At 38.1% G+C, this 144,179-nt stretch overlaps 4 protein-coding genes across 8 annotated transcripts in view; 2 read left to right on the top strand and 2 right to left on the bottom strand.

Annotated features, from left to right (window-relative positions):
- COL28A1 (collagen type XXVIII alpha 1 chain) overlaps positions 1 to 12,303 on the bottom strand; it is a 68,555-nt gene extending 56,252 nt beyond the window's left edge. The window contains exons 1-10 of the mRNA XM_072854229.1: positions 12,183 to 12,303; positions 11,060 to 11,619; positions 10,355 to 10,375; positions 9,666 to 9,722; positions 8,463 to 8,516; positions 7,895 to 7,936; positions 7,164 to 7,190; positions 5,995 to 6,039; positions 3,298 to 3,342; positions 1 to 18 (exon numbers count right to left, since the gene is read on the bottom strand). The exon at positions 1 to 18 is cut by the window's left edge and continues 36 nt beyond it. Coding sequence (XP_072710330.1) covers positions 1 to 18; positions 3,298 to 3,342; positions 5,995 to 6,039; positions 7,164 to 7,190; positions 7,895 to 7,936; positions 8,463 to 8,516; positions 9,666 to 9,722; positions 10,355 to 10,375; positions 11,060 to 11,619; positions 12,183 to 12,303 — 990 coding nt within the window. The remainder of the gene's footprint in view (positions 19 to 3,297; positions 3,343 to 5,994; positions 6,040 to 7,163; positions 7,191 to 7,894; positions 7,937 to 8,462; positions 8,517 to 9,665; positions 9,723 to 10,354; positions 10,376 to 11,059; positions 11,620 to 12,182) is intronic.
- Positions 12,304 to 28,566: 16,263 nt separating this feature from the next.
- Positions 28,567 to 43,280, top strand: MIOS (meiosis regulator for oocyte development). Of its 2 annotated transcripts, none has more exons than XM_072854226.1 (11): positions 28,567 to 28,721; positions 29,721 to 31,087; positions 31,295 to 31,393; positions 32,914 to 33,171; positions 34,404 to 34,573; positions 36,184 to 36,249; positions 36,898 to 37,056; positions 37,817 to 37,969; positions 39,310 to 39,514; positions 40,608 to 40,737; positions 40,990 to 43,280. In XM_072854226.1, exons 2-11 carry the CDS (start codon positions 29,791 to 29,793, stop codon positions 41,084 to 41,086), a joined length of 2,634 nt encoding a protein of 877 aa, XP_072710327.1. In that variant the 5' UTR covers positions 28,567 to 28,721; positions 29,721 to 29,790; the 3' UTR covers positions 41,087 to 43,280. The 2 variants fall into 2 exon arrangements, with proteins under 2 accessions (XP_072710327.1, XP_072710329.1); XM_072854228.1 differs by having other exon boundaries at positions 28,581 to 28,725.
- A 2,155-nt stretch (positions 43,281 to 45,435) lies between these two features.
- Positions 45,436 to 50,219, bottom strand: RPA3 (replication protein A3). The gene is made up of 4 exons (XM_072854225.1): positions 50,070 to 50,219; positions 49,641 to 49,715; positions 47,470 to 47,578; positions 45,436 to 46,976 (listed from the first exon to the last, which is right to left on the bottom strand). Exons 1-4 carry the CDS (start codon positions 50,166 to 50,168, stop codon positions 46,894 to 46,896), a joined length of 366 nt encoding a protein of 121 aa, XP_072710326.1. The 5' UTR covers positions 50,169 to 50,219; the 3' UTR covers positions 45,436 to 46,893.
- Positions 50,220 to 50,263: 44 nt separating this feature from the next.
- Positions 50,264 to 129,243, top strand: UMAD1 (UBAP1-MVB12-associated (UMA) domain containing 1). Of its 4 annotated transcripts, none has more exons than XM_072854221.1 (4): positions 50,264 to 50,334; positions 58,036 to 58,148; positions 110,460 to 110,545; positions 127,364 to 129,200. In XM_072854221.1, the coding sequence occupies exons 2-4, from the start codon at positions 58,067 to 58,069 to the stop codon at positions 127,619 to 127,621; spliced, it is 426 nt and encodes a 141-aa protein (XP_072710322.1). In that variant the 5' UTR covers positions 50,264 to 50,334; positions 58,036 to 58,066; the 3' UTR covers positions 127,622 to 129,200. The 4 variants fall into 4 exon arrangements, with proteins under 4 accessions (XP_072710322.1, XP_072710323.1, XP_072710324.1 ...); XM_072854222.1 differs by lacking the exon at positions 50,264 to 50,334 and adding an exon at positions 50,379 to 50,398 and having other exon boundaries at positions 127,364 to 129,209; XM_072854223.1 differs by lacking the exon at positions 50,264 to 50,334 and adding an exon at positions 55,574 to 55,712 and having other exon boundaries at positions 127,364 to 129,209.
- Positions 129,244 to 144,179: the final 14,936 nt, after the last annotated feature.

The raw sequence follows: 144,179 nt of genomic DNA, 5'->3' as shown, positions 1-144,179 counted from the left end.
TGGAGGTCCACTGATACCCTACACAAAAGTCAAAGTACAGAATGAGTTGCCTTTGAAGATGCATGTAAAGTTTCTTTTGAATTTGGCCTGAACAGGGTACAGTAAAACATAGCACAATGCTAAGCTCTAAAGGACAAGAGTTTTCTGCATCATATCCTGTGATATGCCCAACACATTGAATATTGTTAATATTCAATAACCAGTGCTGGCAGAAAGGATATCTTACTACTCCATGTGAATTGCATCTGTTTTATCTGAAGCTTTCCATTCCTTTCTCATCCGGCTCCTGACTTTGCCATATTTTCATATTCTCTCTTCTGCCCAAGCAAATAAACTAAGCTGTCATGTCCTATTTAGCTCTGTTTGTAAGAAGTCACTTCCTCTACATCTCTCTCTGATGATGAACTGAGATTAATTTTAATTCCCTGACATTACTACAACAATTGTGCCCCCTCACACAAGGCAATACTTAATGGCTCTTTGGAAGAGAGGTAGGTAAGGTACTCTGTCTGGAGTGATGACATTTGAGGAGGTCCCTTCATCAATACAGTGGCTGGTACAATAGCTAGAAAAAAGTAGGGCTGATAATTATGAAGAGCAATAAGATCACAGGATTAATAGATTACATCCAAGTCCAATGTTAAAGCTTTAACTCTTACTGGAACCCTCCAGTTCACTGACTTGAGTTAGTGAACATCCCACTGGCATCTGCTGGGCTGCCCAGTTGGGTCAGATTGGTCAACGTTGTTGCAACTACCACTAACAGAGCTGATAATCAAAATGAAGTGGAAGCCTCATGAGGTTTTTTAAGTGACTGGAGAAAAAAAAGTCATGAGCTATCAAAAAGAATAATACCACAAAATTACAGTTTATTGTAGTAAAAATGCTGGGTCAAATATGCATAATTTTATGCTTATGAAAAGACACAAACTGGCCTAAACCTCAATGTATTGGTTTCATTGCTGACACAAAAATGTCCTCAGAGTGTGTTCATTCCCTTTTTAAAATATGATAAACTACAGGAAACATATATCCAAAAAGAAACAAAAATACTCCCTTTCAGCTACCATCATTAATAGCTATAGTAAATCCTCCAAAATATTGCATTTTGGCTCACAAACAGATACGAAAATTTTGGAATATCTGTGATTTTGTACATCCCATGGATTTGCAGTCAGAAAAAAAATATTTATTATTCTCTCCTTTTCTTTTGCAGCTTTTGCACGAAGCATGTAAAAATGCAGTCACACACCTAAGTAACAGTTATACAGTTAGTATACTTTTACTGTTACTAAGTAACTGTAACTAAGTAACAGTTAGTAACAGTTATTGAGTATATAATATTGTACTAAATTAGTACTATTGAGTATATAATATACTATTGAGTATATATAATATTAGTACTATTTAGTACTATTATTATTTAGAGTGCTATTTTGAGTACTATTTACTAAAAGGAATCTTGCAGTTTTGTTTCAAAAGAAGCAAACTCTACTTTATTCTCTTAGTATCTCTGTGTCATATAAAGAAACAAAATATTTCTTTATAATCTCTTAGTACTTGAAAAGCATTTCCAAAAGAGACTTTGAAAAGTCACATTTTTATAAGCTATTCTTCCCGAGGAAAAAATTATGATCATGATGTGAGATGGACAAACGTCCCAGCAATAAAATGGCAATGTGCTTGAGGCAGAGTGTGCTAATAGAAATACAAAATATAATGTTAATATAAATACATAAGTTAAGACAAATCATTTTCAAGCTCACTGCATGCTATCTTCCTTTTAGTCATTAAGCGGGTTGTAGTTCCATTGGTAATTCTTAGTTCTCATAGCTCAGAATTACAATAAATCCTTATAACCATTGATTAGTCCTCTTGTATAGCAATACATTCATCTGTTTCTGTTCTCCAGCAGTTAGGATTTTTTTTTTTAATGAGCCTTTCAAACCTAAACTGAATGTAGACCATTGTACTGTACGATGATATGTAACAGTAAGCTCAAAACTGGGATAATGTAGGAGTAATTGCAGTTATGCTGTATATGAAAAGAAAAATAAAAGATTTAGCCTTAAAATAATCAGGTTATGTCACTGTACAAGAATTTAGAGATGGCTTGACTTGCAACAGCAGCTGCTATTTTACAGAGTGTGCAAAACTGAACATATACTGCATGGTGAGTTGAATTTATGTAGGGAAATAATGGTGATCTGATTTGTCTCACTAATTCCTGTCAAAATTGGCCAAAAATCTCTTAGAATCCATGTGTTTCAATTTTTTAATAAACAAGAACAAAAAAGTGTCATCTTTTGGGGCACAGATCACATCTTTACTAGTTGCTTACCAGACAGAATTACTGGAGCATAAAATAATAAATTAATAAATTTGTAGCATTATTGCACATCCATTGGCAAGCAAAAGGAAAGCAGAAAAATGTAATTTAAAAACATTGAAAATGGCATTTAGGAATAAATGTTCCCATCTTAATACCATGTAATAAATTTCTGTTACCCTGTTATGCCCCCATTATGTTTTCTTTCATATAACCCAGAAACAGGCTCAGCGGAGAAGTGAGTGGGCAAGTGCTGGCCACATCATTCCACATCACCTATGGATCTACTAGGAGACTGGCATAATTTCTTGAGATCTCTACTCCATACAGCAGCTCTTCTTATATGTCTAGTACCAATTTTTTAATGGAAATTACACAGGTTGTAAGAAACACAAAAACAGCAATAACCCTCTTCAGCAACTGCAAAGGAGAAGAGGATGATCTGGACTTCTGCACAGATAACAAATAACTGATCACTGATCTGACAGTGGTAACAATCTCTGCTCCTAATAACACTGAGACTTTCTCTGACTCATTTCTCAGGTTTTTAAATAATTACTGCAGATTTTAGTCTCTCCAACAAATTTCAGTCTCTCTGGCTGCCTTATATTTCAGGAGGACTGTGTACAGCTTTCCAAGTTACAGGTGGATGCTGCCATGTAATCTAAGAGGAATTTAGCAAGTAGGGGTATGACAGGGCATGATTATACTCTAAGGGTAAGAGGAGAGCTCTGCAGTTGGAGAGCCCAGGTGGGCCACACACCTCTGAGTAGCTTTAAGCAGCAGCAGCAGCCAAGATTTTTTCTTTGAAAATTACTTCCAAAAGACAAAGATTTGCCAGACTCTGCTGTCTTGGTGCCTCATGCACCAAATGTGCTGCTCTCCACAGAGTTGACAGGTTGTATGTAGAAGAACCTTACAGAATATAATGCGTTTTCTTTTTATTTGGTAGCTTTTAGTTCCCTTACCTGAGGTCCCCGAGGTCCCCTAGGGCCAAAAGGACCTTCCAAACCCTGAGGAAAAATAAGATTCAATTATCAGATTAATAGGAAGTTGCAATTATCTGCTTTAAAGTATTGAAAACCACAGCGTACATGTAACGGCTCATATCTCTGTTCAAGCATTTTCTAGGAAGTTTCTTCTCTCTCCAGAGTACTGCTGTTCTCATTCTGTATGCAGTAATTGCCTGTTACATTCCATCCTCAATATTTAGTTAAAATACTTTTCATATACAATAAACACTGTGGGCGGCTACTTAACATCTGAGCTATTTGATTAACTAGTTGTTATTTGCCACAGGTCTTTAAATTCAATTTCTAGAAGTATATTAGATGCAGAATTCTTAAAAAAATGCTTCAGTAGTTGTACCAGAATAACTTCAGGTAACTTTGTCTCACTAACTCGAACTACTGATCAGTAGCATGGCAGAATCACACTAATAGTTTGCAAAAACCATTAAAAAATGCATCCCAAAAAAGTAAAACGCCATATTTTTTTATTCCATTAGCTGTCAGCTATCATTTCTCCATTTAATGAGTTCTTACCAGTTACCACCACTGTAGATTCACAAATCTTTCTGCTGCACTGTTTATTCTTCAGTCACCAGAATGTATATTCTACGGCATTTCACTTCCAGTTGACTCAATACTCAGTTGTAATTTATTTCTAAAGCAAAAATAGCTTTCACCAAATAGTTTACTGGTATTTTCTTTCTCTTTCTTCTAATTAGCAACATCTCCACACACAGAGGCACCAGGAGACTGCTGCATTTTTCCAGGCATGTGTCACATTTTGAACTTCTAATAGCCTTGACGAATTTAGCAGTGATACCTACACAGCCACACCCCATCGACTGTCTTCCCCTGCAGATTCAGATTCAGAATTTTCTAACAATTCTCTACTCCCTAGCATTTGCTCCCATGCCAAACATCAGCCACCAGAGAGAGCAGATAACCCCACTCAGTTCTAGCCTATTTACGAAACTACACAAGCAACAGATGGCACAAACAATATGCTGATGCGATTATAGCTGCTTTTGGTAGAATACACACATATGACTGGAGTCAGTTTTGATTTCAAAGCCAAACACAAACTGTCTGAATTTCACGCCTGAACAGCTTTTGAAGAAACTCACATTCACAGCATCAAAACCTCTGCTGGACTCAGTCTGATTAGTGAGATTGGAAAGCAGCGGGGGAAAAATGCAACATTTTCAAATCAGACAACACTACTGCCAATTATGCTTCAATAGCCATCACTGCAGTTAAAGATCCACCTTGGAATAAGAAATTTATTTCTCATACATTTGGCTACGTATGTTCTGTTTCTGATGATTTTGTCCAGCACAGACTAATTTCGTTTAAAAAAAAATAAATCACTTTGTTCTATCTTCTGCATTTGTAAATGTGAAGCTGGGAATTCTGGAAGTGACTGTAATTTTCACTTGTCCAATAAGTTCTTGAAGTCCATAATGCATTATAATCTCTGATCCTCTGCAGATATCAAACTTTTTTTTTTCATCACTGTCCTCAACAGAAATGAAACCAGCAAATTTCCGGCAGTCCTGGCATATGTTTGCTACATCCAGATTTCTTGGCTGCTTTGATTATGTTCTTTGCCAGCTTCTGAACAGCTTCCTTTTATCTTAGTAGACATTTCACATAACCTCGTGCTATTTCTCACATATTGCCTGGATAAAGAAGTTATGATCTTTCTTTATTCCCCTGAGACATGCCACTCTTTCTCCTTTTTCATTTATATTTCAGCCTTTTCTGACTCACTTGCTGCCATTTTGAACACCAGCATCTCACAAGACATTCTCAGCCTTTAGGTTTTTATTATAGTATAATGCCCTTTTTCCTTTGCAACAAATACCACTGCTTTGAATATTTCCTAATTCCTACCTGAAATTCATCATCAAGTAACAGGTTCCAGGAACCACAAACTTTTCAAGCTGGTCTTTGATAAAGGTAAGCATAATATGGATGTTAAAACTGAAGAAATGTGCTTTAATAAAATGATCAGCTGCAATCTAGTTCATAGTACTTAACAACTCTAACTATAAGTCAGTGGTTTGTAGTATTCATACAAACCTGCTTACATGAACTCAAGATACATAATTATCTCACTCAGGAGTACATTATCCTTCCATCTTCCAGACTGTAAAAACCAGGAAAAATTTATATTTACTTGTATCACTTCTGCACTTCAGCTTAAAAGAAGAGGAGGACTAGATAGAAGTGTGAATGCATATCGGCACAGGTGGGCTGGTAGACCTGAAAGTTGTTCAGGTTGTGTAAGAATCTGCTTCTATTGTAATATAATTTTATACACTTGAATTAAAATTAACATTTTAAGGAAAAAAATCTGGTGAACTCTGTAACACGCTCACAGTCCTTTGTAAGCAGAGCTTGGCATTGGTCAGGACAGCTTTTTTTTTAGGTAAGTGACTACATTTCTTCTGCAAAATGGAAAAAAAGAATATGGTGAACTGTGGGTTCAGTTTCTACGAATCTTATTTCTACTATGAATGCATCTCTACTAGCAGGGAATTATAAGATGTTCCAAATTTACAATAATCTTTACAAGCTATGTTTATGAATATGTTACATGATTTTCTAGTATCTTAATCAACATGAAACAGTTCAAATAAAAATTATACTTACTCTTTCCCCTTTTATTCCTGGGGATCCACATTCTCCTCTTTCACCCTTTATAAAAAATCAAAAGGTTAATAGCTGAACAAGATGTTTTGATTACACCACGTGCCTTAAAGACTGTGCAAGCAGTTCAGTAGTACAAGAGGTTTAGTAGATTCTGAGGACCTGAGAGTGGCATCATTAGATATGGTCTGTAGAAGGTATGGTCTGCTCTACTCAAGATAGATACTTTTTCTCTCTGAGAATGCCTACAAAATTTCCATCCTACATGGAGGATAATACCCTTAAAGTCTAATAAGTTTTGCTGTATTTTTCCACCTCACTGTGCTGCCTCCAGAGATCCCCTCTATATTCTGATTTCACTACTGTGGTGTCTGAGATTTTCCTGAATAACAGTTGTGAGATTGTACAAATGGAATTAAGAAAGAGAATTACTAATGTGTTCCACTGATGATTTAACAAATCAATAGACACATGAAAAGTAGACATATGAGTCTACTTTTCCCATTTCCATGAAATGTTTCCATAAAATTGACTGAAGCATTTTTCTAATAGATTCAAAGATTCAGAGAGGCACTGCTTTTATTAACAATGTAGAGAGATAAGTGTCCAAACCAAGCAAAGTCAAAATGGGATTATCTCTGTTTCTGTTCTGGCTATGATGGTCCAGTTTGCAACGTAAATTTTGGCTCTAGAATCTTGCAAGTCATTGAAGTGTATACTTTTTTTAGCTTCTTGGAGAGCCTATCTTGACATTTTTTTTGATCAAGCATTAGCCCTTGCAAGTTATAATTAGCTTAAAAGTAAACTTCCTTGTGGTAAGTTTTTTGAAAGCTAATGATTGCCACATCTATTTGTGTTTGGAGTAAACAATTTCACATTTTTTCTACTTAACCTCTTATTCAACCCTCAACTTTCTTTTTCCTTCCAGAAGCTTTATTTCTGGTCTTTCACATTTTTATTTTTGTATTTAGATTACATTTTCTGATTTTTTTTTTTCATTCCAACAAGCCAGTCTGCAAACATTTACATAAATGATGAATTTACTTCTAGGGATTGCATTAGGAGCTCTCATGACAAAAAGACAAGACAGGCTCTTCCTTCCATTCCTTCACATACACTGTCAGCAAGTGACTATCTATTTTCAGACTACATCTATTCTATAAAAATCTTACCTTGTCTCCCTTGTAGCCAGGAGCTCCCTATTCAAAAATTAAAAAAAAAAAAAAAGGAAAAAAATCATAAAAGAGAAAGCAAAGGCGTAACATACTGCTAATTTAAGTAGGAAAAAAACCCAGTAAAGAATTATGTTTCAGAAGTTTAACTATTCACAATGATAAAATATCTACCTGGAATCATTTAATATATAATTCTCTGCAAATTTAGATGTGTATTTCTTCCTCATAACATTAGCTGTAAATATGCCACTCAGTTTGCCAGCCTCTTAGCAGATATACACTACCATTTAAATGGGACTTTTAAACTTAATTATCTTATGCATGGAGTAGCGTTAACCTTTCTACTGTGAATCAACAAGAATTCAAGCTGAGAAATATCAGATGTCAGAAGCCATTGGAGAACTATCTAGACGTTTTTAGTGATGACATTTTCAATTCTACCTTTGTGATAAGTCTAATGCAAGTCAATACAAAAGCACATAGCTTCAAAAGTTCCTTTTGCCAGTAGCATCCCATCTCCGTACTTAAGCACATGATTAGACTGTTTCTTTCAGTGTAGATGCTTCTCTAAACCAGAACTTAGTTTAGGTGCTCTTAATAATTGAATAAAGTAGATGTGTAAAAAATGGAAAACACATTTTCAGTTCAGTGGAACTAAACTGTGAATCAGGATCTGGAAAATAATCTGAAAAGACCAAATATGAGTTAGCACTGTAGTAGTCTCATACCTCTTCACCTTTTTCTCCATGATCTCCTTTTTGAGCATCTCCCTATTGGAAGCAAAGGAATACAACTGAAATATGTATTGCTCTTTTATTTATCACTATTACACTAAAACCAAGAACACTGTTTAAGGAGCAGAAGTTGCTTTTCCTGTTTACGAACATCCATGCCTTTTCCTCCCACAATCAAGGACACGCAACTCCTTTCTATGTTAATCATAGAAAACTCAACTACTGCTATTAGATGACTGAAATCTTAAGTCATCAGAGCAAGTTGCTCTGCTCAAGAGATTTGTGTACTGTTAGAAAGCTCTGTGGAGCTCAGAGAGCCTTCAGCTAGATTCAGAGACCTCTGCTGTCAGAGAAAAACTGGAATGATAGGCAGTGTTAACTTGGTAGCAGTTTAGTTTCAAATTTTTCTCTCTCACTTCTAAAGCAGCTAACTATAAACCTCTCATAGCAAAACTCAATCTTTTAAATAATATTTTAACATACTTTTCCTCTGCTATATTCACTTCTATGGTTTGAATAAAACTAGATAGAAAGTTGCTTTATTTTTTTAAATTCACTTTACCTTGTTTCCTTTTGGTCCTGGCTCACCTTTTTCCCCTCTGCTACCAGCACTGCCCTAAAATAAAGCAGGAAAATGTTATTACCATTGTGAGGATAAAATTCTCCAGTTACTCTAAGACTGTATCTTGGGGGCAGGCCAAAATCATTCTGGAATAAGCTTAGGTAGAAACCCACACTACACGTGTGACACTACTTTCACTTAGCTAAAAAAAATCTGGTATTATAAGGTATCTGTGATTTTTTTTAATCAAGATTCAACGATAAATACATTTTCTACAGAGCATTTGAAAATCAAACCAGGAAGGTGTCACAGAAAACATACACAGTTCCTCCTCCCCATTTTTCAGAGTTACCCACCACTGTCTAATCTTCTGTGCTTAAAAAACCCCATGCACAGAACAACTTAGTGTCAATATTCATCAGCCCCAAAATAAAAAATTACTACACCATTATTCCTGTTCAGAGGATCATGAAGGTGGGCACTAGAAAGCTTGGTGTATATGTGTATATATATTAAAAATACATATATAATAGGTTACATCTAATAATTTTGGATAGAATAACTTAAAATTCTCGGATCTTAAATTTTAAATTGGAAGCAGGGGTTTTAGGTCCAGATGCACATTATCCAGAGCCAAGGGACTGGATGATAGGCCCTGCTGTCATAACCTGCTACACATAGAGTTGACCAGTTGCTTAGTGTCTAGAGAGAAAGGCAAAAAACTCTGTATGTACCTTGGTTGTCTCTGGGGGAGCTATTAAATGTACAAAAGGGATCAGAGATGTCACACACTGTCTGAACTCCCACTTCTCTCTTCTTTACCAGAGCCAAGAAACAGTTATGTGTTGAAGTGTCACAACAGAAATGAGAGTGTTGGAGGCAGAGTTTTAGACCTTTCTTCGTATATGCCATCACCCTCAATCTTTTGAACTTTCATCCCTTACACAAATAGAAGCTGCTGGTGGAAGTAAACCTGTGTCTAATGGACCTTTCAATCCTCGTTGCAAGATTCAAGAATAACTTTTTGATTTGAGCTTCAAATTCATGTCCCTATTCATCCACAGTATTTTATTAGGCAATAATATAAATATATTTCCAAGATAGTATGTGATTATGGATAGATTTTTTTCAGATAATGTGCAACATTGATCTCAATGACTGAAATGCAAATTCTGGAGGCTTTTCAAATGAATGCATACTTACAGAATCACCTTTGTCTCCTTTTACTCCCTTTTCACACCCACAGTTCTTCCACATACACTACAAGATTAATAGAAACATTAAGAAGAACATTTTTCAGATGTATTATTTCAAATTTTTAAAGCAAAAACTCTGGTTTTGCCTAGCCACAGACTAGAGAATATGAAAGTGGAATAACAGGAAATAAATGATCTTCTAATATATATATCTCTTAAACAATCAACATTACACTTCTGTATAGCCCAATCAAAATCAGTTGCTGGATTTATTTATAACAAAAACAAATAAATGTGTTACTACTAACTACAAACGATTAAGGTAGCATATACATAGCATATAGTACCGTGAAAGCTTACATAATTTTTGGACCATTTTGACATTGCTATTGTTTTCTAATGAGACCACTAATGAACTTGCATGTATTGTACTAGTCCTTTTCCACTCTGGTAGGAAGAGTTCTTTATGCCTTACTGTTGATACTACTCACTAATGAACAGAAGTTGTAGATGTCTCAGGAGAAGGGATGGAAGAAATGGATGAAAGTTAAAATAAAAGCAACCATGGTCGGAAACTTTACTCAGGGAAGGAAGGTTGATTAATCCTGGAGTATTGTTGCATTATAGAAGAAGCGGACACCAGGAGATCTAGTATGAACAAGAGTAATCAAAACACACAAAACTCAAAAAACCTACCTGCTTCTGGAGCAAGGCTTCCTGAAAAGAAAAGAAAAATATTACTTTCATATAGATTTAATTTAACAGAGTACTAATTTAACCATTTTTCCTCTCTAGTTTACAGAATTCCCAAGGTGAATGGTAAAGAATGTGAATACCTTCATCCTTCATCTCTTCCTCACAGTGGTAAGAACCAGTCTGTGGAACTACTCGTATGAAAAAGGGTTCTTGGTAGGAATAGGGGGTTACTTCATGTGACCCATAATGATCAGAAAACGAATGAAATGTAATGGGACAGCTAAGTAGCCTATACTAAGGAACAGTGCTAACAAGGGGAGTATGAAAAGACTTCCTAATTAAAGGCCTTACTATGGAAGGCCCTACTGCCATAATATACAGGGGAAGGACTCAGTGATTTTATCAGCTTTATGCATGAGAACAAGTTACCTTCTAAAGAATTATCATATGCTCAGAGACACACTCTGTGTGCTGGGAAATACCCTGTCCCTCCATCAGTGATCAGTGCAGTTGAGCTATTATTGTCCAAGCACGCAACTCCTTGGAGAGCGGCTGGGAGGAGGAAGCTCCCTCTGTCCTGACTCCTGATGTAGCAGAGACATGCATCACAAAACCCTCTGCACTGCCTTCAGGACTTGCCCATCAAAATTAAATGAAATTTGCCATGGACAGATGCATGACAAGATTAACATCAGCATTACTTACCAGTTCCAACGCTACATCAACTATCAGATTCTGATCATCCAGGCATAAGACATGTTTAGAGGATGAATCACCAGATATCACACGCAATTTTTCTTCTTGGACTTTTTTCTTAGAAAGGCCAATGGTAAAAAAACGTATTCCAAGACTTCTAGCTGCTGTGGCTATGCCCTGGACATTAGGGCTGTTTGGATGATCCACACCATCAGTCATCAAAAAAGCCACTTTCACACTTCTCTTACGACCTTCAGTTTTAAACAGCTGAGTGGCATTGGAAATTGCATAATAGGAGTAGGTGCCGTGGCCAATAAAGCCCAGAGACTTGATTTTCTCTTTAAAATTCTGCACATTTTTCCAGGCTGTAAAGGGATGATCAATGCTGACTGTGCTGCTGAACTGCATACTTGCTAGTTTGACATTATACTTCTGAGACTTAACCGGCTTCATCTGGAAAATGCTGTCAGTTAAGTTTTGAATAAAATTCTTCTGTAAATCAAAAAACTTATTTTTGGCACTTTCTGAACTGTCCAAGATAAAGACTATATCAACGAGACACATATCACCTGTAATGGAACAAGAAAGTTAAATTGATGAATGACGGGCACACCTGCACAACAGATTTCAGATAATTCTCTGCAACAATCCCAATCCTCAAATCATTTCCCCACAAATTCCTCTGTCTTTCCAGTAAAAATTCTAAGGATAAATGTCACTGTAAATGCCAAAAAATTCTACTGAAGTCAAGTAACTAAATTTAAGTTACTTTAATTCATACCAGTATTATTAAATACAGTCTACAGACAACAACTTTCAAATTAGGGTCTTGATGGGATTGTTTTAGCATTTTAATTAATCTTGTATACAAAATTTTCCACATTTAATTTCAAACTAAAAATTAGGCTCCTTATCATTTATCTTAAAAGAGATATGCATGTCAATGAAAATCATAGATCAAACTAGAGTCCATGACCAAGTAAATTTCATCACAGTATTTTTCAGGCCTGATAATCAAAATAAATCACATTTTATAAATGCATATATAAGTTGTCAATTACTAGCTAATTATCCTGAAATATGTGGAGACATACAACATTGTCAATCAGAAATTTTAAGAAAATGGGTTTACCTTCATCTTTTTGCCTGAGAGAATAAGAATTCTTTCCTTTCTTTCTGTTTTGCCCATATACTATCTGGTTTGTTGTCACAGCCAGAAGTAAAAAGCAAAAGAAAAAATGTTTTTTCCACATAGTGACTTTGATCCCAAATTAGACAATGTTTCCTTCCTGTTAAAAGTAATAAACCACCCGTGAATACTTCATTAATAGATGCAAATAAATAAACACAGATACTTTACATACAGAATACACATTTGTGGGAAGCACAATTCTAGAGAGAACATATAAAAAACAATTCTAAAAAGTCACTGGGTAGGCGATTTAAGCATAGCAGCCGGTACAATCCCAACTGTAGCTCACATCTATATTAGAACCTGGTTGATTAGAGAAGAAATATGGGTAGAACAAACACCTTTTCTTTCTTAAAAAAAGCTAGTGCTATCTTTAGCTTTCATTTGAACATCTAACAAAGAAGGGTAAAAGAAACTGTTACTAATGCATATTGCTATTAACATACTTTGCTATTAAACTATATTAAATTAGCAGAAATATTATAGAAAACAGAGAATGTAGTTTGTTTCTAGAAATCCCTAATTGTTAGGAATAAACAAAGATCTGGGTGTTTTGGGATGCAGATATAGTACCTAGGTCTGGAGCATCAGTAGGAACAACTTATTCTTCTAAGAAACAATGCCTTAATAATGAGATTCAATACATGAATGTATTATTAATGTTACATGGCTGTAACAGAATGTGTGCAATATTTTCCATAAAGACAATATTCTATTATAATCACAATATACACTAATAAAATGAACATTACAACATTTAAGTCAGTGATTCAACATATTTCTACAGAAAACTGAACTCCATTAAAACTGACTCACAAAAAATGCCTGTAATTTACAATAATTCATTTGAAATACCATTAATAACAAAGACAATATATTAAATTTAAATATCCTTCCTAAATCCTCTTTTCAAGTCCATCAAGCAGTACACATACAGAAACCATAAGTGCAGTCCTCTAAAAACAGAAAGGAAATAACTAAGTCTCTTACCTTCAAAGGCATTCAAAAAGCAAATTGTGGATTGAATAAGCTGTCAGTGTAGAAAGTATGTCCAGCAGGTCATACTGGAAAATATGGTTTGCTTACAAAAATAAAGCAATCTGTAAATAAATAGCCTATCCACTTGTAAATGACTCTACCTTGCATCTAGATCCTTTATGGTCCATTATTGCTGTTTATTGGCCAAAATTTAAATGAAGATAGTCAGGCACTTAGCCAGGGCTGAGTGGAAGACCAAGCTGTTTTATTAAAGGGACAGTGTCACTCTGCAAGCATGAGTGTTTTCCCATTTTAAATAACTGAACTTTTACATTTAAAAACTCACTTCTAGACAATCTGCATCTTTACCCATCACTTTGCCAGCCACGCCTCTTCAGCTTGTCCACGTTAATGTTGCAGCACTGCCTAGATCAGAGATGTGAGATTACTACATTATCATTTGTAGGCTAGAACTGAATTCTGACCCAGTGGTTTGTGAGTCTGCCAGGACCATGAGCATGTCTCAAAGGTGGTAATTGCATTAGCAATTACAGTAATAAAAGACAACTTAAAAAAAAAAAAAGTCTTCCTGAGCTGTTTTCCTCAGAAATTCTTTCTGCTCTTTAAATCCTCTGAGGGGTCAGGCACAGACAGGATATCTAAAAGGGGGCTGTCATTTAGGTAGCTCTCAGCATGCTGCATGCAAATTATATTTGCTTTATCTAATGGCAGGCTTCAGAGTAGAATTGCATTGTCACAGTGTTAAGTAAAAAATCGGGGTGAGAGAAAGTATGCCAATGATAAGTCTCAAGGAATCATGACATGCCTTGAGGGAGTTTTGTGCAGATGCCCAGCAGAAGGTCAGTGCCGAGCCTCTGGAGAGGCATTGCCCACCAGGCAAGACATCCCTCGGCGCCTTGGTGGCAGGACAGAATGGAGACCTCCTTTGCATGGTGATGCAGAAGGGAGGACCTGGGCTTCATCGCTGGGATGAATCGTGTCTCTGGACTGCTGTGTGATTAAGCATTGAAATGTTTCAGTTATAGATCAAAAAAATTATGAATAATTTGGGCATTTCAAAAACATGTCATAAAAATATGGTTTTGACTGAAGCAGATTTTTTGGTAGAGGTCCAATCTCTCATCAAAAACAAAGGACTGAAAATGTATAAACAGTTGTTTATTAACAATCCAACTGTACTGAATAGCTTTAAAAAAAATCTGGCTAAATGCCATGTAAGTTGCACCCTTTAACTTTGCTCAAGACAGATTTTCTAGACTTGAGATCACCTTGGCAGCTTATGTCTGGGACGCTACTTTTAAACATATGCACCAAAACCAGACTCAGTATCTAATTCTATAGGACAGTAATGTTGTCTATTCATTGCTTTTTTGTGTTTCTAAACCCAAAGACTGTGTGTGCTTTTTTTGCTCCAGCACCTGATGGAAGTTTCATGGTGAAATGAATACCTCTCATTACCCAGAAGACACTTTCAGCATGGCAAGTAGTGGGCAAAGCTTGGGAATTGTTGTCTTACCAAAAAAATATGAAAGTTGAGGCTTTGCACTCTCTGTAAGTAATTTCTGCTTTTTTAGCTTTGTAGGAAGAGTGCATCTTAAAGATGAAAGGGAAAAGGCACAGAATACAGAATTTCTCAACTTTGATTTTGATATTGCAGATTTAATCAGGTTATTTAATAGAAATACAGTGAATACCATGCTTATCAATTGCCATTGATATATCTTTCTTGAAGGCATTCAACTTTCAAAAAAATGCTAAAGCACATCTGTTCATTCTGTGTCAAGCATAGATCTTTCACAGCATGCCCTTTAGAAAGCTGTTAGAGCACAACATGGTAGAGTCCAAATACTTGCTCTCAGAGAATTCCCGGTCTCCTGATCAAGAAATTTCATTAACAAGGCTGATTATTTGCTATGATCCAGATTTTATTATGGGGAAAATAGAGAAACAGAAAGAAAACAAATAACTATAAATCAAAAGATTAACATTAATGTTGTTTCATATGTTAAGTTAAAAATGCAAAATGGAAAATTAAAGCCATTTAGTGATTCCCTAAGCCTAAGGCAACAAGAAGGGCTTCTGTAAGTACACAAGTAGCAAACACTGGCCTTCTGTCATTATAAATCCACTGAACTACGCCTGCAGCAGTCTATCTACTACACCCATATAAAACCAAATCTGTTAAAATTAATGGGGGATATTTTCCCTGCGGCAGACTAAACAAGGTGGGGAAAACTTATTTTCCCTCCTGCAGAATCCTGAGAGCCTCTTTTCTAACCTAAGTGAATTTCATGCAGTCAGCCTTTGAGTTCTTTGACTACTTTCTACTGGATTTAAAACAGAGACACTAAGTTTGTACACCTTTATTAAGAAACAGGAGCCATCTAGCGAATGCAGCACTTGGTGGCATCTACCACCACCACCCCGACACAAGCAGATGGCAAAGAGAGGTCAGCCCTTACTTGAGTTTCCTCCATCAGCTGCTCAGTCCAGATTAACTCATGAAGTTGGCAATCAGAGCACAAGGCTGCAAACCAGACACATCATTTGCTAACTCTTACCAGAACAGAGGGAAAAGACGAGGGTGGCTGGTAGGGGTGGTAGGAGCAGTGAGGACAGGGAAGGGGAATGAAGACAAGAAACTTAAGCAGTGTGGGAAGGGAGCAGAAGTACTGCAAAAGAGGACTCCAAGCACTGGAGGAGTACCTGGGTGCATTGCAATAAATAGAAATACTAAGAAATCCGAAGTTACCGTTGTATGGCTGGGAGTGTAGGGGATGTAGGACCCAAAGAAAACCAGTGTTAGTTTCATTCTTTATCAAACAACTTGCTGTACTGGAAGGCACGTTTCATAAACCTGGATACAAATGTTATATTCTTCTTGAAGGAAGTTAAAACAGTTATGAGCAGGGAGGCAAAGAAGCAATCCACTGAGAGTACATTCTAAAATTCAGATTACCTTCAAATTCTGCAGTATGAAAAACTACAAGGAAAAAGAATGAATTACTTAAAATTCTCTAATCAAATCCTCATTTTTTATTTTTGGTACAGTTATAGACCCTAATAGCAATGTAGTTGAATGTCTTATAGGATACAGTTTCTCCTAAATTGAACAGTTATCGCAATGTTTGATCTCCCTGGCCACAGACACTGAAGCAAGTGGTATTTCACAAACCATTGCCATTATAAAATGGTGTAGATAATCACACTTTCCTGTCTCTTTTCAGTTCCCTTGTACAAAACTGTACAGAAACCATGCCTGCTTTGCTTTTCATTTGGTGTTTAAATAACAGCAATGAAATATGCTAACTAGGAGCTTTTAAGTAAGCAGAGTACGTTGAGCTTTTAAGCAAGGAGAGTACATTTCCTGATTTCATTAGAATTTTGGTGAAGGGGAAAGAATGGGGGGAAAAAGAATAGGGCATGACTGACCAGTGAGCATAAAAAAGTCTCTGCCTTCATTCAGGTTAGTAGAAGCACCCTTCATCTAGCCTGGGAGCAAGGTCTCCTCTATTGCTAGACCAAACACTTAACCTTAAGTACCCACTTTCTGCTTCTCCAAGGGTAGATCCCTTTTTAATACATTCAGCTAGAAATCACACCTTTGCAAACACCCTTAATCTATTCATGTGTGCTGTGAGCCACGAGTATGACAGCATGTAACTTTAACTTACTTAAAGGGTGAGACAACACATGCTAAGTACTTGGTGAGGTCTTCACTCTTAGCAAAGATGGAGATAATGCTAATCTGGTTGCATGGGAGAGCTGTACATCTGCCAAATGATTGTACATAGTACCATTCCTACACAGAAGTGTCAATCTGTGTATGCTCTGTTAACATGAAATGTACTAGAGGAATATGCTGCTACCAGAAAAAAATCATACATGCCACCACCACTCACACGCTTTTCCCAGTGCAACCAGGCAAGGATTAGCTGTCCCAGCAGCTGCAGCCTGCTCCTGATAGGCCTCCTTCCGAGAAATCTCTACATCATCTCATGTCAGATGACGGATGAGCATGTGTCACCTCCATTGAGGTTAATTGTTTTCATTAAATAAATCTTGCCTTCGTTACACAAACTGAGACTGAAGTTTCAATGGAATACAATCTTTTACACTAAATATCTGTTAGTGCTATATATAAGTAATTACTGGCAACATCCAGCATCTGTTTGATCAGACACAATGGTGATGATTAAGCATTTCATTAGTAAGACATTAGTCACATGGATCACTCATGCTGTTTACATACTTATTCTTACCCTTATGCATGCTTAGATCAAGACTTCTAAACAGCCTATCCATCCAGAAACAGACAATCAGCTATGGAAGAATGTTTTTTCCAGTAGTCATGAAGGTTTATCTGCACTATGTGCCAAAACAGAATTGAGTGAACAGAATACTGAACATCCACCATTCAGATAGCAATGGAGTCAAGTTTGGTTGTCTGGCTAGAAAATCTGTAGATCTGTCACATGTTGTGTGCAATTGGTCTCTGGAAACAGCCTAAGCTCTTCTTCACTAGTTACTGTGCTTTGGAAGTACAATAAGGATCTTGACAGTTCTGTTACAGGATTGTAGATTTACAATTCAGAGCTTTATTTTTTCACTAGTCTTGCCAGTATATAGTTTTGTAGCTTTATATTCACTTAGAAATCAAATCTGATGGAAGTAATGCCTCCAGATTTACAGCATTGTTTTTAACACTGCTCCTGCTTCTTGCTAAGCTGTTTAGTACAGCAATGTTTCAATGGCTGCTCTGAACCAGATGCTCAGTGCATCTAGCTCCCAGGACTATTGAATCTGTCTAAATGCACTCATTACATGACCATGCTAAAGCTCTGGTCTGCAATACAAAGTTTTATCTGTAAAACTCATCTTATGTTGCTATTGAGTTTCGAGTTAAAAAGCCTTTAGTTCCTGCATTCATGCTAAGCCACCTCTTCTGTTGGAAAAAATCTCGCATCAGCTTTCTTTCCCGGTACAATACCTACCCTCCTTGAAATAATTCCTGCTGTTCTTGTTACTGCAACTCAAAAATGGTAAAGAAGACATAAAAAGAAACAGAGAGAACTGAAAAAGATAACGGAGAGCTTCTGTATGAAGACAGACAAATTAAATTATGATTCTGTAGCCTGGAAAGCCACAACAGAATGCGAATATGATAGAGATCTAGAGATAAAACTAAGAAAGAAGGTGGCTATTCTATTGTACATGAATGTAGGATGTCAAAGGGCTCACACTGTGGATCAGTTTGGTTGATGATATTAACCAAAACTGACTGCCCTAAATTTATCTTTTTTTTTTTCCCAGTATGCTCTTCACTCAATAAGAATGACAATAGTTACTATAAACAATGGTAGATTTTTTTCTGGCTAGGAGACATAGCTAATGGATGCAATTTTAAGTAAATATTTTAAACAGCTTTTAAAAAACCACTGTTGCTAATACTAGATAGATCTTAATTCGGTACCATTGTTATTCATACACTATGTAAGTAAAGCCATGATTATATATGCCTTTTAAAAATCAGACTGCAACAAATGTATCAAAAGGATCATTTAGTTGCTGAATTCAATTTATGTAAGCTATAAAGACATTTATGCTACCTAAATCCTGCCCTCTGGTGTATCTACATGATAATGCATAATGATAGTATTTCATACTGGGTGACTCATTCAGCATTTAATCAGGACACAGCTAGTAAATGAGGCTACTTTCTGGGCAAAACATTTGTCCTCTTGTAATAGAAGGTGGAAGCTAAAGACTAAGATATTAAAAGACTAAGATACAATACTTCAAGGAGGGAGGATATCTCCTGGAAGAACTGGGTTTAATCCTTAGTTCCTCTCTGATCCTGAGAAACTAAAATACTCATTTCACAAATTCCTCTCTTTTAGACCCCCAGACTGGGAGCGCCAGTACCTGACACATGGATCTTCTGAGCACTACAGTCAATGAAAGCTGAAAGTAACCAGTGAATGTATCAGCAAGGTAGTACGATCTCCTGAAGTATGTACAGTTTCGGGTTGTCAGAGAATTCAAATGACAGTCTTCCTGTGTCACGGAGGAACACATGTAATACTGGCCTTAGAAGTGTTCCGCGTTAGTCTTAAGGTAAATTATTACTTACAATTGTAAGGAAACAGAGCAAGGATTAAAACAGTAACTGTTCCAAAACAGACTAACTTTGCTTCCTGGCAGTCTGGTTCCTGAAATTCCACAATCCCCTTTTGGACTGGGCTCAACTTGTTGTCCCTAAAAAAAAAACAACCAACCCCAAAAAACCAAACAACCAAAAATTTGAATTTAGAATCATTTTTGTAAAATGTTTGACTTCACTGACAGCTTAAAGCAAAGATGCTCAAAGTTTTTATGTGCGGCAATCACATCATCTATTGTGTAGCTACTTTGTGGCTACAAAAAATTATGAGTTTGAAAAAGTGCTTTGTTCAGGCTCAGCAATAAGGAACCTGGTTAGAATACAGCATATTTCATCTTCAAATCCTTTAAATAACCCTTGGTAAAGCCTCTAAACTTCAATTTATTTTTGTAAGCACCTAGTGACCAAGGTTGCTTATCATAATGTATGATATAGTTCAAGAGGAGTTCTCTCTGTAACAGTCAGCTACTGATAGTGATCCAAACTGAAGAGTTACCTTTTCTTTCATGAGCTTCTCTAGAAGAACAGGAGCTCTAAATGTATAAAAAGGCTTGTCCTCAGTCACATATTTCCCTTGCTCTATCCTTTTAAAATCATGGTTTTTGTTCACAGGTTACCTTTGGACCTTGAACACCCAAACCTTGGAATCCCTTTGGTCCAGGTATTCCTTTCAAGACCCTGGATACCCTAAAAATATAAGGTAGGAGATTAATTTCAAAACTTGCATAGATTAGTTTTTCAATTAATAAAATGAAGTCATTACCTTCAAAAGGAAATAAATGTGCCTGTGAAAGTCTTGCTGTCTTTATTTCAATTCCCCTTGCTCACATTTCTATGTATCTCAGTGAATAACAAGGACAGCAACAACAACTGATACTAATGGAACAAGTGAAGTTGAGAGGTTCTTTCATTCTTATGCAACCCTATGCAGTGGCATAGGATGCTCTGCCATCTAAAAACAGTCACCTTCCTTGCTCAAAAGGCTTATTATTTTGAAGGCCTCAGTTAATGAATGCCCAAGGTGAAAGACCTAGCGGGCTAACTGGACCTACTGGACCCTCAGAACTTTCTTCACCCTGAAAATATATGAAATTTAAATACAGTAACTTGCATTAGGATTTTTTTATGAAATTGTACAAAATTAAGTGATAATCACAACATATATAAAGAATGAAAGTATGATCTGTACAAACGAAAGAATTTTCAGTAGAAATACTAAAACCTAGGGGAAATAGTCTTGCAATCTGTACCTACAACTTTTGCAATCATACTGCTGAATCCGTATAATTTGGCATATTTTTAAAAGGACATACATTCTACATAGACTGAGAGAAGTTTGAACCCCAGCTTCAAGCTCCAAATGTAATTAATACTTTCCTTCACTTAAAATCAGATAAACCAGTACTATTGGGTATGCATCATGGCATGGAGGACTACAACAGCACATCTGAAACAGTCTGCTAGGCTCCATCAAACAACAGCTTTTGCAAATTTAAGTAATCATAATCCAAAACAGAAGTAATGTGAATGACAGCAATGTCAGACTACTTTTTTTTTTTTTTTCTGTAAAGGGAAGGACAGCAGTAGACTTACATAACTTAATTAGAAATTGCCACGTCTTTAAAAGTCAGTGTTTACATTGCGTTGCAACATGCAAAATTCCAGCAGTATTTAGGTGTTCTGTTTGCATATTCCTTAAAGGATTTGGCTAATTTGGCTAGTCCCCCTTGGCCAGACATGACACAAATACAACAAATCTCAGAGATAGACATAAACTAAAAGAAAAGCCAGTCTTCCAGGAATCAAATATGGAAAAGCATAACAAAGTCATAGGGAAAAAAACTACTTCCAATGAATATATCAAACCCCATTAACTAACCTTGGTATACCTTGATCTCTTATCAATCTTAAGAGATCTTTACAGAAGAAAAGAAACTCAAAATGGAGCTTCCACTGCACAAAGTCCCTACATGATTAAAAATTCTTAAAAGAACTCATAGGCTTGTACATAGAGCAAACTTGGAATATTCTGCAGTCAGAGTTACAAAAAATGTAAATTTAGACCTCATCCATGAGGAGAAATTGCTGAAAATAGTTTGAGACACAACTGCATGAAAGCAATTCTCACATATGGTATTAGAATTAAGCAGATCTTACAAGGAATATAAAAGGCATTGATCAGAAGTGTAAGCAATGTCTGAGAGGCCAGAGAACGTATGATTAAAATGATTCAGCTTGTATGTAAATGTATGATTCAGCTTGCCAAAAGTCAAGCTGAATTAGACCCTTAATGATTTTTTTTTTTTTTTATGTGTAAGTTTATTTAGCCATATCAATTACAAGGAACAAGGAAATATAAAAAGCAGCTATTATACAATGGTGATTAAGAGATTAATAACCATCTAGGTAGAACCTCAAAACTAAACAAATATTCTGCATTATTTATAAATAAAGATGCTGCTATTGGACAAAGGTGCAAATGTAGAGATAGCTACAGGAAAACTAAAAGTGGAAAATCACAGTGTGGAAAACAGAAGCAAAGATCCAAGAGTTTAAAAGGCTCAGAAGCTTTTGAGAAATATGCAGCGTCACTAACCAAATACTGTTCCAGCATTTATTTTGAGGTCAACATAGGAAATATAATTTCTGAGTATGGTAGAACGATCAGTTATAAAACATGTATGTCCCAACAGTTCATGTGATCTAGTAACTGTGACACAGTGGACTCCGAGAAGGTGAAGTTCTTTTGCATTCTTAAACACCAAATAGCTCTTGTGTTTCCATTAAACTTGCTTGGTACCTGTCATTAGAGTAACAGCATTTACTGGTTCAAAATACAATTTTTCATTTTTAAATTTCTCTCAATCTCTCTTGTGCCAGAGACACAGGAAACACCTCTTCTGTAGTTTGTGTATATGTTAGTAGTGTATTTGGACTATCATTGGGACTCAAGAAATGAGTAAGATGTCAGATATTTAAGCTGCTGATTCACTAGTACCTAAAGAACTTCCTATTAAAATCAAAGTTAGGTTATGTGATTATTGCAAGTATTCACTAAACTCATGTCCCATACTTTCCTATGGAAAAATGTCAGGAACACACAAACTGAAGTTCATCTTTGTTATAAAAAGAACCAGCAGGTGATTATTGGAAACAGATGTGAAAAAGTCACTATGTCCCACTTGAACAGTAGCAGAGGAAGTGGAATGATGAAAAATTAAACAGATAAGCATGAAAATACAGACTGCCAATTTTGCCTTTGATATATGATAGACTACTTTATTTGAATTACTCTTAATTTTTCCACACATTTTGGCCTACTTTATTTATCAAAACAATTGTTGAGTTCCTAAAGATTACTATTCTTAAAGAAAAAAATGCTGGTTTTATGCAGAAAAATGCTTTTAAAATGGAAGGAATATTAGAATGAAATCTAAGCCAACTAATTGTTGTACCACTAGACCACATTTGTGGCTTAAATTAATAAACCTTGTGAATATATAACACATGAAATGTAGTTTCTTGGATAATACAAATGGAAAAAGCCAGTCCATCCACATGTTTTTAAACTAAAGGCACTGAATACAGGGAGATTATTGGAAGGATAGAAGAACAATGGTTTATCATATGTTTTCTTTTAAAAGTTTTGCAAAGCTATAAAAACATTGGAAAGACCATCAAAAATTATTTACTGTAATTCAAAAGAGAAAGTAGGAAAATATTTAATAAGGAAGCCAAAGACTATGCGTTCCCTTTGTTTTCTGAGAAAAGAAAGAAATATGAGGCAGCTAAAATAAGGAACTAAGATCCTGACTCTAACAGTGCCAAAGAAACCATTAAAAATCTGAAGAAGGAATTTATTCAGAGAGAACCTGAAATTGTCCAATTGGTACTTCAGCTTATAATTTCTATTTCAGACAATTTTAAAGAGAGTTAATAACAAATAAAAGGTAAAAGTAAAGGTAATAACAAATAAAAGGAGAAAAGGTAAAAGCACACATCTCCATAGCTTGCAGAAAAGCAGGTTCTGAAATCCTAATCACATAGGACCAAGGAAGTATCTTTTTTCAGGTAATTTATAACATAAGAAGAGAACTTTATTACTGTGAGTGTGATCAAATACTGGAACAGGTTGCCTAGAGAGGATGTGGAGCCTCCTTTCTTGGAGATACTCAAAAGCCCACTGGGCAAGACCCTGAGCAACCTGCTCTAGCTGACCCTGCCTTGTGCAGAAGAGTTGAACTAGATAATCTCCAGAGGTGCCTTCCAACCTCAGACATTCTGTGATTCTGTGATACCAGGCCATATTTCACTGAGAAACTAACCTGTATTTCAGAAATTTCACCCAAGTACAAAAACGTTCTCCTAAGTGTACCTTACTCCCATTGCAAGTCCTCCGCAACTGTGTGGGCCGGGTCCCAAAGTTATTAATGTGTACCTATGTCACCTGACTTTTCAAACATGACGTTAAAAAACTAATTTCTGATCTTCAGTGAATTACATGAAAATGCTTATCATCCCTTCCTCTGTTAAACAAACAACAAGTCTGTCAACGGGACAAACCATACGAAAGTACATCACTACACAGAAGCATTAGAAGTCACAAATCCAATAATGAAAAAGATAAGCAAAGCAAATTTTTGCTTTGTCAAAGCAAAATTGATGACCTAACCATACAGGTTTGGCCAGAATTGACCAAGAACCCAGACACGCCAGAAACAGCATGCTCCAATTCAGATGTCTCCCTGTTTTAAAGGTGTGAGATCAGCTAATTTGCGTAAGAGGAAAGACAAACAAATGTACATGGGTTAGGGTAGGCATGCTTACCTGTTTAATACCTGGTTTTCCTGCATTATAGTTCTGAGCTGACCACTAATTGAAAATATGAGCAGCTATTTTAACAGCTTTTCTCCTTCATTTAAATAATAAATTCTACCCTATGAAGTTAATAACTAAGGGACATGTAAAAATCACCAACATCTTATATAAAAGTCTCTTACAACTCAAAAACTGAAAAAGTATTCCAAATCATCGCTCTTTTATGGGGCATTTATTTTTCTTTATGAAATAATGGAATTTACTAATATCTAATTGTCTATAAATACATTAATATAAATTGTTATCTTATTTATTGCATGGCATATTCATTTACTCATTTATATATATTCATTGAGGGTTGGACTAGATGACCTTTAAAGATCCCTTCCAACCCAAACTTTTCTATGATTCTATGATTTATATATGCCCATTAGTAATTCATTCCCACTATTTGCTATTACAGGAAATTATTGGATCAATCCTCTGTTTTAGTAGAATATTCATCTGCTTTTACTTTTCAGTAGTTGTTTTGTTTGGTATGAGAAGTCTGTCAAACATAAACAGAATGTAGGCTGTGACATTATGCAGCATTAATGCAAGGCTTGAAATAAAGAGATTATAGAAGTAATAATCAAAATAACTGGTACATACTTAAAAGAAAAAGGTAATTCAACCTGGCCTGCTTCCACCTTAAAAAATCAGTTTAATAGAAGTTAGTTGTGACTTCAACTGGAAGACTAGCTAACATTTTAAAGTATACAGATTGAACATTGCAGTAACAGCTTCATTTCTGCAAGGAAATGCTGACTCCTTTGTCTCTCTTGTTAATCCCTTTCATGGCAGATCTTAAATCTCCCAAATCCTTAATGTTCTTCTTTCATAATTAGCAAGAATAACAAACGTTTTTTCTTAGACAGCAAAAATTTGGTTTTGCTAAAAATACTAATTTTGCATAGTATCGTAGAAATGACACTGTCCACTATAGGGAAAACTGAGTAATGTTGCTTTAAACTATGCAGAATGGAATTTAGGACTAAAGGTTCATGTTCTGACCCGAGTAAATTCTCCTTAACTCCCCACTCTCTTTCCCAACCTCAACCATTCTGTGAATCTGTGATACTCTGTATTTGCTGTACTGTTTCGTCTGCTCCAGAGATGCTCATGTCCAGGCAGTCGCACTGAAGTGGAGCAGGAAAATTCTGTCCTCTCTTTGTCGGCATACAGAGCTAGCAACATACGACAATGTTTATGAGATCCCTGTCACAGTAAACAACTCTCTACAGATTCCTGTCTCCCCTCCAAAAAGACTGTAGAAGTTAAAATACCCAACAGCTGCTATAACCCCTTCCAGCAACTGCCAAGACAGAAAGCATCAGGGACCTGCCAGTGACAACAATGCTAATGAACAACAAGCTAATGAAAAAAAAAAGTGTGTTGGGCAATTGCTACCAAGCGGACTCTTTGTTTTGATTTTTCTCTGATTCAGCACAGAGTTATTTAACAATCACAGCATTTCTGAGACTGCTTGATCGATTTCAGTCTCTTTGGCTGTTGGAGGAGTCACTTTGCTAGTCATTCTGGGACACTGTGGAACCTGCCACTTTGGCTACTTGAGTAGCTTGCCAGAAATTCCAGCAGCAGGGAAAATGAACTGGCAGGTCTTCAGTGAAAGGAAAGAGATATCACAGCACATACGGAGGGCCCAGCTGAACAGCTGACTGCACCAACACAGCTCTGTGCCTCGTGCCAGATGTGCTGCAAATTCTTGGCATTACCAGAATGTACTATTTTTTGCCCCCAAATGCGTACCATTTAGCAACAAAATTAAGACTGTGTATGAAATACACAATGAACTCTCAGGAAACTATGTAAGAGTATTTCTATACCTTCTGTTTCACTTACCTGAGGTCCCCAAGGTCCTTTAGGGCCATATGGACCTTCCAGTCCCTATGTATAAAAAAAGGAAAGACAAAAATAGAGTATTTTTATTTATTAACATTTCTTAATAATGACTAATAATTCTGTTGATTAAAAATTTAAAAATACATTTAAAATAAACATATTCAGTATTAATTCTTAAACTTTAACTTAATAAAAAATTTCCTTTTAAACAATATGCCATTTCTGCATTGAAATACTCTGAACCATCCTCCTTCATAACAAACCAAGCCTTTTGTTGCCCTTTACAGGCCTTCTTAGTTCATTATAGTTTCTGATACTTTATAGATAACAAATGCTTGTTTCATCATTATCTTTTACAAGTTACCTAAAAAAGTTTTATAAACCGCCCCAAGAGATTCTATGTACAGTTTTCTTGGCTGCTTTTTTTATGTTCAAGTGGCCTTCAAAACATGCCCGAATGATTTCCTGTTATCTGATAAAACAGTTTCCTTGGCCTCCTAACAGCCTCTTAAAAGGTTCTTAAAGGTTCTAAAGATTCTTAAAAGGTTGCTTAAGACATTTTTTGCCTTTCTATATGAGATATTAAATACTTCCGCTCTAGATTGATGTTTAAACTTTTTTTTTCTATATTTACCTTATTCCTGAAGAGATGCTACAAACCCCAGTGGAGACACAAAATTTCTTGTGCCTTCAGAATGTTACCATGTCGCAGACTACTTTTTCTTTCTTTTGACAAAACTTCTTGCTTGCCTTTGAGCTCTTTACTGAAATACTTTGCTTAATGACTGCTCTCTAGGAATTTACAAACATTTCCATTTTGTCTTTGATATAATATATAGGATGTAAAGAAAAATACTCAGAATTACCATTGACAGGATTTAGTTATGATCCACATGATAAATGTGAGCAATGGCAATAATACCTATTTTTCAGTGCTCTTTACTTACACAAGTGAGATAATTTTGAGTTTTTCCTACATGTCTAGGTAATACGGCTTCAATTGTTCTTCCCCTCGGCATGTTTCTGACTCTACAAAGCCAAAGGAAGACTCCTGTTTGGCACCTGTAGGGCTTGGATTAGACTCCATGTCCACTTGTAATTCCCATCACAGAGTACATTCAAAGACAGAGATGAAACAGGGGACACATCTAGAGAGCGTGTATAGAACACATCTGTGTAATTACTGACAGGCTGGGTACCACGCCCTTTTATTAAGGTTACCCAATATTTCCTATTTAAGACTCTGTTTTTTGTTGTTTATAGCATTATATAACTTTAAAGACATAAACTGAAACTATTCGTGCCAGATGTCTTCCCGTCTACATTTTAGCCAAAGCAATCCAGACGTTTCCAAGAATGACACTAACGAAAACCAGGTGTTTTTCTTTGGTTAAATAAAATCTGCATCCTTAATGTTTTAAAGCAGTAAGGTATACTTTGGAAAGTACAGAGCTTAGGGGAGGAGAAAGAAGGTGAAAGAGGGATGTACTTGCTGGAGTTCTTACAAAAATCTACTGAATTTTGGTCAAACTGTAAGCCTTTGAAAAAGGTAATCTGCGCCTAGTCATGAAACACTTGGATTGGAACAGGGAAGAGAACTTGGAAGGAGAGAAGCTGGAGGGACTCAATGCAAAAAGGGCTGAACGTGAAGCTAAGAGAGCTACTGGTACCAGGAAGCTTGTGTGTCACGCCCCACTTCTGCGTGGGAAGGACTCCGGAAAGCCACTCGGAAGGCAAACGGGCCACAGCAGCCTCCAAATGGAATGAGATTTTCTGAGGTTTTCACAGTTCACACCTGTTGTGTTTTTCAGTGTAAATAATACGGTCCAGTTGTTCCTGCTTCCTATTTACTTCCACTGATGTGTAAAAATCGGTATCGTTGCCACTGTTAGCCCTCTTTCCACCTGTCATTGCCATGCTTATCAACACTAACCCTCCGATGACGAGACATTGAACAATGTTACGTCAAGCAGCAAGAGTATTTCAACAAATAAGAACAGAGCGGGTGTCCAGCCATCCTTCCCCGGCTCTGTCGCCGGTTCACGGTGTGACCCGTGCTCATTCAGCCCCACGAATTCCCGCATCTTCGATTACAACCCCAGATTTTCAACTTTAATCGAGCCACCCCAACCCACCCCGGGGTTACGCGGGCCAACCGCGGTGTACTGCGCAGCCGCACAGCTCCGCCCGCCGCCACCGGCGGCGCCCCAGGTCGAGGCGCCCGGCTGAGCGATGCCGCCGGACCCCACCGCGCAGGCGCCAGGCGTGACGTTAAGGGTTCCCGCGGACCAATGAAAGAAGGGCGGCCTGCAACCGGAAGTGAGATCACGGCTGCGTCGGGCAGAAGGCGCTCCGTGCGGGCTGGTGCTTACCTTCTCTGCCGCCCCGCGCGCCGGAAGTGCAGCAGCTTTTCTTTCCCCGAGCGCCGGAAGTGCCGCAGTTTTTCCTTCCCCTCTGCCCCCGCAACCGGAAACCCTCGTGCGCCTCCCGTTCTTCCTCCTCGGACGGCGTGGGCCGGCTGGTGGCGGGTCGCCGCCCGCCGCCCCCTCCCCCCGCCCCCCTCCCCCGGCGGCGGCGGTGTCGGAGGGCCTCGCGGGGTGGGTGAGCAGCTGCCGCGCCTGGGAAGGGTGGGAGGGTAGCGGTCGTCCGCGCTCCTATCTGTTCCCGCCGCCGCGGGGTCCCGGCGGGCCTCGGCGGCCTCCCCGTTCCGCGGCTACCACGTCGCGCTGCCCCCGGGCGGGGAGCGGCGAGACGGGCCGAGCTGCGGCCAGGGGGCCCTGCGCCCCCCCCGTCCCGGAGCGCGTAGGAGCCGGGCTGGGGGTAACCAGCAGACACACAAAGGAGGCCCGGGAGAAGTAAATCGCGCTCCCTTTTCATGCTTCCCAGTCTCGTATGTCCCTTTCTCCATTACAAAAGAGGTTTATAGGATCGGTGAGGTCTTTTTGTATATAGGCACGTGTAATGATTCTGGGCTTGCGGATACTGAAAGTGTAAACGCAGTTTCACAGTAACGTACATTTATGAATGCGACTAGGCCAAATACGAACAAAGACACGGTAATGTTGGGGCAGAAGGTGGGATTAGGAGCTGTAGAATAAGGTGAGGAGTGGAAAGTTGTATTTATGTAGAAATCTTCAAAGAGGGCAAGCCTTTCTAGGCTATGGAGCAGGCTTCAGACAAAACAGACAGACTCTAATTTTTGTCAATTAGTGCACTTCAATTAGGCAGGGAAATTTTCTTCTACGTGTTTTAGGGAGTGGCTCTTTACCAGCGGCACACCCACATATCATGCCACATCACATCTCAGTTAATCCCTTCTCCCTTAATACTGTTGTGGAGTTTGTAAACACAGGAAATCCTGTTGTCAGTTTGTAGATGGCTATGTTGGTTCTATCTCAGTAGGTATATACCAGCAAAAACAAAGTGTGCTGTGGGGAAAGTGATGTAATGCAGAGAATGCTTAAGGTTTGGCCTGAAATGTTAAACGCTTGGGCTAAAAGTCATTCAGAACCATATTTTTGTTTGTTTAAAGATGATCTCAGATTACAAAGGAATTTGGGTTTTGATAACATTCCTAAAAATTATTTTCTCAACAGTTTCCATATGCATGGATATCACCTGAATCTTCTTACAAGAGCTTAAATTGTGTGTAAACTTATCCTAAACATGAGTGGCTCCAAACCTGATATTCTGTGGGCCCCGCACCACGTTGACAGATTTGTTGTATGCGATTCGGAATTGAGCCTTTATCACATTGACTCTGCTGTAAGTTCAGAACTCAAGGCAGGGTCCTTGCGGTTATCGGAAGAAACTACAGCTACGCTATTGTCAATAAATTCAGATACACCGTATATGAAATGTGTGGCTTGGTATCCAAAGTACGATCCGGAATGTCTCCTTGCTGTTGGTCAGGCCAATGGTCGAGTGGTACTTACTAGCCTCGGTCAAGATCACAACTCAAAATCTAAAGATTTGATAGGCAAAGAGTTTGTTCCCAAACACGCACGGCAATGCAATACCCTTGCGTGGAACCCACTAGATAGTAATTGGCTTGCTGCCGGGTTAGATAAACATCGAGCTGACTTTTCAGTATTGATTTGGGATATCAGTAGCAAATATGCCCCAGAGACTGCAGTTGCTACAGAGAAAGTAAGACTTTCGGCAGGAGATCCGGAAGCAGGACTGGTAGTAACAAAGCCACTGTATGAATTAGGACAGAACGATGCTTGTCTCTCTCTCTGTTGGCTTCCACGGGATCAGAAGCTGCTTTTAGCTGGAATGCATCGAAATCTGGCTATCTTTGATCTGAGGAACACAAGCCAAAAAATATTTGTAAACACCAAGGCTGTCCAAGGAGTGACTGTTGATCCCTATTTCCACGATCGTGTAGCTTCCTTCTATGAAGGTCAGGTTGCCATATGGGATTTAAGAAAGTTTGAAAAGCCTGTTTTGACTTTGACAGAGCAACCTAAACCCTTAACAAAAGTTGCGTGGTGTCCAACAAGAACTGGACTGTTAGCTACTTTAACAAGGGATAGTAATATCATTAGACTGTATGACATGCAGCATACTCCCACCCCTATTGGAGATGAAACTGAGCCAACAATAATTGAAAGAAGTGTACAACCATGTGAAAACTACATTGCTTCATTTGCCTGGCATCCCACAAGTCAAAATCGAATGGTGGTAGTGACTCCCAACAGGACTATGTCTGACTTCACAGTTTTTGAAAGAATTTCTCTTGCATGGAGTCCAGTGACATCCTTAATGTGGGCTTGTGGACGACATTTATACGAGTGTACAGAAGAAGGAAAGGCTAGTTCCTTGGAAAAAGACATAGCAACCAAAATGCGGCTCAGAGCTCTGTCAAGGTATGGTCTTGATACTGAACAAGTCTGGAGAAATCACCTCCTAGCTGGAAATGAAGATCCTCAGCTGAAGTCGCTTTGGTACACTCTGCATTATATCCTTTATTTTACTGTAGTTTATATCCTAAAGAAGTAATATACCCTTATATGTAAACCAGGTATATGAAATGCATGAAAATCTTTAAATGTAATGCAGCATCCTGTAAATACTTTGCATGTGTTAATAGGATGTGACTTTAAATTAAAAAAAAAAAGTTTTTCAAACACTTGGGAAAAATTAAGCTTCCTATACATGAAAATACTTATGAAGCAGTATACTGAAGATATGGATCAAAAACTTACAGGAAACAAAGGTCCCTTAGTTTATGCTGGCATTAAATCAATTGTGAAGTCATCTTTGGGTAAGAATGTTCCAACTTTGATAAGTTCTATTGTAGTATGTTTACAGAATGATGCACTCATGAGTTTGTCTTTAAAAATTGTTGGAAGAGGCTGTTTAAAAATATGGAAACAAAGTATTTCTGTTTGTGTTTTAATATATGTAAGTTAACAGTTTATATTACAGTAATTTCCAGAATTTTCAGTGTTCTTGGAAAGTCAGTAATCACAAAACCAAAGTATCTTCACAGGTAAATCTTCAGCTGACCTATTTCAAACATTTGGGTTTTGACTATGGCGCTGAAAATTCTTGCTCCCCCCATAACTATGATATTTTTCCAAGTTCCACATAGGGGTGTAGTTCTAGGAAGCTGACTTTACTGTAGTCACTACTAATGTATTAAGTACATTTGTATAACTATGTTTAAATAAGCTGTCTTGTTCTGATGTGGTAAGCACCCCTGGTGCATCACATTATGTATCATATGCTCAGTGAAGTTTTTATTAGTATAATCTCTTATTTGAATCTTTCCTTCTCTATTCATTATGTGTCATTAATATTTATGCTCCTTGGAGCAAAAAATAACTCTTCAGTGGTGGGAAAGCTTCTAGCATGTTGATGCCTGCTAAGAAGAAGAGAACTGGTAGAGCAGGTGCTTGACTGTGGATTATGTATTTTCAGATTGAACATACTGATAATTCCTGTCAACTGTAACAAGAACCTCCAAATTCTTAGGAGGTAGAGGAAAGAAAAAAGACTTGGTGGGGAATATGTGTCAAGTTTAGATATATGATTTTTAGCAGATCAAAATAATTTTGTTGATGCTGCTCCTTACCGTGGAGTTTTTAGTGATGTTATTTTAAAATACTTGTTGTGGTTTAACCCAGCAGGCAGCTAAACACCGCACAGCTGTTCGCTCACTCCCTCCGCCAGTGGGATGGGGGAGAGAATCGGGGGGGCGGGGGAGGGAAGTAAAATTTGTGGGTTGAGATAAAGATAGGTTAATAGGACAGAAAAGGAAGGGAAAACAATAATAATAATAAATAATGATAAAAGAATATACAAAACAAGTGATACACAATGCAATTGCTCACTACCCACTGACCCATGCCCAGCCAGTCCCAGAACAGTGATCGCCGCCCCCCAGCCAGCTCCCCCAGTTTATATACTGAGCCTGACGCCATATGGTATGGAGTAGCCCTTTGGCCAGTTGGGGTCAGCTGTCCTGGCTGTGCCCCCTCCCAGCTTCTCGTGCCCCTGGCAGGGCACGAGAAGCTGAGAAGTCCTTGATTAGTGTAAGCACTACTTAACAACAACTGAAACATCAGTGTGTTATCAACATTATTCTCATCCTAAATCCAAAACACAGCACTATGCTAGCTACTAGGAAGAAAATTAACTCTATCCCAGCTGAAACCAGGACATACTAAAATATGTTATTCAGCTTTTGTACTCTGCTTTATGTTTTAAATCAAAGCGTTGCGTTGCAATTGCAATTTAAATTGTGATTTAAGCATAATTTAACTTATTTCCCATTTCTAGGAACAACAGAAAACCTCAGGCACAGCAGGAGTGGATCTGATAGACAGGCAGATATTATTCAGTATCTGAGTGAGGAGAGATCCTTGGCTTTGCAGCTCTGTGGATGGATAAAGAAGGGAACAGACTTAGATGTGGAACCTTTTTTAAATTCGTTGGAACAGGAAGGAGACTGGGAGCGAGCTGCTGCTGTGGCACTTTTCAACTTGGACATACGGCGAGCAATACAAATTCTAAATAAAGGGGCTTCCTCGGGAAAAGGTGCGTATTGTGTTTAGTATCTTTTATTTTGGCATTATATCACCTTAGTAGTTTTTTTTCTGTAAGCAGAATTAGGGAAGGTAGTATGGAAAAGATGCCTGTTGTCTTATAAAATAGTTACTTGAAGTGGTTGTATTGGAGCCTGAGAATCTGACAAATCCTGATCATTCACTCCTCAGACTGTCGTATGCCTTAACGTCTAGTTAAAATAGATTGTATGTTTCAGAATTTCCTATTTATACATACCTCAGAAAGTGTTACACTCAGAACTAGTGGGATTCTTTTATTTTAATGGAATTGCATCTTGGCTAGATATCATGTATATCTGCTCCCATTGGGCTGTATCCAGCTTTCCGCCAGTGCAATGGCTGTGGAATAACTGAAATGTAATATTCAGGGTCTGCAGAAAACATTTGTTTTGGGGTAACATTTGGTAAGAGTTGCAATGTTTGAGGGAAAACTTAAGATACTGGAGCCTGGAGATTGAGGTATTTTTGTTCTGTTTTCTTGCCAGTATTCCTCCTACAACTCTGATTTGCATTTGTGTTCTCTTATTAAATTTAAAAGACTATCTTCCCCCTGAAGTGGGTAGGTAAGACACGGAGGGAGCTGTTAAGGTTCTTTAATATTGCCCCTTTTTGGTGGGGGGAAGTGTGTGTGCTTTCTATAGGGAAGGTTCAGAGCGGAGACATGATATCTTCAAATTCAAAAATAAAATTTAACTTTCTGACAGAATGAATATTTAGATGAAATAGATTTAATATTTTTAGGAAAGTTGTTAACCTGAAGCTGCTATATGCAATTGTCATCCTCCAGCTAGGTCTGTTAAGTGATGGCTATATATACAATCCTATCTTTTTGCTTCTTGTGGATATAAATTATGGTAATGACAATCTTTTATGATAGCGATAGAAACACATTTAGCAGTTCAAAGCTATTTCAAAATACCAGAACCAGTGTGATGTTGCTTAAAGTATAACTCAGGCTGTCATGCATGTGGGCTTGTGACTTTTAGAGCTGTTAACTTACCTGAACAGAGGCCTTTAAAGCAGAAACTAATGAATGCTAGTGTATGCATATTTATTTTAGCTAGTGTTAATTCTACTACATTTTGTCTTGCATCCTGACAAAACATTCTGTTTCAAACTGATGCTTTCAATTACAGTTTTAATTGGATTTTTTTCAAGTCCTTAACTTGAATATTGTTTCACTGATTGTTTTTAATAAATCAGGTGATCTGAACCTTAATGTAGTAGCAATGGCTCTATCAGGCTACACAGATGAGAAGAACTCACTTTGGAGAGAAATGTGCAGTACTCTAAGACTGCAATTGAACAATCCCTACTTATGTGCTATGTTTGCTTTCCTGACAAGTGAGTCTGGTTCATATGATGGTGTTTTGGTGAGTAAATTTCTGTTATGTTAAAATGCCTTTAAGTAATAGGTGCATATATATATATACACACACGTATGTAGGGGAAGTGCTATATACTTCATGAATTAATCAGATTAGAATGTATTATTTTCTCCTGATGCTGGCAGATAACATTTTTTTCTGCTAAACAGACATCTCATATTAGCGAATGTTGTGTTAGTGAACAAAGCACGCATAAGCAGCCAAAATTTTCCATATAGTTCACACATTTTTTAGGGGAAATTTTTTTTAGCATGGAGTTATTAAACCACTAGATATACATTATCAAAATAATTTAAGCAGGAGGAAAAAAGGGGAGAGAGGTTAATAATGGAAATGCACAAAACAGAGTAAGTGCAGGGGAGTTTGCAGAACTTTCATCAAGCTATATTTGAATTGTATTTTACTTTTCCTTGTTTACTTGTTAAAATAATTTCACTGTGTTGAAACAGTAAACAGAATAGTTTCACATTTTCTGAAATTGGTGTAAAATTGCCATGTGTTAATTATGAGATACTTCAAGCCTTTGGAGTAGTAGCATACTTGATCCTTGGTTAGAGAACAACAGAAATACTTGATTCAGTAGGAATTATTTAGCCCAAGGAAGGACTCCTGTAATGCAACAGGGTAATTGGCCTAAATCTGTTGAAAACAAAGTTGTCATAATATGATGCTTTTAGGGTATTAAAAAAAAAATAAGGTAATAATCCCAGAGAAGAGAAACCTGAGTCTTTTTTTCTCTCTTCAAGAGAGAATGTTCTTGTTCTCTGGATGTTAGGTAATAATTTTACAGTTGTTTTTTATTGATGAATTGGAAACTGACAGATCATAAGGTGTTCTTTTTTAGTTTTAATTTTTACTTCAGTGAGACCTGTTGAAGTTTGCATGAAGAAGATTTTGCCAAGCACATCTCCTTGTTCTAGCAGTGCCAATCACAATTTCTATTCTGAGAATATCAGGAGGGAGAAATATGGGCACAGCTAAGTACCAGAATTAATCTAGTCAAGGATTTTTTTGGTCTCATCTAGTAGAAGGATTAAAAAGCAGAAAGTAAATATTATTGCATTGCTGCACCTTGAGTGCCAATATACTTGTGAGAAATCCATGTTCTGGGTGTTTGGAGTTAGTTTTTGGTTGGGGGGGGTGTTTGTTTTGTTTATTAACTTTTAGTTGTGATTTTAGGAATAAATTGAGCGGTTAGGCTAGTTATTTTGTAAATGTGGTAAATGAAGGTTTGTTTGTTTTTCTTCCCCCTTGACTTGGTGACTTGGTGAGACTCTTGGCTATATGTGCTAGAGGCATTAAGCCCAGCTCTACATGACTTGCAAAGTTTCTTTTTCTAGAGTTTCATAAACCATGTAGGATGTGTTGTACCAGCCATTCCTGCCATTTGAGTAGATTGTTTCAGTAGCCGCAGTCTTGCTGTGATACCTGTATCTGAGTATAAACGATTGATCTGATGTGATGGTTTCTTTGTACGTAATCAATTTCATAGTATTAGTTATACAATAGTGCAAATGTTCTGACTTTTACAAACAATGTATTGAAAAAGTGGAAACTTGCATGTGATGGTAGTATTCCCATTTTTCTCTCCAAAGTATGAAAATAATGTAGCTGTACGAGACAGAGTGGCATTTGCTTGCAAGTTCCTCAATGATGCTCAGGTAAGTTTGTGGTTGCACATTTAAGCAAACTGTTAAGCTGGGCTTTATGTAGAAGCGGAAGAAACTCTGGGGTGGAGGGGTGAGCAGTGGAAGCAACGAGTCATGAGTGATTTGTTTTTTCTCATCACAGTAGGATATAAGGTATGGTCTAACCTGGTCTTCATTTTGTACCTCCAGCTTGATTTTTGGGGTTTTTATTTGTTTGGTTGGTTTTTTTATTAGTATTCATGACATGCTAGTTTGTTAAATGCTATTGCATTACCTGTATGTCTGTTTTACTGGAGACTATTTGTACTTATTCAGTATTTATTTCCAGATATCTACATTATTTCAAATTAAGGCTTGGTTTTACAGCAGGAATGTTTTCTTTTAAATTGACTGAAGTATTTAAAGAATATGTAACCTCCCTCTTTGCACTTCCTATCAGGAGGCTTAAAGTTTGTTGATAAATACTTGAATTCTTGCAATATAGTGGATATAACCATATAACTTTTTCTGCGTAACATCCAGCAAGCAGCATATTCTGTTAGCAGCAGCCACTCTTAAAGAAAGTTATTCAAATCATGAAAAGTTTTGTCATATGCCAACATAAATGAGTTAGGAAGGGATGAACAGATGGCAAAAGTTAAGTAAATTTTTTTTTTATAGCTGAACAGGTTTATTGAAAAGCTGACGAATGAAATGAAAGATGCTGGGAATTTGGAGGGAATACTGTTAACAGGGCTGACAAAAGATGGAGTTGACTTGATGGAAAGTTATGTTGACAGAACTGGAGATGTCCAGACAGCAAGCTATTGCATGCTACAGGTTAGTGTTTCACTCGAAAATAAATCTTTATAGAGGAGAACTAAACATAGTTTCTTTAGCAGTATAGTACTGAATCTTGTGACCTAAAAAGTATTTTCTATAATAAATTGGGACGATACATATCAAGCCTGTTTTGTGGAATCAGCTGAAACACTCAATGTTAACTATAAACATGTATCTTCACTCCCTCTGGCTGAGATAGCTTGAGGAGATAGTAGGGGAAAAAGGCAAAAAGAAAACATAGTCCTTTTCACTAGCTGAACTGGGAATACCCATTCCCTGGCTTATTGCTGGTGTTTTCCTCACAGGTTCATTATTTTTTTTGCTTCCGGGATTTTGGTAGAGAACTGAGGTGAGGTTTTTTGTTTGTCTGTAGGCATTGGGTTTGGTTTTTTTATGATGGACTTGTCTTGGCCCTTACACAGTTGCAGCTATTGCCAGAACTGTGTTTAACTGCATATGTAATCATAACAATGATATAGACTGTGATATATGACCGAATTTCATAATCCTTCATCTGACAGACACGAGTTTTTAGGAGGACGTGGCAGCACAAGTATTTTCAACCAGAGAGACAGACTGAAGAAAATTTTTAGCAAACTCGCATTACAGTTTAACAGAAAATTAATTTTTTCTAGACAAATTACACTGTATTATTTCTCATATCTTGTAGTATGCTTTGTAAAGCCTTTTGAAAAAGTGCATAATTTATATTGTGTATCTTCAGTGTGTGTCTGACATTTTTTCCTGCCTGCTTTAGGGTTCTCCATCGGATGTACTTAAGGATGAGAGGGTTCAGTACTGGATCGAGAACTACAGGAATCTTTTAGATGCTTGGAGATTTTGGCATAAACGTGCAGAATTTGATATCCATAGGAGTAAGCTAGATCCCAGTTCAAAACCTTTAGCCCAGGTAAATGTAATTCTTGCATGAAGTATGACTAGTCCAGAAAGGAAGGTGGCATGGTACTTCTGTAGAAAAAAGTTGCTGGATGCACCTTGGCTTTCATGAGAATTCATGTGCAAAAGAAAGATTTCAACTAAAGCTGCCCTAAAAATGTAGCTGTGTTGTTTTAAAAATATTTTTTCAGAAAGGACTTGATAACTGTTTTGATAGAGAGTGCAGAAATATGGTAAACAAATCCACATTTCTTCATATCTAATCTAGGAAATCAGTTCCCTACCATTTTATTTGTGTTCTTTTTTTTTAAATTTTCTTAAACCTTTTTCTTTTGAATAACAGGTTGTCTTTCAGAAACTATACTTTTCCAACAGTTTTTCTGGGGAAACTGGTTTTTCTTCCTCCCATGTTGAAAAACAAGATCAGAGACATATCATCCAGCTGAACTCAGCATCAGGGTGAGGATGATGCTGAAACCAGGGAATTGAACCAAGAACCAGTTCAAATCGGCTCTGTTTTAATTGAAGCGAACCTCAAAGTTATTTTGAAGTCCTTGAACCTTAAACTAAAAGTGAACAGCAGCAACTTTCATTATCAGTTCTGAACATAAGTTAAACCAAAAACTAACGCCCTGTCCAAATGCCATCTACTTAACATCTGGTGGCATTTTTAGCCAACATGGTCTTACCACAGCACGTTCCACTCCCTCATGTCTGCTAAGTGTGTGCATTACAAGCCTTAGGGCCCAAGGGTTTCTAAGGAACGCTATTTTTGAATTGATGTATCCGTCAGAGCTGTTTAAGGACACCTGTATCTGTACTGCTCCAAGTGGGAGGGAGTTGAGTTTACTGCTCCTTCCTTATGTGATCAACATAAATAGCCCCTAAGGAGTTTAAAGTATGTGCTCCTTGGTATCAAGTCACAACTTGTGGCATAAGGTATGCAGATAATTAGGAAAATCCTCATGTTGGGGACTCTGGAGTGGGTCACCTGACTATAAGGACGGAGAGACCAGATTTAATTATACAGTTAGTAGAGTAAACTTAATTTCTTTCATTACTGCAAATGCACCTTTTTATGATCTTAAATAATACCTTTCCAAGTTTTAGCAATTGTGCATGTTTTTATGTGCTTTCGAGGTAAGGGAGCATCATTAAGGCCTATTTCTCAGGACTGTGTGCCACATCTATAAGCCAAGATGTTAGAAACTCCTTCACAAGTAGCCTTGGCTTTCCAGGGCACTCTGTAGAATATCTGGTAAATAAGAGTTTGCTAGCTTGAACGAATTCGCTCATAGGTGTAGCAAAAGTGGAACCAAACAAAAAAAATTAATGGGCTTTTGTTCTCTTTAGGTGTTTGTGAGTTGCAATTTCTGTGGAAAATCAATCTCTTACAGCTGTTCAGCTATTCCTCATCAGGGGCGAGGTTTTAGCCAATACGGAGTTAGCGGTTCACCAACTAAGTCAAAAGTTACAAGCTGTCCTGGTTGCCGTAAACCCCTTCCTCGCTGTGCACTTTGCTTGATAAATATGGGAACACCAGTTTCCAGCTGTCCAGGTATGACACAGTGGGTTTTAGTTATTCAGCTAGAGTACTGGCTAGAGGCCTAATTAGCAGTTCCTCTTGGAAGATCTTCTGTTGCACCTTTTTCTTGCTATTTGTACTCATACTGTAAATATTCATACTCATCATTTTGAGGGAGGAAGACCATAATTGAAAACTTGTTTACATCCCGTCTGATTTTATGATTAAACCTATGTCTCAGTTCTTTGGTGTCAGACAGTATGCACAGTTACTTGGTTCTGACAGTTCTCCCAGTGAGACTGTCAGTGAGATTCCATGGTTAGACAGATGAAAAAATTCAAGTATTGTGGTGGTCACTATTATGAGCTTTAAAACTGTAAAATGGGAAGTGTGTTTTCTTGCGATTAATTGTAGGGATGCTACAGAAATCTTGGAATGTAAATTAATTTATTTTTAGCTAGAAGAGGAGGAGAGAATAGATTTAATGTGGTATAATTTCTGTCACTAAGTATGAAAGAATGTGTGGGTCATGCTGTCACAGCTAAGAAGTATTATGTCTAGAATCTTTTGGTTCTAAATGTCTTGGGCTTAGCATTATACAAGGTCTAAACGAAACTGATTTTGTACATATTTTTAGGTCAGTCTTGTTATAGAGCCATGAGCAGCTGTGCAGTTGTCATCTATTTATATATCTCTTCTCACTCTTTCACTGATCTGTGTTATGACTTCTATATTGTAATTGTTCCAATTCATAACTTAGATTTTGTTGATTTTGCTAAAGCAGAACATTTCATGTGCAGTAAAACAGGCCCATAATTCACTGGAACATAAATCAATCACTGAAACATAAATCATTGTTGAAAAGAGATTCTGTCTGTAAAATTTGTCTAATAGGCAAGTTTAGCATGCCCATAAGATGTGAAACAACAGCTCAGCAATATAAGTCTTGTTTTGGCATTCCACCAGTTCTTAATAATTTTACTGACTTGTCTTTTAAAATCAGGCCACTCCTTCACATAATGTTCCTAATTTCAAATTTATTCTAGTAGTGTTACTGGGACTGAAATATAAATGAGGCATAATGATTTACAAGCATATTTCTGGGGGTGGGTTTGCCTCTGCACAGGAGGATCCAAGTCAGATGAAAAAGTGGATCTTAGCAAAGACAAGAAATTAGCCCAGTTCAACAACTGGTTTACTTGGTGTCACAACTGTAGGCATGGTGGACATGCTGGGCATATGCTTAGCTGGTTCAGGTAAGCAGATGTTAAAATCTTTCTTATTTCACGTGTGTATGCTGCACTGAGTAGGACATGCCCCCTTTGCTGTGTCTATCATTATAATGTTTTTTGGTTTAGAACATATGCAAAACTTACCTATGATGCTGAGCTTTTCTGAGATAGTATCTCAGAATAGTATGTGCCTGCAGATACTTAAATGTATAGATTACAAAATTCTTGTTAGTTTTATTTTACCTGTTTTTTCTTTTTTCTGTTGTTGCTCTCTAGGGACCATACTGAGTGCCCAGTTTCTGCCTGCTCTTGTAAGTGTATGCAGCTGGATACAACAGGGAATCTCATTCCAGCAGAGACTGTCCAGGCATAAATATTGTTTGAAAATGTGGGGCTCTCTAATGGTTGTCCATCATAGTCCAAGCATATATTTTAGACAAAAGTCATTTGTGACTTACTGACTGTGAAAAAATAAATTGCTATCAGATTAGTAAAATGATGTGTGTATGACTGTGCTTGGTAGAAACAGGTATTCCTGAAAGGAGCCTCTGGGTATAGTATGTGGTCCTTGCTCAGAGGATTGAAGCAGGTCAGTTCAAAAGCACTCCTGGAATTGTGGATTCTTTGGATTTGCTAAAATCCAAACAACTTTTAATAAAGTTTTCAGGGTAATGCTGATCGGCCCTTTTATTTGTTTTCCAAACAAAGAAGTGTTTATATGTTGTGAAAGTGGGCCTTCAAAATAAACACCTGAAAAATGTTCTTCAGAAGATCGCAAAGTGATGCTGTGGATTCCTCTGTTCATTGTTTGATCACACTTTCTTGTATGCAAACAATCGTTTCCTTGCAAGTTCATTCAAAGTGCCACTGTTAATTGTATCCTAAAGAGTTTTATTTTAAAGAAAAATCCATTTCTCTGTGTTCCCAAGTTTTGTTAATAGTAAGGCAATATATTTGCAATTCGAGGTTTTATTCAATTTACCTACATATGTAGCTGATGTGAATTTTAATGCTAAAGAATTTGGGGGTTTTGTCTCCTAGCCATGTCTATATCCTAGAGAAGAGTTCCCTGAAAAGTCACGTGTCTGTTTCAGTGCAGAGTGCAGGTAAACTGTAGGAGGTTTCACTTGATTGATTAATTTTTAATGTAGTACTGTGAAGATCTGAAATCTCAAGGACTGGAGACTTGTAAATATTTAAGTTTTAAACTACACGCTGAGTTTTGACTACAAAAATATTTGAAGACTTTTGGATAATCAGCATTTCCCTGTGTCTCTGAAATGTGCTGGGAAGTGTGAAATCAACCTATATAAATCCTGCTTCTGGTCATTAGCAGACACCAGTCTGCTCCCAAAAGGCTGCACAATTTTAGGTCATTGACCAGAAGTAGTTCTAGATATGTTACCAGCTGGAATTAAGATTATTTATTAACATGAGAGACAGTCAATGATATTTTGTTAATACTGTGCTAGGAGCTAATTGGTATTGTTGTCCTTGATTTTGTAGGCAACAAAATTCACACAAATTAGGGAAAAAAACCCAACCTGTTTTAAGGTATGTGATAATAACATCAGTTTACTTGGTGTGTGTTTATTTACTAGTAGAAACAGTATATAAGTTACTTAACACTTGCGTGCTATGAAATACTAAATGGAATGGAAGCAATAAACTGGTACCGTATTGCCAGGACTGTGAAAATTGGGAGTTTTAAAAGAGAATATATTGTAATATACCACTAGTTCTAAGTGCTCTAGTGTAGTTGCAACAAGATAGAATGTGGAAGCGTTTTCTGTAGATGTACATGATTACATTCAGGACTTTGGGTTATATTTTCTGATTTAGCATTAATGTTGTAATACATCTGCTACATTTACTCTGATCTCAAATTCTTGCCTAATTGACAAAGATCTTTTTTAACTTAAAAATCTAAGAGGTACTTGATATTTGTAGGCATGGGAGAGCAGTTACTTTTTTTTCTTGTTAGAATATTTATTTCTCTTTCCAGTATTTTTGCACACTTCATGTTGCTGTTGAAGAGCTCTTCAAAATGTTCTCCATTTATAAATGTAAACTGGGGTTTAATGTATGATACCCTATTTATATAAATACAGGCAATAAAACTTCTGCTTTATGGAAATGAGGATTTGTAAGTGTCAAGGATATGTTTTTATTCCTCTGTAGTAACAACATTTAGTAAATTTTCCTGATAAATTCCACGTCCAGGTGAGTGCAACTACTAACTTAAAATGTCTCATTTTCTTATGTAAAGAAATCTCATTTATAATGTTTTTGACTTGACTATACCTGTTTGTGTCAAATTCTATCATTTCATTAAATTAGGTGCTTACTTTGATACTCAGCATGTCTTTGAAATGTTTTGGATTATGAATGTGTGCATATTCTGGCACAGTATAACCATCCGTTTTGGCTGTTTTAATTGGTAATCAGGCTTTCAGGCCAGTAATTACACTATTTGCAAAATTTACGAAGTAAGAGGTGTATGTTTTTTAATGATCAGATTTTTTCCTTGTTTTGCTTTTAAAATAAAGCTGTGATTTTGGGGGTGATTTATTGTCTTCTAACAAAAGGTATAGCTACAGACATCTTATTAGCTGCAGTTACTTTTACATTTACTGTTTTCTGATATCTGCTCAACTCACTCTGATAGAGTTAACTAGATGAAGGTGGCCTTGCATGCGAAAATGTTTTGACCCCATGGTTCATGCTGATTATGTTTCATTATTTTCATTTCATTATATGCTCCAGCCTTGCCTCCCTTCCCTGATTAAGCACAAGCGCTTTCTCATTGTACGCACAGGCTGCTTGCACATGAGCACAACGTGAGTTGTGCACGTGTCCATGCCTGAGCAAGGACAGCAGAGCAGGTCTGGTGATGGTGACCAGGGTCAGCTGTGAGTCCAGCAATTGCCGGACAAGTTTGCAGTGACACCCCTGACAAGGCTTCTCCCCGCCTCCAGTGTGCAGCCCTAGGTTCCTGCACGGTACTTCACTGCACAGCTGTGTTCTGGTGGCCTCCCTCGGGATCCCCACTTGAACTGAATTTCCCCAAGAGAATTTGCCAAATGTTGGTCTGTTCCTCCATTTCAGACTCTCAGACTGCTTTCTGTACCTTAACCAACTGGGACATAAAACCATTCCCCTTCTGGGCTGTCAGAGCAGAGAGGAAAGTCACAGTAGCTTGCTGGCCCACAAGGAGGGCTGCTCCCAGCTTCCTTACCTGGGAGTCCTTCTGCCTCACTGCTATGGGGCTTTGAGCAGGAGTGACTCTTAACCACCAAGTGATGATTTCCATGTCCACCAGACACGCCAAGGAGAGGTTTGGCTGGGGAAAGTGGGGGCACCTGGATTGCAGCATGGCCCTTGTTACAGCGGCAATCTTGTGATTGCCCTCCCAAAGTGCAGAGAATCTTTCATCTCGTGTGTAGGTTCCCTAAATAAGACTCTCCATCATGTCTGTTTCATAATTTTTATTTGCAGTTTAGCCTGCTGGACAGCTAAAACAGACTGAAGGTTTAAAAATTGTTTCTTGAAATGTAGCTCTCCAACTTCAAAACAGTATTTCATGAAGACTGGACCACGTAGCAGCCCCTGCAGGCAGCCTTTAGCTGCCTCTCGTTTTTGAAGTGCTTAGTAACCAGCTTCTGCTAAAGCCTAACCTCCACTGCAGCCAAGGAAGCCCACTTTGGGACCTGCTCTATCCCCTCTCTGCCTTTCCAACAGCTACCTTGCCCAGTCTGTGCTTCCCTCTGCCTCTGGCAGACATCCCTTCTATACTAGATTTGTTTTTTCCAGTTATGTTTACTGAGATCAGGATCCTGCCAACTATGCCAGACATTACAGGACGAAGTGGCAACGTGACAGTATCCCCCATGCCAATGTTAGGAAGGCTGCTCCAAGCATTCCCTTAGCAAGGGCAGGGAAAAAGGTGCCAGGTCCCAGAAGTCAGTCCCAAGTGTGGTGGGAACAGAAGGCTCACTGTCCTGCTCCAAATGACAGGGACCTCTCCCTGTCAGCCCCAATTACGCCACTCACTTCATGCCCCTCTTTCCTCTCCCAGGTTCCCACCCTTTACCACCCTCATATCCTCCCAAAGAAGGCACCAGCTCCTGTTCACACCTTCCATTACTGGCCCTGGTTTTGGTGACATCCCTCTTTGGTGTTTATGATACAGCTGCCCTGGTGACTCCCCTTCGGTTAGTGATACACAAAGCCAGTATTTCCCATTTTGTTATCTACAAGGTCTGGCAGTTTCTCACACCTTCATCTTGTTGGTGCAGTCCTAACTGATGGTTAGCAGGCCCCATAGTTGTTCATTTCCCTTGGGTATCTGGAATGGCTGGCTGTTTCCCACATTGCTATCTGGGTAAATGCATATATGACCCGAGCATTACTTTAATATCAAGAATATTTTACAGTTCCTTGCATTTCTAGGAATATGTTGTTAGTAGAGCCATGTAGCCAGGGTAGGCCATGTATTCACAAACCTTGGTGGTCTATAGAGAAACAGATGAATGAAAAGAACGTAGTGGAAACTTTCAGTTGTATACTGCCTGCCTAGCCAGGTATCATCACTGCAGGACTGGATGAACAAGAAGAGTCGTGACTGACAAAGGGAAACTGTAGCATTTACCACTCAGATGCGTTCAAACGTCTACACGCAAGACCATGTATCGAAGGATGGTCTCTGTATGGGGTAAAGTGCTATAGCCATCTAGTGGTAGACTATTTTATTAGGCCTGGAAAGTCTTGGTAACTAACTGTGCAAAACATTTTACAGAATATATGTACATGCACAAAATACCAATTTTCTAGAGTAGTACAAAAGACTTTTAAATGCTAGGAAAAAATGCATGCAGTTATTAAGAATGACATTTTAGTCTACTGAGCTAAATCTGACCAAAATATAGTGGTGATAGCACTACAGGACAGAGCATGGTATCATGCCCCATGGACCTCATGTTCTTGTTTGCTGTATGATACTGACTCCTGCTTCAGAAGTCCTCCTTCCCAGTGACAGTAACTTTGTCATTGTCTGTCTTCTAAGTAGAGAGGGGAAAAAAATAGATCACCTGTTAACTTGATCATCCGCCCAGTTTGTAGTTACTTTGATAAATAAGAAGTCTTTAAAACATAAATTCCTTGACTGAAAATGGAGATGTCTATAAGTAAGCACAAAGCTAGCAATCTTAATAAGGCACTAAATCTAGCTATTAAACCTGAAACCTCTTTGTATGAAAGGTTAATGAACATGGCTAAGGTTTATTTAAAATACTTCAAAATATTTTATTTATTAATTCACAGAGAATATTTCCAAAGTTAGATTTTACTTTGATTGTGTTACTTTAAGAGATGTAAGAATTGTGCTACGTGCTGTAAGTAGCCTGGATAGTAACAAAATTGGGAACTGTGTGGAAGTTTATATGGTTAAAGTCATCATGACAAGCTGGCTGAATCCGGTACTTCTGCTTAGACTCACACCAAGAATGAAGGTTGTGATGGGAAGTCAACTGCACTTGAAGTCCCCAAGCCTAGCTAGACATCTTCCAAGTGTTTAACATCAGTGCAAAATGCAAGTACCTTGTACTCCACTTTGTTAAAATGACCTGTGTCAGGTGAAATAGAACGGGAGTCACCATATATCACTGAAAACAGCACTCTAACATGTAATACTGACACGAATAGTTACATGTAGTCAGATCTTTTTTATTGGAGAAGAGACCGTTTTCAAGATGCAAAATGCCTCCCCATGTTCAATAAATTTGTATCAAAGCAAATGAAATAAAAAAATCTTTACATTAAAACCCCACCAAATGTCTTCAATCTGAGTTTCCTGTAAAGTATCCTAGAACCTCTACCACCACCAACAAAAAGATGCCTACAAAACTTCAGTTTCTAGCAAGTCCAATCCTGCAAGAGAACACTCCTGGATGCAAAAGGGTTAAGTATATACAGACAGTGAGATATCCACAGAAGTGTTCTCTTTCTTGCTGAATAAATACACTTTCAAAGAAAACGTTCTTCACTGGCAATACATGGCACATGTAACAGCATCTTTTCAGTATATTTGTCAGAAATAAATGCAACTGTTATCATGCTGTCAGGCAAGAAAGCTACGGTACTGTTGTCCCCGCTGAAGCTCTGAATATATGCTAAGAAAAATCAATTGTTCCTCCCAGTACCGAATGGGAAGTATTCAGGGAATTCATGAATAATTTTTAGTGCTTCATTGTACAGTTGCAGATCTGAAAGAGGGCAAAGAAAATGGTTATGATGCATAAGCTAAATTCCCCATAAGCAAATGACAGCATTAAAAGCACTGCTTATTTTAAAGCAGTATAGCTGAGCATTCCCAGTCTCCCCCATTCTCCCCAGTTTTCCCAAGGCTCTCATTGCTTGCTTTCTGGAGGGTTATTTTTAGGCCTGCTAGCTGCACAGTCACGTGAGGTCCAGTGCAAGGCAAGAACCACGCAGTCAGGAGTGGGAGAATGATCAGACCATGGCAATGATCTAGACTGGCTCCAGCTTCCAATCAGTCCCTACAGTTTGACAGTACAACAGTATATTTTGTACAGAGTTTTTCCCATGCCACTCTCCTTTTATACATTCTACTCCATATCTGGCAGCTTGAAGAAAGACCTTGTCCATAAGAAAAGATCATCAGGCTCTCCTTTCTTACTTATTGAAGAAGACTTCAGAACCCAAAATGAATTTGTCATAATGTATATTCTTACTTACCAAATGGACTTTTATCTTCTCTGAACTGGACATATGATGTGCACATGATGGTTGCCTGGTTTGTTACTCTCCCCACTACTTCAAGAACTCCTGAGATCTCTTCACCTAGCTAGAAAACATACCAAATATGAAATTAGTATCACTAAATTAGCTGCTATCTCTACTGCACAGCACTTAAGCTAGGAACTCCCCACAGCTGACAGTTTGCTGATGACAGATTCTGTTCCATGTCAAACAATACAGTACTACTGAACAGCCCCGTCCCCCTCCCAAAAAAACCCACAAAAGCCTTGAACCACTTACAGATTTACAGTTTTTGTAACAGCCAGTTCGGTACCGACACAAAAAAATACGAAGCAGCATCAGAGGGAAGATACCAGTTTATAAGTATACAAAACTGTGTCGTTTAATCACTGAACAGAGACTAAGCTAGGACACAGAGAGCAGAAGAATCCAGATTTTAATGCACTGCATTCAAACCTGAGTAAATTATAGAACTCTGTAAGAGCTAAGGAGGTATCACACATGCCAGAGAGCAGTTCCAGTATTCCAGATTCAGGAGGTATAACTGGAAATTATTTCTTAAGTAATCTGTCAGTAACTGTTCAGAATACAAAGACATTGACAATAACAAGCCTTTGGTTGAACAAGGGAAAAAAAAAAGGCTAAAAATTTTTTGTTACTCCAAAATCATATAGCTTGAACATGTTTTCTTTCTTTTTTAAGGTACTAATTTTAAGACTGTGGTACTATTTCAGTAATGTTCTTCCAATATCTAACTCTTGCTTTTAATTTTCTAGTAAGTCTCCTGGAACACAGCAATAGATTCCCTCCGCTCCCCATAATCTTGGGTTTCTCTGTTGAAAGGAGGAACTACACACGCACACAAACAAAAGAATCTATTAAAGGGGAAAAAAGTTACAAAGCATTTTGATTGGCAAATCTAGAAGTTCCTCCATTGACATTAGGCAAACCAGAGAGATGAACCTGGGATGTTTTTTCTGCACACACCAGCTTCTCCTACAGCAGTGGAACACAGACTGTGAAGTGCCCAACATTGCAGCTATGCATTTATAAAATTCGACCATTTACTCTGTTATGGAAAGTTGAGGAATTGTTGGTCAGTTTCTGACATCTGAAGTTTTACAGCCCAAGGCAGGAAATCTTTTAATGAACTCAAAAGAGTTAAGAGACAGGCAGAACTTGTAGAAAAGACATTTTCTTGCAGTTTGAAGATGAAGTCAGCAAGCTTCACATTTACAAGACAAAACTCTTTGCCAGATCAAACTGCTTTTCATCAACAAGGAGAGACTCCTGTCTTGAAAGTCAAAGAGTACCATGTGCAATTATTTCACATGGAAATGGCAAGATTTCTCAGTGTTTTACATCTTTTTCTCTGACTGAGTTGTTAAGACTACACACGTGCTCAGTTAAGCTAGAGCATTTGCCATCACAACACAAAGAATCCTTTAATTACAACATTTGCTAGAGAAAAAAAAATACTTAAAGGCAGAAGAGAATGCCAGGGTGTTATTCCTTTAGTGGTATGTGATAACAAAGGAAGCTATATTTTTGTGCAGTAGTTATAAGCGTATCTTATACCCATTGCATTAATTGCTTGATTTTTAATTTTTTTAAGAAAGAGTGCTTCAAGCTAAATATGAAGTTTACTGGAATGCTTTGACAAGTGTTCTAAGACAATATAGAAATGTCAACTCAAAAAACTCTTGAGAATACCATATTCTCAGATTTTTTGGATTACCTTCACAAAATATTCTGTTTGGCATATAAAGGCAATAAGAAAAAGGGAAGAAAAAGTGAAATTAAAATAAAGCTAATACATGTAGTGGAATATATTACACTGTAAACGAATAAATAAGGCAAAGCAGCCAGACAGGGATGCGCCTGACAAGGAAGGAGTTCTCTCTTAACACCAGCTGAAAACTGATGAAGACCAAGGCAGTTCATGAACATGAAGACTGCAAGTTAGCCGGAAGATGTAAGGAGCAGAGGCAATAAAACGTAGGTGGAAAATGGAGAAACCGAGGATTATTTTTTTTCCTGACTAAAAACTCAATACATGCAAGGCAGGCACAGGTTTGAGAAGGGACAAAACCTCCGGTATCCACAAGAGGCAACATCAAGTATTTCCAAAGTATTCCTTAACTTACAGGTTCGCTCAGCTCCACAGTCGTGTGTTTTCCTTCTCCATCTGAAAGCACGAAAAGCTTCCCAGTAGGATGAATCTACAAAAGACATTAGGCCTGTGCGCTCAAAAGGCAGCTGTAAGCGTTACAGGTTTAGCCGCCTCATCCAGAACTGCGCAGCAGGCCTTTCTCCGCGGGATCCGACCGTTACGGCCGCCTCCCGCCCGGCTCCCGGGCTGACTGGAACCGCCGGCCTCCCTCAGGCCTAGCCGCGACAAGCTGCACCAGGCAAGGCGACAGCCTCCCCACACAGGGTCCCCCCCCCCGACAGGGCCGGCGCCCGGAGCGCACCCCGGGGCAAGGCCCTACCCAGGGCGACAGGGCAGCTACCGACCCCGAGGCCCCGCGGCGCGGCCCAAAGGGTAATAGCCGACCACCGAGCAGATCACGGACCTTCTCGACGCGGCCCACGAAGCAGACGGGCTGCCCGATGTACTGCGCCAGGTGGCCGGTAGCGATGCGCCGCCGCGGCACCTCATGAATGTCCCCCATTTCGGCGGGATTTCCCGCCCTTTGCGGAGGGGAGGGGCGCCGTTACCCCTGGCAACGGGGGGCGGGGGGAGCGTCGGGGCGGGACTTCCCCTTCGCCTGACGCGATCCGGAAGCGGAGGTGGCGGTTGGTGAGCGGCGGTGGCGGCGGCATCGGGCGGCCCGGCCGGTGGGTGACAGTGGGGCGGGTGTCGCCGCGGCGGGGAGGCCGGCCCCTTCCAGTGCTATCCGATGTATATTTTGTCATTTAATCCTTTTCTCTTAAATTACCCGTATTTTCCCTCCCCTAATTGCCGTCTTCCCTTTAGATACTGGCTCCCCTCAGGTCACGCCTGCCCAAGCCTAGCACTCCCATCACCGGTCTGTTAACCCTTGCTTGTTTTACAGGCCGTAGTTGATATTTAAAACGTTGCAGCTGCGATACCCACGCATTTCCATAGGCAGAAGTATAAACTGGGAGAGGAGTAGCTGGAGAGCAGCCTTGCAGAAAAGGATCTGGGGGTGCTGGTTGACAGCAGGCTCAATATGAGTCAGCAGCGTGCCCTGGCAGCCAAGAGGGCAAACCGCATCCTGGGGTGCATCAAACACAGTACAACCAGCCGGTCAAAAGAGGTGATTATCCCGCTGTATTCAGCGTTGGTGCAGCCTCACCTTGGGTATTGTATGCAGTTCTGTACACTGCGATTACATCCAGAGGATAGCATCAAAGCTGGTGAAAGGACTGGAAGGAATGTCTTGTGAGGAGCCACTAAGGACTTTGGGCTTGTCTAGTTTGGAGAGAAGGAGGCTGAGGGGTGACTTCATTGCTCTCCACAGCTTCCCGAGGAGGGGAAGTGGAGAGGGAGGTGCTGATCTCTTCTCCCTGGTATCCAGTGACAGGACCCGTGGGAATGGTTCAAAGCTGCACCAGGGGAGGTTCAGACTTGACATTAGGAAGCATTTCTTTACTGAGAGGGTGGTCAAACACTGGAACAGGCTTCCTAGAGAGGTGGTTGATGCCCCAAGCCTGTCAGTGTTTAAGAGGCATTTGGACAATGCCCTTAATAACATGCTTTAACTTTTGGTCAGCCCTGAAGTGGTCAGGCAGTTGGACGTAAGACAGAGCTAGAATCTGGATTTGGCACTCTCACCAAGTGTCTTACCTTTTTCTGTGTGTTTTCCCCAACTGTCCCTCGTGTGGAGAGGTTCCTCCCAATTGCCCTTGTGGCAAAGGCAGCTAATGGTATCCTGGGCTGCATTAGACATAGCGTTGCGAGCAGGTGGAGGGAGGTGATCCTTCCTCTCTACTCAGCACAGGTGAGGCCATAACTGGAGCGCTGTGTCCAAGTTATGGGTACAAGAGAGACATGGACATACTGGAGAGTCCAGCAAAGGGCCACAATGATGATTAAGGGACTGGAGCATCTTACATATGAGGAAAGACTGAGAGAGCTGGGACTGTTTAGCCTGGAGAAGAGAAGGCTCAGGGGAATCTTATTAATGCATATAAATACCTGAAAGGAAGGTGCAAAGAGGACGGAGCCAGGCTCTTTTCAGTGGTGCCTAGTGACAGGACCAGAGACAAGGGGCACAAATTGAAACATAGGATGTTCCCCCTGAACATCAGGGAACACTTTTTTTTTGCTGTGAGAGTGACTGAGCACTGGCACAGGTTGCCCAGGGAGGTTGTAGAGTCTCCATCCTTGAAGATACTCAAAAGCTGTCTGGAGATGGTCCTGGGCAACCAGCTCTGGGGGGCCCTGCTTAAGCATGGGGTTGGAAAAGGTGACCTCTGGAGGTCCCTTCCAACCTCAGCCATTCTGTGGTTCTGTGATTTCCTTTCCGTTTCCAGGACCGGTGTTTCAGGAAATACTTGAGAAAATCTAACTCTGCTCCAGCTTAAAAGGGCAATCCTAACACCACCTATGTGCCGGCTGTCTCTTCTAACCAGCCGTGGGTTAGTTCAGCTTGCTAACCAGCACAAAGTGGTTTTTGTTAGTTGGCTGGGTTAGTGTGATGGCTCGGCAAGCTGAATGAGCTTGCCAGGGAAGCAAGCTACTGCCAGAAGCTGTGCAGAACCAGCATGTGGCTGGGAAGGGGAGTACTGTGGGGTTATATCTTTGATGGGGTGTAGCTGGTTGTCATCTCCTCAGTGTCACTATGCCATTCACCTTTTCAGTAGTTTATTTGCAAGAGAATATCCTCATCTCCTTAGCATATCTTCAGAGATTTTAAAGGAGAGATCTCATAAATGTAGCAGTTGGAGCAAGATGCAGCAGGCTGCTGCAAAGTGGCTCATCCAGGTCTATTTGTCTGCCATGTTTGAAGAGTCAGCTGTTAGAAAACCACGTTGTAGAAGTTCTTACAAATATATGTCTGTATCATGCTTAGCAGATGTTGAGTTTTGCAGTCAAAAGAGAACCTTTTGCAGGGAAAGAAGTAGGTTTCAACCTATTGAGTATCGTATCTAATAAACACCTAGCTTTCTATTTTAGCATTTTCTGTCTTCTTCAGGGTTTTGAATGTTGACATCGGTTTGAGTATTTTTACTTTACTCCTGGCTTTGCCTTTTGTCACCTATGCTTTTATTGTCTGACTTGATTGTGGTTGATTTTTTATGATTCAGCATCTTCGAGTGTTTTTATACTACAGTAATTTGGGTTGCATAGTTCTTGGTATTTCTGCTTCCCTTAAATTTTATGAAAACTTTAAAAATAAATATTCACATTTTATGTAAGTAAAAAAGTCTTTGTTAGTGTTTTGTTATGTGTATATCCTTTTTTGTATTTGTTTCTCTTGACACTTACTTTCCTTTTTTCTGTTTCAAGAAGCACAAACTAAAAGAATATGACTAATGTTAATGCCAGATAAATGAAATGATATGTCGTATTTTTTTTTCTTCTTCACATAGTAACTTACACTAGGTCAAAAGCTTTTAAACTGTTCTTTGGTGTCACAGAGAAATCTTTTCAACATGCATGTTCTTGACTCTTAAACTGCTTGTTTTCATGTCAAAAGCAGGGCTGTACAGGGCTGTAAACATCTTGCTCTTTTTCTGATTGCTACTTTATTGGTGAATCACAGCAGATGCTAATATGGAAGAGAGAATTGCTCTGATGCTCTCTGTTTTCTCCTTCCATAGATTATATAGCTTAAACTGCTAGATGTGAAATTATTCTGGTTCTTTCTTTAAGGTCAGTTTTGTATCTTGCTCTGACCTCATTTCATCATTTATGTAATTACTGGCAGTGCCACTGCAGTTCTGCTTTGCTGTATTCTTGGGGATCCTCCCTTTATCTTAGTCGTCATCTTTGGTGTTTTTAATATTAAATGACCTTTCTCCTCCTGTCACTTGTGAGCATGCAGGAAAAAGCTGAAAAGTAATGCTAAATATGCTAGGATCTTCATTGTATAGAAAAATTTTATTGGACTTGGCTCAAAGGTCACCCATACTTCTTGTCAAAGGAGACTGACAAAATGCAGGAGGAATAAATTAACCCCTTTGTGCAGCTCTGTAACTCATCTTTGTCCAATCTCATGTATGTTCTCAGAGCCTCACAGAAAGACAAAATATTTTTTGCAGCCTCACAGAATTGTTGTAGTTCACAGTTTATTACTTGCTAATGGCTGAAGCGGTGCCAAAAGCATTATTCTTAACTATCAGTGATTGAGATTGGAGAAAGAAAAAATTGTGTTCACTTTTTGGTGAGGGGGAAACATGAGGAGAAGGGAATTGCATATTCCTACCAAGGGAGATTTTTATCTTTAGGCAGTGAATTCAATTTCAGGTCTCCTATAGAAATAAAATTAATCCCATCTGGAAGGGAAAAGTGCTATGCTATATAGGAGAAATTACTGCAGGAATGTGGTACTATCTCTGAATGGCGGGTGTATTTTCTGTGATTTTGTGCTGACAGCTTTAAAAAAAAACAAAACAGAGTGCTTTTTTCTCTAGTCTGTGTGACCATGCATCCAGGTCCACAAACTTCAAATTCAGTTTTTACTCTGAAATGAAACTTGTGCGGAAACTGGTTGTTCTCAGCTTTCTTAACTGAAACCTCATCTTATCTACAAGTAGTAAAACTCCAGCCTGATTCTGCAAGTGCTTAAACTGTGTTCTTATCTTCAAGAGCATGAGTGTTTCCATTCAACTTTGTGTTTCTTTGTTGGGCAGGGGCTTTGTTCTGTTTTTAACATGTAATTCAAGAAATTTAGTGGTTGCATTTCCCGTTGCTGGAGAGAATTGTGTTTACTTTTGAAGTACCACAGTTGATAAAATTCTTCAGAGAGCAAATATCACAAATGTCCCAGCATTGCCTGCCTACAGCTTTTCCTTTACCTATGCCATACCGTATACAGTTCTACTTTTTGTTTTTGTGCCCCCCTTCTGTTTCGTTAGTCATTCTTTGTTATTTAGTTTAAACTTAATATTGTGTTCAGCAAAGGTACTGAAATACTGCAAGTAGTAGTTGGCGAGCTCCTTCCTCTACATCAATTACGCAGACGTGAGATCTACAAGCACAAGTGTTGTTTCTAAGTGGTGAACATCCAGAGAAGGAAACAGCCTCACTAAGCACATTAGTCTTTTTAATATGTGGATTCCTTACCACCTCCCCAACATTCACAATCACAAAATACAACATATGCTATTTTCTTACTGCTGGACCAGTGGTTTTAATAGTGTAAGAACTTGAGGCCTGAGCTTAGGGAGTACTTTTGTTAGCTTTTTTGTTTTTCTGCTTCAAGCAAAAGGATGTGTGGGGTTTTTTTGTTTTGCTTTCTGTTTGAGAAATACTGCTGGCAGTGGAATTAAGTGAAAGCTACTTCAGAAACTAAGAACTACAAAGTAACGATCAATCCTCATGTATGTAGATAAGATTAATTTTGTGGGTTTTAGAAAAAATTGGGATACTCAGGCTGCCTTCTGTCAACGAAAGGAAAAAATCTAGTATGTGAAAGTGCTTGTAACATTAATTTGGCTAGATCAAATTGTATGGATTGTTAATTTACTCTGAATTGAAATGTCTGTTGTCCTTTAAGCAGTGAAGTTTAGGTATGTTAAATAGGCAGGATTTAAAAGACAACAAATGCATGGTTTCCTATACAACTCTTTTGTGCCACGCATATACTGATTAAGATGCTTTTCTTTGTGCAAGAACGAAGGGAAGGGAAAAACTGTGATAGAGCTGAAAACTGTACAATAATGCAGATCTCAAAGAGAAAAAAATGTGATTGGAGCAACGACAGCTCTGGCACCTGAAGTGGCTGACTGGAATCTGAGCCTTTACCAAAGCTATCTGTAAGATTTTACACATCAAGTTGATTTTGCTTCTTGTTGTTGCACACTTAGGATGAAGGTAAAATTGCATTTTAAACTGTTCCACAACTGCCTCTCCTTCATACATCATCGGAGCAGAAACCTGACTCTTGAGCATTACAGCACAGGTTTTTACCACTTGAGCTATGGGACTGACAACTCTAATTGGTAGCAGGAGAAGACTTATTCCCTGAGGGCTGAAAAAGGAATATGCTGCTGGCGCCATGTGTTGAGCCTGGGTGTGGGGGAAGGTAAGGAATAAATGAGATAATTAGGAGTTTCTACTGTGCTACTGTGTAATCTCCACAGAACTGGAAATATCAGTATTTCACGTGGTACAGTAGGAAAACAAGCAAACCCGAATAAAGTGCAGATAAGTAATTTTTTTTTAATTACTGCGCACCTGGGATTGGATGGTTTGTTCTGTTCTTGTGTACATCAGTGTAGTTTATTTGGTTGCTAGAAATTGCACTGCATCAGCATGAGCAAGCAGTAGCTGGCCAGCCTGAGGGGTATTCAGTCTTTAAGTCTCAGGTATCAGGCCACAGTTCGAATCCTTGCTGCTTTTGCCATGTTCTATTTATATACTGTTCCTGAAAGCCAGTGCTTACACTTCACATAGGACTTTCTGTGATCTGGAGTATGGAAGTGTCTGCTATTGCTTGTAACAGCAGAGTGTGAGGCAGTTTATATCTGGTGAATAGTCAGTGCTGATTGTGCAGTTAATTGCTACAGGTCACTGGCTAGGGCAAAAAAAGTCTTGCTTGTGGTACCATGAATATTTGGGTGGGAAGTAAGGAATTCCGGCAAATACTTAAGCCAGGCTTTTTATTTTTCTTTCCTTTTTTTTTTTTAAATCCAAACACTACATGGTAGCACTCTTTTCTGTTTCCCACCTTCTAAAGATTCTTCTTTGTTAAAGTTAGCGTGAAATAATGTTATCGAAACTCGGCACTGTACACCTCTTTTCTTTAGACTGGACTCCTTTCCTCTGTTGGAGGTATATATTAGATGTTGCTATCGGTTTGTCAGTCCCTTCTCCTTTAAGTGTTGGTGTGTGCAAAGTAAATCAGGCTTCTGCTCCTCAAACTCTACTTCAAACTTGAAATTACATTAATGCACTTTTCCCAGTTTCATATTGGTATTTTAGTATAGAAGAGCTTCACGTACTTTTCTTTAAACCTTCCTCTCTGCGTTTGGCACACAGCATGTTTCAGCCAGACCACAGCCTGCTCCATAGGTTGGCGTTGTCCAGTGACCCGAGTTCAGCCCTCGGGGGCTGAAGGCAAGTGCACCTTCAAGGGGTGACTGCTGCTGCAGTGCCTCTTTCCTTTTCTCATTGTCCCAGTGCTACGGATGGAGCGGGAGGAGGCTGGGGAGGCTCTCAGTTGCTGCATTCAGTGGTGCCAGTTAGGTAGAAAATAGAAAGTTGGTGGTGGTACGTTGGTAGTCCTCTCAATAAGCTGAACCTGTGAATACGTGCTTTCTATAGTTCTGGTGGTTGTTCTTCACAAGAGTGACGCCTCCTTATGAAGCTTTTCTTATTACTTTTCTTGGAAGAAGAGAAACTTCCTTGAGGCTACATCTTAAAGTTAATAATAATTAGAGAATTTGCTTAGAAGAATGTTTCATGATGTATCTGTGTTTATGGGGTGGTTCATAGGACTTAATTTTGTAAAAGCTGGCCCAACTGCCTATCTTTTGGCTAATGCTTGTGGGATTTTTAGTATGAATTTGTCCTTTTTAAGCTATTCAGGATTGCTTCTATGTAATCTTCCAGTCTTGAGAGAGAAGAGATACTGAGCACAATCTTTTGCAGTTAATGTTGTTATCCCACTGGTTTCCTTGTTTTGTTGTAGCTGTTGTGAACTCAGAGTTCTTAGCAGCTTTGGAAGATTCTTTTAATGAACTGTTGTTATAAAAAATTTGCAACAGATGATTTTATTGCAGTTTCTTTTAAGGGAATCAGTAACTGTTAATCAAATACACCCAAGTGTTAAGCTGTCTCTAAGATTGCAAACTGGAAAAATGAAAATAGATAGTATGCTAATATTATAAGGATGGGTGGCTTGGTCTTTTTAATCGATGTACAGACACTTAAGACTGAAATTCTCTAGTGCAATTTGCTTCATTCAAGTACTCCTGCATTATAAAGCTGCATTTTCTATAGGATCATGTTTTAGGCTCCAAAGTTTAGATGCTTTAGAACTAACTCTGATGAGAAAGTTTGTGTAACAACAATTAGAAGTAGCAGAAAAATATGGAAACGTGCTGGATAAATGCTGAAGGGAGTTTCCTTCTTCCATGTTCCTTTAGAAAGACTGAAGTTTTTTTTTTTAATGGTTCCACTCCATTCATAACTTTATAGAAACACCTTTTATACTTCTCTCTTTTTGCCTATTGAAGTCAATTGCTACATCAACAAGGTAATCCGTCTGACATACAAATGCCTGATATTTCAAATCTGGTAATAAAGATTAAGCTGTAATATCATGTATATGGCCTTTGGCATGGTATGAACTTGTTATGGTAAATTCTGTTATATTTATTTAATATGTTTTGTCTTCATTTTAGATAACGGCTTAGAAATAAAAAAAAAGAGGCTATGTTCAGCTTCTTCCGAAAAAGTCAAGATTCAAAGAAAGTTACAGTGCCAGAGAGAGAAGCAGATGGATTTGTTATTGTGGGTAAGTGGTGCTTCTGTATAAAGTGATTCTTACCATCTTTGAAATGTAAGCATTTCTTTGAGATGCTTAGACCAAATTAAATGTTAAGAGAAGCCATGACAAAAATTGTTCAGAATTCTTACTTTTCTTAACGGAGTTCATGTTCCTAGTTTCATCATTTGGACTAAATAGCTGAAGTATTATTTACATAGGTATGAACTCTTACACAAGACCATTGAAAATGTAGTTTCTTGTTTTTCCTCTCCTATTGTGAGCAAGGAGAAGTTATGTTCTTACAAAACAAGAAAGCTCAAAGTTGAGGCTTCTAGCTTTATGATTAGAGTTGTGGGAAGAGCATATCTTACTGCAGTTGTTAGAGGACTGTTTTTTTCAGATTCCTTCCCTTTAGTGTTATCCCCAAAGTCTTTCTATATTAGAAGCCAAGAAGCATCTGTGTATTTCTAGTCAGATGGTGAATTATATGTTCTGTCTCAGAATCGGACTCTTGCTTAGTTTGGTGAAATTTGGTGAAAACTGCAGCCACAATTTGAAGTAAGCCAGTGTGAGGGAGCAGCAAGTGCTGGTGGCTCCAACCAGGGAGGTGAGCCTGCAGCTGAGCGAGGGTGCCAAGAGGGCAAGGGCTTGGGCAGAGACCTCACCAACGAGGGGTGCGGTTCCACGCTACCCGAGCAAGGACAACAGAGCAGGTCTGGTGATGGTGATCAGGGTCAGCCGAGAGTCCAGCGATTGCTGGAGAAGTCCGCAGAGATGAGGCAGATCTCAGGTCAGGCTGGGAAGTCAGGTCAGAGGTTGGGGTCATCAAGGTGCATGGGCAGGCACAGGCATTCCTGCAGGGTGGCTTGGGCAAGGACCAAGAACCTGAGATGAGGCTTCTCCCACAGCTCTTTGCCTGGACCCTGAATGGATGTGCTCAGGCTGCACTGTGTCAGTGCTGGCCGTGGGCATGGACAGCCAAACCCCCAGCGTGGGGGACCGGGCTGCTGAGCCCAGTGGTGCACTCGGGGCGGAACAGCCAGGATGCTTGTGTTGTCTCTCACTAGCGTCTGGAGGCAGCACGGTTCTCTGAGGAGCTTTTGACTATGCCTGAGTTCAAGTCTGCTTTGTTTACTTTTAACTTGTGTTTTAAAGACCAATCTGTTTAATGGATTTAAGAGTTGTTGGTTTTTGTTTTGTTTTCTCTCAGGGATCTTTTTATGTCTTAAATTGGAATGGAGTAAATGGCTTGGAGAAGCAGCTCAGTTGCTGGTGCTGATAAACCTGATTTGTAAATGTATTTAACTTCTGATTCTTCCTTGACTTTAGGACAGCTTCCTGTTTCATTTTTTTAGATGTAAATTAACATGGATTTTCAATATTGACCAATGGCTATTATTTCAGAGCTCTGCTTTCAGCCTCAGGTGCAGATCTCTAACAGGTGGTACTGGGTATTGTTATTGACTCATAGGGAGCACTTAACTGTCACCTGAAGGTTGTTTTCTGAGATTCAGCAATTCTGCTGTAGAGTTTTTCAAAGTTTCAAGAGTAAGTACCCAAAGAAAAATGGACAGGCATGGGATTCTCCTTAGAGTGGAGTGACTGTCACAGACGCAGGGAGGCTGTGGCCACAGTGATAAGGGTTGGCAGGAATTTTATAATGCAGATATACTCCTGCTCTGTAAACCTGCCTTTTCCCTACTGTGCTTTCCTAGATCCTTGGAGGCCATCTAGAACTAGTAAGCAAATTTTGGATTAACACCTATTTGTTATGCTTCTCACTATTGGAGCAAGCATGATTTTTGCCTGTTATGTTTCCTCTCAAGAGAACATAAATAGTCATAGACATAAGAAATTGTTTTGAAATCTCTTCCAATAAGGACGTGTGGTATTTAAGTGAGTCTTGGATCTGTTGAATTAACCAACGTGTACTTTCTGTTTCAATGCTGATGTCTGAAGAGAAGGAGCTCTACAGAACAAATGTGGTCAGGCTTGCACCAACATCTAAAACCTCACAGAAAAGGAGGTGGGAACTACTGTTTTTCATCCTGTGAGATGACATACATTATAAGGCAAATATTTATTTCTTATTAAGAAAGTAGAAGAGAACTGGTATTAGATGAAAGGTGGAAAGTTCAGGAATTTTTTTGCAAGAAGCAAAGTGTTGTAGAATTCATCACTACTACATGCTGTGACAAAGTCAGGAACTTAATGGGATGCAAAAAGAGTACACAATGAGTTTGATAAATTATGATGGATCATAGCAGATATTCTTATCTCAAAAATTTTGGTAGTCAGGTATGACTTACTATTTTAAGCTAATCTCCGTAAGGCATTTGAACTTTGTCTTTATCTTAAATGAGGTACTTGAACCTTCCTGTGATGTATTCCATATATATATATCACTGAGTTAATTCAGTATTATAATTCCATCGTACGGGATCATCCTCATCTGTAGACAGGAGCATCCTCATGCAGCTGTGAGACTATGAAAAGTATGATTTACAGCCAACTCAATGTTTCCCTTTGTTAAGTGCAGTTATATTGCAAAAGAACATCCTTAACAAATCAGGATGTCTTCTGTACTGAAGATGTAAAAAAGTAAAATGATCAACACAAGTCAGTCTTTAGTTCTGGAAATCTTGACTTTTTCTGAAGACCAATTTTACATATACTTGTTTCCCTTCAACTCCCCATTTCTGTTTTGCCATGAATCTATTCTGCATGCAGGTAGTTTTTGGGGTACTTTTTATTGTGGAAGGAAGAATTGGCTAAATTGCATATTTATTGTTTCCATATTGATCTTAGTAATACAGATCTTTACATATATTTTGAAGAACTCCTTAAATGTTTGCTTCTGAGAGAAATGTGCAATTTTAAAATCTTGAGGAGTGAGTCTGTTATGAAAGGGAAATTTAATATACTGATTCTCCCCAGTCAAAGGACTACCCCCATCTAGTTTATTACTGCAATTCAAATAGTTTTTTGGTTTCTCCCTTCTGTGGACACACCTCAAAGATTAAGTGCATCAAGACGTTTGTAAAATCTTAGCGTTGCTGCTGCTGTTTGTTTTCTAGTAGTCAGTAGTAATGTGTAGTAGATTCCTGTGAATCTCTACATTGTTTTTTCATTAATATTTAAGGAGCTTTTAGTGGTGCTAGTAAGGAAGGCTGGGCTGCTGCAGTGTTTTAAAATATACTATTACATTAAAGAAATGCACAAGGCTTTGTGCCAGTTGGAAAAAAGCAGTGTCTCAATGTCCTTTCACTTTCTGCATCAATGGGCTTATATTATGTATTTTTTATATAACAGGAAGTGCTTGTGTAGTTATTTCCAACCTTGCAGTTTTCGAATAACCAAGCTACTATTTCATTATGTTGTTTAAGTTTAAAAATATTTAATACTAACTTTATAATAATCTGAGATTTGGGGAAATCTTTAAATATTTTTATCTAAAGAATACTTTATACATGTCAGCCTGTGCCACTGTAAGTGAACACTTTCGATGCACACCAAGAAGTTACTGTATTAAGTGACCTGTTTTTTGAAGTGCTGCTTTATGGGTTTTATACTTAAAAATCGTTAGTAGCTCATTTGGGCATTGAATTTTACAGTCAGAGTCGACTAAAAAGGGAGGAGGAGGAATTCAGAAGAAACAGTCCTCTCCTGTTACCAGTCCTTAGTTGCATAAGGAGGTAATGGCTACCCTTCATTCAGTAATGAAGTCAAACTAATCCTCTTGGGTACTAATTTTGCACAAAAACAAACTGCGTTTTTCAATAGTACCGCTAGATGGGGATTTCTCTTGTATTCAAGAGTTGTAGGGCTTTTCTCTCTCCCTTTCATGCACACACACACAAAGTGGAGTAGTAGTAATTATCAGTACACCATTTTATTAGACTGTAGGTTTTCAACAGATTTATAAAAAGCTTTTTAAAGCCTAATATCAAATCTATAATGGCATTCCAACCTAATAAAAATAATGAAGCTTGAAATGTTGACAGCATGTATCTAGATGTTGGCTTGTAATTCCTTCCAAACAGATCTGTTGAGGCCCATGTGGGACCTAAATAACACAAAGAAGTAAATTTGCATATTTTACAGCAGGGGGAAAAAACAGAATGCAAAAACATGAATAATTAGGAGCACAAGCTTCATGCTATATTAATACTGTTGAAAAGCATGTGTTGATTGTATTCTGAAAGCCAGTAGTGATTTGGTTGAGTGAACTCAGTCAGCATCTCTTATGCAGATTAAAGGAACTGGGTTACAGAACAACTGAAATTCATTGTTTTGCTGTATAAGGAGGTATATTTCTTAAAGGAAATTTTTTTTTTCTTGGATTCTGTACAGCACAGGGAATCGTTCTTTTTAGTGCCTCATCAAAGCATTTTTTTGTTGACAAAGAAACATGCAGTTCTTCATTTACTTGTACACCTCTAGATTTTAAAAATAGTTCTCTCAGCCACAAATCAGATGTTAGTATTTTTAGCACTTTAGTATACATGACCTACTTACTTTTCATTCCGTAACATTTCTCTTTTTTTTTTTTTTTGCTTTCTAAGGCTTGAGCCCCTGAAACGCGTTCATGATGCTTGCATGCTATAAATTTGATTATTTTTAAATTTGCAGAAATGCCCTTCTTTAAATGTTAGCATATAGGCCATTTTTGAATCTGAATAATATGAATCATTGTGTTGGCTTCTGTTGATCGCAACATAAGATATATAACATACTTTCTATGAAAAAAAAGTTATTTACTTAAAAATGGTAAATATTATTAAAAGTGATTTATTGATTGCTTTGGCTGAATATTGTCTTGGCCCCTTAACTCACAGCTATCTCAAAAAGTTACCTCATTTTGAACACTGACTCAAGGGAGTAGAAAAGAGAAGATGAAGTCTTCTTATTTAACTTCTACGGCAGTTTTTATTCTGGGGAGAAAAAAAAAGTATGTGCTGCTATATTAGAGAGCTTTATTTTGGGGCTTTAGGGCAGACAAAAATGCACAGAACCAAACATTTTCAATTTGTGTTTTAAGCACATCATCTTAATTTGCATAACCAAAGGAGGAAAATGGTAAAATGTACCAGTCATTTTAAAAGTTGATGTAATTGTAAGAGGTTAAAGAGGCATCTGGCAAAAGGTTGTTTTGAGGTCACACATACATCTGACAGTTTGCTGCCAGCCCTCTAAGAAAATATTGGTTGGAGTTGCATTCCTGTTTTTCGTATTAACTGCCTTCTGACTTGATGTATAATAGTCACTTTCTACATGTCCAGGTCTCCAAACCACTCCTGAGAGGTTTGGTCCTACTGATTTTAACTCTTGCAAATAGTGATGGAAGTAGAATATGCTGATGTAAGAAAATCCTTTTTTGCTAGAAATTTATCCTCAGAAAAGATGAAGGCATTTCTTGGACATGACTGTTCTGCAATTATGTATTTACATAATCGACATCGTATTCTTAACCTTTGCTTATAGTAGGGTAATCGCTTTTGACACCTGGATTCTGACAATTTTACTCCCATACGTAGTAGTTTACTCTCTAGTAGTAGGGCCTTAGTCTATTGGTCCATATAGCACTCTTAAAGTAATTTTCAGTTGGAATATAAGAAAGGAAAATACTGACTGCTTATTGTAAAACAGAGTAAAAATAGCAAAATGTAGTGCAAAAGTAGGGATTTTCAAATGCTGGTTGTAAACTTTGTTTCCCAGAATATGCTGGTCATTAAATCTCTTTTAGAATTAAAAGCTTCTTTGCTTTATGATGCAAAGAAAATTGTTCAAGATATGATAATATATTTTTAGCCCAAGTCTGATTTTCCTATAGAAGGTGAACTTACAGCTGGGGCTAACTGAAAAACAAGAGGTGGAAAATGTGTTGCAGGAGTGCAAGCTGCTATTCTGGCAAGTGATAAATTCAGGTTGAAGTCCCTCTTTCAGCAATTTACAGCATAGTTAGAAGATCATTCTTTGCAAAGAGACCCCTAGTCATTAGCCCATGCAATCACTGCCTGTCTGGATAGAGTCATTCAGACTTCTACAGATGTTAATCAATGTTAATTTTCTCTGAAGGAAATGTTATGTTGAGCTGATTTTACACACACCCCTCCCTATCTCTGGCAAATAAGTGGTTTTGTACATTTTTTCAGTGGAAGAAGAAAAATTACTTTGCCAAAGATACATTGCCTTGTTTATTTTTAATTAGGTAGTATAAAGAAACAAGAAGGTTATGTTCTGTGTTTCACAAGTTTTTCAAGTCAGTCGTGTCATAGGCCTCAATATGAAATAGTAACAAGTGTAAGGCTTTTCTTTATAAAATGAACGATGGCTTGTCACCTTGTGCATAAAGGTGTTTTTTCTTTAGCTGCTCTTTCTTGATATACTAGGTTAAGTACCTTTCAGTAAGGGCCAAATAAGTTAAAGGATATAGGTGATTTATCCAGTCAATTGTTTTGTACTTCAGTGCTATTTCATCTACTTCTCCCATAACACATCTTTGGTGGTTGCCAAAAATGTAACGTGCTTTCTGATCTCTGCTCACATAGCTGAATGATGTTGAGCTTTTTCATGCTGGTTTTCCTCCACAGATGAGGGCTGCATGGAGTCAGTTCTGAAATTATTCTCTCTTCCTTCAGTCAAAAATAAGCATTTGCTCACAGCATTGACCACGGCTTGCTGGGGAAATTATACAGTAATAATTTTTTGTGACCACGATCACTTCACTTCGTGCTTTTTATATCTTTTAGTAAATTATTCTAGTGCTATTTCCATTGTTATGGGGATGTCCTTCTACATGACAGTGAAAAATAGAAAGGAATGCAAAGACCTCCTAGAAGTAGTGGGCTGCTTCATTTGTGCAGTTTGTTTCTTTAACAATTAGCGCACACTTTGTTGTTATTACAGTTAACCATGTACATCACAGGATATAATCACTGTCTTAATTCTGTATATTGTTTCCTCAATTTACCTATGGTTATTTGCTACAAAAACTGTGTGTGGGGCAAAAATGATAATGGACAGAAAATCATTCAAAAGCTTAAGTGAGTTTAACTCAGGAATATTGATACAGTGCAAGTGTTTCTCTTACTTTCCCCCTCCCAGCAGCTGAGATAAATGTGGGACTTCAAATAGACTCAGCAGATGTATACAGTCTCTTCATTTCCTTCTTGTTTTTGTCAGGGTGTCTAGGTGAATTTAGGGGAATATGGATTAGGTGAATATGGACTTTATATTTTGTCTATAAGAATGCGAGTACAAACTGTAGAGAGAGCTGTCACAATTGGCAAGTATTAAGTTGTCAATGGTGAGGTTCATTTGTTTTGGTGTTTTTTTGTGGTTTTTTTTTTTTTTAATCTCTTTCAGTTACCCCCAGATTAATGATGAGGTCTTTGAGCATGTGACTGCCATTAAACATGTACAATATACTCATTTTTTTCAGTTAAAATGAACAAGCTTCCTTAAAATGATCCAAAGTCCCAGACCTTTTCTGGGGGAAAAAAAAAAATAAAAAAAAAAAATTGCTGTTAGACCGCATCATTCTAAACCTCTTTCTGCTGAGACCTGTCTAGACCAGCAATATACTGCAGTTGTTCAGGAGTTTAAGCTCATAGTTTTCCTATTCCAGGGTGAATAAGGGAGAGGAACAACTTAAAACTCACAAGATTAATTTTTATCCATCTTTCAGTTTGTATAAAACTTCAGTTTTTTAAGAGGGAGGCAATGGGACTTTATGGCTATTTCTTTGCCATTTTATTTTTTCAATGGGAACTTGCCTATGTAATTTCTTCTGAATGATTTCATCCTTAGGCCTTGCAGAAGGGGAAGGCTGTGACTAAGGAAGATTTGATTTACAAAAGCATTAGCAAAGCTATTATAGCAGAAAGCAGCCAATATTATCTTTAAAACATGAATATTAAATAGACATACCAATGCACCCTTCATTAGGAGAGAGAATTAAGGGGGAGGGGTTTTTTTGCTAGAACTGTTTTCTTTTACTAACCCACAAGTTATGTCAACACTGTTATAAAGAGATGCACAAAGAGCTTTCCTTAGATTTAAACAAAATTTAACGTACTGACTCCAGTTGAATATAAACTTCAGCTGGATATACCAACTCTTATGAAAATTTACTCCTACTTTATCACTGAGTGAACCAGAGGTAGTTTCCAACTTGTGCATCATATTTAAAAAAAATAGGAAAGAGTGAACGAAGAAATAGAATTAAGCATGTCTGAAATTCAGTTTACAAAACGTGTTTTGAGCATATTTGCCTAAAATGACCCACTGGCAAAAGCAGAGACCGGCAGTAAGCTTGAATTCTTGGTATGCTCTGGAGCTGGAGTGTCTGAATCAAGGCATCGTACATCAAGCACGTCTGTCCACTTGATTCAAAACCAAAAGCTGAAGTTACAGCATGTTCTTCTTGAAATATGTTTGGTGTGTACTTGTGCTTATTCAAGCATTCATCCGAGAAGTGGGAGACCTCAAATCTAGTTCTGCATGGGCTTAGCGCAGTTAGATGCACATCTTGTAGCATCGAAGTCTAAAATAGTCCATTTGGGAGGACCTCCACGGGTTATATTGGCTGCACAGTGGTTCTACCTCAATAATGCAAGGTGTAGGAGCTTCTCTGATACTGCATTAATTATTGAACTGCAGTGATCTGGGAGTAAGGACACTGGAATACTGGTCTCTGCTCCTTAGCCTGTGTGTGTTCCAGGTTTGTGCTTTTTTTTCTTAAACTGAAGTGACTAAAGGTTAAAAAAACCAACCAAACAAAAAAACCCACAACCAAAAAAACAGCATGAAGAGACAAGAGTGTGTTGCCAACTCTTAGGCATCAGGCTCAGACTCTTTCTGATTTGTTTTACCTCTGACCCCAGCAACCGTTCCTTCTTGGGTGAACCAGGTTCAGCTTCAAAAAGAGGGGGATGGAGCAAATGGAAGTGTAACTGACTGGGAGGGTTCCCTTTGGGAGGCAGGACCTTGAATACCTTCAGACTACAGGGCTCAGATCTCAGGTCCATTGCTTCTTGAGTGGGCCAGTTAGAAGGTGAGGGGAAAAGCAGGATCTGCTCTGGCTTCCCCTGTTTCCATTTCCAGGGAAAAGGTGCCTGTTATGCCTGGAGCATGCTGAGGGGGAGCCGAGGGGGGGCAGGCGTTAAGCTGCCTCCTGATCAGATCCAGGACGCTTGTGTTCATGTGCAGAAGCGACAGCTAATGAATTTAGATCCCTAATGCATTTTGTGGCTTCTGAGACAGCTTCTTTTTTAGATTATTGTTTCGACTATGCCTTTCCAGGCATCATACCCATTCTAATCTTGTTGATAGCAAAATATGTGTACTGTGTGAAGATAATGAGTCGTGGTTTGTTACAATATGCTTTCCATTTTAAATAGCATTAAACAGCAGTCAAATTCTATAGTTGTGAGTCTTTGCTATTAGACTAAATTACCTCTTTAGGAGTATTAAGAAACTATTAGAAGAAAGAAGGGGGGCAAGTCTAAGAAAAATAATTGAGGATCATACTTTTGGGTGATACGCAACTTGTCACAGCCGCGAATGCATTCATTATCCGTCAAAAGTTGATTAAAAAAAGCTCTACTTGGTTGCGGGGAGGTGTGTCGCGGGCACAGCTGTTCGGCGGAAGAGGGTGCGTTTTGTTTGTGCGTGCTCCTTCTGCTGGCTTAGCAATCCGGCAGGCACGGGCCCCCAGCCCCCCTGGGGGCTAGGGCTGACAATGCTGGCTGTAAAAGAAATCGGATCTTTTTCTATGTAAAATAATAGTAAAAGCTATCTGGCACATTCTGATTCCAGGTTTGATTATGATAAATTATTGAGAACTTCAGATTATAAAATGTTTTATAAATTTTATTCACCTGCATATTGCTTTTTTAAACCTGAAGCACACAGTACTGTTGTGGAAGTCGGTTTAAAGTTGATTAAGGCCATAGCGCAATAGTATTGGTCTGCTCTCTGTCGTTATACCCTGAGCTAATTTATCTTGCAGTGTTTGGGGGTTTTTGCAGTCTTCTGTTTTAAAACAAAAAGGTAAAGCATTTTTTCTTTCTTAAAGACCCTCCTCCCCCCCCAATGTTCTTGTGATATCTTTTACTGGTTAAGCAATACAGGCTCATACCTGCCTAATGTCAGCAGGTATCTTTCAGCTGCACGTCTTACACGCTGACCTTCTTAACAGCTACTCTTGAGCAAAAAGTGCTTTCTTTTATAACCTCTATTTGATAAATCAGATGGAAAGCTAAGGATGTCTGTGTTGCTCTTTTGTGTTCTTATTTCAGAAGGTGTGATATGTGTAAGTGGTCTTGTCTACTACTTCCCTTCTCTCTTTTTTCTGCCATCTCCCTTGGGTCCAGTGAAACTTCTGAATCCTCTGGGTTTGTATTTCTTTAAGTCTTCAGCACATTCCTGGCAGCATAAGCCATCTGTTTGCTTACATTCTGTACCTAAAGTCAATGAACCTCTTGTGCAGAGAATGAATTATGAAGTTAAGACATTTCTGGTGAGAACATGTCTAGGCACTTTTGATCTTGACTCTGGAGATCAGGCTTAACATGGGGTGCAAATGAAAATACTCTCAGAGGCTCTTGCTTTAAAACTTCTCTTACCATTCTACTACTGATGACTTTCCTTATGTGTACCCTCCGTTACCTTTGCCAACTAGAGAGCAACCAATAATTTTGTTGTCTGTCTGTGTGACTTAAAGTAGCATAAGTGCCTCGATGTGATACCTGGAGGGTTAAGGACCAGTATATTGATGTAGTGTTTCAGGAGTCCAGTATATTCTGCCCTTTTTGAGAGGATTGAACCATGTGCTATGCTGACATGCTGCAAGCAGAAGATCGTAGCTGGTATACTATGGGGATGTTGTTTGACTTTTGCTTTTAGTTTTACTCTGCGAGTATGTCTGGGATGCTTTTTATTACTGTCAAACTGCCCAAAAGGACAGAATTGGTGTTGAAATGAAAAAAGCAGACACTTTTTGAGAGGTCAGGATTTTGACTGTATTCTTTAAGATAACTAAATAGATCAATGCCATATAAACTGCCTCCAGAAATCATCTGAAGGTCAGAACATAATGTAACATGGTCCTTGTCCTTCTTTCTTCCCTCCAAAACAACACCACTTCTAACTGGGAACTCATACTCTGAATTATAAATTGAATGATGTGTATGAAACCTAGTTGTGAAGTACAATGTGCAGGTAATCAGGATAAGTAATGTGACCCTCACTGCTTTAGAAACATGCTGAAATGCTGGTCAAGCAGAGGCAGAAATATCCTGAAGTGCATTTACTATTGCCAGTTGTTAAAATCCTGTCTACTTTTAGACATTCCTAGCTTCTGATGTATTTATTAACGAAAGACAGATAGAAGAGTCTCGGCTTGTACACTTGATGGACAAAAAGATTCCAAAGAAAGAGCTTTCTATATTCTTATGCTCCTGATGTTCTAGTTCGGTAATAATACAAAGTAATTTTTATTGTTAAATGGAAACATCTTATTTGTACATATTACTGTACACCCTGAAGCAAGGCATGATGGACTCTTCTAAGAGATATGGTGAAGAAGCTCAGGAACGGTTTGTAGATTCCTTTGAAACCTTTGGGATGTGTTTGTTTGGGGTCATGTCTATGGCCTTCCTAATTTCCCAAGGTGGATTTATGTACAATTATTTTTGTCGGTAAAACTGTTGAGGTTCTCTTGCCAGTGAGCATAATCCATGCTATAGTCATGGTGGAAGTGTTTGGATGTTTGAGATCTTGATGTTAACTTTGATGTAGATAGATCAAATAAATACAGTTTGAATAAACAGCATTGTGGATGGGGGAGGCTTTGTTATATTTAGTTTATTGTTAACTGAGTGTCTGGTTACCTTTTTTCCCCCTTAAGTTCTGTCCCTATTTTAGCGTGGGATGATCAATTGTTGCCTTTTTTCCCCTGCTTACACAATGTAGAGGAAATACTAGACTATGGAGTTGATCCTTATGGAACACTGGTAAAACTCTGCTGCGTATGCACCACCTGCTTCTGAAAAAAGTATTTCTAGCAAGCCATATATATGCTTTTCTATTGCCAATGAATTATTTTCTGAATGGTGAATTAAAGGAATAGCCTCAATTAAAATAAGTGTGTGCACTGGAGATAAATTAATTATAGTATTAAAGTTGAAAAGATTCAAAGCTAAATGTGGAGTTAATCAAGTGAAGCAGAGCTCCATGGGGTTCTTGCCTTGTTCCTGTGACATCTTCCAGTGGAGATCCTCAAACAGCCAAATAACAGGTAGGCAAAGTAGCAAAAGGCTGAAAAAGGTTGAATATCTGGTCCGGTCTCGTAACAACATTTAATTCTTGTATCCTGGTATTCTTCTTCATTTCAGGTGTTTTAGTATCTTCCATGATCATGCCCTCTTGACAAAGGGGAATTTCAGGACATTAAACATTGTGTATGATGGAACCACTGCAACTAAATCCTCTGTGAGTGCCTTAGAACATGAGGGGAAATGTGAGAGGGACCAAATATGTCTTTAATTTACCTTTGAACTAACTGATTTCAGGTGGCCTGTCCAGTAGGTTCGTTTGTCCATGTAAATTAGAGTGCCCTTTTGACCCCAAAGCTAACAAATTTTGAAGTGAAGAAGTAGACAGATAGAAAAAGCATAACTTACCAAAGACATGATGCAAAGTATTAGCTATCCCTGTTCAGAATGCAGCTTCTGTTGTTCATAAGACTTGTATCTTACAGAAACCAATAGCTCTTGGCCAGTTTCCAGACACTTGGGGGAAACTTCAGGTTATAATTACGCTTTACAGCTTCTTTTAATTAAAAAAAAAAACAGCCAACTTCATGTTGCCAACAATTTACTTGTGTATAAGTGCCTTCATTAAAATACTGTACCAATGTGAAAATTTAGTTCTTAAGAAAATGAGCCTAATCTTTAGGAGTTCTTGTATGTGAATATATTTCACGAGATATATGATTATCTCTACAAATGGTTGGTTTCAATATTTGGCCACAGTAAAGTTTTCTTTCCCTATGTAAACTGAAAGCAGTGTTAGTCAACTTACAAGTATGTTTACTTGTTATTTTTTGCATTGGATATAAGTTGAAAGTTGATGACATCTATTTTGTACGCAGCTGTCTGTGTGTTTCAATATAAGAGGAAATACAATCAGTTCAGCATGACTGGATTACTGTAAATAGTTCTAGAAAATACCTTCATTTCCTCTCCACATTTATTTTTGTCATATGCCTTACCAACTCTTCAAAAATCTGTATGATGTAATAAAAGTTGAGTGTTATATTTTTATTTTAAAAATCCAAAGTTACAACATAGAGTGGTGCCCATACTTGATAAAAATAACAGTAAAATAGAGCCCCTCTTATAAAAAAATTTTGGGCATGTTTTGCTCATTGTTTTTTAGGGAGGTAAAGAATTTAATTATTGCACATAATAGTGATGAAAGCAAGAATGCAATATATTCTTGTCCTAAAAACATAAAAAGTTATTTTGGGAACTAAATAGTACATTTCTGCATTAAAAAGTATAGATTTCAGGCCTCTTTTTTTTTTTTCTTCTAGTGGAAGCTAATTAGATAAAAATAATTTTACAGTATTTCTAACTTAATATTCATTTATAGGTGAAAAAGTTGAAATTTTCAATAGGATAGTTATGCTGTCTCAGTGTATCATCATCTGCTAAACTAGTGTGACTTGCCCGCTTCTAGCTAGGTATGAAAATCATGCATTTTGTGAGTCAGGTAAGTGCAGGCTGCAATAATATGCACTACATAACACACCTGAAAGGAAAAGCACCTTTCAGAAGAACTCATCATTCCATTACGAGCACACCCCCATACAGCTTGCTCTCCTATGGCTTTACTGCTCTTAGCTGTGTGTGCCTTTTACTGCCTTAGCCCTCTTCCCTTACCCTCCTTCAGCCCCATCCCTTCTCCCCACAAATCTCTCCTTTAATGGCTTGGCAAGGAATGGCACTTCCGAGACTAGCTGGTGTGCTGGTCCAAAGTCACATAGCCAGCACATGGGATGGTAGCCACCCTCAGATAAGCCTAATGGAGCGCTTGGCTTTGGGCCGCTGGTGGGTGACAACTGACTCGAGAGGCTGCTCGCAGCCATATAACCTTGGTTGCGCTGATCTGGTTTAGCAGCTCTGTTTTAGGGACTTGGTTGAAGCTTAATTGACACAGGCCAATGATCACAAAAGTTATTAATGAATAACAAAGAAAAACACACAGGCCATCGAACTGCAAAAGACTTTTTTTTTTTTTTTAAAGACATTTTAGCTGTGTACTGCTTGAAGTGTTAAAAACACTAGGGGTTTTTTTACCCCTTACCTGTGAAAGGGTATGTGTTATTCTAAACTAACTTTTTCTTTTAGAAATATTTTTCAACCTTTTTAAAATCTTTTCCTTTGTTGTAACCATTACATAAAACTTTATTGAAAATGGGAAAAGTCTGGGATTTTCATACCAAGTCGCTGTTATTTTTGCTTTCAAAATTGGGTGGTTCAGCAATGTATTCTTTTATTGGTATAACAGTATCGTTTATGTATACAAGACTTGGTAGATTAGTTTTACATTTGCAAAAACTCAAGTAGCTGTAGCTTAGCTTGTTCCACAAAAACAATTGAAGTATTGTGACACTGGATTGATACTAATTCTTTTGCTTTGTTTTTTTGATTGATACTATTTTATCCTTTGGAATAATTTGATTAGTGCTTTCACACCATAGGGTGGGAGACAGTTGAGAAATTCCTTGAAGGAAAAGTATTGGAGCGCGCATGTCTCGGCACAGTCTGTCGGTATGCAGAGTGCTTATCTTCCCATTTCCTAATATCTGTGTCAGGCAGAATAAAATTCTATTCACATAATTGCCTAAACTCTGATGGTTTTTACTGCAAATTTAAGTTTTGTGGGTTTGGGTTTTGTTGGGGTTTTGTTTGTTTGTTTGTTGTTGTTTGGTTGTTTGTTGTTTGTTTTTTTAAAAAAAGCTAGGAAAGTCTATACTTGACTTACCTTACTAAGAAAGCAACTTTCAGGAGAGCTGCAAAAAGATATGTTTCAGTTGAGAAAAACATTAGGACTGATTGTTCCCAGGGACTTGATTCTCACCGTTCTACATGGCAAGTAAGTTTTCCATCATTTGTGCCCATACGAGGGGAAGATGACAAGCCATCTAGGCATATAAAAGCTGATATTAAGGGGTGTGCCTTTCTGTTACAAAACTTGCTGCAATCCACAAATTCAAAGTAGATGAGAATGTGTGCAAGACATCAAGAACAACGGAACAAGGGAGTATGCAATGAAGTAAATGTGCTGGAACGTAGATTGATCAGGGTGACTCTCTGCAGAAATAAAGCTCTGAACTTTGCTGTCCCTAAAAGCATCTTATTAGGTGAGTTCAAAGCCTGTCGCTGGTGAGCTCGCTCGTTTGGGTAGAAGCAACTATAGGCAACCTGTCTGAGAGCAACCATATGCCAGAAGCTGACTTAAGAGTATGATAAGCCAATGATGTTTCACAGATGCATCTTCCCATAAAAGAAAGTTTCTTGCTTTTGCAAATCTCTATGCTAGCTAGATACCTGGGTGGTTTGATATCTCAAATTGAGTCCTTTAAAAGGGAGGAAAGGCAAGTATATGAGAGAAACATTACAAAAAAAAGGGAGGGGGGAAAGGCATGGGTTTTTAGAAGTACCATAAATTGGGAGCAGGATGCCACTGCTTTGTTCCTGAGAACACAAGTTGCCACCTGGAATTGGACTGAAGGTGTTTGAGAATAGATGGATGAAGCGTGATATGTAGTGGAAGAAAGGAGTCAAGTCTGCAGAGGTATTGCTTGATAGCTTTAGAGCCACCTAACTATCAAAGCCAAGCATCATCCAAAGAAAGTAGATCCCTAAATCGATTGACATTGTTGGAGAAAATACTGATGTAATGTGTGTATGTATGCAGATGCATCTGCATAGCCATTGCAAATTTGTTGGTAGCTGGTAGATTCCAGGTTGTTTTCAACTGTAGTTTAGGTAGTTTTACCGTATGTCTAAGGTGCTTACTACAGCACCTTGATACATTTAAGAAAACGTGTTTTTTAAATTAGAACTTTTTCACAAGTGGAGTGAAAGCAGATTTTTCACATTGAATTAAGTACATGTGCTGTGTCCCACAGTGAATTCAGGTTGAAGAAGGTTGGAAAACTTATTCCAGTGCTAGTACGAAAGATGGCTGATTATCAGCTGACTCAGGTAAAGTTAGAACATTTTATAAGGCTGCAAAAAAATCTTTGTCTCCAAAAAAAGTAGTGATCATCTGTATTTCTGCTCTATATGCAGACTCTTCTTTTTTCTCTTTCCTCCATGTTGACCAAGTTGCTAAGAATTTCGCTAAGAATTGCAAAGTGTTGATATGATTAAATGACGTTTTTAGAAAGTTAAACAGTTTTGTGTACTTAACACATTGAGATAAAGTGTTTAATATTGCCTATAGATAGTACCTTCAAGTTTATTTTTAGTAAAATGTAAGTACTTAAGAATTCCCAAGTGCTCAACAGAGCAGTTGTCACCCTGAAAGTTTACAGTGGCAAGTTTTAGCTTGTACTAACTCAGACTGGAGAGGAGACATATCTTTTAGTTTATCTATTCACTACGGTGACTTGTGAGAATGAAACAGTGTAGTTGGTAAATCTGGTTTGATATTGAAGGAGTTCATCAATCTATATTGTCTACGTTGCTATATGTCCTTCTAGTGTGTAAACATTGCTAAATTTTGGTGGCCTAGAAAATACAGAATAGAAGCCTGTAACTATTTCTGCTGTAAATTAAAATGTACCTGCAGCTGAGACTTTGAAATGTGCCACCCACACTTTGAAAGTAGATTTTTGGAAATAGCTGAGTAAGGGCAGAGCAAATGCCAAAAAATTGCCAATTCCTGAAATCTTTGGACAGAATTTGGAGGCAAAGTAATACAAAGAAATGCTCAATATGAAAGTGAGGGAGCTGCAACAATTCATGAGATGGATTGTGTTGAGTAGGTCTAGAAGTTGAGTGTAGATCTGGCGTAGAGAACTTCTGTTGGCTCTGCTGACCAAAGCTTAATACTAGTATCAGCCAAGAAAGGTTGATTCACTTGTCTTTCACTGTCATTATGCACTTCAGTTGGTGAAGTGTTGCGTAGCATTTGGACAGTGGTAGTAGTATGGTATTTTGGCGTCTTTCAAAGAATGTAGGAAAGGCTGTTAGGAATTCTGGGTCTGTATATTCTCATGTATTATTGATCCAGATTTCATATGGTAAGTCTATACTAATTACGTATATTCTTTCATATGTTGTTCCATTCAATCCTGTCCGAGTACAAACTGAACTCTATGTCTGTCTTCCAGTGTCCCAGCAGGTAAGTGCAGAGGAATCTGTGTATAGGTATTAAAATATTGTTTTTTCTAAGTGTTCAGTACAGTGGTTTCCAGAGCAAGAGAGCTACACCTGCCCATTTGGCCACATGCTGGCCACACTGGTGTCTCAGAATCCACTTACTCTAGATGGTCTTGCTGGTTTTGCTTGTTGGTGCATCTGAGGTGAGGATTTCCTAGTAACTGGAAGGTGAATGGAGTTCTGTTGATTGTACAGGGGGACTTTCTAGGTGGAGCTGTTCTAGGTGGAGCAAAGGTTCCCCTCTCTGTACATAGTCCACCAGGGGGAGATGAACACCAAAGTTTGCAGGAAGAAGAGCATATCAGCAGGGGGTTTGGCTGGGCCAGCCTTTTTGCATCTGAAAGTACAATGCCTTGTTGCCACCCCTGTGTGTCAGAATCAAGGTGTGGAGTGGTGGGTTGTTTCTTGTACTTTTGAACAAAGAGCAAGGCCATCACTGTATTTTTAACTTTTTGCTTCTATACCTTTGCCCTAGTACAACCTTGTAGGAAAGAGAATGGTAGTGATACTGCTGTGGATTTTCTTAAACCTTTCTGCCTGGGTGGCCTGTGGCTTTTGCAACTGATTTAACTTAAAGTTGTATCTTCAGTGTGTCTGGGTTTGTCTGTATGGATGAGTCCAGACAGATTCCAGTTCATTTTGCCTGGATTCGGCAGGCTGCCTGGACATGGGACTTCTGTACTTTCTAAAATGCAGCAGTGTTGAACTGTGCCTGAGCTGATGACCTGCTGAGAGCAAAGCTCTGATTACTTTGACACTAGTGACACGGTAATGGAGCTACATTGTCTAGGCTGGAGCTGCCTTGACTTCTGCCAGTGTAGAAGGGTTGGCAAAGGAGCTCAGCTCGTCTGTCAGCATCTAGCTATATCAGCATTTAGGCACACCTTCTGTCTCAAGGGCAAGTGTGTTACTTGTTCCTGTCTGGAAACCAGGTGGTTTAAAAGACTGTTGAGATGAGATGGTTCTTTAGGTTCAAGAGACCAATAGAACTTAAAAAAACTACTTAATTTATGAATAGTGGCTGCTACAGAATTTATACTGTAACTTTCTTTAGTGTCAGTCCAGTAAAATGTAACACAGGGAGGCTATATTTGAACTAAAGGTCATATGTCTTACAGTCTTTTGAGCATGTTCGAGAAAAGGAAGTCCTATTAAATGCCTTTTTTGGGCATCAGTCCTGTTCCAAACCTGTTAGTTTAATAGTAAGTTCACTTAAATCTCTTGTCAACCGGTATAATTTTCCCAGGAGTGACTATTTGTAGTCAAGCATTTTAATTGAAATTGGGAGCTTTCCTTAAAGCTTAGTCTTTAACTCAAACAATTTTGACAGTTTATCATTCTTAAAAAGCATGGCATGATAAACTTTCTTCCTTCAGTTATGTGTCCCATCTTTAGAAACTGAAAGCAGAGTTGTGCTTTTTGAGGGATTTTTTGTTTGTTTTATACTGCATCTTATCATTGATCAAGTGATCAGAGACAGATCATTTGATTTTTAGCACATATCATTTATTTTCCTATGCATTAGTAAACAGAAGAAATGGGAAAAAATACTTAGATTCTACCTCATTTTAGATCTCTGTTTTTAATGGTAGATCGTGCACATTATCCAGGCACGCTATATTATCTTGCACAGAAGTGTATCTGCATATCTTTTCCTTTCTTCATATTTGCTTACCTGAAATCTGCTGTTTTTATAGTAATGATTTTAACAGTTCTGGCCCACTCTTCAGATAAATAGATTGTCCGCAATAGAATGGAAATTAACATCTGAGGATGTTCAGACTTGCCAATAAAATAAATTGTTGACTTCTCCTCAAGGATATGTTTAGCACTTCCTTAAAAAGTGGAAACTTTCTTGACTGAGAGAAGTTGAAAAGACTGGGCTTCTCCTGCTGTGTGATTCTGATACCAGGGTACAACTGTGCTAGGTTTTTACAGATGTGTCTATGGTGTTCAAAATACAAGCTGATTGGGGATACCTAGGAATATTTAGCCATAGGTGCTGTCACGTTCTTTAAAGATTTATTTTAATCACTGTTAACATTAAGACTACAGTAATTTCCATTTTATCTTGGTCTTAAAGTGTTTCATATTAGTAGCTGTTAGTATTAGTAGCTGAAACTACTACTTCATATTAGTAGTTTCATATTAGAAGACAAAAAAAAATTCAAGTTGGACGGAGGACAGTGTTTCCCCCCCCCCTTTGTGTTTAACATAACATAGCAAAATTAGCCAGGTCGGCAGGGCTTGATGTAGAAGTCTTATGAGAAGTTTTCCATTAACTGGAGGGTCCTGTAGATGTCAACTTTAAAGGTAAAATAGTTAAAGTTGTATACAACATGTCGTAAATAGTTGTCAGGTATACTTATATTTGATTTTTCCCATGGTATTTCTGGCCAGCTGCTGATTTTAGGAGAGCCACTAAAATTGCAGATGTGGAATATTTTGAAAGACTCTTTTTTTGGGTTTGAATTTGTTTTTTCTTTATTTGTTCAAGAGATATGTTCTTTGACAAATAGCACAAATCTGCTCTAGTGAATGGTTGTACAGTAATAGTTCAGTCTGTGTTTGCTAAAGATCTTGTCTGATTCTTTACTGTTTGTTTGATATTAAGGACCACATTTATCAATTTGGAAGGTATGGGGGGATCCAGGCTCTTACCACTAATTGTTTCCCTCTTAGACTTTTATCCTGATTAGTGAGTTTTATGTTTTGGGTTTTTAATTGTAAATTTATATGGTAAACCACGTTAGTTTTCCACTACATCCTGTGATAAGCATGTTTAGCTAGCAAAGAACCTCATCCTTGATCTTGTTCTTTCACTTTTGTGTTCAGCTGCTCCTGAATAACATACTAAAAATAAAATAACTTTACTGAGATCTCTTGTTGACATTTGTATTCAATGAGTCACTGTGGTGTGTTGCTATATGATTAAGATCTATTTTGGCTTTTAATCATACATCTATGGGGTGTACTCTTGAAAACAAGTAATTGAATGTCGAAAATTCTGATTTCTGTCTTACCAATTTATTGAAGTCTAAATCTCTGTATAATGTTAAACTTAGTAGCTTTCTGTTGTCTGAATATATCAGGACTCAGCTACAGGGCATTTTTTTTGCAGTAAAGGATCAACACTTATATTGGCAATAACGTGGATAGTTTCAGTGACCCCGTACAGACTCTGTAATAGACTAGACAGGAATTTTCATTGAACTGTGCTGATAAAGGACACTTTTGGTACTTCATGAGAAGACAACATCTAGAATTTAGACTTCAGCTAATTAATTTCAAATGAAGCAAACAAGAGAGAGACCTGTCCTAAGACCTGTGTTTTTTAAGATTTTTGTGCATGCAATGTTAAACTTTCTGTAAAAGGATTGTAGGGCTGATATATTGATTTTCTTTAAATACTCTCTATGTCATTTGCTGAATAGCATATATGGCAATTTATATAAATTTATATATAGCATTTACTATTACCCACAACATTTGCTGTCTTGCATGCTATTTTGGGATAAGCTGGCAGATAGTTTTTGTTAGTCCATGGTTCCATGGTTGCTTTTTGCACGCCTATGTGTGTATCCCCTGAAAAGTGGCAGCCACATACATTCTGTGTGCCAACATTGCTGGTGTGGCTGCACACAAGTTGGATCAGAGAACTGATCGACTAATCAGGTACCTGCTGAGAGTCTGGCCTGAAGGCGATGATGCAGTCTGGCTGGGATGGGGATGCGGGTGAAGAGAGAGGGGGTGACACCACAGCCAATTTCAGCTGCAGCTTGCACTTAATGTTGGTTAAATTGATTGTGAAACCAGCCCTCAAGGTAAACCTGTAGAGCATATGTGTACTTCCTACATTTTTGTAAATAAACGTGCAAGGAGGAAAATCTAGTGCTTCTTATAAAATGATTAGTACAATTGCCTGAATTTTCATAGTAAATGTTGCTGTTTTTCACAAGTGTGAATCAGAAAATGTGTGTAGGCGGTGCAAGGGAGGCTTGTTTTTAATTGTAGTTCTTTTTCTGAAAACTGGTTGCTTTTGAAACTCAACATAGAAAAAAGTAATTAGAAATATATCTTAGAATTAAGTGGACAATATATTTAACATAAATGAAAAATCAGTTTAAGTTAGTGTATCATTACTGTACTGATTCCACTAACATAGCTATTCAGTAGTTAACTCCCCTAATGGTCTGGCTTGCTGCTCTTACTCAATTTCCTTGTTTTTGTATTACACAGCTAGATCCATCAGGTTAAATCAGTGAGGAGGTGGAGTCCATCACACATCTGTATGCACATCTCTGAGGGGTTTTTGAGTCCATCGAAGGCTTGATCAGAATTTTCTGTAGGTGCAAAATTCTGTCCTGGCACAGTTTAAGGCAAATATGAACCTTTGCTTCTTAGTAAGGCATATATTTTAAGCAGCTGCAAGATTCTTGGTATGAAACTAGAGATTTTCTTCCATTAAAAAAATCATACCAACTGAAAAGTCCCGAGTCATTCATTTGTGGTTCACTTTGTCCATTTGTGTATGACTTTTTCATGCAGTATCTTTTTTTTTTTTCCTTCTTGTCTTATTGTTGCAATAGAGTATCACCAAACTGGGTAAAGATTAGTACATCCTTAACCTTCAGAACTCTTTTTTTCTGAAGCTGGTTTACCGTAAAGATTTCAAGCAGTTACACTTAACAGTTTAAAACTAGGACATACTGCTTCATAGAAAGTCTTGCAAAATTAGGGAGCTATACGTAGGAAAACCGTAGTAAAACTAACTACTTCCTTACATCATGCTTCAGTGCTGTAGAACATATTTCAAGGTAACTAAAGTTAGCGCAGATGTAAGATTAAAGTATGTATGTATGTGGGAGGGCCCTTCCTATCTCAGCTATAAAAGAGCTGCTGCTCTGTTGTACTAGTGGAGTTATTTCACTACCATTTTAATTTTCTACTTATAAAACTTAATGCATGGAATCAGCTTTGTGCATGTTTCTTCAAAACAGTTTTTAATCATATATTTGTACTTTGCAGCTTTGCTTAAAATCACACAAATGGAGCAGATTCTTAAATGTCAATGGAGATGTATGTTTTCATACACTTTTCATACCCATGGTATTATACCTCTGTTTACAGTGATAGTAGGGATGTTTTGAAGAATATAGAATCAATATTTTGGGAGGTTTTAAAAAGAAAAAAGACTGTCTGATTTGTCTAGTTAGTTGATTGCAACTTCCTGTTAAATGACATTATTTAAAAATCTGGTTTTACCTGAAAGTTCTGTTAAACACAGAACAAAAATAATTTATTCCTTAAAACTGAAAAAGCAGATTTGTTTTTTTAGTATCTATTTGACACATATAGAATGTACAGTTTTAATTGACCAGTATAAAGCTTTGGGCTTCGATCTAGTTCTATATATGAAATACCAGCATTCACAAAGCTCTGTTCACAGAGTGTGGGACTAGGTGCATGGCAGATAGAATTTCTCATCTATTGTCACTGCTCACTAACCTAAAAAAACCATGCAGATACTGACACCATAGTTTCAATCTTGATCAGACATGCTTTAAGAGACTATATTAGTTTGCCAAGAATTAAATCTCACTTTGAGAAATACATACACATTAGAAATCTGTAACCAGTTCAACTTTCAAACAGTGTGCAAGTAGCAAATGAAGGAAACTACAGTATAAAAGAAAAATCACCTCCACTTTACTGTATCAACAATGTTCTCATAGAACATTGCTCAAGTAATAAATCTTTGTATTTACCAAACTTTCATGTAATAGAAATAGATGTCCGGCTGATAAGAGTTTGTTTTTTATAGCTTCATTTATGGCCCTATCACTATCCACAGAACTCGGAATGTAATAAATGACTCCAAGAAGTAGATCAACTAAAATACAGTTTAATGCAATAGTGCTGGGTATAGTGGAGGAGTGATTACACTGTGCCTGAACACTCCTGTTGGCTAGTCATTAGAGGAGGGGACATTGGATTATTTTCTGAGCTTCTAGTTCTGAAGTCCTTGCTGAAGCAAAACACTTTTTTTTGGGGGTGGATTTTATTGTGTTAGTACAGGGACTATAGCTTGAAAAGAAACAGTCCATTAGAGAGAAATACAAGGTAATAAACTAGCTTAATTTCTCCTTTGGACATGGACATGCTAAAGGCCAAAGCAAGACATTTTTCACTTTAGAGATGGAATAAAAAAAGTTGTACATAGCTTTCAGAAAATTGCAGCTGCAGTCACTTATTCTCTTTTTCAACCCATCCCTTCAGTCTTTGTAATAAAAGCTATATTTCACTTCTGATTTAAACAAAATCATTGCATAGTAGTAATTCCTGTTTGGTAATAACTTTGTTTTGTCTAGTAGCCAACTTTATGATGCAGTGTTATGGAAGGTGCGTGCATATCACAAAAAGTCCCTGTCCCAATAATTTGTCATCTGAAAGATAGATAAAAGTTGCACAAATCAAGAAAAATATGAAAGATTGTGGCGGGTTTTTTCTTTTTAAAAAATAAAGTTGGGGTGGTTGTTGCTAAATGGCAACCTGGTGTACGTGTTCCAGGGAGAAGAATTTTGGGAATTGTCTTAAACCCTTACGAATTTTGTTTTGTAATTTTTCCCACGCATGGCTGATGGCATCTGGGAGTTTATCAGAGAAACCAGCTGATGTTATATTCATGGATACATTGGAAAAAAATAGCAGCAGTACAAATGCTGAAGGCTTATTCAGAGTAAGGAGCTAATGTGGAAAGGGTGGCAGTGAGGTGTAGTCAGAAAAGGAGCTCAGAATTATTTTGGCATCAGTAATAATTTGGTAATTGAGTTATCTGGAGCAAATCTTCATGGTTGTAGCTAAAATGATGCCCACGCCATGCATAGGGACAATTTGTAGAGACTAGTGGTGACTATAGATTTTTGTGCATTACACAGAGACTTTTTAATTGTAGAGTTACTGTATTAACTGATGCAGTGAGTTACCAGCCATCACAGATTTAAAACCATTTTTCTCACCCTGACTGTCATCTCAGCAGAAGGTTTGAGATCTGTCCCTTGCTTGCATGGGCTTTGGATTATCATGCCCCAGACTAGCATATGCTTGAGCTTCGAATACTGGCTTTACTGGCTTTTTGGACTGAATTGTTACCTGTGAAGGATTTTTTTTTAATCAGCCATTACATTAAGGCCATTACTACCTTTTAAAATACAGGAAACTCAATTAGTTACACTAATTGTTATTAATTTTTCTCCAAGTCATAGTCACAGTATTTTCTAGGGCAAATAGGCCTAACATTTTGCTTTGAAAAGAGATGAAGAATGTCAGTATGGTTTATTCTGCTGACTGGTCTGCAGGGTTGGTGACCAGCAGCTGTGGGGATGGGAGCTGCTCAAGCAGCTTCAACTGGTGTCAGATATCCTTACTGCGATAACGTGCAAGACTATATTTGAGGCTTTGGCCAGATGGTGTCAGTTATGGAACCGAGAACCAAACTCAGGAAATGCAGAAGTTAAGGCTTGATTACACTGTGTTAACTGTTTATCCATACACATCATATTAACGGCTCTAATTAATGACAACAGGCTATTTTAAAACAGAAATGTTTAAGATGTGACTGTACTTCGCTTTCTGTGCTTAAAAAGGATCTTTGCCTTGTGTTATGGATTCTTTGCTCTAATGTCTTTGAACTTAAAATTGCAGAAATTTAATTGAATTTGCTTCGTGTTTCAAAAGCAGATTAATCTTTGAATTGTTAGTTCAGATTTTCTCTCCCTAAACCACAGTATATGAGAACATACTTACATGTTATATTGAAAGCTTCTGTATTTCTCCTCTGCTTCTCAAAGGAAATGTTGAACAGTTGTAACTCTGAGGTAACCTGATCTCTTAGTAACTGGTATAGAGTTTGTCTTTCAGAATTATTTTTTTATTCATTTAGGTTTTATTTTGTAAATAAAAATTTTTTATTTTTTCATTTGGTAAAATGCCTTTAGGCAGGACAACTTTTATAGGCAGAGGTGATATCTCCTATTAACCATAAGTATCTTTAGACAAACTAGACTAGCTTTTTGGAGACAGCAGCCCTTCTTCAGGTGTGAAAATGAAAGCTGCTGCTGCTCCTCAGCCAGATAACATCTGAGACAGTTGCTCAAAATGTAGGTAAACTAAACCATCCTGGGAAGAGAGTTGATTCTTTTGAAAGGAGAAGAGCAGCTAGTGGGGGTGAGACGAAGGGTGATAGGAACCCAGATTTTTGTGAGAGGGAGAGGTTAGTAGGGGATGGGGATTTAGAATTGCTGTAAAACAAAGATCTTTCTTGAGGCCACGATTTTTAATGCTTGTCAGGGAAAATAACAGATACTACTTACAAACTATGTGCAAACCTGTAGTCAACTCCAGACAGTCATTTTGCACTCATATTCCATTTTCAAAGCTTAATTGCTCTGGTTTTAGGCTTAAAGGACTTCTGTGACCCAAAGCCTAATATTTCTGTCTACTCTAGTTGATCTAAGAAGATATATTACCTTTGCTTATAGACTTTGTCCTGCCTCAGTTCTTAGACCTTTACAACTACAACAAACCACCTCTACAGTTATTTTTAAAAGTCGCTTGTTATTTCTCCATACTCTAACTGACAGACATTTATTTTATTCTGGTAGTTGTCAGAGAGCATGTGTGGGAATATTAAGAGGTCATCTTGGATATTTCCCCCCTTACTCTTTCTTGACCACCATTTTACATTTAACACAATCTAGTATTTGGGTTCTCCAGAAGGTTAGGCTTGTTTTTCAGTGAGATAAGTAGACACAATTGTTGTTATCCCAAAGATAGGTCCATTGTATTGTTACTGGGCCCAAAGCAAAACATGCACTTAAACTGGCAAGTTGAGCTTATTTAAAGTGCCAGCCCAATTTAACTTTTCTTGCATTCACACTAAATGCAGCACTTGTATTTGTGTGTTGTTTCAAAGCCAATTATTCGCATACGTTTAAAAAGCAATCAGATCTGGTCTGTTAGGTCAAGATAATATGAACATAAATGCACATTCTTACAAATAAGCTGCCCTAAAATATAAAGTAGAAAAACAAATGTAGTGTGAAATGCTATGTAAAATGCAGGCATGGCATAATTAGCAAAGGACAGTAGAAATGCTGTTTGTTAGGACTTGAATAGTAACAGTCAATTAATTTCTCACAACGGGAAACAGCAAAGCATTTAACAAAGAAACATCATCTGTCTCTACAGCATAAAAGACTATACAAAGAATCACAAAACTGAGGCAATTAATAGATCATAAGTCATGAAATAAAAAACAAGAAGGGACTGATTTCATATTTCTTTGCAAAGAAATCTGTCTCTGTACATTTTAATAATTGATAGATTTTAATTTTTTTTAAATAGTATATTAATGATGCTCATTTATATAAAACAAGGACATACACAAAGCACAGCTAGTTATGTATGTTGTGGTAAATAACATGTACAATGTAATTGTAGGCTTGATAACCTAGGCATAGGCATCCGTATTCAAACTAACTGTAAAAAACCTCAGATTATCCCTTCAAAGTTAGCTACTAAGGATATGATTAATGTTTCTTCCCTTCCTTTTCCTCAGTACCAAAATAATGGAAGTGATCTAAGTTGGATAAACAGAGAGGCAAAGCAGCATTTTGTTTAGATGCAGAAAGAAAGCAGTTGTAAACAAATCAAGACCTCAGGCTCTTGTAATAAAGACAAATCTTATGATAAAACATTTAGCACTTCTACTTAAATACCTTGAATTGCCCCCAGAAAGCTTTGGTGACCATGTAAACTCACTAGGCTCCAATTTAGGTACCTTCATTGAATTCCTTGTGTTGGATCATGTGGATACCTTTGAGAAGCTTATTTTCAGTACATAGACAGCAGAACCTTTCTCCTCCTATAGTAGGCTTCATCTTGCATCACTAAAGTTAATTACTTTTCATAGGACCAGGATCAAACCCCATGAGAGGATACAAGGATATTTTAAGGGTAACACAATTAAGGGAAGAAATAACATTATCTGGAAATATTCTGTTATCTGGAATTTCTGGCTTACTTCTCCACAGCTTTTCTGAACATCACATGTCAGGGCTGTTAGGAAGGGTACAACTTTCCATTTAGTTCCCTAGAGCATGTGGGGATCTGCTTAGCAATTTTTTGAATTGGGGTTATTTGATGGTGCTTGGGGTTATTTTGATGGTGCTGCTTTTTACTTTTCTTTACTTAGTATTTTGAAAGTCCTGTTACAAAGCATACGTAACTTGGTATTACTCCTCTGGTTATTTGGAAAAAAACCACAAATCCTTCCCTCTTCTCTTTCCCCACCCAACAAGAAAAAAAAAAGAAAGAAAAAATATTGGGCCTCATTTAAAATAGAGAAATGAAAGCTAATGTAACTCGATTCCAGAAACAGTGGATAAGGAGGGAACGGGGGGGGGGGGGGGGGAACAACTTGACTTTGCATTGCCTCTTTTACCCACAGAGGAATGTTGCCAACAAGAATATGGGCTTGCTGGAAATTAAGTAAAGTGATCCTCCTCAGAGCACAAAAAAAAGTAAATATGTCTGAGTTGCTGGTTTTTTCGATGTTTTTTATATCTGCTTCTGAGCCAATGCAGGAACACAGTATTCATTAGTCACGGCAATCTAGTCCAACAGTCATACACAGAGTGTAATATGCTTGATCTACTAGTGCTGCAGTCAGATATGTGCATACAAACCTTGTCCAACAGTTAATGTTTAACTTTACTGGTTTGCCTTTGGTTTGCATGTTTACAACTGTATTTTTCTTCTGCAATGTTTTAAGACATTTGTCCACTGTAGGAGTACTTTAAGTGTAATATTGGGGAGCAGTGGCAACATCTTTGAAATTGTGAATGCCCCAAAACACTTGGTAATAAGAGGTTGAAAATGTACTGATATCTTAAGGAATTATGGAGTCAAATGCAAATGAAATTTAGGGTATGCACAATGTGACATTTTGTACTGAATCCCAGGCTGCAATTTAAAAAAGTAATTTGGATTCTATTGGACATGCATAAAGTGATTTTTTTTTTTTCTTTTAAATTCCCCTACTTCATTTTCAGCAGGGCTCTAATAGATTTTTTTTTTTCTCTGTGGGGATACTACTCTGCCATTGCAACTTTAAAATGCCAGCAGCTTCTGCTGCAAAGAATTTTAAAGAAACATTCTACTTAGGGATAATTTCAAAGCAAGAGGAAGAATTTGGAAACAACCCTTCATATGTGCCGCTGGAGATGCCCATCACAAATATTTAATATAAAATGTCTGACTTCCAGTGCCAAAGACATGGTGCTTTTTGATTGGTATATTTGCATATTAAAACTTTGTGCAATAAACAGTGTTGCATTATGTGTGATAAGTGATGACATTTTAGAGCTCAGTGAATTGCTGATTTTTTTGTTGATCTGCAATAAATGTCTGTAAGTATTCACACGCACCCCCTTTCTGAGGCATAGCCTAGTACTAGCTTCAAGTGCCATTATACTAACATCCTTCTGTTTAAAGAAAGAGGAGAGAGAATTTATGAATAATGGGAGTATAATCTCGTGGGGCTTTGCCCAAGAGGCTTCCACTTAAGGTGCAGATAGGACTGATGAGTTCATTTAACAGATCACTGTCACCAAAAGGGGCTGGCTGCTTCTCCCCTGCACCTGAGTCAGTCTAGCCACTTGTCTGATTTCTTGATGATTTGATTCATTTCACTAAGCTGGTGAAAAACAAGTCACCCCCACACACACAGAGGCTTTGGGGTTTCCTGCCTGCTTAATAAACTGAACTGTCTTGCCAAAGCGTCAGATGAACAGCAGAGACAGTGTGAAGGACCAGCTCCTTTAGTGAGGTCTTACCTTGGCTTATCTGTCTTAAAACTACAGAGTAGGAATGACTGCATGGTACATAATTTATAAGAAACAGAATCATGTTACTTCAAGTAAATACTCTGTAAAATCTGCTTGGGATACCATTCAGAGGTCATGTGTTTTGAGTTGCAGTAAAAATGCAAAGATGTTCTGCTGCTGTTGAACAAATATTTGAGCAAAGATGGAGAGTAGTAACGAGAGTGTAGAAAGGAAGTGGCATAACTGGGAGACAAAAATGCATAGAAGAGCTTCATTAAGAGCAAAATAAGACAAAAGGTATTGAATGAAGCACTGGCTTTTTTGTTCTACTAACAATAGCCCTCAAAGACAAATACTGCCATCAAGAGAAGCTGATTTAAGCAGTGTCTGATAGTCCAAAGGAACATGGTCTTCCCAAAAGTTGATTCCCATTTGCCTTATCTTTTATATGGGCCCAAGCAGCAATATCATACATTTTTGTGCTGTAACATAAATAAATAAATAAATAAATACTTTTCCAAACATTTAGTCCTTTCAAAACCGGTAGCTTCATGTTTGCAGTGCTTCATTAGACTGAAGAGACTCAAAACATAAATTGATCACTAAATAAATGTTTTATTAGTTAAATGGGAGCTTGCAGACAGTGTTTTGCTGGTTCTGTGTACTAGTTACTTCACTTCTCTAATTTTTACAAGGTGCAAGTGGTAAAATCAGCCCTTGCCAGTTCTCTGAAACAGTGCAAATTTAGTGAGAAGTGTGAACGAAAGTGTGCAGAAGCCATTTGGCCACCAATCTAATGCTGGAGAAAGGAGGTCACTGTGCAAACTGGGTGATGAGTGTCTTTGTGAAATTTGAAAGTGGAAACCTGTCCAGGATGGTGACTTGCATAACATAGACCAAAGTCTTCGCACGCAAGCTATATTACAAAGGCACTGTGCTCTTGCTTTCCTCTACTGCCCTGTATGCCGGCTTCTCAGTCTTGTCTTCCAGCTCTCTAGCTTGCCACTCGCAGTGCCTATTTCTAGACTTACTTACCTTTTCATAACAAACTTGTGTCAGTAAATGCTGTGCGGAAAAAAATAAAAACTCTATCACCTTACCATTAGCAATAAAAAATGCAAGCTATAAAACACATCCTGATTTTCTACTCACCCGTTGCTCGAAGTTGCTCCCCTATGTCCTGAATATTGCAGTCCCTGGTAGGAGATCAATAATAAGGGAAGGAGAGGATAAACATTATGCAGTATGGAAAATGTTCCATTGCAGTGAGAAGAAACTGGTGTTGCTTTGCCATGTATATCCATTTATTGATAATATTAGTGTGGTAGTACTGAAGCTAATCTATCGCCTCTTGAAATTATCTCTTTCTTTCAGCTGTCCACACTGAAAAGGACTTTTATAAGGGTTTTTGTAATGGAAAACATGTTGTAGCTTTTGAATCTGGTGGTATTATGGTCTCTCAAATATCAGTATCGGCACTGCCACTTTCAAATTAATGGAAGCGCAGATGATTGGGAACAAAGGGTTCATGTGATTTAAATGGTTTTAATCCTGGATTATTTCAGTTAGAACTCAATCTTAAAATATAGTAATAGTAAGTGGGAGGGAAATGCTTGGGATTTTACTGCTTTTCATAGTAAATGACAATGTATCTAGCTTGTTTAAAACATTTATCAAGATTTACTTCCTAACAAAGGTTATGATAGTATCCAGTTGATTCCATTACTGCCAAGGTATTTTATCAAAGTGGGAGTTGAATCCAAATACTCCCTCTCGCCCCTTGAAATACTGTTAGGTCTGCTTATTTCTGATTCTGATCTTAATTTTGATCTAGACTTCGCAGGTTGTGCCTTGCACTTTGTCACAAAATCCCTGTCGATCTTAAATAGTTGGGATTTCAGAAAAGGTACTTTATAGCCTTGTGATACCCAGTACAAACTTTCAGACCTGCTAAAAGACTAACACAATGACTGCTGTATATGCGTAGTGCATTTTGGTGTTCGTGAAAGTGTATTGATTGTGGTTAGTTTTTATTTTACATACCTAAATGTCTACGTTTAGCTTCCTTTTGAAGCAGCTATGTATGAAGAATATATGTTTGAAAAAGTTGCTTCAAAAAATTTTGAGGTCTTACTTTGATTTTTTACTTCCGTTTACATGCTCCTTACTAGCTTTCTTTTGAGCCCTTAAGGAATGTCACCTGATTTATCTTACTAACATTGCTGTAGTAGCAGGTCTTCCATCTGAGGGAACTGGAAAGTATTATCAAAAGTAAAAACTACAAAAGGAGTTTCATAATACTCTGTTATGGTTAAAACAACTTTCTTTAATATGCATCCTAAAGCCGATTCTGCATTTCTTTTAATTCAAAACCTCCAGACTATGATGAAACATTTGTTAGATTATTAAAGATCAGACTTTCTTTTAAGTTTCTTATTCTCCCCATCTAGAAATATTCAATTGCCATAAGAAAATGGTGACATGTGATATGCACACAGACATCAAATGGGTTTTTCATTAAAAACTTGTAATGATTTTCTCCCCTGCTCCCTCTCCCCTAATGATTTCAAGAGAGACATTTTCCTGCTGATAGAAGGCCTAGGCCCATCTGTGATTGAAAATAAGGATTCAAAACAGGGGAACAGCCAGCAAATAAGTAACTTTGCCTCCTTATAAAAACACTGGAGGGCTCGGAGGAGACAAGGATCCTAGAACTTTTCCAAGTAGACATTATTAGGAGATCTAGTACAATGACAAATGACTTCTTGAAGAAACTAAAAAAAAAATGTGAATACAGGGTCAATATGTAGGTCCACTCATTCCCTCCTTCTCCCCCCCCCCCTGCCCCGCTCCTTCTATGTCAGTTATCCTGAAAACACACACACACACACACAAGTTATTGAAAGTGAGAATTACACTGCTGTTTCTGGGAGGGCTGGAATTATTGTAGTCCTGACTCCTAGGAATTTTTCTTGTGATTTATTGCAAAATCTGGTTGAAGGTTTTTCTGCAGTTGGAAGCTTAATTTCTGTCTGCACAGCTGCCTTGTTCATGAAATCTGTGAAGATGTAATAATTTTTGAGACTTATATCCTTGTGTCGTTTGGTTGAAATGAGTCACTTGTTCCTCTTAGAAGACCAGACTGAAAGAGGGACTGTTGTGTGCATTGTGTTGAATGCAATGTTTGCTTTTCTCATTCTTTCGGTTTGCTTTTCTCATTCTTAATCTTGCCTGAAAATTGCTGGAAACGGTAGTTTGGGGAAAATTTTAAACACTATCTCTTGTCTGGGTTACAGTGTTTGGAGAAGTGCATGTAATTCTCCAAATACCTGAATTTCAGAAACATTTTCATATTAGAGGAAAAGCTGGGGAACACCAGCGCATCGGGTCCACTGACCAGGATTTGGTGAGTGCCAAAATGAATTGAAGTCTTTTCCTTGCCACTTTGCATGGCCTCCAGACAGCCTGCGTCTTCCCTGTCTTCTCAAGTAACAGAATTGAAAATCGGAAGTAGGGCAGGATTCTTCCTTTGAATAAATGTGTATACTAGAGTAAAAATCAAATGTAGATTCAAATCGTTAACTTTTGCTCCTAGGAGTATGAATTTTCAGTACTTACGCTATCTTATATGTAATCTTACTGAAGTGAACGTAGAGTTTGACTGTTACTAAGGAATAACTTCTAAAATGAAACTAGTAGTTTTGCTTCAAGAAGTTCAAACATTGTGCTGAATTTAACTGCCTCAAAGGCTTTAAAAAAACAAAACAGCCTGGAAGTGGCACAATAACTTGTGACAGGAGCTGTGGGAAGACCATTATAAATCCTTATTTTTCTTAGGGTCAGAACTTGTCTATAGAAAAACCAAAAAAACAAACAAAAAACAAGCCCCAAACAAATCAGTTCTGTACTATGAAATATAAGGTTTTCAAAGTGAAAGTAGTGTTTCCATTGAAATTGGAAATTATCATTTGCAGATAAACATTCACTTTCTCTTCATCTTTCACAGTGTCTCTCTTGTTTGCAGAACAGACTAAAAAAATAAAAAAACCCTTTAAAAACAATTTACAAATCTGTTAACCTTTTCATATGGAGCGTGTTGACTTGTGAAGCCAAATCCACCAACTAGTTCTTAAACTACTGAGGTTTTTTTTAAAGAAATACTCAAAAGATATTGTGTTGTTAGTTTGTTATTGTAGTTATTACTTTCAGACTACATTAAAAAGCAACAAATATGTAAAAACTGCTTGTAACAATGCTAAAATGCTGCAGTGATGCACGTAGCCTAAAACCAGTCCTTATTAATTGACAACACAAAATCAAACCTTTTCCAACTCCTAAAGGTGGAATGAAAAGTAAGGTAGACTAAGTTTTTGGTTTTTCCTCTTTTTACATGCTAAAAATTGTAATATTCTGAAGCCTTGTGTAATGTCTAGTCTATACTTAACCTGGTGTTTCTAATCTAGCTCAAGTACAATAGGGATAAAGGCAAAATAAATGAAATGGTGATAGGGAAGCTATAGACAATATTTTAAAGAAAAATCCTTAATGCAGCTCAGCTTTTTTTTTCATTACTGGGAAATGAGTGAATTTAAACACCTTGAAGGAGTTGATTCTCATTTTTGCATCAGTCAACATTAGCTTAGGGAAAACTCCTGAATATTTTCATTTGAATAAAATGGGAAGTGTTTTTAGCTACATGCAATGTATTTCTGGCTAAAACATTAAATAAATTTAATGTAGCCAAATAACTAAAAACCAAAAATCTGAATAACCATTCACTATTTTTGAAGTGTAAAAGTTAACTTAGCTGTAAAGTGTTTCCTGGGCACATGTGCTAGCCTGACCACCAAGAAAGTGTTATTAGGATATTGTAGGAAACACATGTAATGGTTTTGGTTCTGATATTTTAATGAAATCAGTTTCAACAAAGAAGAAAAAAATTCTCTTTCAGCATTTTTGTGGGTATGTTTTGGGTGTCTTATATTTTTTATGATTACCAACACTTACATTTTGTTGTGGTTACCTAAAAAAATGAGGCGAGACATACAAAAGTTGTGCATTGCAAGTTGTATTAAACATGACTTTTATCCAAATTACATATTATGGCTTAATTTGCTGCACCTTCACCATAGTGAGATTGTTTTATTTCATATGTTGTAGAGAAATGTATGTTCCTGGAGAGCAAGTGGTCAGGAGCTGATTGATATTTTGTCTTGATGAAGGAAATTATAATTTTTTATAATTGTGTTAAAGTTTGTCAATAATAATAATTGTTAATTATTTATTATATTTCCATTAGTTACCCTGTCACTGAATATGATAATTAACAGCTTCAGTAGTGATCAGGTGATTAGCAGTATCTTGGTTTGTTGTTTGTTTTTTTTTTTTAAAGTTAAGCATTGCAGTTCCTATTTAATACATCTGCAGACTTACTGTAGATGGTCATTGAAAGTATCTACAGGAACCCGCATGGTGTGTGTGTGCTTGGGGGAGGGGTTGGTTTTGGTTTTGGTTTTTTATTCATAGAGGAACACTGACGTAGAAATCAAAAGCTTGGAGTAAAAAGAAAACACTTGTTTCCAGAATAGTGAAGACTTTTTTTAAAAAAATCTTTGCAAATTTGGAAGTAGTGTGGTTTGTTTTTATTGTGAAAACTCTCAGGAAGAACAATTCAGAGTCGGTGCCATTCTTCCCAGCTGAATGGCACTTGGTTTGTGAAATGGAGCAGCTGCGGTAGTTTTAGCTTGGCTCACAAAACAATTTGCTTTTTAATCAAGAACTTCGGATTCTGTGGTGGTTGTTCATGATGAAGATGGCCAGCTATGCGCTGTGAGACAGCTGTAGTATAATTGAGACAGACTATGTGAAGCAAATATAAATGCTGGGTGGATGTCTTAAAAGCAGAATATTCACTAAACTGTAACTGAATTTTCAAAAGGGTGAAAAACATTTATACAGGCAAGAATTCACTACACATCGAAACATTTTATGTATAGAGATGTTCTTACATATATTGTATAAAACAGGGTTTAAGTCTTCAGCGTTAGCATTCAAGTTATACAGTGCAATAATCCTGGTTTTGGTGAAGTGTGTACATAACTGCATAATGGGAAATGCCCCACTTTTCCAAAACATTATTACAAATATAGTTGAGGTCTCTTTCTTAAATTGTCTGGGATGCGTTGTTTGTCTGAATGTAGGTATATACGTCACATGTTCATACAGAGGCTTATTTTAAGAAATAAAGACACTTGTATTTTATCAAATGGAATAGAAGGCTACCAGAGGCACTGAGAGGAGTCATTAATCTTTGGTGGCAGTTATGGCAGTTACACATTTAGAAGAACTTTTTAAAGCAGGTAAGTACTGGGGAAATGAGCGCTCCGTCTCATATAATGTAAAACCTCAGACTGACAGTTTGTTTTAGAAGGGATTTTTCTAAATAGCAGTGTTTGACTAAACCAAAAATATCTTGTTTCGCATCACAAATCAGAAGGTGCTGCCCATATGTTAAAAAACCAACAAAACAAAACAAAGAAAGGTTGAGTTTTAACATTTTGTAGTAATTTTATAGTCACAGTTAATAACTATTTTGAACTTGGAGTGGCTAGTTGTATAATTTCATGCTGAACTACACAGTCTTAATATATGTGAGAAGTTTGTTATGGATTAATTATACAGATCAGAATGTTTCGCTCTCTCCAGACAGGCTGTTCCACTCTCTTGCTGCCTTTTAAATAAAGTTTAGCTTAACTTTTAAAAAAATACTATTCCCAAGTAATATGAAGATAACAGTCCTTGTGGCAGAATATGGTGTTGCTCCTAGATGTTCTCCTTTGTTTGAAAACACTTTGTCCCATTTTATGTTTCTGATGTGTGCAGTCTCAAACCTCTTTGATGCTGACTAATTGGGGGGGGTGGGAAGACAATGTAAAAGGGTTAATCCGTTACACTGGTATTAATGAGTCAGCTGGATCCCTGCCATTCTCTTGTTTGTGGTTCACTTAGCACCGATTAGCACAAATGACACTTAGTTTTGTGGGAAGCAAGCTAGGAGGATGGTAGGTAATGCAGACCTCATGAGAACAGCCTGGTCTCAGGTTAATACAGGTAAATAAATCCATGCCATATGGGTTGAGATAAGAAAATAATCCTGTTTTCCTGCTGGACCCCTGGGAACACTGAGAGTGTTGGTAGGGCTAGGATATTTTAAGCTCACACGTGGTAGATCAAAAGGTAGTCAGGTTGTTTTCTGAACTCCATTCTCTGATGTGGTGCTGGGGATTTGAGCTTTGGATATACTCATCTGACACCTATGCATTAGAAGTATGATGGTGAAAGAAAGTTGCCATTTGCGTGTGTGCAACTGAGAGCCCCTTTCTTAAATCCGAGACCTCTTGTGACAAAGTTTTGAAAAGGTTTGATTGGGTATTAATACAGCGGTAATGTTTCTGTGGTCTGTCCTGAGCTTTTCATTGGGGATTCTGGGACGCTAATAAAGAGGCATTAATTCTAAGATGTATTTTCATTACTTTTGATTGCAACTATAACTGTAAATTAATTAAAGAAGCAGATGGGGAGAAGGAAATCATGCTTCAGAACACACTTATGGTCCAGTTACTTTTCACAATGTTTTTTATTAATTTAGGAACAAATTCAAGCAAAGCAAACTCAGAAACCCTCTCTTACACCTTCATGCAACATATGCACTGAAGTTCAGGTGAAGCTTTGACTCCTGTCCCCTGGTGCTTCTGGCTTGGATCTTCCCAAGATTAAGGCAGAGACACCTGTTCCCACCTCATTCCTTCACTGCAGGCATCATTTCACCTGCACTGATGCCTAAAAGAAAACGTGCAGGCTGCAATATGGGATGGACCTCAAGTAACTAGAGGGGTGTTGGAGTGTCTCTTGTGCCAGAGCACTTCCTTCCTCCCCAAATCTCTTCAGTTGCTGGGATGCTCTTAGAGGTGTGCTCACATCCCATACCTGAAACTCTTCTTGCTGTATGAGAGCTTTTCTTCTGATTGCAACCTTTCAGAACAGCTGCCTAGGTTTGGTCTACCCTTCATGTTGGAGAATGGTGTAGAAATCATGGATTAGGTCGCTTATAGGAGTGTTTGACTTCAGATGTCTCCATTTGGGAGCAATTCTTCCAATTTAGTCACTGGATGGAAAGATGCTTCCCTGCATACGGAGCAGGTGTTTAACATCGGTGCTTCTTGGGCACCTTTTGGGGAAGTCTGTTAACAATAACTGTGTGGGGAGCCTGGTCTCCTAACTTAGGGGTCTATGTTGCAGCTGTTCCCCTTTCCCAATAAATTAGCCCCAAAACATTCTCTGCATTTGTACACCACACCTATGTTTTAATAAACTCACAACAGGCACAGTCTTCTAACCTCAAAGTTGCTTAGACAGTTTTGAGACTGGTTGGTTTTGAGGCCTTTGTTCCTAATTAATCCCTTTGGGGCAGGACAGTAAAGCAAAGGAATTTTTTCTAGCCACAAAAGCTTTAAAGTTAAGTAGTGTGGGATATCTCAAAGGCAAAATCCTGTATGCTGTCTTCTCCCATGTCTGATCTTATTCATCTAAGAGTTGTTTGGCCAGTAGCGGTTTTGCGAGAGAGGGTAATCTGATTTTATCAGCTTGCTGCCACCCAAAAGCAAAGGTGCTACTTTCCTCCACTTCAGTGAATCTTAGTTTCCCCCAGCTCTGGTGTTTGCTGGACTTTGTGAATCAGGAGAATTCCCAGAAAAAGATGGGTTAATAAGTGGGAAGTCAGATGTTTGTCAGAGTCAGTGCAAGGGCAGGGCCTTCGAGTGGGGGCAAGAGGAATTGCCCTCCTTAGTGGCAGTGAGCGATTATATCAGTTCATGTGGTCTCACACAACGTCACTTTTATCCAGGCAACAATTAAAGACAACTGATCATACCGCACGCAGAAATAGTTGCTCTGTTGAGAAAATCACCCTGTCTTAGACTAGCTCCATATGTAGCTGGGCTGATCTTTTGTCCCCGTGAGGGAGGGCCAGTTCCTTCATCCCGCTTCAGACTGTACACTCTAGCCGTTTAATTTTCTGCAATTTTGTGAACTTTCTTGGGGTTTTTGTTGTGCGGTTCTAGTAAGGTGAATTGGTTCAAAGGGGTTGAGTGATGGAGCCAGGTAAGGTAAGAGGGAAGACAGAAATGGGAGGTATGAATGGAAATGCATCCTTGGGCATTGGTGAGCTGCTCGATTGCCTCTTAGTATCTCATCACACAGTACTATTCAGATACCTGATAGGGAGCCAGGTCTGCTTACTAAGGTGAGAGCAAATTCAGCCAGCTGAAACAGTTCTGGATTAGAGAGCTGAGTGGACACCCTGAGGAGCCAGGCTAGCCTCAGAACAGATGAGGGGAATGGCAGAAGCAAACAGCTCAGAGCGGAGAGGAAAGATGGGTCCACCCATTTTGGCAGCATTGAGTTGATCTGACAGCAACCATGTGCGGTATCTGTCCCGCTGCAGTGCTTGTGTGTGTAAACCTCTAAGCACTAAGCCTGTGATCCTTGCCTCGTCTCAAAGGAGATATGAAATCAGTTGTCTTCCTGACAGAGGCAGTGTCTTTGGGGAAGAAAGGAGTGTCATTTTGTGTACATGGCCCTGTTTTTTTTTTTCCTTCCAGTTTATTCTGCACATCAGGCTGCATAATGATTATGGGCAGATCTCAGTGTGGGGATTTCAGGTTCTGAATATAGGACATGTTCTTGAGTAGAGCACACATACAGCAGTAAGTGCATCATGGAAACTGAATTCTCTCTTGTTTTGTGAAAATCATTAATCTACTGTAGTGGCTGCCTATCAGATACAGGAGTTCAGGTCTTTGTGACCTAGAATTTCATCTGCCAATTTTCAACCAGTTGAATAGGTATCTGGTAACACAGCCTTTTGTGCATGGGATGGGTTGGTTCGTTGACTTGTTTTATAGGAGACAGCAGGGTGACATTGTTGGTCTGTGCTTTTCTCTGAGTACTGAGTTCAAAACAGAGGTGGTAAGGAGTATGGCTAGAAATGGGAAAGAATATAATCTTCACAGAATTCCTCATGTTCAGGGTTCATGTAAATGCATCTTAAACAGAACTTATAAAAATTGCATGACCTTACTTACTTTTTTACTGCTATACCTGCAAGATATTAAATACTTGGATGTATTCTTTCCATTGATCAAGTAGATTTCAGATTTTTCATAAAATTACTTTGCTCCCAGTAATTCTTAAAGCCAGTTTATGGAAGTCCTGACAGAGCTGTCATCCAGACTAATGGTGTTTGCTTCCGGAGATGGCTCCTTGAACACAGCAGTTCAGCTTTGTGTAGTGGGTGTTCACTTGTCTGATTCTTTGGGGCTGCCAAAGTAAAAGTGAAAACAAGTTTCTCACAGGGAGAAAGCAAAAGACAGAAAACTAGTTGCACTGTTGACCCCTTAGGAAGAAAAGGAAGAAAACTAAAAGTAGGTATTAATCTCTAGTTTCGTACAGCCTACTGTATGAAATAACTGATAATAACAAAAAGGAACATTTCCTAATACAAGAAATTGTTTGGGGGTTTTGATATGTTTAAGAATTTCATCATGTTTTTGATATGTGAGTGCTATCACACCTTTGAAACTTACCATATTGATTTGTATAATGTCTAGAGTGGAGACTACATTTAGATCTGAAATACTGCCTTCTGTTTTTTCACGATGGAAAGCAAGACTGCTGCTGTGATAGGGTATGTTTCCATAGGACAGCTGAGCCACTTAACTGTCTGAAGAAGTGGTCATCCTGCTTCTTGTTCCTGGAAGCAGGATTACTTTCCATCATCCTTGTGCCAGCTCTGCCGGCTCATTTGACATCTCTGATTTAGCTCACTAAACTGGCAGTAAACTAACCCAGCAAGAAAGGGAGTATGTATTTATCTTGTTTAACCAGTTCAGTGAGCTCAGGTGGCTCACAAGACCTCAGGAGACTCTGGGAGCCACCACAAAGGAAACAGTAGGAGCACCGGGGCTGGGGGGAGAGGCAGGACTGCTCCTTTTGGCAGCACCGAGCTGTTAGCCTGACTCAGCGATGTTGTGAAAACTCACCCTTAGGTAATAGTGTTCACACTACAGGTTGACTGACAGTTCTTCAAATAGTAGCCAGAAGGGAGTTACCAGATGCGCACGGTTTGTTTTCATAGGGTGGCCTTGTCTGTTTTCAGTGTGTTGTGTTTTGAAACAGATACTTATTCTATTCTAATTGTGTTACTGCATGAAAACGTTCTGCAGAAAAATTACATGTGCAGGGAACTGTCTGGGAACTTGATGTTGAGCAGGTGGGTAAGGAGCCACAGAATCTGTAAAATTTTGTACTTCAGCCTCTGGGACAATCTGCCCACTGGATTTGGGGGAATTCAGAAACCTTTCTGAATTCTGCTACTTCTAGTCTGCTGAACTTTGCAAGCTTGAAAGCCTGAGCCAGAGAGTGGTCCTTCATCTTTGAACATCAGGAAGTTTTTCTTGGAAGATCTGGTAGCCCCTGTTAATGTAGCTGACACATTGCCATGGATCTTGAGTGCCCGTAAGCCTAGAGTTCACTGGAAGCCCTGGCTGCAGAGTTTGAAACCCACCGGAGCTCACCCCGCCGGCTCCCTGAGGCCTCTAGGGAAGTGGGTGGTTGCCATCTCAGGAAACTAGAAATGCTTTTTTGAAAACTGCCTGTCTGCCTTTGTGCTCTTGAAGCTGGTGTGATCCTACGCGGGTGTTTTGTTGTTGGTTTTTTTGACAAATTGAAATGTTTTGGTTTCAGCTGGAAAATGCCATTTCTGCGCAGAGTTTAGGGAAGGGACTGATGTACTGTGTAGGCATAACTTGGCATAAATTATTGTAGCCCTCAGACAGTTCCACACCATTAACAGCTGATGATAAAAGTTACAACCAGCTGTGACCTTTCTTCATTTTCTCTATGTATGATAAGAATATGGTACAAAGTCCTGGCAGATTTTTTTAACAAATTATTCAAGTACTGCACAATTTTTTTTTTCTCTTTGCTTTGTGGGCAGTGTTAATGTCACTTTTTGGTGTACATGCAAATGTTTGGAGATTTCATTAAAAGATGCAACCAAAAACATACCAACTAGACTTTTTGATCTGTTGCCCTTGTATCTTTGTAAATGGGTATTTTAATGTGGTGGAGTTTTTTTAGACTTTGTGAACTAGATTTCTCTGATCAGAAATTTTCATTTGTCCCTTCTCCCCACAAAAATAACTCCTGCCCTCCTCTTTGGATGATTTTAAATAATTCTGCTAGTGCTTTTCTGTGCTGATACTTCAATTTTTTTTCCTAACAAATCTCCACTACTACATTTGTGTAATGTGAAAATGCAATTGAAGATCCAAACAATGGGTAGAAAGGTTTTAATGTACTAAAGCCGGAAATACTAAAACTGTGTGAATATTTAATGCTATTTATCTCATTGCCTTTAAAATCAAGCAGTCTAGCGATAACATGTTGAGGTGAACATTTCCATCTTGTTAGCACACAAGTCAAAAGTAAATAAGAAGTTCCATAGTGTAGTTTCTTCTGCAAAGCTGACTTCAAAATAAAGTTCCTAGAAATACTAAACCAGCTTAAAGCACAAAAGTAATCGGAAAATAACACTTTAATCCTAGTTAATCCACATTATTGACCTATGTGCTCTAATAAATAAATAAATAAATATAATTATGTAGTCTTTTAATCATCTGTGTGGAGCTGGTTAGTCATGAGAGAGGGCTGATCCAAAGATTAGCTACTGTGCTGGTTTTTGCCATTTCTGAGGACAGGTTAAATTGATTTATGTTTTATTTTTGTGAGGAGACTGCCTACTTCTTAACCTGTTTTGTTTGTTTGTTTTTTGGTTTTAGATCCCCTTCCTAAGACTGACATACAACAGAAGGTGGTAGTAATACAATGGAATTAACAATGTAAACCAAAAGTAATATTTCAAGGAGTTATGGAGGCAGAGATATTTTGTTTGTTTTATTGAATAATTTGTTAAGATTGCTTTTGGTTCTAAGTTTTCCCTTTTTTAAAAATATATATTCAGAACCTTTGTGTAACAATTTTAGGTACGTTTATAAACTTGTACTTGTTACTATACAAAATGCAGAGAGTTTATACTTCTTTTTAGATGAAAACAAAATATGCTGTGTTCAGAAAAACTCTGCAAACGTGCCAGAAATGCAAAAACAGTGGTGGATGTAACATAAGGTTTTACACTCAGAATTGACATTATATACATTGTCACAGTGACATAAGATTGCCAGGCTGCTGTCTAGAAGAACTTTCAGAAAAATGTGGGGAGGGGAGCTTTTTGAGCCAGACTATTTGTAAGCCTCGTCTAAAGTGTGTCTGACAGAAGCTTAGATATTATGATTTAATTTTCTGCATCATGTGTATTGGTACCTGTATGTCACACAGACACATATAAGCTGTGTATCAGTGTATCTATGTAACTTTGTGTGTGGTGTTTATGTTTTAAATTAATTCTGCTTAACTTTGTTTCAGAATTGAGTGGGGGCTTCCATGCCTCTGAGAGGATGATAGCACTTTAAGTAGGAAATGATGAATACTTTGCAGAAGATGTCTTATAATTATGTTGCATAAAAGTTACCTTAAATGAGTGTTCTGTCCTATGCATTAATTCTTCTCCCACAAAGGATTAATTCAGCTTTCTGGTACTTTCAGAGTTTCTAGAAGATGTGAAAAACAAAGTTCTTAATGACTAACATGAATGTTGTAGGCAGCTGCCCACACATGAAGGCTAGTTATTGGGATGAAGTTGCATATGATCATCTGCTCATCACAGTGCATGCCACAGCAGTTAGTAGGACAAAGATGTAAGTGGCCCTAATATGGGTAGACTGAGTGATTGATTTACAAATTTTTCTGTGGGGTTTTCCTCTCTTCTTCATTATGTAAAAATTATTTCTTGTTTAAACATACCTGAAATGCTGTCAAGATAGAATAAAACACAGTGTTCCCTGGAATAGGAGAAATGATGAACTTCAGTTTCTCAAGGACCTCCTTGAGGATCTCCTAGTCCTTCTACACTGCTACAAGAGCCTTGGCTATTTCCCTGCATTATTCTAGTGGCATCCCTTGCCTTCATTCCTAGTGACCAACCACAGCAATATTTGCCAACTGGCCTGCTCGCAGGCCAAGAAGAACAGAGAGCAATGGGTTTTTCCTTCAGCAGGATCATTACTCCTAGTCTCTTTTTACTACTCAGCTGCAGATGATTATATTCTGTAAACATCTTTAAGTCTTCTATCTCTGTGCCAGTTTCAACCACATTTGACAATGTTTTCCTGCATTATCAGGGACAGAAGGTTGGTCATGTAAATCTAATTCCTTAGGAAACCAGCTTCAATTTGCATTATTTGTTTTCTAACATAATTTGCATTTATGTAGCAAGCTTCATATGCAAATATTAGGCTATCAGCACCTCAGTTATTGACAGGCAAATAATTTTAATGCATGCTGGACCTAGTGACATGCAAGTTACACAGTGTAACCGAGAGACTGAGCAGGCAGACCACACTGCAGATTTTTAAATGCTAGGAAAATCTCTGCCCTCGTCAAAGTGGGCTTCAGTGTGCTGTTTTCATCCTGGCCAGGATTGCCTTTAGAACCACACCACGAATAAAACAGGAGGAGGGGAGTCCTAATCTCATAGCTAAATGAGGATAGTGAAATAATCTTGATTTCATAGTGAAAAGTTGAATGTTATAATAAATACTTACCTTTTGAACAACACCTGAAGCTGTAATCTGAGATAGGTTTTATAGGTTAGTTGAGCTAGTGACAAGAAAAGTTGCTCGCCAGCAGTACCCTGTGTGAGCTGTACTCTTGTCTTCAACTGAGTTTGTTGTTGTTACTAATGTTTCCCCAAAGCCTTTTACCACTCATCAAGAACTGAAGAGGTAAAGACTTTTATTTTTTTGAGATTAAAATTATTGAACATGTCATAAACCCTTACTTGGATCTGTACTATGTTGGTTGCTTCAGTACTAAGAATGTATTGAGTAGCTGATAAATCATATCGCCTGCTCATTCTGATAGCAAAACTAGATAAGAAAGGTGTGGTGGCATCTAGGGTAATGAACTCTAGAATGGGATTTCCCAACAGCAAAATGGAAAAGTGAGATCTACTGAAAGATATACTGTGGGGAGAGGGTTCAGTGTTTTTGTGGGCTACTTAGAAAGGCTGGTGTGAGCATATAATGGAGGGGAAAATACTTGCATGGATGTATCACACCAGTAAAACAGAATGAGATTGAACCTCAACATTTCTTTATGTTTAACATGGAAGTATTGTAAGTTAAAACCAAAGTAAAATAAAACTTAATCATAGGGGATCCTGACTCATGGATAAATGAATTCTACAGCTTTCTTTGAACATGACTGTGGACCTGGAGGTAACAAATAGTAGAGGGATCAATATAACTGAGAGCTGAGAGAGGCTGTGGAATCTCCATCTTTGGAGACTTTCAGAATTCAGCTGGACAAGCACCTGAGGAACGTAGTTTAACTTCGAAGTTAGCCCTGCGCTGAACTGGAGGTTGGACTAGTGTGACTTCCAGGGATTCCTTCCAACCAAAATTTTGCTATGAATCTTTGGCTTTTGATTCATCAGCTCTCTGAAAGAGTTGGCCACCTCTTAAAAGAAAGCCATATAAATGGGAGGTGGGGGAGTGGGAATGATTTAGCCTCAGTGAAGTGGTTGGAGATGGAGTTGGATTTAAACTTTAAGGGTTCTTTGTTTTAGGATCCAGGAAAGCTTTGAAAGAAGTCAAACTTTTAAGAAGTTGGAAATACAGAAAAGCACAGAAATAAAAAGCATTTTGCAAACTTAAAATTATGTAGATCTGAGATACTGAAACTCTACAGGAGCCTCTAATCCTCTCATACTGTTTTTCTATTGCCGTCTTCCTAGAAGTTTTCATTTGGGGGAAAAAAAAATTTCTGTAGGGGAGTTTTTAATTTTTGGTTTTGCGGTGATCTTGATAGTGGCATGTGGGTTGAGAAGACCCTGACACAATTGTTTAGGAAAAGGAGGGTCTACATTAAGATCATCTGCAGAAGGATAGGATACCAAAATGAAACTGAGTGCCAGTTTGGAGTGCCACTCCCATAATCTTCAGTGGCATGTGCTGTAGTTGGATTTTCTGTCCCTCTTAACTGGGAAAGGACTGAACCTTGTTGCTTCATGTCTGTAAATGCAAAAACATTCAGGATAATGTTTACCTTGTTACAGTTTCCCCGTCTCCCTTTTACAAGTTTGAAGAAATCAGTGTTTCAGGGTTCTTATTCTGCAAGGTTTATATAGCTTTTTCTCATGGTTCATCAGGATAATTGGAGAAGATACTGGTAAGTTTTACTCTTGGTCAAAGATTTATTTGTAGGACCCCTTAATACCCAGCTATAAAAACACTGTTGAAACTCAATATATGGCTGCCAAAGACTTACCATGTGCCTGCTTAGGTTAACACAGACCTCTGCCTTAGCATGGGCTTACACAGACTTCCTTCTCATTCACCCTTATGCAGCGTAAACTCTTAAACTCTTGTTTTGCTGAAAGCTGCAGCTGTGGAGAATCTTTTTGCTGATATATTGGATTTTTAGGGGGTATTATTAGCTTGTTGAAATGAAACTGCTGTTGATACAAAAAGCTTTAATATGAAACCAGGATGAGGTGACCTGAAACTAGGATGACTTCATTGTTTTGCCAACTATACATATTCTTATAAGGCTATTATGTCTTGGCCATGTGCACATGGAAGCTAATGAGGATTAATGTGTAGGTTTTATAGCACTAATGCTAGACAGAATGGTAGTCCCACTTTAAGAAAACAGAAGAACCACCTATCTGTCCGTGTCCCATCTCTCTCATTGAAGAGGACAGTACCTGACCAGTGCCTTATTTGATTCAAATGGATCACTGAGCAGTCTGTTAATCACCAATGGGAAGTGTCAAATCGCTTACAGTTTATTATATTTTGCTATAATTGTGTACAGTACATTCGGGGGGGGTGGACTAGATAATCTTTAAAGGTCCTTTTCAACCCAAACCGTTCTGTGATTCTATGCTCATTAGCAAAGATTTCTAAAGGTCTTCCCTCTGTTTTCTCTGAATTGTCCTGATCCCATAAAACCAGCACAATTTTGTGTTCTGGATACTGCCATCGGTGTTCCCTGGTACTGCCCCACTGGAGTCCCCAGCTCACTTGTTGGGCAGAAAGGGGCTGGTAAACATATTTTACTGATATTCTGGATTGGCAGCTCAGCACTCTTCTTCAGTACTAAATGTAGCTATGGACTCTTCTTGAAAGGAACCAGGGCGACTGAGATGAGGCTTGAGGATGGAAATGGCAGTGAGGAGAACAGCAGCCACTTGACATCCATTGCTGATTGCCCGTCTGTATGCACAAAGGAAAATAACTTTTTACGAATAAGCTTGCAGTGGTGCTGGAAGCAAATGGAAGCTGTGAGACCCTGGCAGTGGGTGCTGGAGAAACAAGCAGGGCTGGGGAGATACTGAGCAGAAGCACATTTCCTCCCTGCTGAAGGAACTGGAGGCTATTTAAATGAGGCTGAGAGAAGAGCAGGACTCAGAAAAGTGCTGCTATCCCTTTACACAGAAGTGAGACTGTAGGGAGTCCTGAGACTCAGATGTTCAGAGGGGAGAGGGAATTACAGTACTTCTTCAATACCTCCCTAGATTGAAAGTGCTGCCACTGTCAATGGACTGAAGCCTGAAGTTCTGTTAGTTTATTCTGGAGCAGGGTGACTTAAAATTGGTGTGTCTGGCCTGCCTTTCTTCCTTATCTCAGGGAGAGAGGGGAAGATTTATGAGTAAGAAAGAGGGGCAAGAAACTGCAATAAAACCTTGATGCTTCCACAGAGTCAGCATCTGACAGTCTTCTGTTTTCAAGTCCTACTAATCCTCTCTTAAATTTTTTTGTCTTTTTGCTTCTAAGTAGAAGCCAGAGTACTCTTTGTTCTTGCCATTTCTATGCAGGATAAAGAAGATAATGACAGGCAACAAAGAGTTAAGCAACTAACTAAAGTATAATGGAAAATAGCTGTCTGTCTTTCGATGCTGAAGGTGACATTTGAAAATCCATGTATTTGGTAGCTAGTTACTGCTTGCTGTGTTGCACATACTTCACTGCATCGCAAGATTCTTGTACACACCAAGACAAATGGCAATCTAAGTTACAGAAGACTCTAAAATATATTTACAATTGGTTTTAGTATCTTAAACCGAGGGTGGGATAGGCTTTTAAATGCTATCTGTTGATCAAGAGACTACACAGCTTGAGGATAACAAAATGCTGGAAGAGGAAAGAGTATAAATAGAAACCCCACTTCCTTGTTGAGTAGAAGCCAAACTTGTGGTTGAACCTTTCTATACGAGAGTTTGCTGAGGTCCAGATAGGCAGCTGAATGCAGATTTCTGAAGAAACCAAAAATTCTGAGGTCTGAGGTGGGACGTACATAGTACAAACTGAAGAATGGACTGGGTATTTGTTTCCTGTGCAACACCTGGCTGCAGTTCTTGGAAAAAGAAGATACCAGTGGAACTCAGAGAATGTTGGTGCAACTCCAGCACCAGCTCGGTGAAAGGAGAAATGTATGTGTGACCTTTGAGTGCGTCACCATTCATTTGGGCCTGGAAGAGGCTTAATATAACTTAAAAACAGCCTCCCAAGACTGAGGATTTGAAATATGGGCTCATCTGGACAGTAGGATAAATATGTCTACTGCTCTTTTTTCAAACTTGAAAATATTTTTCCATTGATAAGTAAGGGGATATTTAACAGCAATAAGCATGATTTTTTCTCCTGATAAATTTTCCTAGTGATGTCCTGCATATCACAGATTATGCTGCTGATGTTTAAACCATATTACGCTGCATGGAGTGTCCTTCATTTCTAATTATTATAGTCTCTAAATAGTATATGACATTTTTAGATACGTGACTTAGATTTTTTTTTTTTAATAGGAGTTTTATGACTAAAACTTTGCATAATGCTTTTAAACCAAGGGATATATTAGCCAGAATCTAATTGTTTTGTAAAATGAATAATTTTGTCTGTTATCTCCTAATTAAAATACAGCTTTAAACTTGCTCTAGTTCAAACAAATTAATTCAAGAAATCTTATGGCCTATATTTATGCAGGAAGTTAGGCTAGATGATTACAGTGGTCCCTCTGGCCTTATCTATGAACATATTTGCAGTTCAGTTCTGATGATAGACTTTTTCAGGGAGTGGTGGTGGCAAGTTGGTAGCCCTGCCTACTAAGGTCGTGTGTTTTGTGATTTTTTCAGAGACAGATTTCAGTTGCTTAGTTTGGCAAAATTGTAATTAAATACCTATTTCCATTGGGATTGTATAAGGGGAATTGTTTGGGTTTGGGATTTTTTCTGGGGTCTTTGGTGGGGAAGAGTGGTTGTTTTGTTTTTTTTTCCCAGTCAACAACTATCAACCAGAATGTGTGAAGTGCTCAAAAGAACCCACATAAGTTCCTGCTCCCAAAGGTCTGTGCTGTCATTGGATGTCTGTCTATTCGGTGTTTACCTTCATCTACTTTCCTAACATGTAGGTAGATGGGAAGAGGAGATTGCAGGGTTGCAGTGGAGAATAGGAAAAGCCAGATCAGAGGGAAGCATTTGAAGGACTGAGCCTGAAGACGGAAGAGAAACTACAACTTCCAGTTAAGGGAAAAGATTAGAACTGAGGTCAATGGGAAACCAAGGCAAGCTGAACAAAAAAATTTGGGGGTGGCTAAACAGGATGGGTCAGCTATGGAAAGCTTGATAAGGTTGGGAACTGGTGGAGCTGGGGAGGTATGTGAGAGTTAATTCATTATTTGGGCTAGTAGAAATAAGGATGAGTAATCTGTTTGGATATTTGAGATAGGAACTGGTGAAAGTAGTACACCGAAAATACTGATTTCTCTGGAAAACTATTCTATCCTAGTGGACATTTTGGGCAGCTTGGTGTGCAGCTGCCTATAACTGTTTTAACTCCATTACCTCAAATAATAGTCTCTACAAAGATTCATGGCTTATCCTTGCAGGACCATATGCCTGAAAATTTAGCAAGATGTTGGGGTTTTCCCATTTGTTTTTTCATTTTGGTTGGTTTTGGTTTGGTTTTGGTTTTTTGGGTTGTTTGTTTTTTTTTTTTTTTAGCAAAGAAGAGCTCTGCATTGAACTTCAGTTTACAAAGTCAATTTGAGTTGTGAAACACTATAGATATTTCTACATTTTGGCCTCCTTAAGAACTTATGACCTCTGGGAGTTGGATGTCAAAGTTCTAAGTCAAAAAATTGCATTTCTCTCCAAATGAACTGTTCTTACTCTTCCTTTCCTGTGAACATTTTCACATTTTTGACCTTTTGGTCCTGGCTTCAAACAAAGATTTCTTTTCATCTTAAGGAAAACTAATCACAGGAAAAAAGTATATTCTGGATAGCATTATCACACATGAATTTGGTCTTTTGTTTTTTGCATATAAAAACTTCCTAGTGCTTTCTCAGGAATGATCTGTAAAGACAAGGAGTAAAAAGTTGGTTCCTGTGTTTCTTAAATCTCCTGTGTAACTCTCTTTCAGTACATTTATGCATATACCCAACTTTACCCAATATGAGTCAGCTCACTGACTTCAATTAGCTGTCCCTTTGCTAGTGACCGGTTACGCAGCTCTTCCCTTACACACTTGATGAGTCTTTGTCCACCTTGCTGCAGTCTGCTTGCATCTTCACAAGTCTCCATGCAGTCAGCATAAGTTCCCTTGACAAATCGTGATTTTAGGGAGGGGTATCCTGTGGAGTCTTTCCTCCTGCATCCTTCATGGAATGTAGGACTAGAAGGGAACATAAAAGGTCATTCATCTTCCTCCTCTTGGCAGGATTGAAACCATTCACAACAGATGTTTCTTCAACCTACCTCTGAAATCTTTTGGAGATGGACCACTGCTTAGAGAGACCATTTCCTTAGGTTGTTTCAAGTCCTTAAGTAGCCTTACTCCTGGAGAAACTGATCTAGCCTAAATTTGGTACAATTTAAGCTTGTTTGCACTCTCATCCAGAGCAGACGTACCAAAAATATGTCTTACTGTGCTCTTCATATATCTGTTAACCATTTTCACTCCTCCCCAGGATTTTGCAATCTTTCACTGCCGAGTGCGTTTACAAGACCTCTAATAATTTTTCTTTACAAATGTAAACTAGTGGTTTGACATAATTTATTTTCATGGCTGTTACTTACCTCATTATCTTATAGGCACTTACAAATTTTGTTTTTCACAGTATTGTGGGGTGGAATTGAAGATGAACTGACTCCCCATCTCATTTGGTCTCCCTTCCCCCCTTTTTTTTAAGAGATGGTGTGAATACAAGTGCTTTGGAGTATTTTATGTAGAGAATTACTAGTTTACTGAGAAACATTTTTCAACTCCAGAAAAGATCTTGAAAAGTGTAGACGTTAATGGAATTAATAGGCATTAATGACATGTAACAAAAATAATTTATTGATGATTCTCAAAATACACTGTTAGGAATAATACTTGGGTATTAAAAAGCATGCCTGATGACTAAATATTACTGTGTGTTTTCATAAGATACTTTACCAAATATTGCATTGTAGCCGGGGGACCTGACCAGTCAGTCATTGGGGGCTGATGACAGCGTGGAGCAAGCATGCGTGGACCTGGGTGTCATTGGCTTCCAGGCTAACTGGGCATGGGCAAAAGCTGGCTGCCGTTCCCAACAGCTTCTCCCAGGTGCATCGGCTCTAAACCTCTGGAGAAAATGGAACAGAACAGCCAAAAAGTCAGGCTTAGCAAAGGAGTTAAACTACAATAACTTGAACACTTTCATTTAGAATTGTTGCTGCAGGACTCTTTAAGGATGCAGACTTTCAAACTACTCCATTACAGAAAGCAGTATCAGTTCAAATAAAAATAAAACCAGAATTACGTGACTAAATCTTTCATCTTTTTAAGTTGTCTCCTCTTATAAACTTTTTGCTGAGTAGCACTAACAGCAGAAGGAGATAATCCACAAAATCTTTACAACTTCTTGTACACCCTCCCACTGACAAAGAAGATTGGAGAAGATAGGCTAGGTGGATAATTTGTTTTACAATATCTGAGAAATGCCGCTTTTTTTTGTTTTACTAGCTCTACCTTTTTAATAAAATTAATGATGTACCTTCTGTCTTTAAACTAAATTTAAATACTCTGTCTCTAGTTTATTGCTGTGATCTGCCCATCTTAGATTGGTACCAGCTGCAGCTTTTGGGATAAACTGGGTCATGTCTCCAGTAAAATCCTGGGTAGAGGTAGCCACGTCTATGCAATGGGAGGAGGTTAGTGCCCAGCCTGCCAAGTAGTCATTGTGCTGGTATGGTCAAAACCAGGCAATTTCTCTCAGTATGTTGCGTGTCTCTTTCAGCACTCATGCACAGATATCCTCTGTATGGAAACGAGGTTACAAATGAGGATAGAGTAACGGTGCACATGTTCTCCTAGCCTGATGTGGGATTGGGATGTGACGGATGTGCGCACCTGGTATTGCTTTTGCACAAGATATTCGTACGGCTATGTCTCCTTTGTTTGACACTTTGCCATTGTTAGAACTTAATGGTCCTAAAGTGTGCAAAAATAGGGGCCCTGCTCTTTTTCTTTCTTTTTTTTTCCTCTGAATTTTTCCCTTTAACTAATTGACACAGATGTATTCCTGGGTTCTGCAGACTGCTTCTCAAAGTTTTTCTCTTTCTTCATGTTCAAAAGTGTAAAATATAAATGTGGCAACAGAGTTCCCCCTTTCCCAGGGAATTGTATAATTTTATTTTAGGAAGACTCAAGAGTTTTGCTTATTCCATATAAAATATGAAGGATTTCAGTGATTTAATGGGGTTTTTTTTACTTTGTTAGGTGACACAATTGATGATCAAAGTAGAGAGTCAAAGGATAAAACTTCATTTCCGGAGACCAGACCAATGTGCAACCAACCTCCACAGGTAGGAGACTATTTCTTTATGCACACATAATGAAACTTCCATAGTAGCTCATTTAAGAAGCATGAATGTCCTACAAGAGAAGGTTTCAACACATTCACATCTTCTGTAGACTGAGTGCCTACTCAGCCTTCCTTGTCATCTATCATAAAAGAAGCATTGCTAGTAATTAGATGGCAATATTATCAAGGCCAGTGATACTGATTTGAAAAAGAAATAGTAAGAAGGCTGGACTGTATGGTATTGCTGAGTATCTTATTTTTATACTTGAGAAGTGCAAGCATGAAACTGTAGCTAGAATGTTAATGAATCGCATAGAAGCATTAGCGTGGTGAGTAGTGATGGAAAATGTCAAACGTACATAAGTCATTTATTTCCACAGCTACCATTATAAGTAACATGTTGTAAATGTGTGAGTATAATAGACTGTCTTTATTGTATGTTTGCTTTCTGTTTCAGTACTGTGTGTCTCTAAATCTGGACTTCTTTTTCTTCATCTGGTTTATTTAATATTTAATCCATGTATACCAAAGAGGGCTTTTCAGAATATTTCTGCATATGATGTACACATATTTCTTCTCCACCTCCTCTGAAAATGTTTTTGCAATGAGTATGAGCCTATTTTCCATTGCCATATAGTTTTAGATATTTACAAGATAACTGTAAGTCATTTTGCTTGGACTTTTGGTACTTTTCTGGGGCTTTTTTTTGCTTAACCTATACTTTCTCTCTCTCTTTCTCATATCTAGCCTTGGAACTAACCGTGTGTCTATCTGTCTCTCTCTTCTCAATGCCATTTTAATATTTATTATTGCTAAGTCCCTTGGTATATCAGAGGTGAGTGTGATAATGTTGCATCTTTAAGAGTGGTCAATATGTGTGTGATCTGTAGTCTCCTTTTTAAATTTCAAATTAAAAACTATGTCTGATACAGAAATCTGTAGCTCATCATAAGTACTGAGTGGTTTGCCTTCTGATAACATGGCAGTCTGAATTGGTTACAATTAAATGCAAAATTTTAGTCTGGCTTCTGGATCCATGCACATCTGAGCCAGGGTGTTTTGCAGCTGAAGTCCTGCAGTTTTGAGGCAGTATAATGCACTGGTGTTGTGATTTCCTACTGCACAGACATAGTTTCCTTTAATGTGATATTCTCACTAGGTATTGCGTGCTGCTAGTTATTGTAGTGTCAGTGGTTTGTTCAGTTCTGTGGAATTTCAGTAAAATAGGAACTTGTGTAGATTTTATGTGTTTATGAGTTAGAGGAAAGAAACAAAGTTTTCAAAATAAAATAGCAGGTATTGCAGTGAAAATAAAACAAAGATTTATCTAAGTTATCAATTCCAGTCTCTGGTTTTGGTGTTTGGCCTTCACATTTACTCGAAGGAATTCTCCATTTCTCAAATTAAATAGAGTAACTGAGTATCATGGAAATGAAATGGATAATTCTGGCCATTAGGAAAGCAATATGCCTATTTGCAGGAGTAAGTATGTTTTTATAAATTTGTGGGAGAAATCTACCAATTTAGCAAAATTGGAAAAGCATTGTATTATATATTCACTATGTCATTGAGAAATAGAACATTAATTGAAATAATAAACTTGTTAGCATTAAAACAAGAATACTTCATAAACATAGTACAGTATGTTAAAAGATATCTGTTAGACTGCAAAGTAGTATCAGGTATTTGTCATGCAGAGCTGAACAGAAGAGCGTTTAGTTCTTCAACTGCATCTTTCAATTGCTGGAAACTTGCTTTTATTTTTAAATATCTATTAAATTGTAAAATAGATTATGTAGACTTTGTGGAACATGGAAAGTGCTTTTAGAAGTGTGATTTAAAGAGGAATGCAGTAATACTTTGTTCATGGGTCACAACCTTACTCAAAAGGGAAATGAGGTTGAGTTTGATTGAAGAAAGTATCTCCTAGAGTATTTTTTGGTAACTGTCGTCATCTTTGGAATTTCCCATTTACTTAGGTACTATTGGATTCATTTTCTGTACAATTACTGAATTCTCAAGTACATACTTCTGTATAAACTTGCACAACTTATTTAAACTAATGCACAAAGAAAAGCTTACACCAAGATCATCTTGCTGCAACTAGCAGCATGTAACAGAACCTCTCGTAGCAACTGCAATACCTGCAGTCTGCATTATTTTAAGAGATTTTTATATCGCATGCATGTTAGAGGAACTGCAGATATTTAGAAACTCCTTGAGGAAGGGTGTTCTTAAAGGCCAACTTTAGTCCAAACGTTTAGTTTTCTGCAGAGAGTGGGAACAGAAGCTCCTGCTTTGAACGGTCTCATGTGGAGTGTCCTCTCCATCTCCACGAGTACAGATGGAGGTTTGGGAGGGTCATCTCCCGATGCCGAGTCAGTCCTAGGGAGATGTGTTGTCCGCCAAGGTAATGAGTGCTCTGGGCCTAATCAAGCATGTACGATCCTGCTGAAGTTGCTTCAGGCTCGTGAACTAAAAGTCATGCACATTTAAGTGCTCTTCTGGACTGGGGCCAAAACGCTTAGCGCTCTGCAGGGCTGAGAACTTAAATTAGTCTCTTTGTGACACTGAAATACAAAGCTTCTAATTTTAACTGCAATACCATCATAATAGAAAGAGATATTACGGTTTTATTTTTTCATGCTTGCGAGTTTTCCATTATTATAGTACAATTTCCAGATAATTCAATCTTTATCTGCTTTCACTGGGAATTTAAGGTTATGGAAAATAACAGAATGGAAAGGTTAGTTTTGATATATGAAGAGTGCTAGAAACCCTAGTAATGTGGTGGGGTTATTTTTGATAATGAGCTATTCCACTGGTAAAGCAAATTAGTGCAACAATGTATTTTTGTCCTACTGTGACAGCAATTATGTAGCATACTTACCAGGAGACGTAAAAAATATTTTTGACAGATGGTATGGCTGTGAATTAGGATTTATGAAGATTATTGTATGTCTGGTGTCCAGGACACCTGGGATTATTAAATTGATGTAAGAAACAACAACAAAAAAATTACATTTCTGGTAATAGCTGCAGTATTTTGTATCTCCCTACTGTCTGTCACCTTAAGAAGCAGCTCGTGTTTATTTGATGTTGCACTTCTTGATAATCGGACGTGTGCTCTTTAGCCAACAGATGTCAGCAGATTTAATGGGTGAAAACTGTACCAGTTAAATGTATTAAAATAAACTACCAAAAATGAGAGCTGTCTTTAGATTGTAAATTAAGATTTTTCTCTTGCTGTGTGTTCTTTTTTGTTTGTTTGTTTATAGTCCTGTTTCTCCCTCAAATACTTAATAGCTATTGCCTTCTATCTAAGGAGCTTGTTAAATATTTTCTAGGGCAAGGGAGAATCCCCCAAGGGATTGCTTAATCCATAATTATCTAATTTATATGTTGTTGTTATAGCCACTCTTAATTATATACCTTGCTGTGATACTTATCATCATAGGACATAGTTTTCTTTATGAATTGCAATAGTTCTGTTACGGTTCTTGTGCCCTTTCTTTTCATAATTTGCTACTATAAACTGAGAACGTAGCAGATAGAAAGCCCATGTTTCCTGAAGTAAATTTAAAATTACCTATGGTTTTCTGCATATACATACTGGTATGCACTGTTTTGGGCAAGTATCTAAATAAATTAGAAAAAAAATTTTTATATCTGAATTGGCAGATAATAGCCTCATTAAATTGATCCTTTGTAAAGCTGCTATGTAAGGATTCTGAATACATGTAAATAACAGTTTCCTAGGCATCTGGTTAGGTGTCATATGAGTCAATTGGAAAGACAGAAATACTATGAGATATAAAATATCAAGGAAGAGATAATGGGAGTTGTGAGTGCACAGAGTAGGGGAAAAAATAATTTTATTTTCTTTTTAGTCATCTAGAGAAATTAGCAGGTATTGCTGAAATTGATAGACTTTTAAGATATCCTTTTGAGCAGATCACCAGATATAATTCCAGGGCATGCTAAATATAGTGTCTATAGAAAATGTTGCTGCTTAGATTGGCTTTTTTTTTTTTTTTTTTTTTAGCTCTCATAAACTAGAATTCTAGTCATAGCCTGGTTAGATTAATTGCTTGTCATATGTCATATTAACTCCAAGATCTTCTTTTTCACCTATAAAACCCTTAAAGCATGTTGGTCCATATTTTCTCTCTTCTTAATTGCGTATGTAAGCAATAATCACTTAATGAAATTATCCACTCTTAGAAGGGACTGGAATAAGTCTGCAGCAGGTCATCAAGCATGTACTTTTCTCTGAATGCTGGTACCGTCAGAAGAAAGACCTTATGCTTTACTCAACTATTGTGGATGATCATAAGCTATAGGAAGTGAAGTTTTAGCATTACCTTTAAAGAAGGATGACTAGTTTTCAGTGTTGGCAGCTGCAATGGACATCATCTTTCTTAGCTCCCTTCATCCTTTGCATGTATAGTAAATAGCTGACAGTTCTTTGGTGGATCTGTGTGCAGTCACAGATCGAAAGTGCGTACAAGGTAGAGCTGCCATATGATAAGAAGGGCACAGTATATGGTTGCGATCTTACTGAGAACAAAGGTAAATAGCCCAGTCAGCTAAAAAAATCAACTATTACATATTACAACTATTACTATGCAATAGCATGTTTACTTTATAAAGCTTCATTATATTGTAATGTTCATATTGCTACCTGTTTGATAATTGACCAAAATATTTAAGAGTTCTTTTCATATTAGGAAGACCTCCAGAACATATGGACTAGCGGACTTCTGACTGCCCTAAACAGTTGGGCAACCTGGGGGGGAGGGGAGGGTGTATGTACATATAAATATACTAGGTATATGTAGTATATAATATAAATATTAGGTATACATACATACACACATGCTTCTGCACATCACAAAGGATAAGTTGCTATGGTCTCACAAACAACATTTTATAAACCCTGATTTATGTGATCTATTGGCCCAGAGTCAACCAGTAAGACCTGGGGGTGTCTTGTAAGACTATCACCTTGTAGAGTTTTTCTCAATTCTAAAAGTGAATAGTTAGACTTTTTATCTGTGTAACATGATACACAGCTGGGGTTATTTCAGATACTTAGTAATCACAGTAACATAAGAATGCTATGCCAATTGTCCTTTTCTTAAAAGGAAGTATTATGTTTTTAGATATAGAGAACTGGAGTGGGAATTGAGAGAGGTGAATTAACGTGGTTGTCACCAACTTCCTGTCTGAACTTAGAAAACAGTTCATTTTCAAAAAAGTAATGCAGCGCTCTCTTACAAAGCGTTTTTCTACAGCACTTTGCAAGTATCAAATACTGTTAAACACTTTGTTTAACTTCAGTTGAGATTTCATTACGACAAGAACTGAGGAAGCCTTACAGTCTTTTAAGATAGGACTTGAATGTTCTGTCTGGCCAGCAAATATGTGTAAACACAACAAATGGATTGGAGCGTCCCTTCTTCCCACAGCCCTGCCTGTGGAGTCCCGAGTCAGTGCTGTGGTCGGTCTGTATGATTGGCGAGGTTTGAGCAACAGAATACAAAACCACCTCCTGTGGGGAAAGAATAGCACACATCGTAGATTTAGCATGGTATATTTCCGTTTAGTGCCTATAAATAGCAAGGTACATACCCACATGTAAAAAGTTCATAAAATAGTAGAATTGGCCTGATTGGCAGCCTCTTCATTTTGAGAGTGAGGCTTTAGTAAAGGAACATATACTCCAAATAGTGACCAAGGCACATGTATCCAGAAGCACAATTTGCATACCTGCCTATTTAGTTTGGGCAGAGACTCACTATACGCTTGACTTAATTGCCTGCTTATTCAGTTACATTGGATGGTTATTTGTAGCAGGAGATGCTCAAATGGGGTACCCAGATGTTCCCATTGCATTTTTTACCCTTTCCCTAATTTGGGGATCTTCTCACTAGCTTAACCCTCAGATAAAACTACTGATTATCCTGTATCTCTTGCCCAAACACATGAGGTTGGACTAAAAGCCAGTAATGCTGGTTCACTTTGCTGCTGTCAACAAATTGATTGGTCAGTCATCCTGCCTCTGGGACCAACCCTTCTGGGCTTTCCAAATATTAAAATTGATCTAAAATGCAATGTAGATCATACATCACTTGATGAGACTGAGTGCTCTAATACAGCCTGATAGTACAGTGATATTTACAACATGATGCATTAGCGTAAAATGGTGTCTGAAAGACTAGTATAGGGCGGCTTTTTAATAATTACTCTAAACACCAAGTAAGGAAAATAACAATGTCTTTAGGTTAGTTTCACTGCCACTTTCAGGGGAAAAAAATCCAAAAAAACCAGACAGCAGTGGGCAGTCCGTTTTAATGGAAAGGAAATATGACATGAAAACTGTCTCGTTTCAGTCCAAAGTGCTAATATTGATAAGACAGGAATATGTTTTTCTGTACTTTCCATCAGTATGGTTTGATCCTTTCACCATAATGTGCTACTGCTGTAAGTTCTGCCTTGAAAAAATCCGCAAAACTTCACTGCTCCTCAGTCATATCAGACTTGTGAAAGACTGTGCATTGGGTAGCACATAGTCAAATTTTGTTCTAAAGCACTTTTTAAAAATACAAGATAAAATGGAAATTATTTGTTTGCAAATTTCTTCTCTTTGCTTCCACAGTATTACAAATTTTAAGAATACTTTTCTAGTGTTGTAATGCAATTAGTAGACCTGCTTGATAAAAACAAATCTATTTGAAAAGCCAAAAAAGTACCCTTCTTCCTTTTCATTGTCATTCAGTTATCTTCCTTCCATAGAGAACCAGGAGGCTGAAAGAGGCTACCTTGATTAAACGAGATGACCAATATTTGTTTCCTATTATTTATTTAATTAATTATTTGGTCCTTTACTGCTTTAAGAGTCATCGTGCTTTTATTCCTGCATCTCAGAAGCCTAAGCAGTAGCTGCTGAGGACAACTCAGTCTTGTTACTGTTTGTAGATTGAAGCTTTACAGACTCTGGCTCCTGGTAAGCTGTTTGCTGAAGATGCTGTTGACAAGTGCTCCAGCTACACACTGTGTATGGAGGAAATTAAAGTCAAATATCCATCCTTCCTTTCTCTTATGGACTTGAATCTCTATGGAGAGAGCAGGTGGAAAGTTCTGTTAGGAGACACTTGCCTAATTCACTTTTTCGGCATTAGAATATTTTAAATTTGTAAATAGGACGTATTGCTAGTCTTGCCACATGCTTGGATTTTAAGCAGCACGATTAAAACCTCAGAATAAAGCACTTAGTACAGCAATTTTTATTCACACGTCTGCCTGAGAATCCATTTATGTTCTTCAAGACTGAGAAGAGAAACCATTAGGAAGATCCCGGGGTTTAGTTACCTAACAAAACTTCTGGAAGCAGGGCTGAGGACGTTGTTCACAGGTATCGCTGGAGGAAGCTTCACCTGGGTTCAGACTAGTAATTCTTTTCTGTTCAGTCTACTTAATTAGCTTTTTTTCTGAAAAACAAATCCAAGATCATTTCCTTTTCCTTTCCTCTTATTGTAGATGGAAATTGTTATCCCTCTGTCTTTTTCCTCTCACCGATATTAACGTTCTAGGGAGACATTTCACGGATGTTGCCGACTACCTCAATTACTCAAGGAGATATTTCCTTTTCTTCTCGAAACAATAACTTCTGATTTACGCAGCTTTTCCCAGTTGTTCCAATTTGCTGAAAAATTTATTGACTTTTTTTTTGTGAAACAATGTTTGCTAAATATTTTCTTACTAGTCTTTTATGTTTAATTGTCTAAATTCTTTTCTTAGGTAGACAGCTTCCTTTCCCATTCAAGTCCTTGGATTTTCATACGCTTAGTAGAATAATGAGAGAATGCAGTATTATCCCTCTTTTTTAGAGGTTCTGCTCCATGGACAACTACCATCTCAGAGAAACTGTCATCTTTTTCCTACCATAGCAGGTTGCCATGTTGGAACTTCTACAATAGCAGAGGCTGGGAACATGGAGGCAGAGACCCAGTTTGTCTAAGCTCCTCCTATTCAGGACATCAGCTACCCAAAAAGTCTTCAGGATATTTCTTTACTTGGAGCAGGAGAGAGAAACTCAGATCTTGTTGTCACTGACTACATCAACCAAATGTAGCTGCTAAATTAAAATGGATTATTTAAATACTGTTTATTTCAATATGCAATTAAAGTTTTATAGAAAATTAATTTCTTAGTATATTCTCTGGCTATATCGAAAAGTTAAAGTATAGCCCTTGCTCCTGATTCCAGCTCTGTTAAGAGAGTATTTTCTAGGGGGGTGTGTAACATTTGCATCCTAGTTATTTAAAAATTATTGCCCCACATACAAAGAACTCATTCATGATTCAAAGTTGCTTCAATAGATAACTGAATTTTAATAGTTAATATCTGAGTTTTGTATTACATCAGGAATGAAGGTATCAGCAAAATAAACGTGAGTACTTTGTGCTTTTGGATGACACTGAAGTTACAGAACAAATCCATTATCAGCATTTATCAGACTTCTCTATTCATTTTGCAATATATTGACTTGTCCTTCACTTCTGATTTGTGGCTGTGGAGTGCACTGCTGGATGTCTAGAGCTTGCCTGCATTTTCAATTACAGTTCTTCTGGCTTGCAGTTCACTTACTATAGTAATTTTCATGAACTTTTTAATCTTTCAGCATACCTGCTACAGAAAAAGAAAAAAAAAGATCTGGCCTGGTTAGTAACATTTCCTGGCACTGGCTGAAGCACAATGTGCTGAATATTGTTCATGTTGCTTATTATAATGTATGAGATCTTTGCTATGAATAGCTTGCATAGTACTTTGAAGGAACAGAGGAACTAGATAAACTGTTCCTTACTTGAACCCACATCTCTTTCTTCTAAGATAATTCTTATAACAAAATTCATGTTGCAGAGGGGAACGTTGTCCAAAATTCACCTGTTAGGACAGTACCCTAAGCTCAGGGGCCTCCAGAGAGGCACAGGGAGGCAGCAAGAACAGGAACCCTGCTACTGAGGGGGCATAAATGCTGATACAGCTCTTCAATTATCAGATTCAAAAGTGCTAAAATTGGTTGGGATAGAAGGAAAGAGAATAATTAATTTCATTATGGTGGGAAATTAAGACTTAGCATTTTTAATAAAGATTTGGAATCCTTTTCTGCTTCCTTCTTATTTCTGCTTTCTCTTAGTCCTGCAGTCTTTCTTCATGTTGCATCTTATCCCTGTTTGTTCACAATTTTATAGTTTCTCATTATAGATGCCCACATTTCAGATGTTATGGTTCTCTGTCTTAAACAATTATTGAATGAAATAATTAAATAATAGGAATTAGGAATAAAGGAATAAAAGTAGGAATTAGGAATAAAAATGTCATTATACAATTTCAGTTATATTAAGTTCAATATATTTTCTAAATTTATCACCACGCCCCCTCCAAATATTTCCTGTGCCCAATTGTTATTATAGAAGATTGAGTAAAAACAGAACCTTAATCTTGTTCTGGTTTGAGTTTGCAAAATTCTTAACGAAGAAAACCAATTTTTTTCTTCTAGGATGAACAAATGAGATAGTTGGTTTAGACACTAGATATGCAGTCTTTTGTGGTATACTTTTCCGGGTAGAATTACATTCTATAACTGTTTCATAAATAAAACTCACACGCATCTCTAGTATTTATTAGGATAATTAAACTAACACACTTTAACCATGGAGCTTTCAGAGTATCCAGAGTTCAAATGGCAACCTCACAATTCTTCCCCTCTGCAGAGATTAACAGTTTTAGCTGTTTGAGAGAGCAAGGAGCACGTACTAATTACAGAAAGTTCATTCTGCATTTAAACTATTGAATTGTTCCTATGTTAGAAAAAAAGCTAGTTCTGAATAATTACACTTTTCTAATTGCTTTAATGCCAATAAGGATGCACAAATGTACATCATTATTTATACTGAAAGTGTGGTTTAGCAAAGATTCCCCTACTGTTCTTTGCAGGCCAGGATACGCTGTGGGGAGCTTTGCTATAATAATGAAAAACTGTAGAATGTCACAGGTACTTTTCACTGTTTCTTTAGAATTTTTTTTATTTAAGATTTCAGCAACACTAACCTGACCTTGATTCCGTTCCATTCTAAGGAATGGCTGAAAAGCATGCTTTAAAGTGTAAAATGAAAAAGAAAAATATCTAAAGTGTATGTCACAAATCAGTAAAAATATACTTAAATGTTTATTTTAAAATCTGGTTCTGTTTTACTCTGAACAGCAATAGTGATAAATGGAGAAAAAACATGCTGCCTACTAATCACACAAAATTTGTACAGGTAGCAGGAGCTCTTTAAGAAAGACAAATCACGGCTGTGTTACAGAATGAGAGTCGTAAGAAGCTGGGAAGCAAGAGCCCAAAGCAAATGGGAAAGCTGATTTCCATTGACAGCCATTGTTGCTTCTAAAAGCCTCTCCAAGGACTCGATCTTAGCCCAAAGCTTTCAGTGTCGAAGTCTGCCCTGTTGCAGCCACTGACAACACCAATCTTAGGCTAGTATTACAATCCCATTCACTGCTTTTCTGTTAAGAAAGAAATAAAGCGACCAGAAGCCATTTGGATACGACAGCAAGCTACTGCAAGGTCTCCAGCACTGCTACTTCCATCTACTGTTGTTCTCCCAGATAAAAATAACTTCTTTTCTTGAGTCCCTGGAGGGGATGCTGACTAAACTTTTAAGTGAGCCTCAAAAGAATAGCAGCTCTCATGATTCACGTGAGGTTTTCTGAACCATCTCAGGGGCATCCGTATTGTGCTTATCCGGGTGGGTTTCTTCCCTTCTTACAGTTCTGTAAGGATATCGGTCACATACTTATTGGTGTGTTGGATGTGGGGGTGTTTTGTTGTTGATGTTTTGGGTTGGGTTTTTTGTGACATTTAAAAACTATCATGTCATGTACACTTTTCCCCCCTCCAGCAAGGTTTTACTGATCCTTTTCTCCTAGCTTAAATTTTTGAATACAAAGTGCTAAATACTCAGAGCGCCTTGTGAGTAATTTTTCTTTTCCCCTCTGTTCCTCTTTGCCATTACTGTTCTTATTTGAAAAGTGAATCGTTGTCATCAATGGAGATGCTCACTCTGGAATTCCTACAAATTTTCTAAAGAGGCCTAGTGAATACCCTAAAAAATACCAATTGAAACACAGTTGGAAGAACAATCCCCTAAGACAATTTCCATTTCTAGATACATCAGAAATAACTGCATAATGCTAAATAAATTGAGATACATTATGATATGCTATTTGCTGTAATACCACAAAATTGCCTGAAATAAAGATAATATTTCTATATCACCAGTAGTGTTGTAGGTCTCTGTCATAATTATGATATTCCCGGATATTTGCTAAATATTCTGGAAGACTGAATGTACTGCTTGTTTCTCAAGGCTGTCTTTTTAAGGAAAATGGGTCTGCTTCTGGAAGAAAAAACCTTTTTTTTTTTTACAGAAAGTACAAATTTCTTTAAATGAATCCCTTTTGTTAGAAAACCTTGTTCAGTAGTTTGGATGATAATAATGCTAGCACTGATCTTTGATTCTCCTTCAGAGACCTGTAAATCCAGCTTCTCAGTACATTGTAAACTATGCATTTTTTCTTCCTTACGAGACTCTTGGCAGACTTTATGAGTAGCACACAGAGATGCAGCAAATTAGATGTTTTTAAAGGCAGCTGAGAAACATTTAAAAAAAAAAAGAGCAAAAAGGAAGAATTTACTTTAGAGGATAATTTTATACTTTGTTAGTTTTGAAATAACATGTAACACCCTTGCAGTCAGAGCGCAATTAGTATCTGGTGGCCAGCTACCATATATGTTTACGTACTGTTTCTTTTATCCCTGTTCATTTGGATTGCAAACCAAGAATGAATAAAACACGTTGCTTATTTGAATTAAATTTGATTACCATACCTTGTGTAGTTTTAACTGATTTTTTGACTCCCTGGTGTTTGGTGAAATGTAAATTGTTTGGTGATCTTCTAAGTGCATTCAATTAATATTTCTCATAGCAGGATTGTGTGTCATAGCATTTGGCAGTGCTTTGTTTAGCTAATGTCCAGAGAATATGCTCTGAATAGATTGTGTTCTGGATAAATAAGTTAGGCATTTAACTAGAAACCAGTGTGACTAATGTGGGATATCAAATTCTCTAGGACTTGCAGTTCTATATATGCTTGAAGAATGCACACGTGAAAACATAAGCCATTTCATAACCTTGACTTTGATTGCATCACATAGCTTTGTGCTGGTGTTTGCATTGTAACCAGCTTGGGCGATCTCAGCACTGATGGGTGATATATGTTCTCTACTAGAGTGTCCAGTTCTTCATTATGTTACCACAGTCGCTATAAAAGCCTGCTGGTCAGGTTGGCTTCATCAAGGTCTGTTCACTGATGTGGATTCTCCAGCATATGAATGAAATATGTCTTAGCCCATTTAAAGGATGTCCTTATGATCTGGAAGCACAAAAATATGTCTAGTTTGATAAGATCTTGCACATGAGGCCAATATCTAAATATCACTGCAAGAGTGCTCAGAAACAGTTCTGAATAGCCAAGGGCAATGATTGCCTGTAATGACTGCACTAGGCAGAATTGAAAAATTACTTCTTGCAACCTGAATTGTTCAGGACAGGAACTTTTTTCTTTGTATGTAGATACCTAATAGATAATATAATATATGCCATAACATATATGACACACTGTGTACTAGATAAAGGGATGGGCTCCACAGTATTCAAGGAATTAAACTGCAAACGTGACAGAGTTTTCCAGCAGCCTATCTTTAGTTAACTTTCCAGGTTAATTTTGGCCAGCGTTTTTCTACCATGTTTGGGTTTTGCATATTGCATTAAAGAATCATCCTCCCCAGGTTTTGTATTTTTCCCATTGCATAATTTGTTGGGATGTCCGTCCAATAATGGTAACATGAAATGTGACTTGCTATAAATGAAAAAGTGAATGTGAACATTTTAAGGTAGTGAAAAATGGCCATTTTCATGGGAGATACAGTAGTGGTTTATGTGTAAAACTGAAATAGGAAATCTCCAGTCTTTTTCTCATTTATGCTGTAAACTGATCTTGTCATACTGGACCCAAGACCTTCTCATGAGGGGCTGGTAGACTGGGACCCAAAGACCATTGGATCTGAGATCAGATTATGGCGTTTGTTATACTGACCTGACACTTTTCTTTGTTCCTGACTTACCTGTACTATGTTGCTCCCAGCCATTTCAGGCTTTATGATACTGTTTTGACTATTTGAATAGTACCAGAATATATAGACTATTAAGAACCTCACTGACAGTATGCAGAGATTGAGTATGGTAAAACGATGTTTAACAGTAAAATAATTCTAGTGTAATTCATCCTTCCTTACTGCAGTCTTGCTTTGAAACGTGGAGTGGGACTTGAGAGTAAGAAAAGCTGGTTCTTGCTCTATCATTGTCAATACATGGTATCTGCTGTGTGCAGAAAGGGTTTTAATTTCTGGGGCTGCCCATTTGTCACTCTTCTAACAAATCTAAGGTTTCTGGGGGGGGAAAAAGAAGATCCAAGATGCTTTGTGCTCTCTGATATTTTTTTTTCCTCTTTGAAGTTCATTTTGCCACGTGGTAGTCTAATTTTCATTGTAAATTGAGTTCATCCAGCTTGTGGGACAATTAAGATATAAACAGGTGTTCATAAAAGTATAATTTGCCAAACAAAATAAACATTAGGTTCTAGGGATTTCTGATTATCATCTGAGCTATGGGAACAGGACAGCAAGTGAGGGATCATTTTTCCCTGGAATGTGGGAGTGGGGGGAGGCAGAAGGGTCTTTGAAGATCTTGTTAAATTGATTCCTAAATGTAACCTTTTCCTGTTTTTCATTTGGGGCTTTCTGGCTCCGCTCTCGCCTTCAGAATATGGGACTGATGTAATACCAGCAAATACCAGCACCTCAATAAATGCTCCACAGGTTATTTCTTTCGAGAGAGAAAGTAACAAATTTGTGCAGAGTAGAAATTAAGGGAAGTTTTTAAGTTTACAGCAGCTACAAATTTAATTACTTATTTGAAGTATTGTGGGTTTTTTTCCCAGATAAATATCATTAACATAAATAAATGTTCTGTGTGTTTAGCAGTGTTCTTAGCAAGAGAATATATCTGTAGCAGGTGTTTATGAATTTTGTTACGATGCACACCTTGAGCATATTTGGCCATGACAAGGAGGACGACTTCCCTCTAAGTGTTATCAATACGCAGCTATAGAAGCTAAGATCCCTTTTAAAGTGAGAGCTGCTGACCTTCGACTTGAAGGTAACTGTGCTGATTAGAACAGACAAGTACAAGAGGTTTTAGGGGTTTTCCTGAACTTACAGACTTACGGTGCTATTGCCCGTGGTTTTTTGCTCAGAGCTTGGAAAGCTGCAGTAGGAGAACTATGCAGGCTATCTTCCTGACTTCTCTGCTAGCTTTCCTATTTTCCCTGCCTTCTAAAGATACCAGAATCACTAAGGAAAGCTGAAAGAAATCTTCTTTATCAACTCTTGCCTCTGCTGTTGAATGTAGCTTTCTGAAGAGCTGTTAGCTACTCATAAGAATAGAGAACTGAGAAAAGGAAAGCTAGGGAAAATAAAGAAGAAGAAGAAGCATCTGTAAACTGTAGCTATAGGAATTATGTAGTACAGACATGTCTGTATTACAATAGCTTAGAGAATATTTTTAAAGCAGGAGAAACCCAGTGACATACCCTGTCTATCTCCAGAAGGCTCTGAAGTGGCCTAGAAGAATAGACAAAGATGGGACTACTCTTTCCTTCTTGATACCTATAAAATAAAGTGTTTTATAGCAATTAGCAAGAAGGTGATCTGAAAGAGAGGGGAAAAATCAAATAGGATTTGTACTGGGAAGTGAATCCCAGCAGCTCAGTAGGAAGATGCTTTCCTCACTTGCCTCCTTCGGAGCTCATTTGCTCCTCTCTTGTATTGGATCATAACCAGTAAGGTTAGTAGTTATATCTAGCACGCATTCCTTTTAATAAAACTTCTTAACCTTAAGAAATTTTACATTGTTATCCTGTGACATAATAGTAACGGATCTTGGGAAGTTTATCTGAAGCTTTTAGGTTTAAGAAGCCTTAGGTTTTAGAAACCTTAAGCTTAAGGTTTCTAGTCATCGTGAGTATAAACAAAAGCTTCCAAATGAGGGTCCATTTCAGAGCATGCAGCACCACTAACCCCTTCCATCCTAGTAGCTTATGTAGGAGTGAGCTTCCTTCATCACCTAAGACAAGTGCTGACTCTGAACTTAGATTGGCAAGATTATCTATTTCATTGTTGACAGTTGTGTAAGGAACGACTAGTGCTTAGGTTGCATTCAAGTCACATCCAGTCCTTCCTTTGAGAAGGAGATGGAGTGCCTTTTACCTGCCTAAATGCTTAGCTGTGTTACATACTCCCAGGCTAGAAAACAAACCACCCCACTGCCCAAACTGTCCTTCTGTCAAACAGCCACAACCTCAGGTTCTCTGTAACTACCATGATCGGTAACATTCAGCTCCAGCACAGGTCAGATCTTGAGCACCACAACTGCCCTAAAAATCATGGAGTAATTTAGGATGAAAGCGACGTCCGTACAACTAGATCCATTTAACTCTTATAATCAGTTGAACACCAAATTAGTGTTTAAAGCTTTCAGTGCTCTCCCTTCCCTAATAACAGTGTAAGCTTTGGATTTTTCTGGCTGTGTGCTGAGTATGGAGGGTTGAAAGAAAGAAGTCAGGACTGCAATCAGAAATTCATGTCTAATGTTCTGGGCTCTGACATGACTTTTTAAGCACTTTTCAAAAAAATACTGTGTATTTCTGTATGTGTGCTTATATAAAATAGAAATCCTTATAACAAACATCTTACTCTTAGAGATAACGTAAGAGCTATCAGTTTGCATAGCATTTTATTGCTATAAATAGTAAAACAAGTTAGAGTTGATTTCTAGAGGCAAATAGTCTTTTCTTTGTTTTTAAAACAGTAGAATTTTTAAGATAGACACTTAATAAGGTCATATTGGTAAGCCAATATCAAAGCTTGCAAGTCTGTTGGGTCCAGCATCCTATCTGCTGGCATTTTCTGTAAATTATATTGACTACTTCTCTATGGCAGGGTTTTTTTCTTTCATTGTTGGTTTTGGTTCAGGGGGTTTTGTTGTCTTTTTTAAGTTTTGTTAACTGTGGTTTTCTATAAAGCACGTATTTGGCAATGCATATATTGCCATATATAATAGACCTCACCAGCCAGTCATGCAATTCCATTTCAAAATGGAAAGTGACATCAGTAATACTTTCAAAGAACTGGGACAGGAGTGTTTTTTAATCATCAAAGTCATGCCTTTGTTGGACAACTTCGGAAAAGGCACAGGGGGAACAAAAGATGGAGCTTCATCAGTTTATGAAAGGAATTATATGAAGTAATTTCCCCTAAACAAGCCGGGACATAATGACAAAAGTCCCACCAGCCTTATGGGTTTCATAAATGCAGAGTAACATTAGGTGGAGAAATTCCACTAACCATTCAAAAAAAATCTATTGTTGTTTTAGCCTTAATTCAAGTCAACCTGACCCAAAGAATTATATTGACATGTATTAAGAATTGCTATTTTAGATCTACCTGAACCAAACTCTGAAACTGATTTTTTGTTGTTGTTGTTGTTCATTAGTGGGTCATGATGGTTCTAAGTACAAAGCCTTAGCTGCCTGATTTGTAGTCTCTAAATCTCTGTTCTTTTGTTCTCTTTAGATAAATACAGGGCACCGATCGCAGTTGACTGTATCAAGTGCAGAGGCGGGAAATGAAAGGAGTCAAAATTTGGAAAGCAGCCCTTTCATGTCCGATCTTCTGAGTGACGTACCCTTTGCCCTAGCACCACATGTGTTAGCAGTACAGGGCACCCATAATGACGTTCCTGACCGATTGCTCACCTACGACATCAATGATAATTTATCAAGATTTTGGTATGACTTTACACTTGAAAATTCAGTGCTTTGTGATCTGTAATGTTTTCTTTATTTTTTCTGTCTGTGTCAAGGAACAAGTCTTAAGGTGAAGATAAAGACTTATTTTAATCGATGTAATATTCTGAGGGCCTGCCACTGGTATATCAGATGCATTGGATCAAAAGGATTATTATTCACAACTGTGTTACATTTCTTAGCTTTAAGTGAACTGTAACTTACTATCTTAAATATTCCTTTTATCTCCAAAGAAATCAAGCAAAACTGTTTCAGCCTGAGTAGGAGACTGGCTGTTGGTATCTGCTTCCAGTAGGTAGGCTGCAGACACAAACATTTCATAACTTTAAGATGAAGTCTATGCACGTCTGCACTGTTTTGTTATTTCACTCAGATACTAAACACATAGATCCTGTTACACGTGTTTCTTTAAGATCACCTCTGATTTTCTACATATAGAAACCAGTATTAATGCTAAAGCAACGCTGCTTTGCACTACTGGACAGACAGCTTCCCAGTTAAACCAAGTTTTAAAACTCAGAGTTAATTATGAATACTTAAACAATTATGAAGACTTAATAGAATTGGTTAAACTTACCAATTTCAAAGTGAAAATCAGTTGCTCTGCTCCCTTCCCAGTAGATGGTATTTTTGTCCATCTCATTTTGTGCCTGGAGAAGTCCTCCCCGCCTGCCTGTTGGCTGCTGTTTGTTCTCATTACCACATGTGTTCCTGATTTATACATAGATCAGCTTTTCCATTTTAACCTCTTTGCCCCCTGAAGAAGGAAATCTCAGGACACGTACTTTTAATGGTCACACCCTTCTTTTTTTAATTTGTGTGCCAGAGATACAGATGGCAATGTTTAACAACAGGAAAACATTACATTGTTTCTTATCCAGCTAAATTAAATGGCTAAGTACCTAAACATGCATTCTCACTGACCACTGTGTCCCCCGCTCACAAGCTGTAAGCCTGTTTTTCCCGACTAAAACCAGAGCTGCTGTTGCATGAGCAACAGCTCTCTGATGTAACATCATGATTTGTGATGAATAAAGATCTGTGTCACACAAAAGACTGCACTTGTTTTCTCTCTCGGGGTAGAATATTTATATTGTGCCAAATGTTAGTGGATATTTTCATATATTTTCTATGCTCTGTGATAGCTTAAAATACATATATTTTCAGACTTGCATCCTCTTACAGTATTTGAGATAAATACTGTAAATGATGGAGAAATTACATTGTGAATATGTCTTAGGTTGTTAAATATACATGTTTTAGATTTTTTTAAATGTATGTATTTAATATTTTTGACAGCTATGTTCATAAATGTTTTGAAGTTATTGTTTCAGGGAAAGTATCTGTGCTGCACTCCAATAAAAAAAATGCCGAATAACAGTGAGTTATTTTTTATGTTTGAGAGTAATTGCTCGGCTTCACCTGTATTGTTTACTATAGCTGTGACCATTCAGACTTCATGGGAGCTTGAACTTGGAAATTCAGTTTCGAAATCTTTAAAAATCGGATTTAAAAATCAGCGTCCTTTAATCAAATATATCGCTTTCATCTGATGTATTCTGTGTGCTGTGTTGGTGACTTGCAGTGGTTTAGGTGGCATCCATGACACTGCTCTGAGGATAGTATGGCTGTGAGCTGGGAAGTACTCAGACCTCTTAGAAGGAAGAATTAATTTTACCAAGTTGTTTAGAACTGTTTTGTGTGCTGAGTTTTCTAGTTAACACATAACTGAAGCACAAAATTTCATTTTCATGACTGTTTTATATTTAATCATTAAAATATTAACCATCCTGCAAATAGCATGTTTCCATTCAAGTTGTCCATTTGGAATCTGAAATGTTTCTGCAGCTCAGCTGGTCTAGAAGCAGAACTGCAAAACACTGTTGCAGAGCCAACAAACTCACTATACTTGTTCTTTACTTGCTAGCTGACTTAGCGTATAATTTTTTGGCATTCATTTTTTGTTTAAAGATAGATGATTTATCTAAAATAATCACATCTTGTCAGAATCACGCTCTGTTACACTCATAAGCCAATACGCTGTCCTTTCAAAAGAAAAGAAGAGGCAAAGGAGGGTGCGGAGGAGGTTGTATTCACCTATGATGAGAAATATGGACGGGAGGTTAAACATTTGGCTGCATCCTTAACCATATTCCATAAAGGGTAAAATTTACACCTAGCAAGAGTACTAGTAATGAGCACTGGGAATGTGTCTCCTGACTGCCCTCTCTTTAGCAAGGGCTGGGGCTCAAAGCTCTCCCTTGCTTGACATCATCCATAAAAAGTGGATTGAAGCCTAATGGTATCCAGACAGCACAGGTGAATTTATTCCTACTGAGATAAGAAAAAAATACACTTAAACTGTTATAAATCAGTAAGATTTATGGATATTACTATTTGCCCACTAATAACATGAAGATGGCACAAAACCTCCAGAAAATTAAAGATTTCAAAGAGTCTTAGCTCATCTAAAAATGTGAATTGCTTGTGTAAGATATGTTTAACATCATACACTAAGTGATTATTGCATAGAATATATGTGAATATAAGTGTATCTGTCACTGTCAACAAATACTGGATGGTTCTATGTATTGTCATTCAAACATCTGACCACCGATGACGGAATATAGTTAATTTTAAGAAGTTTTAAAACTATTAAAATATAATCAATATTGATATCAAAATAGTAAACCGCCCTGGCTGTCCTTTCTGTATATTCTGTATATAAAAATGAGAACTTGAATAGAACTGTTTGCTTTGTGTTATGCATACGTATGTAAATTGTTTAGACAGAACTGAAAGGTATTTCATAGCTGATGTCTTAATTCTGACGTTAATGACAGGTTGTCAACTCCAGAACTAATAATGAAAGGCTGAGGTGTGATCCTGGGCCAGTGAAGTGCTGTAAATGGGAGCTTTGTCACTGCCATTAGTGGACATATTAGTAGGCCTGCACTCCTTTATTAAATAGTTTACTTAGAGTTACTTTGGTTCATGGGAGATTGTGAGTTTTGTTTGCAGCTCTCTACGTTTTCCTTGCAAGAGATGCAGTCTGCATTGTGTGATAGCTTCCTTATGGAACTTTCTAATAAATCATACATAACAAGACACTTCTTATTTCCTCTGGAAAAGTTGTAAATACAAGCTCTGGAAAAGTCTAATTTTAAACGTAGAAACAGGGGAGCCTGTTTCTCAGGCTCAAAGGTAAATCAAAGAATAATTGCATCCAGAGCAACCCGACAGAAGGCTGATCGGGAGCTGGTCCCTACAGACAACTCCCTGGTGACAAACTCAGAAGTGGAACCAGACAATGCCGTGTCTGGCAGGTCAGTCAAGGAGCTGGTTACAGATCCAGTTTCTGATGTTTTCTGTAAAGTATGATCCAAACCCTGATACTACAGTACTGCAGCTGGCAAATACACACTTGTGTGGTCACAGATGAGAGGTTTTGACCCTAGAGCAAATAAAGGAAAAAGGCAAAGAGCATATTCACTGTGGTAATTACAGTGTCTCAAAATAACACAGAGTTTATTGCATTTTTAGCTGGAGAACCTGTTATGTTCACAAAAAGCACTAGAGCAGCCTCCTGGGCAAGACGAGTGGGTTGTTCTGAACAATAGCATAACTTGCGCTTGAGAAACCACTCTCCTCTCCTCCGCACCACCACCCTCTTGTTATGACATGATAATTCATCTTGCTTTGGGTTTTCTCTGCTCAGCCTAGTGAGTATGGGGAGGAACCCGAAGTGCAACTCCTAGGGGTAAGTCCTTCCCTTCTTAAATAACTTCAACTCTTCTACTGATGACAGGGCACTACCAGATTAACCAGATTTCCTTTCGAAGCCAGAGAATGTCTGTTACACAACAAAGAGACAGAAAATCCTCCTTAAATTCCAAAGGTAGGCTCCTGTTTAGTGCTGTAGGAAGAAGGTTTAATAAGCCAAGTTGGGTTCGTTCAGCCTATCTGCCATGCTGCCGCTCTTCATCAGCATTAAGCTTGGCATTCTGTAACGAGCTCGCAAAGTTAGAAATAGGTACAATAGGCCTGATTTCTTCCCATAAATAAGTCAAATTCCTTAAACTAAGGAAAATTATTGATCTCCCGGTAGCTTCCATTGAGGCTACCGGGAGATCTTTCTTTCTTTTCTCACTTTCTTTACCAGTTAGATATTTATGTCCTTTGAGTGTCCTAGAGAACTACCTCTTTCTTTTCAAGATCATTCACAGAGATGAGACTGTTTTCTGAAAAGAGATCTGGGCTTTGTTCTGCAAAAGGGATCTGTTCCCATAGATGCTTTCTTAGCCTTCCTTCTGTCTGAATAACAACCGTCCAAAAGAAAAAATGTAAGTATTCATGCTTACTGGAAGGGGAGAAAAGTCGCTACCTTGTTCCCGTTGTGTTGACAGTCAGTTAACTTGGAAGCATTACTGCCCATAGAATGAAACTAAGATTTTTGTCAATTCAGAATTTCATCATTTTTAGATGCCAGGAGTGTAAGAAGTAAACTTGATCTTCTAGGCATGGCATCTCACTGTCTGTTTAGTTCTGGAGCACAAATTTCAAGTTCTATGTACAGGTATGTGATGTTTCTCTTTGCACTATATGATGCTAATAAGTAAGACTGTTTTAATTCTCCTGCACGGGCTGCCAGGCTGGCTTAATGATCTAAAAGATAGTAAGATCCAAAGCACTACTTTGACGTCTGCGGGTGCAGTCCCTAGTAAGAAAACCCTGTGTGCAGAATTGTTTTTCCTCCATGTATAAATGTATTTAAGCATTCAATAGAATTCCTAAAAAATAACGTTTTAAACTTTATTTTCTGAAACATATTAATGGAAAGCTTTTCTACCTTTATGGTGAATGCTATAGATCTTGACTAAGCCTGGCTATTCTACATGCTTTGAGGCCATTAAAAACTACTGGTTTTTTACAGATATCTACTTACTATGAAATGGCAGAGTTCTCATGTGTTCGTCATTTCTTTTAGTTGTATAGAAGGAAAAATAAGTAGTAGAATTACATCAAACTAAAGGGGGAGGGACACACATGTAAAGCAGTTTTCATTGAACATTATTTCTGTAGTAGCTAACATTGGCTGTAATGAGAATATGGACACTAAATGAAGTGCAGGTGGCAAGAATGTGATGACACTATCATATTAGTGATCTGAATCAGGAAGGAGATCGGTACTGTGCCCCTTAGTGACTTTTTTTGTGTCCGTGGAGGAGAGAGCACAACAGTCCCTAACGCTAATGCCCCTGAACATTAACATAAATAATGGGAGAGTAACGATGGAGCACATACTCCTTTCAGCATCTCAGAGCAGATACCTCTTTTTAGTCTGCAGCCTTCCATGCAGTAGTCTTTCTAGACCACTTACTCCAAAAAAAGTCAGTGAATATTCTATTGAAGTTTACTTTCTGATGAGGTATCAGGGTAGCTCAAAGAGCTTTGCTGTATCACAGCTCAGTGGTTTGTCAAATAAATCCCTTCTGCTGAAGCAAAACAGTCTGAGCACGCTGCATGGTTCATATAATAAACCAGGAGCTGTAAAGCTTTCAGCGTTGTACTGCAGGTTATGATGAGATGTTGGAGAAGCCTGTTTTTTAATTCTGTGGCAAAAAAGAGTATCTAGCGGTGGAAGTGGAAGTTATGATGACCCCAGAAGGATGCAGCAGCAGCTGTAGAACAGAGACAAGAGAGGTCTTAGTTCTGCCAGCCAATTCAATTCACTTTTCCTTGCTGCAAAGATAAAATAAACTCTTGAGATCAAAGATCTAATTTACAAGGCTGTCCTCTTAAGTCAGTTGACACATGCACTTCAATAACAGAACATAAAAGAAACTGCTCACAAGCAAACAAAAAAAAGATGAGCCTCAATTATAAACATCCCTCACCCAACTGTTTGTGGATATCAGCATTATGGTTAGAGTAGCCACTCACGTCCAAATGTTCGTGTAACTGTTCTGGGAGGTCAGCTTTGGGCATCCGTCTAAATCTCGCTGGAAAAGAAGTCTGAAGCAGATGGGCTCAGAAAACAAAGACTCAGGTGAAATGGACCATCACAGTGAGAAGAGAACGACTTATTTAAAGCAACTGATACTTGTTAGAACTGAAAAAGACTTTGGAACTTTAGTCTGACCACTGTGTCACCCTTTTTTTGAAGAGGTCTGCTATTTGTCTGTTTTCCTTAAGAAAATTAAGCAATGTGTGATGTTTTGGAAACTGTACAGTAATTTCCTTTTTCAGCTGTTTTTAGAAACTACTGGTGCATCTGCTTGGCTTGTTCTGCTCTTAAAGACATTTTTAGATTCCTGTAACTCTGACTTTGTCTATTGTATGTTTAGATAGGGCTTTTGTCAAAGACTTAATATTTATCTTACCAATTGATTCAAAGGATCTTTTTGTTATTATTTGACTTTTATGTCTTTTGCAGTTTGGTTAGTTCTCCCTCAGTTGTCTCTCAAATAAAAAACATTTATACTTCTCCCTCTACTTGTTAGGGTGGAATAGAACATATGCATTAAATTTATCCCAGAAAGGACTGCCAAATTTTATTTCAAGTAGTATTACAGTACTTTCAGATATTACATATCAATCTTAGTATAATTATGGCTAAAATTGGACACACAGGGTTAACATACTCTGTACCTGTTGATGTAGTTCAACTCATGTTGTAATTTAACTCGTTTTGGGGGTAGGCAAAGTGGGAAGGTGTCATATTGGCAATTGATATTGGATTAATAGAGGGATTTAAAATTACTTCCTTTTTACATGTTTACTGCATATAGCGTGCAGTATATGCACCCACTCAATGATAAGGTTCAAATAACTGCTTCAAAGCTGGAAGTTGCCATCAGGTTCTTAAATGGCATCAAATAAGAGGCTGTTGATTGAGAAATGGAAATGTAGTGCTTTGCTGCAGATCCCTAGAATACTTCACAGTAGAAATCAGTATTAAGATTCATCTTGAATCTTAATACCATAAATTAAATTGAAGACAAGTTTTAAATCTTAGGACAGCTGTAAAAAATAGAGTGAATGAACAAAGATGGCTGATGTATTTTTGTTTACTTAGAGGCTAGCTAGCAAAATTATCTATATTCATGTTGCAGTTATTTCCATAAAAAAATTTGTATGGCAGACTGTTGTTCTAGCTATTGATTTGTACAAATCTAAGAGAATCTCTACGAATAAAGCCATTTTCCAGGGTGATAGGTTTTGTTCAAAACCATTCATCTTCATATTGAAGACCTCTAAGTCTTCTCAAACTAACCGTCTTCACCACCACCTCCCATGGCTGTATCTCCTTCAGAAGAAAGTTGCACCCTATTTAGAAATATCAGTCTGATGCCTCCTCTGCGATACTGTACTCCATCCAGTTGGGTCTTGACAGATGCTTTGCTTCTGGGATGGGGCATATCCTGGTACACAGGCATCTCAAGGGCGATACTCCTTAAAGAAAAGGATGTTGCACATCAATACCCTGTGGGTAAAAGCAAAGCAGGCTTCACCAGCTTCCATTCCTATGTCTTACATGACTAGCCACGCAATGACAGAGACCTGACACAATTGCTCTAAGCATGCAAGGAGGTGGTCAAGTCCTACTCTGTCTTCTTGGAAAACAACTTACCTTTAAAAACTTTGAACTGAGCAAGATCATCTTCTGGTGATCCGCCAGTCCCAGCAGATTGTGTGAGCTGTTTCACCCTGCTTAGACCAAAAGGGGAGATTTAGGCCAAGATGCTAAAGGCTATCTCCTAGAAGAGGAAGTCATCCCAAGACTGATCTGTTCACCATAGACATCAAAAAGAAGTCAGATAAGACTTGCTCTGCAAGAATCTCCTGTAGCAATGGAAGTCTCTGGCTATTTACAAGAATATGTGCACAGTGACTAGAAAATCACTTTTTGGTATTAGATTGGTTTGCATATCCTTGTCTTCATGGCACAGAGTAGGAACAGTGTTCCTAGTGTGTCCACTGCAACAGCAACCTAGCTGTACAAAGATTATTTTCTCAAAAATAAAAATAATTGTTAGTTAGGAAGAATAAAAGCCAACTAGTACACCCTTCTTAAACAGATGAGGTAATTCAAGTGAAGGATAAAATCTTACTTGGAAATTTGCAAATAGATTATTGTGTTTTTAGATAAATTGCAATTAAATGAACAAGGCCTTTCTGGCACCTACTGCCTCATCTTGCTTCAAAGAGTTATTTTGGCTCATACACAAACTAATATTCTGCTTCCCCAAAGAAACAAACTATGAAGATAATGCTGAAAAACTTCTCCTTTGAAACACCATTTGCTTCTGATATATCACTTTAGTCTGGAAATCATGACCCAGTAATTTGTCAGTCTCCAAGAGAATAGTCCACTCTCTTTTAGGACTTATTCTGAAACTGGTATCAGTATAGATCATCCGTGCAAAACCACCTCAGCAAACTGGATCAGTGTAGGCATTGCCAGAGCATTAGAAGATGAGAAAAGGCATCCCCTCAATGGGATTTAATGTAGAGCACTGGTGACATCAGAAATTAGAATATGCTACGCTTTTCATCAGGGAAAAACAAAGGAAAAAAAGAGAGGTGGCAGCTTGGCGCTTTGCTCATACTTTTAAAAATACTGAGGGTCTACTTTGTAATAGCTGACAGAAATGTTGTTGAGAATACAGTAACTCAGCAACACTTGGCTTACTCTGTTTACCTTTTCCCCCTGTACGTATCTATAGATCTTAAACTCCTCTGACCTAGAGAAAGCCTCTTCTACAGTGTTTATTACATTATTAAGATGATGAAACTTGAGGTAAACAGAGGAGAGGGACGATTCTTATCTGAGAATTTCCTCCCTTGAACCTCTTGTTCCCGACACATCCAACCTGGACTTGTAGGTGCCTTTCCTAAGCACCTAATTGCATGCTGGCTCAGGCCGGGCCAGAAGGTCCAAGCACGGAACTTCTCAGAGACAAATCTTTTCTCTGCTTCCTCCATGCTGATGTGCTTAATTACAATCCCAGTCATCGTAGTTTCCATCTGCTCACTGGAGAGGAGGGAAAGAGGAGCTCTTCGGACAACGTTAAGATGAGAATCACCCTCTGGCTTGTCCTCTCTTCCTTTGGCTGTCTACACAGGGAGCCGAGCATGACTGCTGCTGCCAGAGATGGCTCCAGCAAAGTGCCTGGAAACGGGACGAATTTATCTATCTCAGCCTTTTTGGCCTGATTCTCTCCCGATGAATTATTTCTGCAGAGATCAGACCTGTTGTTAGCAGTGGAAGGCTGTATTACAAATGGGAATTCATTTACTTTTAAATAAGTATTTTGATTTGTTCAAAGTGTAAGTCCTGACAATGTGGTCTGGGAAAGGTTTAGTGGGCTGTTTCTTTGCTCCAAATATACTGAAAGAGCTGGTCTGTTGCCAGCCATGGAGGGACGAGGAGGAAATTAGAATATGCAGTATTTAAGGAAAAAGTCAGATAAAAATAAAACTTCATTCTCTAGATGCAGTTTTAGTTATGAAGTGAACAGCAGTTCAAAGTAGAGAGATGTAGAGGAAGTTAATTTATAATGACCACTTCCTGAAATGGATTGAGGTGGAATGCAGCTATACTGCTTAGTTGTAGGCCAGCAACCAGCGTTTTTCAATCTGCTGCTTTCTCCAAATGTGTGAGAAAATGGCCTTGTGAGTTCACATAACTTTCACGAAGCTCAGTTGCCAGTTGGTGCCTGCATCTTGTCCTCAGTGTAGAGATATTTTACGCACACAAAAAAAGCAGTTCTGAAAGGAAAGAGAGATTTTTGCACACACTTGGGGTTCAGCAAAGTTGTTATAATTTCCATCGTCATAACTGAGAACAGGATTTGTCCTAAAGATTATAGTAGAATTAATGTAAAAAGTTTGGGCAACAGAAATGTGACATAACCTCACATACATATATAGAGAATGTAGATATATATTATGCATCTGTGTATATATGTAGGGATAGATAGATAGATACATACATACATACATACATAAAATTATTATGTGCGAAGAGATGCATTATGTAAGATTGGTCTTCAGTTTTTCCGGAAGAATTTTCTTATGATGTCCTTTAATTCAGATGTCAGATGCTTCACATGACTCTACTGGCTGGAAACCTGTGTCATTTTGCCACATCTGCCGTTAATAACGCAGTTACCAGTTAGTCCACGTATAGAAAAAAAAAAAAATATATTTTTTAATGCCCAATAAAAAGTAGTACGTGGAATTTTCCCATTTGTAACTTGTGTGAAGGGGCCAAGTATAATTGGCTATATGCATAGATGAAGTTGCAGTTTCTAGACCGGAATCTTTGCTGGTTTCATGTGAACCATGTGCCTTTAAGAACTACTCTCTATCCTCATAATTCCTTATTATAGGAAATTGCAGTTGGCAGCAATCAGGTTAAGTATTTAAATATTTTACATTTAATTGAGGGGATTAAATTCACATTTCCAATTTAGAATGTTTTCCCATCTCAACTACAAAACCTGGTTGTATGTTTTAAAGCTTTTTTAAAATGTTAATACTGACTTAGTGTGAAAATACTTGATTTCATGAACGCAAAAGAAAACACAATATCTTTTTTTTGTCATTTAAAGAAGAACACATCCTCTATCAGGAACCAAATTGTTTATTATTTTGATTGCTGCCTTCCCTTTACTCCCCTTCTCCATCCCTCTCCCAGTGATTGATTTTAAGTGTCAAATGTGGAGAAAATCCTCATAATGAAAGAGCTGGCAGAATCTGGTCAAGAACAGTGATCCCTCTTGGTAGGGGATCACGTCCAGCTCCTTTTTTCTTGTCTACATTTTCCTACTTTTTTTTTTTAATCTAAGTGACTTGGATATTTCCAAGAACGAGGCTTGGGGAAAAGGAATTGTGGTGACCTCTTCTTTGAAGTAAGATTAAAAAAAGGACAGGGAGAAAGTCTATTAAAATGTGGCTGCCTTCCATGCTTTTTAAAAACGGGCTGTTTGTGTGTGCAATGCCTGCCAAGGAGCCTGTCTGCATCTTGTGTGTTCCAGTCAACAGTGCACACCCTGCAATTGCATCTCATCTCCGTTTTCGGGCAACTCTGTCTCACCTTTTCTCTGCTCTCAGCAAATATCTGAGAAATTCACCCGTACAGTCTTCTGTACCTTTTTCACGATGGTTTCAGCTCTCAGTCTGGTGGGACAGTTGAACCCCAGTGCTGTTGATAGCCCAGGTGGGGCGGCAGTTCAAGCCAATGTGATGTGTTTGGGGGCAAGAGCTGGGTTCACGTTGTCCTGGGGTTGTTTTTCTTTTTTAAATCTAGACAATTTCAGCCATATAAATTCTAACCTAAAAGAGCATTAAGATTGCAAAGCTAAGCATGGGAATTCTGCTGTTTTGGGGGCAACAGTCTGCATCTGGAGTATTTCCAGAAGCTCAGCAAAGTGGCTGTTACCGCAGGGTTCCTAAAAGGCGGCCGACGTGGGAGCTGTGCTTTGTAGGACAGCACGTTCAGCTAATTGCCTGTCTCGCTGACACAGATTGGAGCCTGCAGCCCTTCACGGGGTTCACCTGCTGTTCATGGAGACAGAGCGATCATTGATCTCAGTGGAAGCAAGAACATCAATTGGGAGCCAGGAGCTTTTCTTCTTACGAAGGCAAAATTTTGCTCCTGTGACTGGTCATTGCTCTCATTTCCAAGCTCCTGCTGGATCTGAACCCTGCTTCTCATAGACACGGACTCCTACTTCACAGTTGCTGGTAATTATACATCTAATTCAGGGGTCAGAAAGACTTACTTCTTGCCTCAGATACACACCCAAATTGTATCTTGGGTGCACATAAAGATGAGGCTGTGGCATCTGCTATTTTTTCCCCATGTTGCTTTCATTTGGAAAGAATGTGTGTGGGTAGAGGAGGAGCTGTGGTGCATTTCAGCAGATCCCCATCTGGACCATCAGAGATCCAGGCCTGTGGGACACAGCATCCCACATCCCAGAGCATCCCTTGCTAAAGTTCACGTTCAGCAGCAGTGTGATGGCTTTCATGAGGGGCTCTTGACCCTCAGGGTTAAATCCTTGCCTTCCTCCTCTGTTTCAAGAGGGGTATGTGTTCTACCTTTAGAGACTGCGTATAACAAACAGGTTTTGAGAAAAAAAAAAACTGAGAAAGATCATTCAAGTACAGCCTGTTCATAGTCAAAATAAAATACCACTGGAAAACAAATGTTTCCAGGTGTTGCTCAGAGTGAAGGGTGAACTAAGCCTGATGTCATGGGCAAACAAGTTCTACACGCTTGGGTTCACCACAGCCACACCGCGGCTCCCTCGGAGCCTGAGGCGGACCAGCACGTGCTCTGCACGCTGTGGAAGTACCGCTCCTCGGTGAGAGGTGCTGGGGCAAAAACTCCCATCCCGCTGGGACCAACTCCATTAGGCACTTCGAAAGCCAGCAGAGCCAACTTAAAATCTATCTGCCGCTTACTAGGGCAACTTGTAAGCTGTCTCAGGGCGGACACAGGGTAATCGCAGTTTCTTAACCTGCTGAGCGAGAATGCAGTGGGAACAGAGAGTAATGGAATAGCTGGGTTTGACATGCATACAGGATGGTCGCATCTGTGCAGGACACGAGTTTTTCCGAAAATCCCGAGCCCTATCCATCCTCTTAAACAGACATTGGTTTAAGATGATACTCTGGATGCTATGCTTTGTTAATACCCAGAGTAGTAACACTTCTCTTTAGCCTTGTCCGTACTACAGCAAGTCGTGCAGCCCAAGAGGAGTGGATCCATAGAGTAAAAAAATAAACCAAGGCTGAGGGTTTAATACCTGCTCTTACAAGCATTTCCAGTTTAGACTACCGTTGCTCTTGTCCTACGGGCTGAATGTTCCCTGGACTCCGAAGCACATATTCTGGTTTAGTTCCATTTGGAAGGAAACGGGTTTGCTCTGAGATGGCTCCGTGATTCAAACAGAAACACGGTTAAGTTGGGATGATCTGGAGACGGACTCCCAAGCTGAAATGCTAACATACATATGCATCCCTTGTATTTAAATAGGTCTTCACTGCAAAAGCTTGGCAAGCACAGATTCGAGCTGAAAAGATGCTGAATGTTCTTGTGAAGTCACAAAACAGGGATTTGTTACGGCAATTATATAATTATTATGTAATTGTTACAAAAGTGGGATTTGTCATAAAATCAGTTATCCTCTTATCCTCTTGATGCAGATCAGATAACTATATTTTTATTCCAGAATATCACCCAGTTTCCTAGATCCACTATCTCTCTGGATATATAAAAGCACTACAATAAATTATTCTGAAATGGCTCTTAATTATCCATGCTTTGCCTTTTATACATGTAACTGTTGGGGAGACAGATTTTGTATTTTTTGGAAGACTTTTTAAAATTATTATTCCCAATTGAAATAAGACAAACTCACTATGGAGTGAAACATAAAACCGGTCACTTCTGGGTTTGCATTATAAAACTGTAAAATAATGTAAAAAATCTTTTCCATTTTTAATATTCATTTTTGGCAAAGTAATTTTGAAAACAAACTAGAACAAAACGTTGAAGTAGATATTAATGAAAAACTCTTCTTTTCCTTCCAAGTAGAAAGTTGCCAGAAGAGTAAAGCATGTGAAGAGTTTAAATTTTGATGACTATTGACTTTCTAGTGGAAAATATTCTCAGTAAAACTGATTAGTTGCTTCTCTAAAAGTAAGCAGGAAGATAAACAATGTTTAGTCAGAAAATGTCTTAATCTATCCAAAAGCAAAAGCAACTATAAGATTTTAAAACCTCCTCCACGTTCTTCATAATCATTATCTGAGGTAGCCTTCAAATTATGATTGCCACTATTAGTGAGCTTCGTGATGAGGATTTTTTAACTGGAAAAATAAATAGAAATGTGAATTGTGTTTTGTGTATGGTGCACATGCTTTCATAACTTTTTCCTAATCACACCATGAGCTGTAACACGGCCTGGTGGTGCCTACTAAGAGTTCTGGTCAAAAGAAGCAGCACTTTTCACTATTCAGCCTTCAGATGTAGCTTTATATGACTCCTATATTGAGGAGCTTTATATTTCTCCTCCAAACACAGTCATCTCCCCTAATCCATACTGTATCGAACAATTTGAAAATAATGTTATTAATAGGAAGGTAGTCACCCACAGAAAGCATAATCCCATTTGATTTTAGAAAATATTAATAAATTGAACATGCTGCCTGGGTTTCACTTGCCTATTTGCTTTTACAACAGGATGTATGGGCTATGGATAATTTATAAACAAATAGTATTATATTATTGATCACAAATCTCCATGGTTACTGGGCTCCTCCAGTTTCATCTTGGCTTCTATGTAATTAAACCTTGTTGCACACGTACAGCAGTGCAAGCTAGATTAGGCTAGAAACACAGGAATCATTACAAAGGACAAAGAAGGAAATTTCCTTTATTTTTCACCATGGCATAACTGGCAAAGCTGTTTTGTCTCTACGTACAGAATTGGTGAAGAAAAAGCAACATTGTGCTCAAACACCAGAAAACGAGTACTTGTGAGTAACAGTGGATTGAAGTTAATGGTGTGCTGATCAGATTTATGTTCTGATCTTTGTCCATAGATTTGTTATAGACCTTTTTGGCACTTTCCACCTATTGTCATACTGGGATCTGTAAGAATACCCTCAGCTTGAGACTCGCCCTGTTCTAATGTGATTATAAAGTAGCGGTGAGTACTCAGGCTTGTACAGTTAATTTTTTAAACATTTTTTTTCTTCCTTCTTGCTGTATGAAAGACCCAGGCAATCAATGGGAGTGTTATTTTATTAAAAAAAAGGCAACATGAATATACCTACACATACAATATTAAGTACCAAAAGATTGAGCTTTCTCCCCCCCTCTATTTTTCAGTTAAAGTAATCTTGGACAGTTCTCGGAGCAACAGTATGGGAAAGTTTAAAGTAAACTTCAGTAAAGTTTACTTTTTTAACAAACATGTTTTGAATACTCTTCTATGTCACCTTTGAACTGACCTGAAGCAGGTTAGTCCTCTTCTAGATACCTTGAGTCCAAGATATCTAACTACTTTAAAATGCAAATAGGAAATAGTGGAGGATGCTTTTGCATCTTGAAATAGCTTTTAAAAAATCTCTCTTTTGGTCTCCATGCACTGATTATTCTTTCACTTTTCCTTATCAGACTGTTTTCCATTTAATTTTAGTTTCCCTGTTTCTGGATTCAATTTCCCCTAGCTTCATCTTTCTGGCATATTTATCCTGCCGCAAGCTATTCCCCGAGGTTGTAGATATCTGCTTTCCAATCTAACTGCAGAGGTAACTGCTCTGAAGGGCACGGTCACCTTTACCGTGGCAGCTACCAAAGGACTCACTGACTGCTCCTTCTCCTTGCATTTCTGTGTATTTTCAAACAGTAAGGTACTAATTGTTAGCCTTGTCAATATTTTCATACTCTGTGGCCTCTCTCCTGCCTTTCTGTTTCTTAAAGTCTACAGATTCCTTCCTAAATAAAGCATGTTAATGATTTTTTTTTCTTGTTCCACTGTAGGTTCACTCCCAAATATGATACTTCCAGCATCTATCGTATCTCTTGAGGGTTCCCAATGGAGTGGATACTCACAACTAGCATCGGATATTAAAAACAAAAATGGGATTTACAAATAAGTTTTACAGAACGTTCTTCCACATAATCCATTTCAGAAAAAGCAGCAGAAAGGAAAGGGTTTAAATACACAAAAAACAGAAAGAGGTACTACTGTAGTCACAGAAGGACCATAAGCAACAAAGAAACCCACTTTTAAAACACAAAGTATATACAAGACTATAGAAAACAAAACATTCGGTGTATGGAAAGAGGATTTGTGGATGTTTTTGGCTAGATCAAATCCCAAAAGTTGACAATAGGAGTCCTTCCAGAACTGCATTTAGATGACACTTTCATAAATAACAGTGAAGCAACAATAAAATTCTGTCTATGGTTCTGCACAATTGCATCATCCTCCCCACACAAATGTCTAATTCCCCTGAACTTTTCCCTGTCTTCAAAAGGAAAACAGTGGCCAAGAAGTGAGCCCAGATGAGCCCACTAGTGAGGACTGAAAATAGGGGTTTGCAAAGTAGAGTCTATGGAAAATTACCATGAGATGTATATATTAAAAATTATTTAAAATGGCTTCAGAAATCAGAGAGAATAGTTTGGTCTTCACTTCTTTCTAAATAAGAATAACAAATTGCAAAATATGCAAGGCTGGATCACATTAGAGAATTCTCATAAATTATATATTACACAGTTGGACATTAAACTGTTAATACAGGAAAGCTTCAGAGTATGGGTTTCCAATTTCCACTTCATGAATTTTTGTCAGCACAGCTTCCTGTGGTCGGATGACGTATCCTGTCAGTGCCAGGCTTTTTTCCCCAAAATACTTAATTGAATTTTAATGTCGTGCAGAAACTCACACACCGGTGTTTGGCTGAAAGGCAGTGCTAGAGACCATTCTGATTTTTTGCTCTTGATTGTACCATTGTGATTTCTTACTATATTAATTCTTGTAAGCACGACAAAT

This window comes from Ciconia boyciana, chromosome 2, assembly GCF_034638445.1.
Source record: "Ciconia boyciana chromosome 2, ASM3463844v1, whole genome shotgun sequence".
Lineage (NCBI taxonomy): Eukaryota > Metazoa > Chordata > Aves > Ciconiiformes > Ciconiidae > Ciconia > Ciconia boyciana.
This window is presented reverse-complemented; position numbering and strand designations above follow the sequence as displayed.

What these genes read in the sequence shown, in the direction of transcription:
- MIOS (XM_072854226.1), top strand. Translation starts at nt 29,791, where the DNA reads ATGAGTGGCTCCAAACCTGATATTCTGTGGGCCCCGCACCACGTTGAC. An exon ending in GCTTTGGTACACTCTGCATT is followed by an intron (nt 31,088 to 31,294) that starts ATATCCTTTATT and finishes ACATGAAAATAC; the next exon opens with TTATGAAGCAGTATACTGAA. An exon ending in CATATGCTTAGCTGGTTCAG is followed by an intron (nt 40,738 to 40,989) that starts GTAAGCAGATGT and finishes GTTGCTCTCTAG; the next exon opens with GGACCATACTGAGTGCCCAG.
- RPA3 (XM_072854225.1), bottom strand. Translation starts at nt 50,168, where the DNA reads ATGGGGGACATTCATGAGGTGCCGCGGCGGCGCATCGCTACCGGCCAC. An exon ending in TCGTGGGCCGCGTCGAGAAG is followed by an intron (nt 49,716 to 50,069) that starts GTCCGTGATCTG and finishes TGTCTTTTGTAG; the next exon opens with ATTCATCCTACTGGGAAGCT. An exon ending in AGAAGATAAAAGTCCATTTG is followed by an intron (nt 46,977 to 47,469) that starts GTAAGTAAGAAT and finishes GCCCTCTTTCAG; the next exon opens with ATCTGCAACTGTACAATGAA.
- UMAD1 (XM_072854222.1), top strand. Translation starts at nt 58,067, where the DNA reads ATGTTCAGCTTCTTCCGAAAAAGTCAAGATTCAAAGAAAGTTACAGTG. An exon ending in AGATGGATTTGTTATTGTGG is followed by an intron (nt 58,149 to 110,459) that starts GTAAGTGGTGCT and finishes TTACTTTGTTAG; the next exon opens with GTGACACAATTGATGATCAA. An exon ending in TGTGCAACCAACCTCCACAG is followed by an intron (nt 110,546 to 127,363) that starts GTAGGAGACTAT and finishes TGTTCTCTTTAG; the next exon opens with ATAAATACAGGGCACCGATC.